This window comes from Cervus elaphus, chromosome 8 (genome assembly GCF_910594005.1).
Source record: "Cervus elaphus chromosome 8, mCerEla1.1, whole genome shotgun sequence".
Taxonomy (NCBI): Eukaryota; Metazoa; Chordata; class Mammalia; order Artiodactyla; family Cervidae; genus Cervus; species Cervus elaphus.
The window spans coordinates 5,727,970-5,856,362 of record NC_057822.1 but is presented as its reverse complement, the minus strand read 5'-3'; the positions used below and the strand labels follow the sequence as shown (position 1 = coordinate 5,856,362).

At 47.2% G+C, this 128,393-nt stretch overlaps 1 protein-coding gene and 1 non-coding gene across 10 annotated transcripts; both read right to left on the bottom strand.

The window, feature by feature from the left end:
• Positions 1–31,610: 31,610 nt before the first annotated feature.
• ZBTB40 (zinc finger and BTB domain containing 40) lies at positions 31,611–106,345 on the bottom strand. 9 transcript variants are annotated; one of them, XM_043909155.1, is made up of 22 exons: positions 106,187–106,344; positions 99,953–100,107; positions 99,094–99,134; positions 80,994–81,085; positions 79,295–79,345; positions 70,163–70,926; positions 69,572–69,705; positions 60,386–60,575; positions 59,625–59,782; positions 55,424–55,616; positions 52,946–53,082; positions 52,342–52,543; positions 51,842–51,975; positions 50,058–50,226; positions 49,291–49,749; positions 48,004–48,210; positions 44,278–44,442; positions 40,858–41,072; positions 39,395–39,557; positions 38,574–38,660; positions 37,262–37,479; positions 31,611–35,513 (listed from the first exon to the last, which is right to left on the bottom strand). In XM_043909155.1, exons 6-22 carry the CDS (start codon positions 70,851–70,853, stop codon positions 35,319–35,321), a joined length of 3,717 nt encoding a protein of 1,238 aa, XP_043765090.1. In that variant the 5' UTR covers positions 70,854–70,926; positions 79,295–79,345; positions 80,994–81,085; positions 99,094–99,134; positions 99,953–100,107; positions 106,187–106,344; the 3' UTR covers positions 31,611–35,318. The 9 variants fall into 9 exon arrangements, with proteins under 9 accessions (XP_043765090.1, XP_043765095.1, XP_043765089.1 ...); XM_043909160.1 differs by lacking the exon at positions 80,994–81,085; XM_043909154.1 differs by lacking the exon at positions 99,953–100,107.
• On the bottom strand, positions 59,048–59,119 carry TRNAC-ACA. Its single transcript has one exon. It is a non-coding gene; the product is annotated as a tRNA-Cys (tRNA).
• Positions 106,346–128,393: the final 22,048 nt, after the last annotated feature.

Sequence of the window (128,393 nt, the reverse complement as noted above, 5' to 3'; positions counted from 1 at the left end):
CAGCCGCCGCGCACCCAACCAGGGGTCCGGACGCCTCGCGACACCCAGACCCACGGTGGGGTGGGAGGCCCTGCGTGGATAGACACGGACACGCTCACTCTTACACACGTGACCCTCAGGCACACGCACCCCCCAACAAACTGCCTCGCACGAGGTGATGTGCACACACTAGTTCACGAACGGAGGCTCAGACACCGGCTCAGAGACAAACTCAGGAGCGCTTTTAGTTAAAAATGCTCTCCCCTGCCCCACCCCCAATGACTGGGCACCCCGAATTTAGGTGAGGCCTTGGAGCGCCGTGATCATGGGCTCAGCGCTCAGGGACCCGACCGACGTTTCAGGGCTGGCTTTGAGCAAGTTCCTAAACCTCCCTGAGTCTCCAGGTCCATGTCTGTAGAACAGGGATGAGAGGGTCTGTGTCCTAGAGTGGATGTGAAAATGATATGCAAGGACCCAGGTAAGGTGCCCCGCCGTCGGCCAGACACACAGCCAGATGGCCAGCTTGGCTGAAGGCGGTTACCATTCCCTGCTTTTCCTCCCTTGACCTTCCCCACTCCAGTTCCAGGCCCAGGATTCGGGATCGCCTCATGGGGGGGGGGGGGGGGGCGGAGGCTGCAGTCTGTGGGGCAAGGACCAGAGAAGGGGATCCCTCCTGAAGCTGACTCTCTCCCTGGGAGTACAGGTAGGCCAAACTATCAGAGATCTGCAGTCCTGGGGGATGGCCAGCAAGTGTGTGCCCACCAGGGCAAGTTCCGCCTCTGCCTCTGACTTCCATCTGCTGCTCAGCACCCTCTGAGTGCATTCCCACTCTTCGGCTCCCTGGGGAAGAATCGGACCCATGGCTGGAGGTTACACAGGATGATAAAGGCCATTTGGGGAGTCCATGCGGCGTCAGAGACCCTGCTTTCGGCATTTTATAAACTTGCTCTACTTTAAGCCTCGCGCAGCCCTGCAGGGGAGGTGCAGCTAAGAAAACCAAAGCGCACAAAGGCCATCATTTGCCTGAGATCGCACAGCTGGCTAAACGCTAGAGAGGTACTCAGATCCAGATCTGCCGGACTCCAAAGCCCACTTCTTTTCCTGTGTGTCTTTCTTGGTTACAGAAAGGGGAAGACGGCTTGTATTAGGAGCCCTTTTTGAACAGCTCAGACCGACTGCCTCAAAGATGTAGTTGGCCCCTTGTTACCAGAGGCATTCAAACCAACACTGGCTAGGGACTGCTCGGGGAGGCTGAGGGTAAGGGGAGCAGACTGGAACTAGACCCAGAGAGGCAGACTCAAATGGCCACCTGAGACAGGCCGGCATGCTAATGAAACCTGCCAAGGGAAGTGTTCCCAGCTCCAGTCAACTTTGCCCTGGGGGTATCAGCCCATTTTTCTGCATTTTCAAGAGAAGCTGTATATCTGGGATTTTTATGTGGTGTCTCCTAGTATTTAAAGTTGCTAGTGCAAACATTTTAATTACAAGTGTGTGCAGACCTGCAGAGAGGTGGCCATAGCACACAGTACTCTTGACCTTCCTTCTGAGCTTCCTTCAGACAGAAGAAGAGTCTCTGGCTGGCACCTGGCTCCTGGGCCACTGGGCTGTGGGCCAGGCAGGGCAGAAAGAAGCAGGCGGTTCAGGATGCAATCAAGGCACTCCTGGGCATCCCGTACCCCAGCCAGCGCTACCAGAAATATTCGCTGGTGGAGGAGGTGCTGTATGGGGCTGGGGTTCTCCATCCCCAGGTGGAGGCGAAGCCCGTCGAACCTAGGTTTTGTCCATTTTGAAGGTGAGGAAGCTGGGGAAGCCTCGAAGGACTTGGTGAGCATGAGGGGGAGTTCTGTGTCAGGGGCCTCCTCCATATTCTGAATCCTCTTGGGCAAAGTGAGAAATTTATTCCACCAAACATTCCACGGGCTAAGAGCATTTGCTTTCTGTTGTCTAGCTGAGCTCCTGATACCCCCACAATGCTCTCTCCTGGGATCTCTCCTCCCACACCTTCCCTTCTGACTGTCTGCCCGTGGGGAGGAAACAGCCATTGACTACCTCCACCACCATCCCAGCCTCCAACCCCTGTCTTCAGCTCACCTGCAGCTGTCCTTCACTGTGTACCTCCCAGGCTGGACCCTGCATCCCTCTCTCATAGAACTCCTGCCTCCCCCCCGCCCCCTCCCCCATTTTAAAGACAAGGAGCGTGAGTTTTGTGAGGGTTGATTGCTGGAGCAGGAAACTCTATGAGGCACACGAGTGGACTCTGTGATGCCCATGGAGCGTGTCACGTCTCCCGACCGGGTTCTGAACGCCCGCGGCAGGTCCCCGCTGGGTCCTGATGCATTCTCCTGGTGCACAGTGGGTGCTCCGAGAACGTTTGCTGGATGATCCAATACACCTCGAGCAGATGTGTGGAGACCCACGCCCCGCCGGCCCAGTGCTTGAGGCCGTCATTGCTGGAAGGCTGTTTCTGGGTTACAGGACATCCTGCTTTCTGGATTGCTGCACATCTGTGCTAGCCGGACCTGCTACGTGAGCTTGACCTCAGCTCTCGCGGGGGGTGAATCTGCACAGCGCTTGGCCCTCCCATCAGCACAGGGGTGCTTTGGGCCTTTACTATGCGGAGCAAGGTGGGGGTGGTGCAGGCAGGGCTGGACCTGACCAAACAGGGCGGCCGTGCAGCCAGTCCTTCCCAGCTCAGGGCCCCTCTCTGACCCTCGTCTTTTCCTTCTGGGAGTGATGAAAGAAGTCACAGGAATATCTGGGAAGCCCCTCTGTTACGTTCTCCATTACAGTCTCCATTTCTGGGAGAAATACCCTCCCAAGAGTATTTCTTCCCACTGCACCTTTCTGAGCCTGTTTCCCCAACTGTATGAGAATAAGGAGCAAAATGCATAATGAGGATGGATATGCCACCAAAGAGGGTTGCTCTGAGGCTCACATGAGTTCACAGGTGCAAACGTGCTTGGAGGCCTGTCAAGACAGCTCAGGTTGGAAGACATCGCTCTTCTGTAAGGATGAGGAGGCGGGAGCCGGGCTGTCCTTTGCCCCTGAGGGATGGGCCCTGCAGGGTGCCCCTTCGGGCACAGGGAGAAGAGATGTACAGCAGGAGATGGGTATGAGAGAGTGTGTGGGTGGGGGGCACTGGCTAGTGATGAGACCTCACTCACCCTTGAGCCACCCTGACCCCTACCCTGGATGTCTTATTGCCCCAAGCTGTCCACGCAGGGCCTAGACTTCTGCAGAGAAAGGCCTGCCCCGCTGCCCCTTCTCAACCTCTGCCTGGTTCAGTCTGTGAGGGGATCGGAGAGGGTAGGCATCCCTCACACTTGCATAGAAAGCTCTCCTTCTCCCCAGGGCCAGGATCCGGGATGAGCCAGGGGTGGGGGTGAGCCATTGGAGATCTCAGGAAGAGCCAGCTTCCTAACGTGAGGCCCATGTTGTTTAGGGCCTCAGTTTCCCCATGTGTGACCTGCTGCCTCTACTCATTTCCCCAAGTGTCCTGAACATTCACCGGAAGGACTGATGCTAAAGCTAAAGCTCCAATACTTTGGCCACCTGATGCAAAGAACCGACTCATTGGAAAAGACCCTGATGCTGGGAAAGATTGAGGCGGGAGGAGAAGGGGACAGCAGAGGATGAGATGGTTGGATGACATCACTGACTCAATGGACATGAGTCTGAGTAAACTCTGGGAGTTGGTGATGGACAGGGAGGCCTGGTGTGCTGCGGTTCATAGGGTAGCAAAGAGTCAGACACAACTGAGCAACTGAACTGAACTGAACTGAACTGAATGGTCATGAAGGGAGCATGGAGCTGCCCCCCACCATAGTGGGCTAGGGCTGGGGTTCCCAGGTCGTAAGATAGGACCCTGCCCGTGATGTGCTCCCAGGCAGGAGGGGAGGCAGCCTCCTGGGGACAAGTGAGGAAGTCACTTCCATGACATAGCAGCGATTCACCCGGACCACAGGAAAGGCGTTTAAACTCAGGTGGTACAGTGGTAAAAATCTGCCTGCCAAGGAGGAGACGCGGGTTTGATCCCTATGTCAGGAAGATCCCTTGGAGAAGGAAATGGCAACCCACTCCAGTATCTTTGCCTGGGAAATCCCATGGACGGAGGAGGGTGGCGGACTACAGTCTGTGGAGTTGCAAAGAGTCAGACACGCCTGAGAAACTGAAACAGCAGCAGCACTTCTAGAGCCAGGGCCTAAGCCAGCCCCGTCCGCTGGGAGTACAGCGTGTGCCACATGGGTAACTGGATTTTTTTCTAGCAGCGCTATTAAAAAATAAAAAGAGGTGGAGTTAAGTGTAATAATATATTTCTTGTGGGCATGTTGCCCGGTGTGTAATATTAATTTATTAATCAATTCGGTAATTCAACGGTGATATATTGAGCCCCTTCTGTGGGGCTGTGCCTGGTGCTGGGAATAAGGTAGGGGGCGCCGCCCAGAGCTGCGGTCTAACGGGGAAGCAGATCATTAAATAGGCAATTACAAAATCCCCCTCCACGTGAGGGAATATTTCAGGAACTGTAGCCACCAAAACTTAAAATTTACAATTTAAAATATTTTTTAAAAAAGTCCTCTTGAAGCAGAACATACCGAGTAACTCAGCCCTTTCTCGGGCGCTCAGAGTCACGGTGTGAGCAAGAATCAGTGAACCTTGATGTGGAAAAGGACCTAGAGACGAGCTGGCAAGCCGCTGCCGGCGGGGCCTCAGGAGACAGAGGTGTCTTCAGCGTCGCAGACGCGGGTGGGCCTGTTTCCCCTTGTCCGCTGAATGAGCCCAGGCTGCCCTGCTGGCTAGCATCTCTCTCTTCCTCTCTCCCAGGCCGTCAGCGGCCTGTGCTCTCTGGGCCTTTGAGAGTTCCCAAGTGCCTCGTAAACTGAGGCTTCTAATCAGTTGTGGACTTAAAAACGCACGCTGATTAGCATTGTATGTAAAGTGAGAGTCAACGTGTTCTAAGCGAGGGATCTTCTTGTGAATAAAGAACACGAGATGAGAGCCCAAGGTCGCGGCTGTTCAGAGGTCTCTTCTGCTCATTCCAGGATGTTTGTTCTCAGGTTGGAGGGTAAATGAGGTGTTGTTATAAATACATAAGAGGCTTATTAATGGCCAGGCATGCACAGACTAATTGCTTCCTCCTGTTTACATATAATCAATCACTTCCACAGTTTGGAACCAGTGGCAAGCAGCAGAATAGAGTAGAAAGATGACGAAATTGGGATGAGCCTCAAAGGTCTAGGCTTGCTCCATCCTTCATGCTCAAGTCTTTTTCTGTCCTGGAAAAACAGAACCAACCCTCCCTTTATTCCACGTCCCCTCTGCCCATCCTTCTCTCCTCCCCTTCCCAGCAAACCTTGAATCATCTGTCCTCATGGACTCCACGTTTTACTCTCTCTGTCCCTTCTTGTCCATCATCACCCCCACAGTCCCCCAAACAACCCTGCCCAGATGCACGCTCCGTGATTCTCTGTCCCACGGCCCGTCCTCATCGACACCACCATCCGCCCAGTTGTACGTATCAGGAACCCGAACTTTAACCCTCTTCCTCCTTCTCCATCAGCTGTATATCCAGGACATTCCAAGTCCTTTGATTTTACCACCAAATCTTTAAAAAAAAAATTTTAATTGGAGTATAGTTGATATACAATGCTGTGTTAATTTCAGGTGTATAGCAAAGTGAATCAGTTAATACGTATACACATACCCCCTCTTTTTTAGATGCTTGTCCCACATAAGCCATTACAGATTATTGAGTAGAATTCCCTTGTGTTATATAGTAGGTTCTCATTGTTGTTGTTCAGTTGCTCAGTTGTGTCTGACTCTTGGTGACGCCTTGGACTGCAGCTCGCCAGGCTTCCCCACCCTTCACTGTCTCTTGGACTTTGCTCAGACTCATTAGTCGCCTGTTTTGTATGTGGTACTGTCCAGATGTCAGTCCCAATCTCCCAGTTTATCCCTCCCCCGCGAGCCCCGAACTGGACCATAAAGAAAGCTGAGTGCCGAAGAATTGATGCTTTGAACTGTGGTGCTGGAGAAGACTCTTGAGAGTCCCTTGGACTGCAAGGAGATCCAACCAGTCCATCCTAAAGGAGATCAGTCCTGGGTGTTCACTGGAGGGACAGATGTTGAAGCTGAAACTCCAATACTTTGGCCACCTGATACGAAGAGCTGACTCATTGGAAAAGACCCTGATGCTGGCAAGGATTGAGGACAGGAGAAGGGGACAACAGAGGATGAGATGGTTGGATGGCATTACCGACTCAATGGACATGAGTTTGGGTGAACTCTGGGAGTTGGTGATGGACAGGGAGGCCTGGCATGCTGTGGTCCATGGGATCGCAAAGAGTTGGACATGACTGAACAACTGAACTGAACTGAACTGAACTGCAATCCCCTGGTAACCCTACATTTGCTTTCTTCCTCCGTGACTCTCCTTCTGCACCAAAATGTATCATGACTCCATCTGCTCCTCACCACCGCCAGCATCCAGGCTGCGCCTCCATCAACTCCAGCAGGACAGTTCTGGGGACACGTGGCTGCCCCCATTCACACCCTGTAAGCCCCTCCATGCCACAGCCAGAAGGACCAGTCAGCACAAACTCTCATGCTTGGTCCCTGCCGCATGCACCTCCTTCCCTGATTAGAACATTTCCAGAGCCTTCCCCTGCTCTCTCCAGACAAAGACCCAGATCCTCACCATGCCTGCAGGACCTGTCCTGGCGGTCTGGACCCGGCCACCTCTCCAGGTACCACCTCCTCCCTGTCTGCACGGCGCCCCCTCCATGCACAGCCTTTGCCTTGGACCTACCTCCCGCCCTCCAGCCTCTCCTGCTCATCCTCAGAGAAGCCATCCCTGGACCCTGGCCTAAGCCCACTTGAAGAAGGAATTTATAGGGCTAGGACTCCATCTCAGGCCTGTCTGTGCTGATCGTGCTCGGCTGCCTCTCCAGTGGACTCTGAACTCTCTGCTTAGTGCCTGTGGGAACAACAATGGAAGGATAAGACCCCCTCCAGACACGGGAATCTTGAAGATCACATCCAGGTTACTCATTGCCTAAGAGGAAACATACCGTAATCACCCCTGTCTCCAGACAGGTCATAAACTTTTTCCGTATCTATCAGGATGTAATCACAGGCTTATCGATTATTAACTGGTTGGAACATGACCACAAGCTTATTGATTATTAACTGTTTGGAATGTAACTGCGGGCTTATTGATTATTGACTGTTTGAACACATAACACGTGAATGATGGGGTTATTATAGTTGTATTTACCCTACTTTTGTTTATGTAAGTCTCAAGGGAATTGGGGTGGTGGGTTTGGACACGTACACATGGGGTATAAAAGATTTTCACAAATGCTGGACGGGGTCCTTGGCTAAGAGGAGACTCTGCCTTGGGCCCGCCGGTGTAATAAACTGCACTCCACTATCTGCATTGTCCTTCTGAGTGAGTTTGTTTCCCGGAAAGCGTGGCTATAACACACTCTTTAACAAAGCCCTCCAGAGCTCAGCTCAGTTTGGGAATCCACCTGCCCCCTTCCTACGAGAGCAGGGCTCATCTCAGCTGGCGCTGGATACCAAACCTTCAACACGCAGTATGGGGCCGCCCCCATGAGGACTTTTTGCCTGTGTCCTGGCACCCTTTGGTGGGGGCAGGGGGGCCTGGCCCAGACCCGGGAAGGGGGCTAGATCCTCTTTGCCCCCTACCTGCCTGTGTGACTGCAGGCAAATGACATGACCTCTCTGGGGTGCAGCTCAGCGTGGTGGGGAGGCCTCCACGGGCTCTCGACATCTGGGATGATGAGGCAGGATCTTCACTATTCTTATTAATCTTAATAACAGCCCTCTGAAGCAAGTTCTATTATTATCTCCACTTTATAAATGAGGAAAATCAGGTGGAGGTGAGGCTACATGATCCATCCAAGATGCCACAGCTGTGAAGCGGCAGACCTGGGGTTCAAACCCAGAACTGTGGTTTTAAGAGCCCACACTCCCACTGTGGTGAGGCAGTGGGGAGAGGGGAGAGAGGGGATACTCAGATGAGGGGGAGCCCCAGACTCGGGCCTGGTGGGCAGTGAGGGAGAGCAGAGGCCATCCCGAGTGATGATTTGTGGGTTACAGAGACGGGGTGGGGTGGGATGCGGGCCATTGCCAAAGCTGTGTGTCTTTGGGAGGTCATTTCACCTCTCTGAGCCTCAGGTCCCAGTCTGAAAGATGGAACACCACCACCTGCTGTTTAGGGGTTTGATGATTTAGAAGGTGCCTGGTGCCCAGTAGGACCCCCCGCCTCTGCTTCATGCCCGGCCCGGAGACCGTCCTCTGGGGAGGTGGGGGGGCAGGGGCAGGAGTGATCAGTCTGTGGCTTGTTATCAGAAAGAGGAGCATTAATATCCCTGATATTAAAAAAATAACCTTATCATCATCATTCTGCCTGTCGGGAGGAGATGAGCCCCCATCGGTATTCTGACAGATGGGAGCAGCTCTCTGTGTTTGCGGGAGAGAGTCAATCAGAGAAGGAGGGAGGGAGAGAGATGCGGAGAGACAGAGAGACACACTCAGAGGCCCGCGTGTGTGTGTAGGAGAATGAGAGTGCCATGACTTGATGGGGGTGGAATGGCACCTCTCCAGAGCAGGGAATAGCTTTAGGAGGGTGACTTGGTAATACCCAATATTGAATGTATTGAAATGCTAAGCAGCTCTAAAGATCTCTGTCTGATTTTCATTAAAGCCTCTGAGGCAGAGGGTGTGATGGGAGGGGCAGGGCCTCTCTGGCCGCCTGGGAGGATCTGATTACAGGAGTCCCCTCGCCCCACCCCCGGGGTCGTGACCAGCCCCGAGGCCACCCCCACCCACTGGTGGCCACCACCGTCACTGCCCACTGCCGTCACTGCAGGACCCGCAGCATGGGGGTGCGGGGAGCCCTGGCCCTGCATTGCAGGATCACTGAGCAGCCTTGGTGATCACGGTGATCACGGCTGCTCCAAACTGAGGGGCGCTGCGCCCCACCCATCGCCCTCTCCCTCCCTCCCGGCCCCACCAGTTCCTCGGCCACGAGGGCACTGTGACACTCCCACTCCATCCCCTCCACCCAGTTTTCTGAGGCCCAGAAGTGTTAGGATGGGGGGGCGGGGTGGGGGGACACACCAGTGGCCCTCCAGTCTCTGCCTGTCTGAGAGACCCAGAATAGAGCCTTCCATGGCCTTGCAGCGGGAACACCGACAAGCTGCTAAATGGCCCAAAGGAAGGACAGACAGCTAAACAGGGTGGTGATGGTGCACTTGCAGGGAGGAGAAGGGGAGGAGTCACAGGCCCAGAGAGGGCAGGTGATCCCCCCATGGTCACACAGCCAGCAGCAGCCACACATCGGGGACCAGCACCCAATCTCCTGGCCCCCTGTCCAGTGCTAGGGCCCCCATGCGAGGCCATCTCACCAGGGAGCGCTTTTTAGGACGTGGAGAGGGGGCCAGGCCGAGGGTTTGATCACAGGTCAGCCTCAGGGAGAGGTGTGGTGGGGTGGGGCTGTGGGCGGGGAAGCCCACACAAGGGAAGGGGAGATCAGCAGCTGGAAGGGGGTCATCGTTCATGGGCTATCTGCTGAGATGCTTTGCAATTCCCCTGTCCAGGACCCCCACACCAAGGCTGTATCACACCATCCAGGAACCCCCCACCAAGGATATCACACCATGTACATTAGTCTCCCTGGAGGCTCAGAGAGGGAGAGCAAGCTGTCCAAGGTCACCCAGCCAGCAAGCGGCCGAGCTGAGATGTGAACCCAGGATATCTGATGCTCACACCGGTGTGTGTCAATCTTGGCCAGACGACCCCGGGCGGGGGAGGGCTTCTTGAGTAAGAGACAGAGTCAAGTGGGAGCAGGAGACCCATCAGTGGCCAGAGCTCCCAAGAGTCCAGTTTAGTTTGAAATGGTCCCAAATGCAGATTCACTCTCGGGGAGGTGGCTGGAGGAAGGGGCGAGAGCCCAGGGCTGCAGGGGGTAGGGGCGGGGTGGGGGCCTGGGCTGTTTGAATTCCGGCCAAGCTCTTCCCAGCCTGGCCCAAGGTCATTTGTTGGGGAAGAGAGGCAGCTTCTCCGCCCTGGGTGCCCCGCCCTCCCGGCTCTGAGCTGGGAGCTGGCGGAGACTGAAGGACAACGTTCCTGGTGAAAGCAGATTACCGGGTGCGGGGCTGGCGGGGCGGGGCGGCACCGTGGTGACAGGTCCATCAGGCACCTCGCCTCGCGTCTCCTCTCCGAGGGGATGTTTCCGGGGGCTGCTGGCAGGCCTGGGGCTGTGGAAGGAGTACTGATGATGGGGAGACAGCCTGGCCCCTCGCCTGGAGACGGCAATGGGCAGGGGCTCAGCCTTTCCGATGCCTCCTCCCCAGGAGCCCCAGGAATCGCCCAGCCGCTAGCCCTCTTCTGGTTTGGCACCACCCAGTGAATCCACCCCCTCTTTAACTGCATCATGCCACGGCGGGTGTCTGCTCCGGGTGCCCCCTCTCCAGTCTCGCTTCAGACCACGGGCAGGGTGACCTTTCTCAAGCACCACTCTCCCCTGCTTACCAGCTGCAGGTACCCCGCGGTCCCAGGAGAAAGCCCTGGCTCCTTGGCCTGAGAAACAATGCCCTTTGAAGTCTGGCATCTGCTCTTTCCCTGCCCTCTTCTCCTGTCTGCCCTGGGCCTTTGCACACCCTCCCCTGGCCCTGCCATTTCCCCACAGGGCCCAATTCTACTTCTCCCACGGGTCTTAGCTTGGACATCACCTCCTCCTTGAAGCCTTCCCTGAACTGCAGTCCGGAAGTCTGGGTAGGGTGCTCCCTGGGCCCCGCATCCTGGCATTTACCCCTTGATCATCCTCGTCATCCTGCAGCAGCTGACTGGGGGTGGGCTCTCAAGTTGTGCAGGGCGTGTGCTCAGTGCTGTGTTCGCATCACCTGGTTCCACCCTGGCACCCCCCAGAGTGTGGGAAATGCCTGTTCGTCTGTGGCATGCACCTTACGATGCTTGGGTGCCTTGTGATCACCCACTTTATAAAGGAGGGGATGGGGGGGCTCCAGATGGGAATGATGTCCTCAGAGGCACCAGCGGCTAAGTGGCTGATGTAAACCAAAGACTTCAAAACTCCTGATTACCCACTTCTAGCACACATCCTGGGCTTCTCTTGTGGCTCAGCTGGTAAAGAATCTGCCTGCAGTGTGGGAGACCTGGGATCGATCCCTGGTTGGGAAGATCCACTGGAGAAGGGATAGGCTACCCACTCTAGTATTCTTGGGCTTCCCTGGCGGCTCAGCTGGTAAAGAATCCTCCTGCAATTCGGGAGACCTGGGTTCGATCCCTGGGTTGGGAAGATCCCCTGGAGAAGGGGAAGGCTAACTCACTCCAGGACTCTGGCCTGGAGAAGTCCATGGACTCTATAGTCCATGGGGTTGCAAAGAGTCAGACAGAGACCGAGCGCACATCTTACCTTTGATATCTTGGCTTCTGGGGGCTAGTCCCGAGCTCTGGCTGGAAGCAGCCTTGGGATGTCTGACTGTAGCCAGAACCATCCCTCCCGGCAGCCCTGGGCCTCTGGAGGCCCTGACAGTTCTGAGCTACTTCCAGGGAAGGGCATGAAGGGCCTGCTCCTCCCAGTGCAGCCAGGAATTCTCAGCCTCCTCCTGGGACTCTCAGCTCCATTTTGGCAGCACCTTAACTGACTCCGGAGTTCCTGACCTCACCCATCTGTGACCTCCTGGTTTCCAGATCCTGCTTCTTGCTGGTTCCCCATCCCTGTCTCCACGTGCAGATCCCGCCTTTGGCCCTCCCAATCCCCTCCTGCCTGCTGGCTCTGTGCGGGGCAGCTGGGGATAAGCCTGATCCGGGACCCCACCCCAGGGCCTGCCCTGCCCTCAGCCTGGGCTTCGGGCTTGTTCTGCCAGCCTGTTCCCCCACCAGAAGCTTTGAACCCCACCTCCTCTCCGCACCACCGCTGAGGGGCTGGGGGGCGCTGGGGATGATGAAGTTGTCTCCGAAGGAGGAAGCTAAAGATGTAAACGAGCCCGTGAAATCTCCGATGACAGCCGTGACCACTGTGGCTCCAGCCATTAAACACGGAGCTTTAACGGCCCCCGAAATACACCTGGGGCACTTGTCAGCAGCTCCTGCTCATCACACGCGCACATGCGTGCACGCACACAGGCTCAGCGAACAGCAGAGAAGGGCAGGATAGGAAACCCTGGCAGATGGTTTCGGCAATCCCCCTGGCCTCAGGGTTGGAAGAGTGGGGTCCAGGGTGGGGGCCCAGGCATCCTTTCATAGTCTGCATCCCTCGTGGCCTCCTCCTCTCTCAGATCACACTTTATCTTTGCACAGCACTCACTCGTCTCCTGCATCCTTCTGAAAGGGCCTTGGTGCGGCTCAGATGCTGTCTGATCCCTGCCCCTCCCCGTCCACAGCACAGCTTCCAAACATGCAGCACGGCGCCCGGCACACAACTGGAGATGTGTGTAGGCTGAATGCGTTAGGTTTCAGCAGCATCAGAAATTCCTAACCAAGAGCCTCATGCTCTGAGGCTCACTTGATTGAGTTGAAAGTGCTGGATGAGCGCTCTGGGCTCTGAGTGCTGGCCTCGACACTAACTCGGGTGTGACCTTGGCTTCTTGTGTGACCGAGGCGTCCTCCTCTTTAGTATCAGCTTCCTTATCTGAAAGGCCGTCAGGCTGCCCTGGTTGCCAGAGCATCTGAGATGGTCACCTGAATCTCGTGGTGAATGTTGGTTGGCCTGTGGTCCCTGCAGCCTGACCAGAGATGATGGGCCCGGCCACGGTGGGCCCTCAGGGCCAAGGAGGCTCTGTTAGGGGTGTTGCTATGTCGACAGTCATTTTGTTCACATAGTACTTAGAGCACATAAGCAGGTACTCAGGGTAGTCTGGCTAGTCTGAACTCAGCCACCAAATCCTGGAAGAGTGAATTTTCAGGCAGCATTTGGAAATCCCTTCTTCTGTATCAGTTCCCCACCTAGAGAGTTCTGCATCCTGGCTCTTGATTACCTCTTCAGCCACGGGTCTCACCACACCTCCTTCCCCAGGCTAAGCAACAACCACTCTGAGCTTCAGTGTCCCCAGGCTGCCGGGGTCCCCTGGCTCCCTTCCGCCCGTCTCTCGTGGGCGCACCCCTCTTTCCCCACGCCTTTGCCTGGTGATCTCAGCCTCAAGCTACTCCGACTTCAGGCGTCCGGAAAGCCGTCCTGGGCTCCCTGCACCTGGGCTGGGTGCATCCTCCGACTTGCAGCGTCCTGAACTTCTGCCATCACTCATCACAGTGACGTGTCCATGCTGGGCGCCTTCTCCAGCCGCCTAGAATCTGGGAGTGCTGGGCTGGTGTCCCCTTCAAGGGAAACTCAGGGTTGGTGGCTTCTGGCTGCCCTTCCACGCCCCTACTGGTTCCCACCTCATGATTTGAGCATCCACCTGACTCTTCAGTGCCTGCCAAACATGGCCATTTCTGGGGCCAAGGGCCCTCCCCGGGGCTGCCTGCCCAGCAGGCTCCAACCCTGTGCCATGGGCAAGCTCAACTGAAGACCGTCCTACAGGGCCAGGCACAGCGCTGGTGCACAAATGCCAGCCATGCCCTCCTGGGTATGCCTTTTCCAAACACGGTGGGCCCCCTCTCTCATGCTCCCAAGGTCTTCGGGGCTCCGTCTCCCCATCTCAGTCTCGTGACTTTTGCCCTTTCCTGGAGTCGTCTTTCAGTGATCACCAGAAGCAGAGTCCAAGGACTTTGAAAGTTCCTGAGCAGAAAACTGCCTGTCCTTGCTTGTGACAAGACCAGACACAAAGGATTATCTGCAGTGAGGAAGGTCAGATGAGTGGGGGGACAGTAATGGTGGAAAAGTGGGCAGGCCCGGGGCAGGGAGGGGAGGCCAGGCCGGAGGAGGGATGGTGACAGGCCCTCGTCTACCCAGATATCCGGTCACAGGGGCGGGCCAAAGGCTGCTGGGGAAACTAAGTGCCGGCTGGGGGCAAAGGGCAGGCTCAAGACGGAGCTCCAGACCCTGGGGCAGGGACACTGAGGGGCCAGCAGGGGGGCGGTGGGGAAGAGCCCTGGGGAGGAGCCTGAGCGAGCTCCTCTGGACCACAGAGGTGATCCCCGCAGCTCCTCCTGGGGTAGTTCTGAGTCCACAGGGATCCAGGTCCGAGAGGCAGGCTGGCGTGTATGTGTTTGCTGTGATCAAGATGCTGCTTGGCTACCCACGTTTTTGCTCTTGCTGTTATAGTGATGGTGGTCCTTTATCGAGCCGTGCGCTGGCCCTAGTCATGTGATGGCTCATTTAATCCTTGCCACACCGTGTGGGTAAATACTCTCACCCCGCCTGGGCAGTCAGAGGGGCAGGGAGCTGGGGAGGAGCTGCGGAACGGGACCTGGAGACGGAGTCTGTGCAGAGTCAGGGTCAAGCCCCCCCCATCCCCTCGCCTCCGGCTCTCCGTCATCCTCTCTGCAAGTCCGTGGCAGGGGTGATCCCCCGTGGAGGGGTGGGGAGCCTGTGGGGCAGTGGGATCTCAGCCAGCTGAGCCTGGTAGCTGACCCCGGGAGTGTCCGGGGGTTGGGGGGTGGACCCGTGTGGCAGGGCAGGTCTGGGGTGGCCTGGCAGGGAGGAGTACCCAGGGAGGGTGGCCTGGCCCAAACCCTCCGCCTGCCCCTCGGTTTCCAACAGAGATACGTTTAAGAGCAATGGCCAGCTTGCTCGGCGACTTCAAAGATAGTATTTGATGAGTTTTAGCAGCTTCAGCAAAACTCTAATTTGAATTTCAGGCGCTGGTGTGTGATTTCCTCGGTGACAGCTCCGAGGGAAGCTGGGGCTCGGCTGTCATCCGCTGGGCTCTCTCGCTGGCCGCCCACCTTCCCGGGGAGGAGGGACGGGAGGAGCCGGGAGCCGGGGCGCCACTGCAGCTCAAGGAGGAGGAGAAGAAGCAAGTGACAGGGAGAGAGGGGGCTGGGGGGGAGGGATGAGAGCAGACCCCGAGGGCAGGGAGGGAGGACGGAGAGGCTGGAGGGGCCGAGGGTGAGGCTAGGGGCCCCCAGAGGACACCCCAGACACGCGGGAAAGATGGGACGGCCCAGAGGGAAAAAGGTGAGCGAAGGGAGAGAGAAAGAGACACAGAGAGAGACGGGGAGGAACAGAGACAGGCCAAGAGCCAGGCTCAGGGAGTGAGCGAGGGAAAGAGGAGGGAGGTGGAGACAAACGCCAGGAGGATGGGGAGGGTGGGAGAGAGAGGGGGAGGACGGACAGACAGACAAGAACGCCGGGGAGACACTCTTTCATGAGCATGCGCAGGGCCAGGCCCGGGGACCCTGGGGTCCCAGAGAATGAGACAGGGGAAACGGGGGTTGGGGGTGGGACATGCCTCAGGGCGCTGGGTGGGGCAAGAGAAGAAGGTTCTGTCTCCCAGCCTCCCTTCCCCATCTTCCCCCTGCCCCCCACCGCCCCCACCTTAGCTGAGGGTCTTAGGTCCTGTATCTCTGGATCCCAGAGTCCAGCTCTGAACCCAACCTCCATCCGTTGTCCCGACCCCCAGCAATGGGGCAGCTCGCGAGCAGAATGATAATGCCTGGTGCTAAGGCTGTGTGTGGGTCCCGTGTGCATTGTAGCCAACCCACCCTCCCCAGTGCCCCACGTACCCACACACAGACATGCACGATGGGCGAGAAGGCGCCGGAAAGGGAGAGGCAGAAAGAAAGAGGAATCGAGGAGCAAGGGAAAGAGTCCTTTCATGTCTCTGAGCCTCAGTTTCCTCCTCTGGGAAAGCCCAGGATCTGAATTCCCACCTCTCACCCGGCTCTCACCAGGGTAAATGAGATGAGTCGTGTAAAGGGTTTAGCCCAGCACCTGGCTCAATTGAATCTGAGCTGAAGGGGACCCACGCCCTTGGAAAGAGACCCCAGGTTCTGAGATCTGTCTTGTTGTGATGTCTCCCCTCTGGGGGAGAGGAAGGTGGTGCCCTTCTCCGCTGCGTCCCCTCCTCCCAGGTTGGGCGGGCCTGGGGGGCGTGGGGGAAAGCCTCATAGGGTCGTACATCCTGTCAAGGCCACAAGGACCACCCCCCAGCCTCAGAGCAGAGCTCTGGGTGTCACGGGCCCTGTAGCTGCCATCCAGCCGGGCTCTGGGGAGTCAGGGAGAGCAGAGGCTGGGGCAGGATGAGATGAGAACCCCAGCCCAGCACGGGTTGCGCAGGCAGCCGCTGGCCCCGTGTGGCTACAGAGCACGTGAGAAGCAGGTAGTTTGAACTGAGATGATTTAGTATGAAGAAAATGTCAACTATCTCGTTAGTATTTTTATATTGATTACATGTTAAAATGAGAATATTTTGGATGTTCTGGGTGAAATAAGATGTATGGTTAAATTGAGGCTTCCCTGGTGGTCCAGTGGTAAAGAATCTGCCTGCCAATGCAGGGAACACAGGTTCAATCCCTGGGCCAGGAAGATTCCACACACGACTCAGCCCATGTGCCTGCAATTACTGGGGACCTTGAGCCTGGAGCCCATCTCTGCAACAAGAAGAGCCACTGTGGTGGGCGCTCTGCACATCGTGGAGGGAGAGTGGCCCCCCTTCGCCGTGACTAGAGATAGTCACTGCACAGCAATGAAAACCCAGCACACCCGAAAAATAAATAAATTTAAATATATATATATGGTTAAATTAATTTCACCTGTTTTTTTTTTCTTATTCTTTTAACACGGCTACTGTAAAATTTAAAACGGCACCTGTGGGGACTGCCCTGGTGGTCCAGTGGCTAAAACTCCGAGCTCCCAAAGCAGGGGGCCCGGGTCCCACCCCTGGTCAGGGAACTAGATCCCACAGGCCACGACCAAAGATCCCCCAAGCCACAACTAAGACCAGTGCCGCCAAATAGATAAATAATACAAATATTTTTTAAAGGATGACATGTGTGGCTTGTGTGTTATTCCTGTTGGTCTTAGAACAGCTGAGCTGGAAGAACCATTAGCCCTCGTGGTGTAGGTTGGGGATGGGAATGGGGCTTGCTCCAGGTCACACAGTCTAAAAGGAGTATCCAGAACTCACCAAGGATGCGGGCAGGCCAGTGAATTAAGGACACCATAGTCGCTGAAGGATGCGCTCATTTAAAAAGGAGAAAAAGGCAAAGGCAAAGCTGAACTCTGGACTCAGCCTTCAGTGGTGAAGGCTGCAGGCCTCACACGCTTCATAAAAGGCAGAGCAGAAGTATTACAAATAAGCCCAGGTCTGGGCCTCAGGACCTCAGAGACCCACCAGCGGGCTGTGCAGAGAACAAAGGCGATGCTGGCTGGGGGGTGAGGCCAGCCAGTTAGCCTCTCTGGTGCCCGCTTCCTTGTTGGCAGCCTAGTGTCTAATGGGTCAGTGGTAAAGAGCCTGCCTGCCAGTACTGGAGACATGATTTGATCCCTGGTCCGGGATGATCTCCTGGAGAAGGAAATGGCAACCCGCTACAGTATTCCTGCCTGGAGAACTCCGTGGAGCCTGGCGGGCTACAGTCCTTAGGGTCACAGAGTTGGACATGACTTAGCAGCTGAGCAACAACAGCAAGTCCAAGAGGGTAGTCTTTGTAACCCAATGGGCCTGACCACTGGCTGGCTCTGTCTCCTATCAGAGGCCCCGGGCAAATCACTTGACAACTCTGGGGCACCACTTCCTCTTTGAAAAAACCTCCTCCATCCAAGGACTGCTGAGAGGGTGGGTGGGTGAGAGATGTGAAGGGCTCGGGCACACAGGCACGGGAAGTATTCATTCATTCACCACCTGCCCTGTTGTAGGTGCCGGGACTCCAACAGTGAACCAGGAAGTCCAGGTGCCTGCCCCTACGGTGCTTCCTCCGTGTAGGTGAGCAGACAGATCAGTGAGTAGAGACGGTGTAAACATGTAGATGGTGACAGGTGCGGTGGAAACAGCTAACTTGAGGGTGATGGGCAGAGAGTGACATGGGCAAATTGTTTTAGGCCGTGTGGACGGGTGGTTCACTGCCCAGGTGGCACTCAGCTACTGTGGATATTATTAGAATCTGAGAGCCCTGGTGTTGGAAAGTTCTGCAAAGGCTCTACAGCTGCGGCCCTCCGCTTCTCCGGGGCCCACTCCTCCTGCAAGGCTGAGATGACAGCTTTGACACTGGACTTCTGGGTTTCAATCCCAGTTCCACCTCCTAGTAGCCGAGTGACCTTGGCTGAGTTCCTATTCCCTCCTCTCTGCCATGGGGATGAGAACATAGGACAAGGTTGCGCTGGCCTCCTGGGACGGCCGGTGCAGGGGCTTGGTCCACCTGCAGATGGCAACTCTGGCCCAGGCCTGTCCGACAAGGCGGACCCCGAGACTGTGGCTCCTGGGGTCAGGGCAAGGCAAGGGTGCAACGGAGGCTCGAAGGAGGGTTTCCTGAAAAAGCTGACATCCCAGTCACAGCTCGGGATGCCTTCCAGTGGAAGCAGGAGTCGGCCGGGAGGAAGTGAAGGACAGGCACCGTGGCCTTTGGGACCATGAGCGGAGGCGCAGGGAGCCCACCCTCACTTCTTGCTGCAGAAGCAGGGCAGGCACAGCGTTGAGGGGGCTGCTGGCAGTCTGGAGAGGGAGGTTGGAGGCTGGGACTTGTGAGTGATGAGTTGTGGAGCGCCCTGTCTGTCCGGCTGAACCTCGGGGACTTCATCTCGGCCACTCTGCGGGTCTGGAGCCAGGGCACAGCATGACCCCATCCCCATCATAAGCAGATCCTGCTGATGGTTGAAGGCCTGGGAAGACAGCTCTAGGGCCCTGGGGGCCTTCCCTTTTCTGGCCTGGGATCTCCAGCTGCATCCGAGTCCATCTCTTCAGCATGTGCCCTGCTTGCAAACGGGGCCCAGGGGAGTGAGGGATCGTGGCTCTTAAACGGACAGCTCAGAGCGCCCAGTGCTTCTGGCTCCCTAAACCCACCCCTGTCTGTCTTCTCACCACATGCATGCCTGTGTTCAGCCCGTGGGTTCAAATCTTGGCTCCCTCACTTACTGTCTGTGTGGCCTTTGGCAAGTGACTAGCTCCTCCGTGCCTCAGTCTTCTCATCTGTAAAAGGGGGAGGAATCTCCTGCTCAGAGCAGTGGGTGCGTGTAAGTAGATGAGTCCATGTGTCTGGGGAGTGTGACTCATGGCTCCTGTGGTGCCTCCCTCATCCGACACCCCTGTGACGTAGGTGGGGGAGAGGCTGTTCTACCTCCTGTGTTAGAGGCAAGGAAGCGGAGACCGAGAGGGAGGTGGCCTGTCCGAGGACACTGACTCCATGTACACCAGGGGCGCGGCTGGGACCAGAGTCAGGTATTTTGGTACCTGGTCTGGAATGCTTTCCAGTACCATCAAGAGTAATATTTTCAAGTTGCCCTGATGGAGCTCGAAGGGGAGGACTCCAGGTGTCTCCCAATGATGTTATTTTTGAGTGGAGGCTCTGAAAGCAGGAAATTCTCAGCCTGCAGCCCCGTCTCCCCAGAGGAATCACTCTATGTGGGCATCTGCTCTCTCTGCCCCCGGGACTGGGAGCTGGGGTCAGTAGGCCACCCTTGCCCAGAGCTGCCTGCTCACCCACGTCCCTGGAGCCTTCCTGGTGCTGGCCCCACCCCCAGCCCTACCGCCGCCCCAGCACAGCACTTGTCATCATGTATAACGATGGTCTAGCTTCCCGCCTGTCCCTCACTAGTTTGTAGCTGCAGGGAAGAGTCTCTGAGCTTGGTCACCTCTGTCCCCAGCATGAGGACTGAGCCTTATTATTGTCTGCTCCAAACTCTGACCCTCCCTCCCTCTTTTAACCTGGTGCTTCTCACTCTTTTTTCCAGAATTGCTCCCCAAGGAGCCTTTTAAGACATCTTCTCCCCTAATTCTCCATGCTCATGAAATTTTCATACTACAGATACACGTATGTTTGTGTATATACTTTACACATATATGTACTTTATGTAAAAAGAGCAAGATTTTTTCACCCTCCAATTGCCAAATATCTTCCCCCTTAATTGGGCTTTTCCATTGTCTCAGCGGTAAAAAAAAAAAATTTGCCTGCAATTCAGCAGATGCAGGAGATGTGGGTTTGATCCCTGGGTTGGGAAGATCCCCTGGAGAAGGAAATGGCAACCCACTCTGGTGTTATTGCTGGGAAAATCCTAAGGATGGAGGAACCTGGCAGGCTACAGCCCATGGGGTGGCAAAGAGTCAGACGTGACTTAGTAACTGAGCACATCCCCCTCAACCTTAACCCACGTCACTTGTGAGTGCTGTGGCCTGCAAACCACACTTGCTCAACTGACTTAATTGCTTCACCAAGAGTTAATCACTTCTCGGTGGAAGATATACACTGCAAAGGCAAGGTTAGGGCAATTTTGCTAGGTCATGTGGGAGCAGGAAGGCAACATGAGCCCCAGCCTAGATCCATCCACCCCAGCTGGGGGGCCCAGCTCAGAGGAGGGCGAGGGCAAGTTGTCCTCGTGAGGTTATGGGAGATCTGAGTTGGCAGAGCTCTTCAAGATTGTCTGGCCCAAACTCATTTTACCAATGCGGAGACTGAGGCCATGGAGTGGAAGGCATAGAGAATTTGTAACAAGACTGTGAGCCTATTGAGGGGGAGACGTGTCTTCCTAATTCCTGTCTTCCCAGCACCTGACACCATGCCTGACACAGGTTAGATGTACAGGGCCTGGTGGATCAACAGATGAACAGATGGATGGGTGGATGGATGGATGGATGGATGGATGAATGGATGAATGAATGGGGGGATGGATGGATGAATGGGTGGATGGATGGATGAATGGATGGGGGGATGGATGGATGAGTGGGTGGATGGATGAGTGGATGGATGGATGGATGGATGAGTGGGTGGATGGATGAGTGGATGGATGGATGGATGGATGGATGAATGGGTGGATGGATGAGTGGATGGATGAGTGGGTGGATGAATGGATGAATGGGTGGATGAATGGATGGGTGGATGGATGGGCAGATGGACAGATGCACAAAGGATGGCAGATTGTGACACCTGAGTTTCTGGAAAGCTCTGTTGATGCCAGGTGCCAGTTGGGCCTCAGAAAACAAAATAGGAACACTGGGCAGGGTGATCACTAAGGTCCCTGACTCCAGACTCATGTTGCAAGTGCCTCCTTGGGTGTTTAATTGAAACCTCAAGCTTAACGCGCCCCCAGTTGTGTTCCTTCTCTTTCCTCCAAAACCTGCCCCTCGCTCTTCTCCCCTCCACAGCCTATGGTGACTTCATGCTCCCACTTTCGGACCAAGCTTGGGAACCATTCCTGAGTCTTCTCTTTTTCCTCAGATCCCACATCTAATCCATCAGCAAACCCTGTGTGCTCGCCTGTCAGCATCTGACCACCCCTCACCAGCGCCCTGGTCCAGGCCCTCATCATTTTCCTGCTCGGCTAACAAATGAGCCACTCAGAAACTTATTTAGGTTGCAGCCTCATTTTAATTTTTAATCTTTATGAAATTCTTCTGTGATGAGATACTGCAATAACCCCTAAGTAATCTCCCAGCACCCACTCTCTCTCCCTTTATTTATTTTCCACACAGCAGCCGCAGCACTCATTCAAAATCCGCCACTGGCCAAACCCTCACAAGGCCATGGAAGGTCCTAGGTAATCTGGCCTGACTACTTTTCTTTCTTTTAATAGTTACTTTTATTTTTTTTATTGGGCTGAGAGGGTCTTAGTTGCGGCATACGGGATCTTCGATCTTCACTGCGGCATGTGGGATCTAGTTCCCTGACCGGGGATTGAATCGGGGCCCCCTGCACTGGGAGTGTGGAGTCTCAGACCCTGGACCACTAGGGAGGTCCCCCTGACTACTTCTCTAACTGGATCTCCTCCTAGGCTCTCCCTGGCCCACCCTGCTCCAGCCACACTGGCCTCCTCTGTACTCCTCACACCAGCCACATGCACGCGCCTCAGGGTTCTTGCACAAGCTGTTCCCACTGCTGGGGAAGCTCTCCTGGAGACACTGATATTCACATGGCCAGGCCGTGGAAGTCATCAGGTCTTTGCTGGAGTCACTTAATAAGTGAGGCTTTTTCCAGCCTCCTATCCACACCCCTGCCAGGCCCCTCTGTCCCCTGTCAATATAATCGTTCTCTCTTTTTAAAAAATTTAATTTTGTTAATTGTCCTCTCGGATACTCAACATTATCCAGCAGACTATTGACTCATGTATAGTCTCTCCTACTAAAATATGAGCTCCATGAGAGCAGGGATTTCATTCTGTTCTATTCACTGCAGTATCTATAGCACCTAGAACCCTGTCTTGGCCACAGTGAATTTAATAGATGCCCGTCGTTGAATGAATGGATTCTAAGTGGTGTGAGGGGGCGTGGCAGGGGACCAGGACTGTCTTGGGAGCCTTAGGCATCACCTTTGGTTTTTTCGCTCCTTCACTTGCCCCTCTTCCCCAATCACTCCATAGAGGCACAGGGCTCCATGGAGAGTTAAGCCATGAACACAGATACTACATAATTTCACTAATTCCACTTCCAGTTGGTGATGGAGAGGGAAGCCTGGCGTGCTGCAGTCCATGGGGTCGCCAAGAGTCAGACACGATGGAGCGACTGAATTAATGATAAACCTAGACTAGCCAGTCAGAGGCAGGGAGCGGAATGGTGGTGTCCAGGAGGAGGGGGACCAAGGGGTGATGCTCACAGGGATGGGGCTGCCTTCAAGGGTGATGAAAATATTCAGTGGGAAGAGAGTTTCAGTATGAAGTGGCAAGAAGGTTCTGGAGATGGACAGCGGTGATGGTTGTACAACGTGAGTGCAGTTAATGCCCCTGAACTGTATGCTCACAAATGGCTACAAAGGTAAATGTTATATTTATTTTGCCACAAAGTGAAAGTGAAGTCACTCAGTCATGTCTGACTCTTCCCGACCCCATGGACTGTAGCCTACCACACTTCTCTGTCCATGGGATTTTCTAGGCAAGAGTACTGGAATGGGTTGCCATTTCCTTCTCCAGAGGATCTTCCTGACCCAGGGATGGAACCTGGGTCTCCTGCATTGTAGGCTGACGCTTTACCATCTGAGCCACCAGGGAAGTCTACAAAAAAAAAAAATAAAGTAAAAAGAGAAGGCATGAACACATATTATCACGTGCTTTAATATTGTGGGTCATATAAGGGATCAGAGAAGTCCAGAGGCCAACCCTTTTGGCTGGGGTGACTGGTGGAGACTTTCTAGAGTGGGAGTCACTCAGGCTGGTCCTTGAAGGATGGGGAGAAGCCGGGTGGAAAAGGCTCGGGGCATGGGTGGGTGATGGGGCTGGCTTGGGCCTGGAGGTGAGTTTGGCCTGGAGTATCTGTGCTTGGCTGGGGTCCATGGGCCCCATGCTGGAAGCCTGAATCCCTGTCCCCTCTCAGGGCCTGGGCGTGAGCCCCCGATCTGGCCTGTGGGGAGCCTCTGACCTGGAGATGGGGGCAGTCTGTGGGAGCCAGGGATCCCTTCTTCTCAGGCCTCCTGATGGCTGGGTTAAGGAAGCCCCTCGTAAACCTGGGTTCCTGGTCTCCACCGCCCAGCCCCTCAGGCCTCTCCCTATCACTGCAAAAGCCGCAGCCTAGCCAAGGGCGGCGGTGGAACTCCTAGCAGGCACTCCCTCTGCTCTTAACCCTGGGCATCAGAGTCCCGGCTGTGAATCACAGCCTCGTCCTGCAACAGCTGACCTTTCTGGGGTCAGGGGCCGGGGAAGCTAATAACCGCTCACTGAGTCCCTTTTCTGCCGGGTACGTAAGGGCCTTCACGGGGGTTATTTTATAATCCTAAGAGGCAGGCAAGGACTATTATCCTCCCCATTTCATGTGAAGTGAAGTGAAGTGAAAGTTGCTCAGTCGTGTCCGACTCTTTTCCACCCCATGGACTATACAGTCCATGGAATTCTCCAGGCCAGAATACTGGAGTGGGTAGCCTATCCCTTCTCCAGCGGATCTTCCCCACCCAGGAATCAAACCAGTGTCTCCTTCTTTGCAAGCGGATTCTTTACCAAGTGAGCTATGAGGGAAGCCCATATTTCATAGATGAGGAGAATAAGGCCTGCGAGGTTATGTGGTTTGCCCAGAGAACTGGGCAGTGGCAGGGCTGTCCTTTGACCATGTGACCCCACAGGCCTGACCACTCAGCTCTGGGGCGACCCCTGGCCCAGGGCTTGTTTCAGACTGTGGCTTGCAGGGCCGCTGTGCTAACATCCTCCTCCCCTCCAGGGGCAGCTCCTCCCCACAAGCTCCAGGAAGGCCTGGAGGCTGTTGTCACCTGTCCCGCCAGCTCCTCCCAGCTGTGCAGGTGGTGGGCGTGGCCCCCACTGGGGAGGGAGGAGGCGGGACTGGACCGGATGGAGGGCACCTTGGGAGGCTCTCTTTGGCACAGCTCTGAGCACCTGTGCCAGCATCTTGGCCCGAAGGGGACGCGTTCCCCTCCCCCTTGAGGACCAGGTGTTCCTCCAGCGTCTCTTCCTCGAGAGTGGGACGATGAGGCATGGCTGGGCGCTGTGTGACCCCCATGAAGCCCACCAGCGGCCCGGCCCCCTCGCCACGTGGCAGCCCTGTGTCTGGCCCAGGCCTTCATCTGCAGGGGCAGTGACAGCCGAGGTGAGGAGCCGGAGGCTCAGAGACAACTCACACGATGTGGACGTAGCAGAGTCAGGCCCCGAATCCTGATTTCTCCATTGCCCATGCTCTATAAGGAGTCACAGAATGCTGCAGAAGGGCCCTTAGAGGTCATCTAACCCACTGGCTGGGGTGGGGCGGAGGAGACCTGTCCAAGGTCACCCGGCTCGTGAGTGACAATGAATTTAGTTTTCCCACGACTCTCATTATAGACGTGCTGGCCTGCTGCCACAAATCTTGCTAGTTCCAAGATAAACAAAACTCGCATTTGAGATTGTGGTAGGCTTTTTTAAAAAACGTGTTTGAGGCAAGTGCTTTCTCCTGCAATAAGAGACACACAAAAGGTATGTGTCCCCAAGCACACTGAAGCCTCTGCCGCCCCCCTCTGGGGTGGACGGTGGCTGGTGCCCAGGCGGCGTGCTCAGGGCCATGTCTTCTCAAGGAAGGGAAGGGCAGGGGGCTTCTTGGCTGACTCCGTGGCACCCTCTAAGTTCAGCTCAGCTCTGGTGTGGAGCTGGAGAGAAACAGGAGCAAGAATTGGGCATTGTGTATTCATACCAGCGTGACTCTTCCAGCAAGAGATCACCCAGCTTGGATGAGTTTCTCCGCCCTCTGGAGCATCCATACTCACTCATCGGTAAAATGGGATGGCAGTAGCGTCACCATAGAGGACGTACCAGGTCAGTCACCAGGGAGGTGGAGACCCTGGTACAATAAATAAAAAGGATGAGGATGAAGACGGGGCGGGCGCAGAGCAGTGGAGACACTGACCATACAAACATGAAGCAGGGAAGCCTTACCGAAGGAAACTAGGTGTTCCAAACCTTGAGGCCAGTGTTACCCACTCGCTCACTGCACTTCCCTCCTGACAGGCGGCGGATGGTGGTGGGTTTTGGAGTCTGACAGACCTGGGTTTGAATACAGGTTCACCCACTTCCTGTGCAGTGATCACCTCTGAGCCTCCCCGCCGTTGTCTGCCATCTAGACGACAGCCACTAGCCACACACGACCATTTAAAATTTTAAATCCGGCTTCTCGGCCACAGTGGCCATGTGTCAAGTGCTCAAAGCCACATCTGACGGTGGCCCCACATGGGACGGTGCGGGATAGACCACCTCTGTCATCAGAGAGGGTCCTGTCGGAGGGGCTCACCTGTGACCTCACTGGGTGGGTGCACACCTGGCCGGGCCAGGGCAGAGGGCGGTAACGGACGCTCAGGCTGTCCCTCCTTGGGGCCTCCAGCTGAGCCCCGAGTCCCCTCCCTCTCCTGGCCTCGGCTGTGCCCTTCCTTGCAAAGTGAAGGTCATGCCGGGTCCAGCTGCTCTGACTGCATTTCTGCTACTGACTTCCCACGGGACCGAGTGACGTCGCCTCCCGGAACCTCAGTTTCTTCATCTGCAAAATAATCATTCAAGCCCTTCCAGCCTCAGAGCAATGCTGCCCAGAGTCAGGCAAGCAAATGACTGCAAGTCATGAAGTCACGGGGGGGGGACCACAGGGCAGCGTGGCGAGGTGGGCAAAGCCTCCAGCTGGTGTCCAAACCATCTCACTAGCTGAGGACCCTCGGGTCCTCAGAGGAGGCTGCATCTGAATTCCTTCACTGGGAAAGGGTCACCGTGAAGATACTGACTCTACACTTCCACTTTACCGTGAGGATCGGTGACGCAAATGGAAGTGATCTGAGAGCAGCAGAGTGCTCCTCAAGTGTAAGGCTTTCTGGGCCCGCTGCTCCTGCACAACATGCTGGAGGCCCCGTCTCTGGGCTCAGGACCTGCCACCTCCTTGCCTTTCTGTGCTCCGTGCCCCTCCCCTCTATTTACCCCCCACCCCAGGACTCTCCTGCTCCAAGCCGAGAGACCAGGTTGGCACAGAAATGGGTCAAGACGACCTGTTCTGCTGATGCCAGGACAAGACAGCGAGCCCACTGGGGCCACAGGGCCAGGTTCTATCCAGGACGTCTGCTTGCCCCTGTGACGGCCCCTTGGGCTGTAGGATCTCGCTCCAGGTGGCCCCGAGGGGCAGCAGGGGGCAGCGTCAGGAGTGCAGTTCCGGGCATCTGGACCCCAGGCCTGGGCTTGCCGCTCGCCAGTCTTGCAGCAGGTGCTCCCTGGATGCCAGACATCAAGGAAACGGGGGGACGGAGAGACACCCAGCCGGGCCCTGCCCTCCGGGGACTCTGTCCGGCTGGCCCTCTTTTTCACCTTCCACTCCCCCACAGACGTCTACCCTACTTGAGCTTTGGAAGCACCCAGTGGGATCTCTGCACTGGGGCAAGAACTGCCCGGGGCTTTGGGTCCCTTGATGAATGGTGTCATTTTTATGGAGCACTCCCTACATACCATGACCTATGCGTGCATGCAAAGCCGCTCCAGTCATGACTGCCTCTTTGCAGCCCTGTGGACTGGAGCCCATCAGGCTCCTCTGTCCCTGGGATTCTCCAGGCAAGAATACTGGAGTGGGTTGCCACGCCCTCCTCCAGGGGATCGTATCAAATGCAGGGATCGAACCGGTGTCTCTTAGGTCTCCTGCATTGGCATGTGGGTTTGTTATCACTAGCAACATCTGAATTTCACAGGTGTTCCTTTTAATCTCCACAATTACCCTGAGACTTTCATCACCTCCAGTTTACAGAGAAGAAAAACAATCAGGTAAAGACACACAGACATGCCCAAAGCACACACCTAACAGGGGACCAAGCAGGGATCTGAACTCGGATCTGAGTAACTCTACAGCGGCCTCTGAACTGCTGCATGCTCTATTGTCTCCTGATCCTGTGTCCTCCAAAAAAAGCACCGCTGTTCTAGGAAACACTGCTTCCTTCAGGATCCCAGGATACGAGGAGAGATGGGGAAGGCAGAGATGCTTCCCTGAGCTGCCTGGGGGAGAAGCACCCTCACACACTTGTGCCCGACCCCAAGGTGGGCTCAGTGGGAGCTCAAACAGCGCCTGAACGGTCCTCTGATTTGAAGGAAGAGCCCTGGACGAGCCATCAAGGGTCCACTGAGGGCTGGTGACCCTGTGAGAGGTAGCAGGGGCCCCTCCAAGTGACAGTTCTTAGACCACAAATGATCTAGTCCCAAAACAAGGCAAAGGGCATGACTCCTATTGCTACTGGACACATTTCCAACTGATATAAGCAGAGTTTCCGGCCTTGTTGGCTGTCTCAGGCAGAAGAGACGGAGGGGGAGGTCAAGGAGGAAGCAGGTCAGGGGACGTGGTAGGTCTATGACCGTCCAGGTGGCCCTGACCAGTGGCCCAAGGACTGAGAAGTTGGCTGCCCAGGTATCTTCTGGCTAACTGGGTATCAAGCAAGAAACGCCTGGATGTAGCCTGGTGTTTAAGAGTAAACTCTGGGCGGCCTGGATGGGAGCGGGGTTTGGGGGAGAATGGACACGTGTATAGGTATGTCTGAGTCCCTTCGCTGCCCACCTGATCTATCACAACATTGTTAATTGGCTATACCCCAGCACAAAATTAAAAGTTAAAAAAAAAAATCGAGCTCTGGAGTCAGGCAGCCTGGATCACATCCCAGCTGAGCTGCTCACTGGCCATGTACCCGTCAAGCGGCTTTCCTGGGCGGGTTTCCTCGCCTGAAATGTGGGGTAACAACAGCACCTATATCATGGTGCTGGTGAAATAAAAATTACATAAAGCTCTTCATCCAGAGTCCAACATGTGCTAAGCACTTAATAACACTAATTATTAATGATGAGAGCATTTCTCGAAAATATTAAGCACCCCCACCAGTGAAAAAGACAAAACTAAAAAAAGAGAGAGAGAGAAAGGAAACAGCATTTATGGGTGTTTAGGTTGTGTGTCTGCACTGGCATGGGGTTCTTGGTACTTATGTCTCATCCGCAGCCCTTGCCTGGCCAGCCAGGTTAGCAGTCCCATTGGAGCAGGCATCACACACTGTCTTAGGCTGTCGTTGCTGTTGTCCAGCCGTGTTGACTAAGTCGTGTCTGACTCTTTGAGACCCCATGGACTGCAGCACGCCAGGCTCCCCTGTCCTTCACTATCCCCTGGAATTTGCTCAAACTCACGGTCCACTGAGTCAGTGATATTATTTAACCATCTCATCCTCTGCCACCCCCCACCCCTTCTCCTCCTGCCCTCAATCTTTCCCAGCATCAAGGCTTGGGTCCTGGTTCTTTGCATCAGGTGGCCCAAGTATTGGAGCTTCAGCTTCAGCATCAGTCCTTCCAATGAATATGCAGGGTAAATTTCCTTTAGGATGGACCGGTTTGATCTCCTTGGTGTATTAACCTGATCCATCCTCAGCCTCCACAGCGTCGGGCGTGAGACCATGTACATGATAGGACCCCACAGGCTCCAGAACTTCAGCTCAAGAGGACACCTGCTGTGCCAGCCTGTGTGTGCGTGTGTGTGTGTGAATGAAAAGGATTACGCACAGTTCTTGCCCTTGAAAGGGTCACAGTTTAGCAAGGGAGGCTCTCGAGTCATCCTGTGACAATCTAACAGCCCCACACTCCCAAGCCCACGCGCTCCTACCTGACACCTCTCTCACCCCCACAGTCCTGTGTGCACACGCGTCCCCCTGGCTCCCTGGGCTCAGAGGGCTCTGGCTCTGGCCTGTCTGGAAATGTGGGCTTTGGTCTGAACCCTGCATGGAGCACAGAGGTTTCAAAATGGAGTGAAAAGATGTTTGGTCCTGGGTCGGCCCCGTGGGTCCGCTTCCCCACCCCTTGTCCGTTTTTATCAGACCCTCCTGATGGCAGGTCTGTGAAATCTCTCCTGGAGGGCTACTGTGGGTCCCTGGACTGACCTTGTCCTGATGTGTTTGATCAGCTGTTTCTGGCCTGCGCTGGGGGAACTGGTGCACGCAGAGCCGGCAGGAGTGGTGTTTGATCAGAGCAGCTGGGGAGCTCCGGGCTGGGCGAGCTGCTGTCAGCCTTCTGCCCAGCTCTTCTCAGAGGACAGAGAGAGGAGGATGTCCTGACGGACCCGCCCATAGGTAACCGGGGGGCCCCGCTTGCTAGCAGTGGGGAGAGGCGGAAGGTGAGTCCTGCCTGAGGGTATGAGGGCAACTGGAGGAGCTCTGCCGGTCCCTGGCTGGGCAGGAGGGGCACCCGCCAAACCCCCAAAGCTCGCTGTCTGCTGCCAGGCATGTGGGAAATACAAGTGTCCAGTGGACGCGGGACCCATGCTCTGGTAGCACCGGGTGACAGAGCAGAAGGCAGGACAGACGCACAAGAAAGGCCTGGCGAGCATTCACAAGAAGCTGAGCTCGTCCCCCACACCAGCCCCCCAGCCATGTCCTAGATCCTCTCTTCTCATTGAAGCCGTGAGTCCTGGAGTGCTTCCCAACAAAGGTCTAGGACAAGGCACGTGGAGCCCTAAGTTCTTTCTTTTTTACCCAAACACGTGCCTGAGTACTGGCTCGTGGAAGGGAAGATGAACTATGAATCTGAGAGCTCCAGAGGCAAGGTGGGATGGCTGGACACCATCGCATCCTTGGTGTTTTCGCTTCCCGCCATCTCGCTGGATGCGTGCCCACCAGACCGCCAGTCTGTCCCCTTCCTCGGACGGGACCCCTAGCGGCGGGGCCAAGCAGCTCCGAGAATCCCGGCTCCTTCTGGGAGGTCCTGTCCCCCCTCTTATCGCTGTCCACCCCGGCCTGAGACAGAGGCTCTGGATTGTTTATAGTGTGGCCTGGGGAGCTCCACGGGACCTTCTGGGTCTGGGTCTGGGGCTCCCCTGCCCTCTGCTCCAGGCCCTCCATCTTAGGGCGTGTCCTGCCCTTCTCTGCCCTCTTCCCTCAGGTTCAAGTACTAGAATCAGGAACAGACGTCATACCATTGGCATTTTACAGATGTTGACCCTCCCCCTCACAGTCGTCGCCAGGAATGACTCGCCCAAGGTCACGGTCAGATGGGAGGTGGGCTGGGAAGCTGCACCTTGGCTGTGCTTCCAGCAGCCGACCCCCGGCCCAGACGAGATAACGACACCGCCAAGGAATCGCCCGGCCACTCTCCTCCCTCTGCTCAACCACTCCTGACCCAGAGCAGCACTTCACCTCTGCACGCGCTCACCTTCACGGCCAGAGCCCAGGATCACTGCCCCAGACACGACCGACGGCTCCAGCCCCCCTCCCCACACACACTGCTCAGGCAGAAAGGCCTGCGTCCTAGAGGCCTCATGGGCTCTGGGCAAGGGTCAGGACTGTCCCAGACGTGAGCAGAGCCACGCCCAACCCCGCCTCGGGGCAGACCTGAGCTTAGGGGGATGTGGGGTATGATGCCTCCGCCTTCCCCGCAGGACTCTCACTGCGGAAACTGTGAACATCCTGCCCGCGTGGCTACCTCTCGTTTCCGTGTTGGCTGCCAGCAACGTGACATTTTCAGTTGTTCACCACGAAAGGTTTCTGCTTATTTCACAGTTATCTGCTCAGCACTTTGCGCTTTGGGGGCAGTTGAGGTTCAAGAGATAAATGGAAAGTGGTGGGTGTTCTCAAGATCCCCAAGGATGCAGAGAGAGAGGGGAAGAGGTGAGACGTGTAAAGGGGCAGGAATGAATGCTCTCCCCAGCACTGGAAAATGTAGGGAATGGCTGACCTGCATGTGAAGGACTTATTAATAACAACTACAATTTTCAACACCAAGTTCATTAAATCCAGGCTTTTAATTAGAACAATTCTGTGGGGTAAATACAATAATTTCCTCTATTTGTGAATGAGCGAGCGCTGGGAGGAGGGAGCTTAGAGAGGATAAGGCTCTCACCAAGGTCACAGTCATAAAGTGACAGTGCTGGGATGTGCTGCGGCGGGTCTCTGAAACCCAGACACCACGCCTGCTCCCTGGGAGCGAGGGACAGGAAAAGGAGACTCCACCCGACAGGCGGGTCCTGGCCGTCCCCAGGCCGTGCTCACACGGTCCGCAGGGTCAAGAGCCCCTGGGAAAGCAGGCCTGTCCAGCCTGCTCCCATCTGACAGCTGCCCACAACCACAGAGAACACGGTCTGCATCATCACAGTCCATTTGAAACTCACACAGCATAATTCTTTCCAAAGTACGTATTTTATTTATATAGAGTAGTTCAAGTTGAATGCGAATTAATGGTCTGTAATCCAGTTTCAACAGCATCCTGTGCTGGCTAGCTGCCCTCACCACGGGTGGTAGCCACTGTGGCTGGCCTTTGTAAGGGACGTGATCAAACACTTTCCGATTGGGAAGAAATCTAAATTAGCCCAGGGGATATTTTTTTTTTTCTTTTTTCCAACAATGTCATCCCCAAAGCACAACGTCCTCTCCCTCCCCCCCAGGCCGAGTCTGAGGGGAGCAGCTTTCTGACTTCTTTCTGGCTGTGCTGCTGAGCTTTGGGCCCAAGTCCTACCAGCCCCGAGGCTGTCCATGGCCACAAGACCCCAGATCATTCTTTCGTGCCCACTTTCTCCCTGACTCCCCAGAACCCGGGAACACGCTGGGCCCAGTAGAGCTGGGCAGAGGCTGCTCAAGCCCTCCTCTGACAAAAGCACCCCCGGATTTTCTCCACCGCTGCCCAACTATCTACCCCAATTTCAGAGATACCGCTTGTCTCCTGGAACCACTCTGTGTAAGGCTGGCAGATCCTCCAACCCTTGGCCCATTCGTAGATCTCAGGGACGTGAGATATAAACACCACACCCGGCCCCCCCAATACTAATACGTAGTTAGCCTATGGTGGCTGCAGCGTCACCTGGGATAGAGAAGCTCTGGGCCCGTCCCATCTCTCTCCTTGGTGCAAGTTACACCAGGGGCAGAGAACGGGCTCCTCGTCTCCCTGTGTGCCGTTGTCTGACTGGGTCTCCTTTGCCCTCAGCCCGCGACTCTCAGGGCTCTTTCCGGGGGATGAAGCTGAAGAACACTCCGTGGTTGATGGGGGGGGCGGGGGAGTCAGACAGCTTCCTCAGAGATGACTTGAACCACCAGCGGAACCCTGCTTTCACACCAGAGATTGTGGTACTTCCTGGGCTCAGCGCTTCCCAAACATACAGCTTCTGAGACGGAAGAGAGAGGCCTTATAAAATAAACAAGTACAGACCGCTGTCTCTGTCCACTCCCTTTCAGCCTCTGTTCACATATTTGCCCAGGCCCATCTTCCCAGGGCAGTCCTTGCTCCTGAGTGTCTATCTGCCTCACTCATCTGTGATGAGCAAATGCTTTTCCATCACAGATCCCCCACTGTTCCCATGGAATCAGACTCCAGCCTGGAATTTGCCTGCCCTTTCCTCCTCACCAGGCGTTTCACGAGCTCTGGCATCAGAGAAGGGAGTTGGGGGGGTGGGGTGGGCGGGGGTCTCACGAATAAATCCAAGTGTTCCAAGAAAGCCCACAGACTCTCGGGTACCATGGCCAGTGCCCCAAGGTTCAGCCCCGAGACGGTCGGGGCAGCGACACGGCAGCAAAGGCCACGAGTGCACATGCCAGCCAGTGATGTGGACAAAGCAACTTGGGGAACAGCGTCCTCCCTGGCAGCAGTTCAGAGTCTCTTGGGCAGACGGAACTAGAAAAGTCTTCCTACAATGGAATCCACGCTTGGGGATCGCCAGGGAGCAATGGTGTAAAAATCACCGTTGATGCGGCATCTCGCAGAGGTCCACTTGGAGCAGAAACGAGACTCAGGGTGGACCTTCCCCTCGCGCCGACCAGAACCCACACAGGCCTCGTGCTCCCGCTGCCTGTGCCGGGGCTCAGAGAGCAGCGGGCCGCAAGCCCCGCTTCCCCGCCCGCTCTCGGCAAAGCGAGCTGCGGGTCCGGCCACTCTGAGGCGAAGGAGCCTCCTGCCTCCATCCGGGTCTCTGTCCGAAACCTGAGAACAGGGTGTCTCGGTACTTGAAAAGGATCGGAAAGTTGGGGTGAAAGTTTACAGCTTTCTTTATTCAGAAGACTTTTTTAAAAAGAAAAAAAAAAAAAAATCACTTTCCCCTACAGGTCCTCAGTCATTAATTTTTAAAATTTTTCCTTTTTTGGCTGGAAGAAGTTTTGATGACGCTGCGATTCCGAAGTACCCCTGCCTTCTTATCTGCCGGGCTTGGCCTCCACACCCTGCGGGCTGGACAGCTCCGTCCTTTCAGTGGGGTTTTATCTGGTGCCAAGTGGAGCTTCGGGTGTCATCTCGTCATTTGCTGATCAAGAGCAGTCCTGGTCTGACAGCTCACGGGGCTGAGAAACCTTAAGAGGATACAGACAGCCCTGGCAGAAGCAGCGAGGGCCTCACAGGGAGGCCAAGTCTTAAAGGTTTGAGCACCATCTTCTGGTCAGTCATTGGCCTTTGAAAACTTCATTTACTTCCTAATGGGAAGATCCCTGAACTGACAAGCTCAAGCGATTTGCACAGAAAATGAGCACGCGGCTGGAGGTGGGAGCGAGCTGCAGAGCTGCCTGCAGAGAGCAGGCTGGTGGTAAGGGCCATCCTGTGGCCCGTTCGGCAAAGTGTGATGGCGATAAAAGGACCGACCTCAGTGACTCGAATCGACCCCCTCCCCTGCTGGTGCCTGGTGATGTGAAATGTGCTTAGAGAGGAGGGGTGGCCTTGTCTTCAGGCGGCCTGTATCGTGAGGGTGAGGGATCAGACAGGGGCTTAGCTGCACAAGCTGGCAGGGAGCCGTGCTGGGCGTGGACACGCTGCCCTCGCAGACATCAACCTTCTGGCATCAAGGAAAGGAAGATAAATGCTAGCCATTCCCTCCGAACGGCGGGAACCTATATCCATCTAATTGCACTTCATAATGGATTCCATAAACCATTAATTATCAGATTATATTTTGGGAACTGAAGACAAAAAAAAAGCTTTGTGAAGTTCAGACCTCAGAGGCCTGCTGGCCAGCACTCCCCGTGGCGGCCGGGAAGGGCGCTGCCAGTGAGGCGACACAGGCGGCAGGGAAGACGGGGCAGGGGGAGGAGTCGGGGGCTGCGGGCACCACGCCCCCTGGGCCCACGTGCACCAGGGGGCGGGGCCAAGGCCTCCAGGCTGGGTGGAAGGTGAGGCTTTGATTAAGGAAAGGGGATAAGGACACCCCGGAAACACCGTGGGAACCAGCCTCCGGTGCAAAACACCACGAGGAGTTTCCGGGAGGGCAGGCATGGTTTGCAGCTACGTGGCCTCACAGCGGACACCCCCACGGCCGTGGGGAGGGCCGACGGAACCGACAGGGTGGGCCTCGGCCTGGAAACGAGGCCTTCCTGATGGGCATGCTCTGCTGGTCCTACTGCCGCCGTGAGGGGGCTGGGAGGACGCCAGACTCGAGGAAAGGGATCCCCGCACGGTCTGACAGTGCGGCTCTCCCCCTTCTCAGCGGCCAGAAGGCACTGGCAGCGTGTGCTGGCCCACTCCGCAGACCACGGCCCCGCCTGGAGCTGCCACTCCGCACACTGAGGGCTGCCGGCACGCCACACCTGTCCCTCTGGTCACCGGCCCTTACCCCACTGCTCCTTCAGGCTGTTTCAGAAGCCACACTCCGCTTGGGGTGGACAGGGTCACAGAGGCTGCCACAGGAGGCCTGTGGGGAACAGGCCTGCTGGTCACGGGGGGGCGGTCGTGTTGGCTGCCAATGACTCAGATGCTGGTTTTATGAGAACAGCCATGCTTCTGCCCCTTTCCCAAGGAGACCACTTAGGTTGGTGCGAAGCTAAGATGCTCAATACTGTGCCAGGGAGGAAGGGCAACAGGCAAGTGGGGAGCTTTTCCTCCACTGCACACGCAGGACCCCCCCGCCACGAGGAGCCACTCATTTGGCCTCCCCACAGATCAGGGTCACGGTCCCATCCAGCAAGTCCTCCACGGTCACGGCCACGAGCTCAGAGCTGGTCTGGGCTGTCTGGGAATCCGGCAACGTCACGAACACCTGTGAGCCAGCAAGCTGGGTCTCCTCCAACGTGATCACCTGCTCCGTCGGGGCCACTGGCTCTGGGGTCTGGATCACCTGAAAGGGAAAGGCCGCGAGGCAGGGCTGGGCAGTGTCCACAGCTGGCTCCCCAGAATTTACATGGTTTTCCTCTCACGCTGTAATGATGGTATTTATGTTTTCACCTGAGGAGAGCAATTACATGTGCCTAATGGGAAGAGGCAAGTCTAACACACCCGTGATGCAAAAGAGAAGGCAGGCAAACAATTTAAATAACTCTGTGTGCTAAATTGCTATAATTTAGCTCAGTACGCCATCTCAGGGCGCCTGGACTCTATGATTACACACCAGTGAACACGGGCTCCGCTTCTCACACTGGTGTTCCTGTCTCGAGGATTACACCACAGAGCTAAGTGCCATGTGAAAGGAGTGCTACTGAATGAAGGTGGTTTGTGTCATGCTTGGACCAGGGAAATGGGGACGGCTGACTGGTAGCCTCAGCTTGCCGTAGGTGGCGTGTTTGGGCCTTGATCAGGTGAAGGGCCTCACTTGGGAGGCTAGGTGGCTACAGGAGAGAACAGATAGACAGAATGTGGCTTCTATCAGCTCCCCCGCACAGCTCACCTGGCTGAGGTGCCCCTTCAAATGTGCATCATCTGTTAGAGCTGATGTCCCCATCACCGGGAGAACTAGTCTGCTAAGAACACCTACTTGCTGCCTGAACCTCAACCTTCTGAGCCATGGAGCTCAGGATAGCTGATGCTGTCAATGCGGAGGGCCCACACAGGGCTCAGCCACCCTGATTCTTGAGGGCTGGTCGAGAGCGGAGAGTGTGTCCTCCTCTAGACAGGAGTGGAGAGACGGGGGAGCCAAGCTCAGCCACGTCTCTGCTGTGGGAGGGAAGAGGCTGACTGCAAAGTTCAATAAAAAATCATCTAGGACAGCAGCTTTCATACTGTCGTTTTAGCAATGGACTCTCTTTTGTTTTTCCCCTCCAAAGGACATCTTACCAAGAGTCCTTATATATATATATATATATATATATATATAAAATAAAAGCAGAGCTGTTCTTCTGAAATGGCAGCAGGAGCAGCACCCAGAGGCCTGGGCACCTGCCGTGCCCTCTGCTCTGCACAGAGGCCTGCAGGAATGCCGCTGAAGGGACTGCTCAATGGGACAGGATGAAGTGCAGCCCAGCCAGCTCCCAGTCCCTCTCTGGTCCATCCACAATTTACTGTCAATCAACAGAATGGAGCTTCATTCCCTCTTCTGCCCACCCTCTCTGGAGAAGACCGGAAGAGCAGTAAGAGTTCCAGAGACACAAAGGGGCCGGAGCAAACACAGCCTTGAAACCTGAGAAGAGGCGGGTTTTCCCCCAGAAAAGCCCAGACATTCAAACATGCTTTGAGCCCAGCCCACAGGGGCTTATCAAAGCGTTTCCACCCAAGGTGGTCCCAACAAAGAGCTCATCCACCTCCTCCAAGGTTTCCTGTAACTCTGACCACACCCCATGGTGGTCCTCAGAGGGTGAGGGAGGGTGTGAATTGGGAACAGAGGCCCAGGTCATTCTGCTTTTAACATTCTTTTTCCAGCCTCTCTATACCCAGGGGCCATTTCACAGGCAGCCACCAGGTGGCTAGAATTTTGTGTTCTGTCTGATAAAAGGTCCAGGGAGACTTCTGCAAGATCCTCCTGGCCTTGAAGTCATCACTCACGGAGCCCCCTGAGAGTCCCAGGAAGAAAGGCTAGTTGTCTGAAGGGGCTGCCTCCAGAGAAGCCTCAAGACCCCTGGGTCAGCACCCCCGCATCCGAGGCCCCACAATCACCTGCACCATCTGCGACTGGGTTTCAGCGCCCAGCACCTTCGGGTGTTCAGACTCCAGGTGACAGTCCAGCTGGGCCTGGGAGGTGAAGAGCTCCCCGCAGAGCTCACAGGGGAAGGTACTCTCCGACTGCTTGAAGTGCTCGGTGGTGACATGGTGCTGAAGGGCCCCCGGGAAGCGGAAGGTGGCCGCACAGTACAGGCAGCGGAAGGGCTGCGACCCTGCGGGAGGGGGACGAACGTGTGGCTGAGGGAGCCAGGGCGGGGCGGGGCCGGGAAGGGGCAGGGCCAGGCTGGGCCAGGCGTCCAGAGGCAGCTCTTCAGCTTGTGTGGGGCCTGGAGCTTGAACAACTTGGGGAGCCCTCTTTAGGGAAATGAATACAAATTTACACACACAGGATTGGGAGCTTTGGAAAAGTCCCACCAGTGAGAGGTCCCAGGTCCAGCTTCATTAGCATCTGATTCAGGCTACATCTGCCTCTGCCAAAGCCTATTATTCATTCATTCAATGGTAAAGATGTTGACCATTTTGTCACTTTTAACATCTCTGAAATGGGACCAACGACATGTACCGCTGCTGCAAGCCGTGCAGGTCGGGTGTAAGTGTCCACGAGCACCTGTGCACGCACGCCTGAAGAGGCAGCGTGCAGACCTGCAGCACGCCTGTCCACCGCCTGAAAGAAAAGCCCTGAGACGGGAGCCGTGCGTGCTTCTAACTCACAGGAACCCAGTGGTTGAGGAGGGGGGAGGTCAGGTTTGAATGGTGAGCTGCATTCCCAAAGCAGGAATCAGAAGAGACTAGCTCTACGTTAATGCTCAGGAGACCAAAACCACAGGCCTTACCACGCGCTCCCTCACTGGCGCTCTTGATGGCAGAGGACAACCCCGTGTGGAATAACATGCATGCCAATAATTTCACCCGAGGGCTACTCTGGGAAGCCGAGTTCTTATGTTAATCAACTTACTTAAAGGCAGACGAGACTGCATAAAAATCTATGTCAAACTGAGCCCAGAGCAGAACTTAGGATAACCAGTTTTTCTAATGGTTCGTTAAAAACGGTGCCTCTTAAATAACTGGCATTTAGGTTTGATGCAACATAGCAGCAACAACGATAATCACAGGTAATGCGTAAGATGCCTGGAGAGTGTTCCGTGCACTAACGTGTTCGGGTCTCACGGTTACCCGATGAGGCAGGCAGTACCCTCGGCCCCATTTGGCAGGTGAGGCACTTAGCCTGGGCAGCGCGGCTGTGAACAGGGGGCGGGGAGGGCACGCACCCTGGGCCGCCCTGCGGGGCACCTCGCGGGGCACTGACCTGAGTGCTGGCACTTGATGTGAACCTGCAGCAGGGCTGGCGTGGGGAAGAGCTCCTTGCAGTGGTCACACTCGTGGAACTTCATGTCTGCGCAGCGCACGAGAGGAGACGTGGTGGGAAGAACGAAAGGGAGACTCGGGGGCTGGGGAGTACCGGGGCTGGGGCGAGGGCACACACGTGGTGGGCGTCTTAAAAGCGCTAGGAACCTGACTCCTACGCTAGGGGTTGGCCAAAAAGTTCGCTCAGTTTTTCTGCACGATGTTGCTTTCTGGCCAGCCCAACACACCAGCGAAATGTGTGGTAAAGAGCACCAGACGTGGATCCAGAATGGCTGGATGTAAAGGGGAGGATTGCAGAATCAAAGGAGGAAACACCCGGAGCTTAGCGTACTTCCATGCGCTCAGGAAAGCCTCCCTGAGCGCGAGCTGCTGTCATCATGCCATTTACCTGCCACACAGGCGTGACTAATCGACCTTCTGAAGAGAAGGGAACTGGCTCAGAGAGAGGGGTCACTTCCCAAGGTCACACACTGGAGTGAGGAGAGCCGCCCCCGCCTGTGTGCCCTTTCCCGTGTCACGACCCCCATCACCCGGGGACGGCGGGAGTCACACTGCTCGAGGTTCCAGGACCTCTGCCTCTGCTAGTGGACGGGTAGACGGACGTGGCACCCACGGGAGTCCAGGGCGCGCCGGGGAATCACCGAAGCACCCCGTGCTCCAGCACGGGGAGGAGCGATTTGGGCCTGGAGCCCAGGGTGCTGAGCCACCGGGCCCCCCCAACTCGCCAGACCCCCCTCCCCGTCCGGGGCACCCCAGCGTCACCTGCATGCTCCGTTTTGATGTGCTTCTTGTGTTCAAGGGTGTTGGAGAAGGTCTTGTCACAGGAGCTGCACTGGAGGGACGAGAACTTGGAAGATCGATGGTTCTGAGCAGCAAACACGTCTGGGTGGTGGGTCCGATTGTGGTACCACAAGCCGGACAGTTGCTGAAAGCAATGTGGCAAGCGTCAGGTCTTAAATGTTTCCGGAAGCTGGAGGGTTCACAAAGACTCCGGAGAGACAAGCGCTCCCAGGGAAGCTTATGATCTGGAGTCCCACTCTTTTTTTTTTTTAAAGAGTTTATTTGAGCAAAAATTGATTTGAATAAGGCAGCAGCCAATCTTAGAGAGAAAGGAGCTCCAAGGAGTGGGGAGCCCAGTTAGTTAGTCGACCTGGAGTCTCACTCGTACCCGTCACCATGAGCACTGACAGGCGACGGAAGGCTGGTATTCATGGCAACGAGGTGCCCGTGTATGTACTGAGGCCACTACAGGGCAGGGCTGGGCCCTTCAGAAACGCAGCCTCACAGCACGCCTGGGAGGGAGGTGCGAGGCTCTCTGCAGTGCCCACGGTCACACGACTAGCAAACAGAAGCACCAGAGCCACACCCTGGCCTGCCTGGAGAATCTGTCCTTCACCACCCAGCTGTCTCTCGGAGGCCCAGAGCGCAGCAGGGAAACCTTTTGGAGAGGGGCTGCTGGGCCAGCTCCGAAAGCCAGTGTCCCTTCTTCCTGTGTTCGGGAGCGGCGCTGTGACACTCTCCCTACAACTCTGCGGATTCCCAGAGACCCGGCCTAGGTCTCACCCAGCCCTGCAAACCCAACGTCCCAGTACAAGGCTCAGAACAAAGCTAGCTGTCCATTTCAGTTGAGCTGAAATGAGCTGCTGGGCATCTCTCTGTACCCAAGTGTTATACACGCCAGCAAGGGCCGTCCTCCGCTCTGTGGTCTCAGAGGGCTTTTCACAGATGTGGTTTCTTTTCAGATCCATATGGGGTTTCACTTAATTACATAGCGAACTCTAAGGTAAAAAAAAAAAAAAGAGCTCTTCCCTAGGAGTTAAGGAAAAAAAAAAGAAACTCACAAAACACCAGTAATTCTGCTAAACAAGATAATTCCAGCCACTGTCATCCTCACATCCCTTGACACATGGATCAATAGGTTCCAAAGAATGTTGAGTATCCAGGGAAAAAGCAGCATTCAGTTCAGGACAAGGCTGAACTCTAAGAGAAGGAGGGCAAGGACTCTTGGCTCCAATTAAAGCTCCCCACCGACCCCACTCTGACCAGTCACTGCAGAGGAGCTGAGTAAGCTACCAGCTGCGTGCTTCGTGAGAACCAGCCGCCCTGTCACATCCTGGAGACGCGGGGTGTCCCACAGGCCGCCAGCCCCGGGGGGCCGAGGGAGACCAGAGGGTGGGGGGGGGGCGGTGTGGAGCTGGGGAGGCTCCCGCGGGGGCCGGGCTCACCTGGTAGGCCTTGTTGCAGATCCCGCAGCTGAAGGGCTTCCCCCCGACGTGGGTCACCATGTGCCGCTCCAGCATGGACGGAGCGCTGAAGATCTTGCCGCACGTCGGGCAGGGGTGGTACTCCTTGGAGTGCACCTCGTGGATGTGCTTGCGGTGGTCCTGCAGGGTGGGGAAGCTCATCCTGCACTTCTTGCAGTCGTATGGGTCTTTGATGTCTGGTGGGCGGGGGAGACACCACAGGCAACAGTCAGTGAGAAGAGGTTGGCTGTGTGCAGTTCCAGAAGCCAGACTGCTCGGAGGTCACACGGGGCCACGGATCCAAGGGCTGGGAGTCACTGTTATCTACCACCCAACCACCTCCCACCTTCGTCCCGGGGTGGGGGGTGAGACTCCTCTGAGGCTTCTGGATTAAGCACCTCTGAGCATTTAAGGACTGATGCTGAAGCTGAAACTCCGATACTTTGGCCACCTGATGGGAAGAACTGACTCATCTGAAAAGACCCTGATGCTGGGAAAGATTGAAGGCGGGAGGAGAAGGGGACGACAGAGGATGAGATGGTTGGATGGCATCGCCGACTCAGTGGACATGAGTTTGAATAAGCTCCAGGAGTTGGTGATGGACAGGGAGGCCTGGTGTGCTGTAGTCTACGGGATTGCAAAGAGTCGGACACGACTGAGGGACTGAACTGAACTGAGCATTAAGCAGTTTACCTCGATTCCTCACTTCACGTCTTATGATTCAAACTTGATTTTACTATTTTCCAGGAAGCAGGACTCTTCCCTTCCCCTGGTGGTGAGGGGCACTGTGGAGTTTTCTAATTCTCCACAGAGACTCCCCATATATCACTACTGAAGCATCACTACTTTCTCTGTGGTCAGTAGGACAACTCAGAGGAGGAATGCATCCTTGATCCCCACTTTAGATTCAACCACAAAAACATTTTCCTAAGCCATGTCTACTAAGTGCCATATGACGGGTGAGTTTTAAGTGCCCTCCATGCCCTCATTCACTCAGTCCTTCCAATAACCCTATGTGCAGATTCTATGACTAGCCCTACTTTACAGATTAGGAAATTTGAGCTTTAGAGAATGTCCAATGGCGTGAGTAGGATACTGCGGAGCTGGGCAACCAGGCCACGCTCTGCACTGCATGCTTAACTGGACAAGGCAACTCCTCGGGGGAACCTCAAGAATGAGAACTAGCACTGATGAAGACTACATTTGCCAGCCCTGTGGCAGGAAACATCAGTCCTTTCTCTGAAAGTAACGAAAAGTAAAATGTTTTAATAATAAAATCCTTTGCCCACAAGAAAGGCCCAGCCCACAAGCCAATCTCCTGTGTGCGATGATTGATATTAACTTGGGAATTCCGACATGCGGTGGGACTCGGGATCGTTAACTAGTTTCCCCACAGACATGAGCTCATGAGATCTCAGATTCACACTGTCTTCTAAGACACCTGAAGGGATTCTCCAGAAGCAGTGAGGAGACCATGAAACAGGCAAGAACAGCCGACGAGAGAGGGGCCTGGATGCTGGACCTGCTGCAGGTGACGCGCGCCAAGTCATGGCGGAGTGTTCAGGGTCTGCTCTACTCTGAAAACTGATAAGTCTGCCCCTCTCCTGACCCCACATAATGCTCCTGGGACAATGTGACTGGAGCGGAATGCCACTGAAAGAGGCTGAGAGGACTTCCAAGTTGTGGCACTGGCTCCAAGCCAGATCTCACTCATCCGGAAGTCTACCGCAACTAGATTTGCTGGACGTCCTTGTAAGACTCCTGGGGGGTAATGGGGGGTCACGGTGGGAGGCACTTTATGTTTTCCCGCACTGCCCAGCATCCAGCCACATGCTGGGTACATGCACGCTCTGGCCAAGTGCCTTGCTGGCCGGCTGACAACAGGCCTGAATGTGTTGACAGAAAGCACATGTTTGTGAGATACCGTATTTGCCAACAGCTAGAAACTGGTGTGTGGGGAACAGAGGCAGGGAGGGGAAAAGGGAAGATGGGAATGCAAGGTGCAGGGCGTGAGGGAGGAGACAGGCTCTGACGGTGACAGATGGCACCGGAGACGGCTGCTCTTGTCACCAGCGCCGTCTGCACTTCCTGAGCGCGTTCTATGTGTCAGGCGTGGAGCTTCACGCTCCACGTGTGAGGTCTCTTCTCCTCTCAACAACCCAGTGTGGCAACCTTACCATTTCCTCTCGCTTACCGAAGGGGTGGAGCTTAGCAAGAGAAGGAAATCTGTTTAAGGCCTTAAGGAAGTAAATGGCAGAGTAGTCAAGATTCAAACCCAGGCCTGTGTGATTTCAGACCCGGGCTGTGAAGCCCCTGCTGGACTGTGCTGATCACGCGCCTGCGACAACTAGCGTGGCTGGAGACGGTGTGACCCGTGCGTGTCTCCTTGATGATGCGTACGTGCATGCCCGGTCGCTTCAGTTACATCCGACTCTTCGTGACCCTACGGGCTGTAGCTCACCAGGCTCCTCTGTCCATGGGATTCTCCAGGCAAGAACACTGGAGTGGGTTGCCCTGCCGTCTCCAGGGGATCTTCCCAACCTGGGGACTGAACCCGCATCTCCTGTGTCTCCTGCATTGCAGGCAGATTCTTTACCCACTGAGCACGGGGGAAGAAGCCCTTTCTTGATGATGGGGGATCACAAAATCTCCTCTCCCTCCCCGCCGTGTGTGTAGAATGGACATGTGTCTCTACCTGTAGCGGTTCTAGTCAAAGGGGACAAAGACAGGGCCACTGCTGCTGCTAAGTTGCTTCAGTCGTGTCCGACTCTGCGCAACCCCATAGACGGCAGCCCACCAGGCTCCCCCATCTCTGGGATTCTCCAGGCAAGAACACTGGAGTGGGTTGCCATTTCCTTCTCCACAAAGACAGGGCAGACCCCACTAACTGAGTGAACACAAGGCATCCAGAAGAGGATGCCGAGCAGCAGGCTTTTAAGGGGCACGTGAGGGGCCACACGCTACACATTAATTCACAAAGTGTCGGGCTGCTCCTCGGGGGAAAGGCAGGTTATGACCAGAAGGAGAGTGGGAGAGGCGGGGTGGGAGGAGAAGAAAGCAGCTCAGCAGACAAATGGGGAATATTCTGGGGCTCTGTGAGCCTGCCTGTCACAGAGGCTCTTTCCTTCAAACATAATTGGCCTCTGTCAGCCAAGAAGAGCCAGGTGGGCTAAACCAGAAGACAAGGAAATAGCCCGGACAGAGAAATGAGGCATCACACAGAGACACATTAAAATGGGATTCTTCTGGAAATAGCAAAGAGGGACTCCAGCTTTTTGCAGGAGGACAGGGGAGGGGAAGGCGCTGAGCGGGGCCCGGGAGGGTGGAGAGCCGGCCGCCGTGAGGACCGCTGCGTGCCTTCCCAGGGCCCAGCCTGGCGCCCTGTGCAACCTCAGTACGTACTGTGAAAGGTGTGCAGGTGGATGGAGAGCCCATTGGCCTGCCGGAAGCCCTTGCCGCAGTCTCTGCAGACATATGGCTTGTCGCCGGTGTGTGTCCTCACATGACGGGACAGCTCGATGGACTGGGCAAACACAGCGTCACAGTACTGGCAGGCATACATCTTCCCTGGAAACACACGGGAGTCTATCAGAGCCAGCACTAGACACGTAAGGCATTCATAAAAACACAGTCACGTTCTAAGGCACACGGCAGGGAAACATCAGGTAGTGTGTGACGTGCTGGGTGCGAGCTCTGGGCCATCCGGTCAGACGGCACCTCACCAACACAGCAGATCACACAGAGGGCATCAGTGTGGCCTCCCTGCTCTGAGACTACCCATCTGTGAATCTGGCCACTGCAAGTGAGGACGAGCTGATTCCATTCCCAGGAAACAGATAGATTCTTGAGCCCAGAAACACCTGAGCCTGGATCCCTTTGAAAACACACAGGGCAGAAATGCACATAAAAATGACAGACAGAGCTTCCGAGAAGAATGAAAATTTTCTGCCAGCAACTTGCTCTAAAGATTCTCTTGCCTTCTCTATTTTCTCATGCACGGAGTGAAAATACAATGACCAGACTAGACTGCCAAAGAGTATTAGAAAACACTGGTAAAGAGCATGTCTGGAAACCTGGTACTTGTTAAAAAAAAAAAAATGCTAGAACAACTGTACTTCCAATCACCCTTATGGGCCAACAAAAAGGGGGAAAATCTATAAGGTTAGGGTGCAGACCCCCCAGATCATAGGGTTGACCTTAACTAGGGTGATCAAACTCATTTTCATTTTTTGTATGTTTACCCTTTGGAATAAAATTTTGTTAGGAAAGAAAAGGGTTTCTAGAACCAAAGGCTGAAACTATTGAGAAGCCCAGGACTCAGCCTTTGGCCGCCTTCTCCACCTTCTGGATGATCTCATCTCAGAGCCTTGCATTCCATCTGTACACTCACAGCTCCCACATTTAGAGCATCAGCTCCAGACTTACAGTCACTGCCTGTCTATCGGTCTCCTTCTCCACTTGGAGGTCTAAGAGGTATCTCAAATTATCATATACCAAGACAGACCTCCGGATTCTCTACCCCACCACCCACCCACCCATATACACACACACACACTCTCACATACCCCCACACCCACAGCCACTCACACACACACACACTCTCTCACACACACACTCTCCCTCTCTCTCCAGTTTCCCCGTTTCCTTAAAGGGCAGCATCACTTGCCTGGTTGCTCCTGTCCAAACCCCTGAGCCATCCTTAATGCCTCTCGTTCCCTCACATCCCACATCTAATCCATTCTCCATCCTGTCGCTTCGACTTTCAACAATACAGCCCCCAACTTGAATGTTTTTTACACCTCCCCCAACATGGCTCTCATCAAAAAGTCCATCAGCTCCACAACGGATTAACTATCTCTTTGTTTATCCTATACGCCTGCCTTGTTAAGGTTTATTGTCTAGAGTGGTCAGAGTCAACCTGAAAAACTGTGAGTTAGATCCTATCACTCCTCTGCTCAAAACTCGCCCATGGCTTTCCGCGGTAGACAGACAACGCTCCCAAAGAGGTCCACACCCTCACGCCCGAGGCTGTGCGCTGTCACCTTACATGGCAAAGGGGACTTGGCAGATGTGACTAAGGACCTTGAGATGAGGGCACCCTAGGTACCCCAGTAGGCCTAACTGGAATCTCAAGGGTCCTTGGAAGAGGCAGGGAGGACAGGCAAGGGGGGTCACAATGACGAGGCAGAGACTGCAGCTACGGAACCCCCTCTGGCAGCTGCGAGAAGCAGGGAACAAACTCCCCGAGAGCCTTCAGGAGGAACGCGCTCCGCCAAAACTTTGGTGCTAAAGCTTCTTAAGGCCTATTTTGGATTTTTAACTTTTAAGATGGTAAACGATAATACATTCATGCTGTTTCAAGCCACTGTTTCTGGAAATTTTTAACAGCAGCAATAGAAACTAACACTCCTCACATAAAAAGCCAAGTCCCTACCTTGGCTCCTAAGATCCTATAAGAGCAACCTTTGGTGACCTCCCTGACCTTATTTCTCAACACTGGACTCTCGTGGACTGTGCTTCAGCTCCTTCTAGTTCTCTCGGGCCCCTCAAGCAGTTGAGGCTCTTTTGCTCCCACATGGGGTGTGGAGCTGTGTGGTCCACATGGTGATGTTCTTCTCCTGGATCTTCCACTGGTTCCATTCAGGTTTCAACTCAGATCTCATCTGCCCTCACTGTTGACAGAAATAAACAGGGCCTGACCCGCACCCCTACTGCTTACTCGGCTTTATTTTCCCTCATTGCAATGACTACTATCTGAATTTATATTATACACTGATATATGGTTGGTTTTACCCACTGGAATGTAAGTTCCATGAGGGTGTGTACAGTTGCACCATCTCTAGCACCTGGAATGATGCTCAAGAAATTCATTCACTCTGTAAATGTTTATTGAGGGCCTCCTCTTGCTGAGTACTATTCTAAGTTCCACAGATACAGGGGAAAGAGGGGGAAAAAAAAGACTGAGAGCTCTATCCTCACGCAGCATGCATTCTAACAGGGGGAAGACCAACTATAAACAAAATAAAGATGGTAGATGACAGATCGATCCTATGGTAAGCTATATGGAGAAAACCAACGCAGGAGGGCTAGAATGCTGAGATTTCACACAGGGTGGGCAGGAGAGGCCTCACGGGAAAGGCGAGGCATGCATGAGGACTTGCAGGTGGGGAGGAAGTGAAGCCTGGAGGCGTCTGAAGGGAAAGCCTTCCAAGCAGAGGAACAGCCAGAGCACAGGTCAGCAGAAGATGCCCCGCAGGTCAGAGGCCTCGCAAGGAGGCTGCAACAGGTGGAACAGGGCGAGCGAGGGGACAGCAGTGAGGGATAAGGTCAGCGGGGCATCAGGGGACTTGATCACGAGGAGACTAGCAGGCTACCTTCAGAGTTCACGCTGACTGAGGTGAAAACTCCTTGCAGGGCTTTGAGCAGAGAAGCGACCTGCTGTGGTTTAGCTTTCAGAGGCTCGCTTGAGCCTGCACGTTGACCACACTGCCCAGAGAAAGCGGGTGAGGGGGAAGCCCAGTTAGGAGGCAACAGCAGTGGTCCAGGTGAGATGGTGGTGGCGTTTGTGCTCACACATAACTGCTCCAAAAGATGCACAGCCTCCTCCGGGAAGCTTTCCCTGACCACACACCTCCTCCTCCCCTCCCACTGGACTAGAAACCCTTATGTCCGCCTTCCATGTGTCCCTGTAATGGTTTTATTCCACCTCACACCACTGAGGTCTCTGTCGCTACACTAGAGACACTCGAGACCATCAGCTCCATGCTCACAGGGATTCCAGGTAAGACATTTAGCACCCACCACTGCCCGATCCACAGTGCGTGTTCAACCATGGTTTTCTTATGCTTGACCTCCACCTCGAAGCCCATGGGATTCCTGGCTTTATGTAAATTCTGTAACCGTAAAGTCACCACACTAAGTCAGCTGGCCACTCTTTAGACTCTCACCATAAGCATCTTACATGTCTGTGCACAAAGGTATTCCCATCAGCTGTGGGCCTGGAGATTGTGTCTGTTTCTGCTTTTGATCTACTTGAGACTTTTTATCATGCCTAATTTCCAGTGGGTTTTCAGGCAGCTCACACCATTAACATTTGCAGGAAGAATGAAGACATTCTCCACACCTTACCTTCTGAGTGCTTCTTCTTGGTGTGGTAGGCCAGGGCAGAGGCCTGGGTGAAGGTCATCAGGCAGTGCTTGCACATGAACGGCCGGTCCCCCGTGTGAAGGCGAAGGTGGTTCTTCAGGGTAGAATTGGCCGCAAACTTTGCCCCACATTCTTCACAGGAGAATGGCTTCTCATCAAAATGCTCCGTCAATTTGTGGTACTGCATGCCTAGGGAAGCCGTGCCAGGGACCAGAAATACGAGTGGTCAGAGCTATGAATCCAGCAGGAGGACACGCCTGAGCACTGCCAGGCCAGGCCTTGAGAGAGAGAGCACGGTGTGAATTCACGTTTCTGTTTCACTAGGTCTCAGGCAAGGGAAAACAATCTACTTCTGCTGATTTCTAGGACTCTTGTTTACTCTCCAGAAACCAGTGGTACATGGAAACCAGAGTATCAGGTGAGAAAGAGCTGGTTATCGTCGTGAATAATAACAGCCACAGTTTACTGAGCACTAACTCTACTGAAGACATGGTACTAGGTGTGTTAGCCATACTGTCTTAGATCTTCATGAAAGCGAAAAGTCGCTCAGTCGTGTCTGACTCTTTGTGACCCCATGGACTATACTGTTCATGGGATTCTCCAGGCCAGAATACTGGAGTGGGTAGCTGTTCCCTTCTCCAGGGGATCTTCCCAACCCAGGGATCGAACCCAGTTCTCCCGCGTTGTGGGCGGATTCTTTACCAGCTGAGCTACCAGTGAAGCCCTAAATCTTCATAACAATCCAAAAAAGTGGGTGTTAATCAGGGTACCTATTTGACAGAGGGTGTGAATGAAAGCTCAGGATGCTGATTCCCAAGCTCGCGCTCCTCTCAAAACGGTCCCCTGCCTCCGCTGTATTTTCTAAGGCCTTACACAGTCCTTCCTGTATCCTGGAGGCAAGGCCTGGAATCCAAACTACAACACAGTAAGTGCCTTACATACGAACCTTCGAGTTGCGAACTTCCAAAGATGCGAACATGCCCCTGTATGCCAGCTGCTGACCTGGACTACTGTACTTTTCAAGGTACTATACTATAAGATTTAAAATGTTTTCTTTTTTGCGTTTGTTTTTTATGTGGCATTTGTGTGAAAAGTATTATAAACCCATTGTAATACAGTACTACACAGCCGATCCTGGGAGCAGGGTACCTAGGCTGACTGCTGGACAGTGTGCTGACGCACACGCTGTCAGAACAGCGGTCGTCCGCACGGAGGGGACTCACTGTGTCTGAATCATCGTCCTCCGTGACCACGCCTTTCTGAGCGTACCTGAGGCATGAGCAAATTCTCGTCCGCAGAGGTCACAGGTCACCGGGAGCCTCTTCTTCTTCTTCTTGGGGACGCTGGGCTCTGCAGCCGCGCCGTGGGCCTCCAGCTGATGCCTCTCCAGCTCCTTCTTGGAGTCCTTGGCCTCGTTACACTCCTTGCACTGCACCTGCTTGCTCTTGGCCACCCGGCAGCGCTTCATGTGCACCTTGAGGCGGCAGTAGAAGTGGAAGCTCTTGTCGCAAGCGTTACAGACGAAGCTCTTCTTGGCAGAGTCTGGGGAGGCAGACGGGTCTTTCTCCTGCTGCTCGGGCAAGGCAGCCGTCTCTCCTTGACCGTCCTGGTTTCCAGGCTGGCGGTCTTCGCCGGCTGGCTTTTCACCTGCTTTGTCCTTGCCTTCAGAGTGAAATTTACCACTCACTGTCCACCTTTCCTTCTCTCCCTTTTCCTGAGTAAGGAAACCTGTGCAGAAGAGAGATCGCATGGCTCTGGAAATTGTCCTGGCTTCTACTTTGCTTTCTAACTTTCCTTCTTTGGGGGAGACTGGAAACTACTTGGGACCCTCATCAAACTCTAATGAAATATCACTGTCATCTCTTCTCTCTGACAAACACAAACCATATCTATGGTCTAAGACTCCTCTAAGCATTTGAGAGCATATGCAATAAGTAAGGTCGTGAAGAATGAGCTCTTCCATGAACTGCAGCCTCTTCTCTCCAACAAGGAGACAAGCTGGGGGCCTAACAGGACCCACCCGCCCCGTTGCTTACCAGTGCACGCTAACTCCTGCATGACGGGCTGCAGGCCTGGGGAGGATCTGTGGACGCTGCACAGGAGCTGACATATTTCAGTGGCTGAGATGGATTTTTCCGCGGCTCTGCTCAGCAGTGCTCCCAGGGAAGCTTCGGGGCTGGCTGTCTCAGAGGAGCTGCTCAGAATCTAAATGAATACCACGAGACCAAGGGTTGTAGTTGACATCAGCAGATTTTCTCTATGGTTTTCAACTTAGGAAACAAAGCTAATTTCAGGGAGGCATTGCCCCATCTATAATAAGTAACACATTTCTTCCTGTACATATAGCGGAGAGCCCCCTTTTCTCCAAGCGCAGGGAAATTCACAAAATTTAAACAAGGAGACACATGTGAAGACCAGTGTGCATATACAAAGGTGCAAGCAAGGAATCGATGAGGTATTTCTATGAGAAGTATCTTCTCAGAAACCAGGAGTCTCCTAAAGAACTTTTCTAGATCTCAGTATCAAATGCTTAGGAGAGCTATAGGATGTGGCTGTTGGCATTTCTGTCTTGAAGACTGAGACAATTTTTCATTGTATATAATGGTCTCAGTGTCGGGAAGCAATTCTGCATGATCAGTGTAGGCTTCACATTTTTAGATACTTAGATGTACCCTTTTAAACATCATTTTCTTTCATAAAGAAACTCAGCTTTTTAAAGAAGGTTCAAATAGGGGCTTTAAAGAGGCCAAGAATATTATTTCAAAGCCACCCTCTCAGAATGTTAGAGCTATCAGCAGAAAGAGTCAGTATGCTGAGAAATAAAACTAAACCATCCACAGATGGCCAAATGGAATTTTCATTTTGGGGGATATTTTATTTCTGCTCTTTTCAAGTCTATCTAAATAAACCTGATGTCCCTGGAGGCAGGCATGAGACCAATTAGCGAGGCTAAAACTGATCAACGGCAGAAGCCCCATCTCTGAGGCATGCTGGAGAGAGTCTAGCAGATGAATCTCTCCTCTGAAGCCCCACAGAAACGTGTGCCGTCTTCTGCCCATCTGACAGTCACACCAAGGTGGGGCTGTCACCTGTGTGGAGAGTTAGAAAAGGCCCTTCTACACACCACAGCCATGCCCATCTGGATCAAAAAGCACCATAGGTGAATCTGTAGCTAAATTTCATGTTCCTTTATGATTCTTTTGCACTCAAGATGCACGTGATCCTGGGATGAACATCCGTGAATCCCCCCCGCCATCCCCACCTGGTTTTTCTGGGACGCCAGCCACACTGTAGAAGCCGTACAGAAGATGAGCTGGCACTACTTGCTACCCCATATGGGCGAAAGCTTTGTTCTTTCTATGCTTATTTTGGCTCTTTCTAGAAGCCAGAACAGAGCGTGTAATAAGACCAATTTTACTTTTCTTCCTCTGAAAAATGTTGCTTCTTAGAACATGTGACAGGAGAGTATCATGGTTCCCTCTGAGTTTTCCTAGGTTCAGACAAACGGACTCAATCTGCCTCTGAGTCACTTGAGCCCGCATTCCAATCCTGGCTGCTTCTCTGACCGGCTGGCACATCCTAGATCTGTCACTGACCCCTCGGAGCCCCAGGTCCCTTATCTGTAAAATGTGGGAGACAGCACCTGCCACGCAGAGTTGGGAGGATGAAAAGAGCGAAAGCGCGACAAATGTCTCCTGGTCCCGGGCCCGCCCACAGCAGTCGCTAAACAGGAGCTGGCTACTCCCTTAGGAGAGAAGACGGTCCTGGGCACCGACGCTGCAGAACTCCCCCAGACACTGCGTTTTCATCCCCAGCGCACCTCTCTCACGGTCTCTGCCAACTGCTCTTCCTCTGAGGCCAGGCACTTGAGCTGAGCCGTTTGCTGGATGGCCTCTAGGATCGAGCTGTGATGCCTCAGGATGGTCTCGAAGGCAGCACTTTCTGGGGTCATCACTGAACAAAGAGGGGTTGAAAACTCATGAGTAGAGCACTGAGCTGCATTTTTCCTCCTCACTTTTTCTCAGCTCAATTCTTTGGCACGAGAATCTACTTCATCCAGCTCCCACCTCAGCGGGGCCGGGGCGGGGGAAGGGCAAACAGCACTGAAGCTGGAAGACTGATATTATTAATAGAAGTGTAGAATAACTGCCCATATTTTACTTTAAGAGGTTTACAAACTCCCACATCCTTGATCAAAACTGCCGGTCCTCACTTCTGCTGGTTGGGATGCGGAAGACTGAAAGAGAGCTCTATGTTCTGGCAAGATGGACAATAGTCTCTGGAGGGGGCAAAGCGAGCACACAGTCACTGGCACCCTACCTGCCCGGAAGAAAGCGTTAGCGCTGGGCTCCCTTCGTACTTCCTCCATGAGCAGATTCAGTGGGCAGGTCTTTGTCTCCTGAGCCACCAGGAGCAGTTGCCAGATGGCCGCTGCAGACAGTGTGTGCTTTTCTAGAACTGCTGACATCAGAGCACTGAAACCGCCGGAACCAGCATCACGTCTCACGAGCTTCTCCATGACCTTCGGGATGCAGCACAGACACACACGTAAGGGACTTTCTAGCAGGCGGTCCAGTTACAGAACTGCGAGTCTGGGCATTGCGTCATAGTGAACATATTTCTGGGGAGTCTTTCAACATCCTTCACCTCTTTCAACCTGAGAGATGTTGATACATGAGAAGGTTTCCCACTCCTCCTTTGGAAAGCCCTTCTTTACATCATTACAGACATTACAACTACCCTACTTGTCACTCTGCCTTCGAAACGGAATCACCTTCTACTTCTCCTTCTCTGCTGACTTCCTAGTCTATCATATCTGAACATGGCTGTGTGTGCTTATATAGAATATATATTAAACATACATATATATGTTAATCTTTTCTCTTCTCTCTCATTTTGCCCACCCTTCCTCCCTCTCTCTTACCTCTTTTTCTCCAGGGACTACACTCTTCACATGTGGGATCATTCTTAGTAACATCTGGTTGTCTGTGAAAATCTCAGAGAGGTTTTCATGATACCTTCTCAATAGTTCAATCCCATAGTCATCAGGATTTGCTTGAGCTGTAAGGATATTAGCAAGACAACAACGTTTGATGCGACAAAGCCTCCTTAAGGGCTTCTTCCAGGTGACGTGAGGGGAGCTACAGATGCAGGCGGAGGAGCAGATTGGTACGGGAGCCTGGTCTCCTCTGGCGCACAGCTGGAGCTCCTGGCGTGGGCCTCACACACACGTGCTCACGTCTCCTCTGGGCTACACTTAATCACTCAGGGCTGCAGGCCCACAACACCCACCAGCACTCTGAAAGTGAGTGCCCAGTGGGAGAAGCTAGTGACTGCTCAATAGCGGGGTAATTAGAAGGCTGCACTTGTAAGAGATTCAGATGTACAGATTCAAGAGATATTATGCATCAGGCCCGAGGTAAAGCATCCATGTGGTGATCCCAAGTACAGGCAGGCATGAGTTGCGAGTGTGGTAGCGAAGCTGACCCATCCTTCTTCTGTTCAGATGCCCTCGGAGCCAATCTGTTATCGGCTCTCTTTCAAGAAGTCGTATTTATTTGAAAGCAAAGAAAAATAAAAACTATCAGGCATTCCCTTTAGCTCTACAGATATTTAAAAATTTATTCTCCTCTCTGGCCCAGTAACTCCACTTCTGGGAATCTAGCCTTAAGAAATGATCTGAAGGCAAAAAAAAAGAAAAGAAAAGAAAAACATCTGTGTACAAAGATTTCTGCCACTATGTATACCTATGGCTGATTCATGTTGATGTATGGCAAAAACCAGCACAACACTGTAAAGCAATTACCCTCCAATTAAAAATAAATAAATTTAAAAAAAGATATTCGCCACTAAGAAACTTGAGATGATGATGATGAAGAAGATAACAACCAACATTCACTGAGTGCCTATTATGTCTATAGTCAAGCCTGTGGTCTTTCCAGTAGCCATGTATGGATGTGAGAGCTGGACCATAAAGAAGGTGGAGTGCTGATGAACTGATACTTTCAAACTGTGGTGCCGGAGAAGACTCTTGAGAGTCCCTTAAAAAGCAACCAGAAAGAGATCTAACCAGTCCATCCTAAAGGAAATCAACCCTGAATATTCACTGGAAGGACTGATGCTGAAGCTGAAGCTCCAATACTTTGGCTACCAGAGAGCAAATAGCTAATTCATTGGAAAAGACCCTGATGCTGGAAAACATTGAATGCAGAAGAAGAGGGCGACAGAGGATGAGATGGTTGGATGGCATCACTGATTTAATGGACATGAACTTGGGCAAACTCTGGGACATGGTGAGGGACAGGGAAGCCTGGCAAGCTGCAGTCCATGGGGTTGCAAAGAGTCTGACATGACTTGACCACTAGACAATGACAAAATTACGTGCTGAGCTCTGAGCTCAATGTTTACATATTTATCTCATAGTAGCCATGAAAATGAAGGAGTAGGTACCATTCTTACCCCTATTTCACGGAGGAGAGAATAAGGTTCAGAAGGGTTAAGTCACTTACTCAGGGTCACACGGCTACCAAAGAAGGCAGGATGCAAACCCTAGGAATCTTGATAAGACTCCACCGTTAGGTTACACGTGCCCCTGGATACAGGCACAGCCTATGTATCCTGATGATGGAAACTATACAGCCTTAAAAAAAAAACAACCCAGAACTCTAGGGAGTGTTCTGAAATGTGGAGAATATTTACGTTACACTGTAAAGTGGGGGAAATGATAAAATGTAGTAGAGTATCTCAACACTGTAAAAATAATGTGACAGAATGTGTTAATACTGACATAATCAAGTGGGATTTGAGGTTCTTTCCTTCTTTATTTTTTGAATGGTTCAAGTTTGTATAAGGATATGCTATTTCTATCAGCTAGTAAAAAAGTTCTCTTACTTCCCAAACTCCCTTTTTCTGAAACCCACCTCAGTCTCCAATGCTCTGGGATGGGGGTGGGGGGGGGGGGGGAGTGGGATTGGCTAGAGCTGGGTTGTTTTTCTAAGGGATGGGATGTGGATCCATTAACCCAAACTGGCTGGACACGAGGGGTGGTCCACTCTGGGCACTGCTGGAAGCAGACACACTCCAGGCGGGAAGTGAGTTCCCGCTGCTCACGTCTGTGAGCCCATCTGCTCCACAGGCATTCAGCCCTGGGAAAGCTGTACTTTCGTAAACCCTGAACCAGGGGAACATCACAGGGGAGTTTAATGGAGAAGAAATTCTCGGATTTCCAATCCTAACTCCAGAAACGCTGAGAAGCACTGACTGGGAGGCAGCAAGTTTCCCTTTCACAATGGCCTTTCCAAACGCCGTCTTATCTCCCCAGTGAGGAGCCAAATGGGGAGTTTTAAGCTATCATTTTCTGTAGCAGTGATCCCAGTCCAGAGAATCAATAATTAACTTATACCTGTGGTGCTCGGCAAAGCGGCTAATTTCTGCAAATTCTCCAGCAGAAGGCCCAAGTCTGGGAACGTCATCTTCACAGCCTGCAGCAGTTTTACCAAACTCTCAGCACTCAGGGTCTTCTCTTCAGACATTCTGTGCAGCAAATTTTCTATTGTCTCCTTGGGTGTGCTGCCCTCACAGCAATTCAGAATCACCTGCGGTGGCAAGCAATCAACCCGACACCAGTTACTGGCAATTCTAAGTGTATCTGACACACCACTGGAAAGCCCAGCAAGACCGCAGTACAAGCTGCCCTGTCTTCAAGTCTTCTCCTGCTCATCTCTAGAGCTAGCTGTCACAGTCTCTTCCTTATTCTGCTTAAATAAAATCCAAAACAGTCTCCAAATAAACAGCTCTATGAAAATCTTTCTCTTTCAACTGCAGTTCTGTGCGTATTCTTTACCTCACTGCATTTTGCGAAAATATTCTTATGCTAGGTCTATGTGACAGAGTGAGCAGTCTACATCAAAGCTTTAGATTGAGTCTGTTCAGACACTAAGGATTGAGAAATCGAGTAGCAATTAATAAATACGGTTACAGTGTTTTCCCGTTTTATTCAATAAAGTGGCCAGAGGTTGCAAGTTCAGAGCAATTCTATCATTTTCCTTCCTTTATTGATACAGCAATTTGAATACCCAGATACTTCATTTGTCTGTGGTCTCCAAAATAACAGATTTAAAGTGCACTTTTGGATTATATTTCTTGTGGGTTCCTCATTACCCCTCTCCTCCCCAGTGGCCACAGACACCAGTTGCAGCCATCACCCCACAGTTCTACCCACTGGTTCTTCTCTGGTGTGCCAGAGGGTTCTCTGAGTCAAGAGGGCACAGGGCTCCAGCAAAAGGTTGAAAAGTCAAATCCCTGACAGTGACTTTATAGCTATTTACCTATTATAGTAGAACTAATTCTTCATGGACTGCAACTCACTCTATATAACTTGGTTCTTGTGGATAACTTTGGGGATTATTTTAGTACATGTAGTCTATAGGTTCACAGTAACTGAATCCTGAGGTTTCCTTTGGGAAAATGCCAGCTCTCAGGAAAAAGAGTTAGGCAGATCAGTCACTGTTGCATGTCAGAGGATGCCACTATCAAATTACTCCCATTTTAAAAATAATAAATTCAGGTATAAAACCAAATTGGTTTTATATATGTAAAAGGAGTATTATATCTATGAAAGGCACGTGTATATATTAATAAATCAAGTTGTCATATTTCCTGTCTGTACAGAACATAGTCATTCTCTTTAAGGTCTCAAACATATCAGATTTCTATCTACAAAATGAGTCATAATTTAAAATAAGGGCTTGTATCTAAAAGCTATTCTGATTTCCATGTTACCTCTTAGATCCTAAATGATAACCTGATCCAAAATGAGACAGGAGGATACTGTTAATAGTGAGAAGGAACTATTAAGCCAGACAGGCCTAGTTTGAAACCAAGTTTTAAAATGTATGCCCTCTGTGACTTTGGGCAAGTTATTTAAGTCTTTAAAACTTATTTTCCTCATCTGCAAAAGAAAATAACAATACCAACTCTTTTGCACAGTTGTTATGAGGATTCTCTAAAATGAAGTTCCCATTCATAGAGCCAAGCCTAACTCCTAGGACAAGTGACTGCTAGTAAATGACAGTGGTTACCAATATTAATAGGAACCAAGATGCACAGGGGTTAAGAGATGTGTTTTGTTCACTTACTTATTAAAAAAAATTTTTGTTTAATGTGGACCATTTTTAAAGTCTTTACTGAATTTGCTACCATCTTGTTTCTGTTTTATGTTTTGGTTTCTTGACAACAGGGCACGTAGGATCTTAGCTCCCCAAACAGGTATAGAACCAGCACCCCTTGCACTGGAAGGTGAAACGTTAACCACCGGACCACCAGGCAAGCCCCAGATGTGCTTCACTCAGAAGTCTGGGCTCCAGGGCCGGCCCCAAGCAACTGTGCCTTTGGGTGCGCTGCTTACCCTTCTACAGCTTCTGTTTCTTCATCTTTAAATTAGGGTAATATCCACGACTTCATAAAGTTACTGCAAGGGTAGAATTTAGGAAGGCTTAAAAGGTCCTCAGCACACTGCTTGGTACACAGAAAACAATAAACAAGTGGCAGCTATAGTAATTACTATTTCTGTATCTGTTTCCAGTCCTGAAGTAAAGAAATGCCTATTTACCACTTCTTACAGAACCCAAGGTATGTTTACAGAAGGGCCATGGTACTTATGACTAGCATCATTCCTGAAGAGAGAAAGTTCCAAAGGCCCGAGACAGCCCGCTCCAGATGGTATGAAAACACTGTGCCTGTGTGATCGACATTCGCAGCTACACTCCTGCTCTATTATGTTGCTTCAATTTTCGTGAGAAAGAGTAGCTTAATGAAGCTCTGGTGGAACCCCAATCCTAAGAAGTGCTTTTGTGATTTATAACTAATTTAAGTTCTTCTGCTTCAGCCCTTTCTGTCAAGCAAACTGAAAGTGACAGAAGAAAATGACAGTGTGGTCTGCCGGGCGAGAACGAGGCTGAGTTTGGGCTCTACCTATAAGTGCTATTTTACCAAGATAATGAAACAGTTCAGAGGACACATCCAATCTAGCTAATAAGGAAAAAGTTTGAATGAGTAATTGAATGAAATCACTTAACAAGGAATGGGATGCTTCTAGAGACAGAAGCAACTTACTTAAACTGAGTGCCTAAAATTACACTTAATCTGAAGTCTAAGGAAAAAATAGGGGTTTAATCTTATCCTGTGTGCATATCATCTTTCTCAAAAAGTTCAAAGGAGTTAAATTTTTAAAAATATAATTTTCAAAATACAATTTTGAGATGAAGAGTTTTCCCATTTTACATGAAAAAAAAGGCAATGCAATATCACCGAGAATAAGAAAATCTAGGATCCCTTCCCCCACTGTCAGTCCCACACTCAGCCATCACACCCACGGCTCATGAACGTTTTCTCTCCTGAACAGTGAAGCCACTTCCCACAGTCTGGTGCCACGAAAGTTCTGTCTCCCTATTTCTTCCTTCCCAATATCAAAATATTTTTAGCACAAAGTTGAAATCGATAACACCAACAAATACAGTTATCTAGTGGACTTGAGAAGTCATGCTAGCAGTTTTATGAGGATTTTAGTAGCTGGCTGGTGGGAGAGTAAATTGGTACAACCTTCCTGAAGGGCAATTTGGCAATATATATCAAACACTTGAAAAACTTGACACTCTCTCTTCCAAAATCTCACTTCTTAGAAATTCCTCTGAGAAAATAACCTGAGATGTATGCAAAGATCTGTGTGCAAAATGTTCCCTGCAGCATCATTTATGACAGCAAAACACTGGAATAGCAAAAAATAAGAAACGAATGCCCAACAGGAAAGCATTAAAGAATCATGGTATAGCCATTAGAACAGAATACAGCTACCGTGATCCATACTGTAGGTATGGAAATACATTCACAAAGCGCAAGAAAGTGCAGTTGCTCAGTCATGTCCGACTCTTTGCGACCCCATGGACTGTAGCCTACAGCGCTCCTCCGTCCATGGGATTTTCCAGGCAAGAGTACTGGAGTGGGTTGCCATTTCCTTCTCCAGAGGATCTTCCCAACCCAGGGATCGAACCTGGGTCTCCTGCATTGTAGGCAGATGCTTTACCATCTGAGCCACCAGGGAAGTCACATTCACAATATATTCATTTAAAAAATAAACTCACAAAACTATACAGTACTCCCACCCCAGGGTGATTTAAACAAGAAAAGCAGGCGCACAGGCTCCAAAATGTTAGCAGTGACGATCTCTGAGTGCTGAGATGGTGGGACGTTTAGGTTTTTTCCTTTCTGCTTGCTTTCCCAATTTCTCTAAAGATGAAGAGTGTTATCATTTCTGTAAAAAGTGTCATAATAATCAGAAATGTGCCTGAATACACATACCTAACTCTTTTGGGGGCAAATGTTGTATATCAAAATCTCACGGAGTCAGAGCAGGGAGAACCATCTGTCCATGCATCTAAAGACGCAGGGGATACAGGAGCATGAAGTTAAGAGCCCGAGCTTTAAGGTGCTCACGCACAGTGTGTGAAGCAATACTGCAAGGGGAAATGGTGCTCTGTGCCACAAGAGAGGCTTAAAAATAAGTGTCGCATGAGTTCAGGAGGGAGCAAGAGATACTGGACAGTCACCCTTTTCTCAGAGCCAGGCAGGAATTCCTCCTCCGCTGTTTCCAGGAACTCCAAAATGGGTCTCAGCTGTGTTACACACCGGATCAGGTCCTCTTTGTGTTCCAGTAACAGAACAGACAAGGTCTTTCCCTCCTCTGTGCTCCCTGGGGGAGAAAGAGCTGGAGACGAACAAGAGAGGCTAGTCAATTTGAAGAAAATGACAGTGTGGTTTGTCAAGAGAGATCTAACAGAATAGTAAAGTGATTCTCAGCCTATTCTGGGCACCCGAACGCAATCTCCTTTTGGAGAGGAAAATACTTTATTATTCCGTTTAAACTCTTCTATGAAAGGGAAAATGTTTCATTTATCTGTCGAAACACAAAGCGGTAGAGCCAGCCAGAGGTTAACGTCTGGTTGGCAAGGCCACCGCTTTGTACCTAACCCAAACGAGAGAAACCTCAGCCTTTACGTGCTGTCAGCAAGCCAGTTCACCCTGGGCACGCCAAACACTGATTTGGACGTGTGGCTTTTGAAGGGCAGGAGAACACAGATGATATTCTGCAACTTCAAGGTGTCAGATTTAGTTAACTAGGGGGCAGAAATGAAGACTCAGATTCAGTTTGTGTATGTTAACACGCAGCCTCTGGAACTACAGGTAGAAATTTCTGTGCAAACCACTTAACAATAACTAAGCCACTGAAAAAATGGGATCACTCAAGTAAGCTTTGCAGCATCTTCCCAGAGCAAAACGCGGTCACTCGGGTGGGCGGGGCTCCTCCTACCTTTCCGCGGCTCTGCTTCCACAGCCTCCGGCTTTCCGTCTGACAGTGCTGTCCTGACTGCAGGACTGGAATCCTGGTACAGCCGCAACAGGGACACAACGGTCTGAACATCCAGGCTCTCACTTCTTACTTTATCCAGGATTCTCTGAAATGCTGATTGTCCTTCACCCTCAAGGCATCCCATTATGGTCTGCAGAACACAAGTGCCCAGAAAGAGATGAGTCAGAAATCCTATGCTCCTTGGACTGGGCAAGCAGGCCCTCAACAGTATGATCCCCGCCGTCATGACCTTTCTATGACATTTGATGTTACTACTGTTTCTGCAACAAAATTCTCTGACTTCTTGACATGGAAGTGTTTTTGTAAGAATTTGCCTTTCTGAAGTAAAGTTAAGTCGCTCAGTTGTGTCCGACTCTTTGCAACCCCATGGACTATAGCCTACCAGGTTCCTCTGTCCATGGGATTTTCCAGGCAAGAATGCTGGAGTGGGCTGCCATTTTCTTCTCCAGAGGATCTTCCCGACCCAGGGATCGAACCTGGGTCTCCCGCATTGCGGGCAGACGCTTTACCGGCTGAGCCACCAGGGCTTTCTGGCCATTCTTCCTCTGCCTTCCTCGACGGCTCTTCTTTCACATCCATAACCAAAAGCAGTACCTAAGACTGGTCTCAACTCCGTTTTTTCTCCCTTATACACTCTCCTTTTGAAAAGCTCTCACACATGTTGCTTCATGCAGACAGCCCTGAAAACCAGCATGCTCATCCTGAACTCTGTTCAGTCCAGAGTCACAGTGTCGGCTGGATGTACCTGATCCTCCAGGGGTCTCAGCACCACATGCCTCACACCCAGCTCACCTCCACGACTCTGAAACCTAGAGCACTAACATGACTCCAGGGGTAAAACAAACAATGTGAGCATTCGACTGAGCATCTCTCATGCAGATGGGAAGAAGGCCAACTGGAAGGCAGAATTCATATTTCTATCTCAGCAGTAATGAAAAATCTGGTAATCAAAACTTAATTTCATGTGGATAGCATTATGTATAATCTTTATATTCCTACTTGGCAAAACTACAACCTACCTCTTATGTTTTTTTAGTATTGATACTACAAAAGAAAATAGTTTTCTAAGGAGAGTCTTTAGAGAACAAAAATTTAAGGTTTTCTAGACACACACACACACACACACACACAGAGCAATATATACAACACAAAAGGATCTCATAAATATGTACACTGGCAAAGTTCACCCAGACAGTTATTACATATTCTGACAGTAATTACATGTTTAAAATTATTGTTTAGAGAGACTTGATCTTCTCCTTGCCTCCCAAATAAACAGGATTATAAATGAGTCAGACTCTGTGTTTCTTGAGTTTGGTCGAGCTTGTTTTCTGATCAGAAAGGACTGCATAAAGCTAACTTAAAAAAAAAAAAAGGTTCCTATGTTTGTTGGTCATCTCCAAAAGTAAACAGAGATAAAATACACAATCCACACTAAGATTTTACTGGAATAAGTAACTTTCATGAACAAAAGATAAATCGTTGTCTCTATTTTAAAAATAATAAACAAGATAAAGATACTAGTTGAATGCCTAATTCTCTTTGCTCTCATTTATTCAGACTTTCTGGCTTTCAGCAGTTGGCCTACAGTCTCTTTAGAATGCCTCTTCTTTGACAGCAGTAGGGACCTGCGGCAGGCAGCCTCTTGAAATGGCTCCTAGTATGCCTGCCTCCAGGTTCTCACACCCTTGGGCTGAGCCTCGTGACTCACTTCTAAGGAAAAGAATACGGGACAGGTGTTGGGCCGGCACGTGTGAGGCTGGGTCACTGTGGCTGCCGTCTCGTCCCTGTGTGGACTCTCTCGGCATCTTTGCTCTGGGGGTGCAAGCTGCCATGCTGGGAGGTGCCCAACAGAGAGGCCCTCGTGGCAAGGAACTCAGTCGCTGGCCAACAGGCAAGTGAGTGAGCTTAGGAAGAGACGTCCCCAGGTGAGCCTCGGTGTGTGTGCAGCCCAGGCCGACACCCTGAGTGCAGCACTGTAAGGGACCCTGAGCCAGGGACTCAGCTGAGCTGTGCCTGGACTTCTGACCCCCAGAAACCATGAGGGCATAGATGCGTGTTCTTTAAAGCTGCTAAAGTTTAAGAGAAATCTGTTCAACATAGAAGCATGGGAATAGGTATCTCCTAAAGACCCATGATTGCTCATACCCTTAGTTTTAAACCTGCTTCTTCCTCTTTATTTTCCATTTCCTCCTCTGCCCATCTTGTGCACCTTGCTGGTAACAGCCTGCAGCTATCTCATTGAATCCTGGGCCACTATTCGTTCGCCTGAAGCTCTCCGGATATCCCAGGTCTGCCCCTCTCAGCATTCAATTTGTCTGCATTATCATGTGAGCCAGCGGGGAGGGGAAGCTTCCATCAAGGGTGGCATCTGATGTGCCGCTCATTATCCTCACTGCCGTCTCCTCCTCTGCCGAACTGCTCAGCAGTGAAATTAAAACATTTGTTAACTTCATTGCTCAGCAGTGACACCAGGGTGGCCATCTGGGAAGAGAAGCGGGGCTGGGCTGATAGAAGGGCCAGGAGCGAGCAGTCAGCTGGCTGGACGGCCCTGCTCCCTGCTCTCTCTTCCAGAACCTACTGTAGACCTGCATCGGAGCCAGCACAGTTGCCTGTTAACTCCATCAGCCCCCTAGGCTGCCTGGGCTCCACAGCGGAGTAAGCCCTTTTCTGGAAACAGGGAATCTGCCTAAACATAAGGGTGTCACATATTGCAACAGGCTGGAACTCACTGATTGCTATCACGGAACAGAACTCCAGGAAAATGAACCAAAACAGACTTTTATTCTTCAACCAGACATTTAGAACCCCTTTGATTCTTACAGTTAAAAGTACTTCAATAAATTCATACCAATTCATGGTCACACAAGTACTCAAAGTACTTTTATCTATGAGTGAAATATGGGTCAATATATTTAAAGACGGAACAGTTTTCTTTCCCTGTTGTCTGTGAAAAAAATGACTCAATCTTTCCCTTACACTCATATCTTTTAATGGCATTTACTTATTTTCCCAACTGTCTGCCTACTGCCTTTGGACTTGTCTGGTTACACCACACTCTTGTTTGCTCATGCCTTCCCTGAATGCTGAGGGCCAGACCAGGGCAATAACGAGACAGATCACGACAGCTCAGCACCACCCCAGACGCTGTGCAATACGTGCCATCTACTTCACTCCTCCCGTCAGATCCTGCAGGCGTGACCGCGACTATATAAAGGAGCATCAGAGAGGTGAAGTCACTTGCCCAAGGTTGCGTGGCTGGTGAGCAGAACACCAGCATGAAACGCCGGCTCACTCCATGGACCTGGCACGCCTCCTTCGCCCAGTTTCATCTTCCAGACTTCGAGTGTGACCAAATCCACTTCACTGGATTTTATTGGACTTATTAGAATCAACATCAGATGGAACACTGGGTAGCCTCCAGACAATCTATACCATTCCTCCTGGTCTCAATGATTAGTGCGGAGACCGGTATACAATAGGTGCTTAATAAATGTTTGTTTAACTAAATGAAATTCCCTTCCCATAAGACCACCAGCCCTTTGAGCTGTAGCTGCATATCTCAGACTTGATAATTAGAAGAGATTCAAGAAAACACCATAAGTTTCTCTCTCCTAGATCTGTAGAGTGAATCCTACCCCTTCATTTCTCAAGAAAGTTATTACCCTACTTTGTCAGTGAACACAGTCCACAAAACACAGACCTGCACTTAACAAACCCTTGAAGTCATGACACAGTTGAAAACATCAGATTCACATAAGAGCCTTCAATGTTATTTGCCTTTGAAACAAAGGTGAAGGAAAAAAGGATGCTACCAGGCCTGTGGTTTGCGAAGTCCTCCTAGAACTTTAGGTGAAAAGTAGATCAAACAGCAGGAAATCAATAGTAGAAAGAGATATCTCCTTATTCTAGTCAAAGACTCACTTTGCTATATACACAATGAATTAAAAAGCAGGGCCATGGCTAAGAATAAACAAAGTAGACAATTAAAAGTTTTAGCATAAAGGCTGAAAAAAAGTGTAAGTTTCTGGTGGTTCCAGATGGTAAAGAATCTGCCTGCATTGCAGGAGATGGAGGTTCGATCCCTTGCTCTGGAAGACCCCTGGAGAAGGAAATGGCTACCCACTCCAGTATTCTCGCCTGGGAAATCCCATAGACAGAGGAGCCTGGTGGGCTACAGTCCCTGGGGTCGCAAAGTCCCTGGGGTCAGACACAACTGAGCGACTAACACTGTCACACTTTTCTTTTACTCAGCTCAGCCAGAAAGCCCTTTAGGTCAGTACCTGCTTTTTCTAATGGGTCAGAGATACTACACTGAGATAAAGACAAGCGGAAGACACGTTCCCATCCCAACAGCCGAGAGATTTCTCCTTAATCAGTTTTGGCTTTGGTTTCACACAACTCAAGCCGCCCAGCCTCTCCTCGCGTTGCTGCAGTCACTGCTCAGGCCGTGCTTTGCCACCTTTCATCGCTCATCTCAGGAAAGAAAACAGTCAGGACACTGGTCCGTGTGGCCCCCCCTAACACAATCCAGGCCAGCTGCCGATCTCATATCTGATTTTTAGGGGAAAAAAATAGGAACTGACTGGTCCATCTCAATCAGAATATCACTTACAAGCCTTAATAGGCCTCAAAATTACACATCTAAGTGTAAATTATTTTTAACATTGCGCTATCTTTTTTTATATAATTTTATTAATTTATTGTTGGCTGTGTTGGCTCTTTGTTGCTGAGCAGGCTTTTCTCTAGTTGCGACGAGCAGGGGCCACTCTCCAGCTGTGGTGCGTGGGCTTCTCATCACAGCGGCCCCTCTGGCTGTGGTGGAACATGGGTGCACCGGCTTCAGGAGTTGCAGCTCCTGGGTTCTGCACACTCGGTAGCTGTGGTGCACAGGGTTACACGTTCTGCAGCATGTGGGACCTTCCCGGACCAGGGATCGAACCTGCGTCCCCCGAACTGGCAGGGAGATTCTTGACCACTGAGCCACCAGGGAAGCCCAAGCTAATTTTTTTTTTTTTTAATGTGATGATGATTAACCAAATAATCACCACCACCACCACCAAAAAAACAGTCAAAGCTATCTGGGAGCCAGAAATGTATAAACAGAACGACAACAGCAAACAAACTCTCCAAACAACGTTTACAACTGCAGCTGAAATACAGAACGATGGTCCAAGTGAACAGTTCTAAATCTAGATTTGACACTGAAGTCTTTGGGGGATTCTGGCAGTTGTGTGACTTCTGTGCACACTTCCCAAAGAATTATCTACGTGCCAGGATTTCTTTGCTGTCAAGACATTCTATAAGGATAGGGATCCAGCCTTATTTAGGTTTTTTTTTCCCCTAGCAACCAGCTCAATGCCTGGAACATACCAGTTGCTCAGTAAATATTTGCTGAATCAAGAGGAAAACAAAGAATAACACTTGGGAAAGTGGGTATTCAGCAACTCCTCAAAACACTGAGAGCTGTCAGCATAGATGCTGTGACATCTGCCATCACACATTAAGAATTTTGTAGGCTGTTAACTTCTCCAGCAATGCTTCTCAAAATGTAGTCTAGAGGTACCAAAAAAGCCATCCACAGGGAACTTGTTCAAGATGGAGATTCCCAAGCTCTACCAGAATGTAAGATTCAGACTCTGGAAATGTGGTCTGGAGGCGTACATTTTAACAAGATCATTTTATATACACTGAATTGTTATTCTAGAGACTGGTGGCTTCGTGTGAGACACTACGCCGACAGTTCAGGAAACCACTTTCAAGGGTAATGGCACCCATCTGAAGGCATGACTTGCAAATTAAGCTTGAACATCAACAGCAAACCATCTTGCGTCAAAGGAAGTGACCAGAGTACTAGGATATTATAAGGTATTAAGTGAAAACAGAGTTTCAAGGCTGACTGGGTCCAAAAACACTGAGTTAATGTATCAGCAAACAACAGCAGTCATCCCCTGTTGAGCTCCTTCTATGTGCCTGGCATTTTAGTATGAGTTTTACATAAATCTTAATTAATTTCACAATGACCCTATGATGTAGGTGATAACACTCCCAAATTTTACAAATTAGGAACTTAAGACTTACAGAGATTAAGCCGATGAAGGTCACAAGGCTAGTAAACGAGGGATGTGTGTGTGCACGCTCAGTCACTCAGTCCTGTCTGACTCTTTGCGGCCCTATGGACTATGGTCCACCAGGCTCCTCTGCCCACGGAAATTTCCAGCCAAGGATACGGGAGTGGGGTGCCCTTTCCTGCTCCAGAGCTATTAAATGGTAGAGCTGGATAAATAAATGGGATATACATTCAATGGAACCCTGCTCAGCAATAAAAAGGAATGAATATGCAACGACCTGGGTGAACCTCAAAATAGTTACGCTGAATGCAAGAAGCCAGACCCAAAGGAACACAGACCGTAGGACTCCATTTATATAATACTCGAGAAGATGCACATTCATTGAGAGAAAGCAGACCAGTGTTACCTGGGGAAGGGCGGGTGGAAAGGGGCAGAATGGACGGATTGCCAAGGGATGTGAAAATATTTTGGGGGGGGGTGGACATGGTCACTATCTTGATTGTGATGATGATTTCAGGTTTTGAAACTTAGCAAACGGCCATCTTTAAACATGTGCAGTCTGCTGTATGTCAATCACACCTCAAGCTGTCTAAAAGAAAGTGGGAGTGTGAGAGCAAGGGCGAGAAAGCAGCGTCCAGGCCCGTGCACAAGGCGAGGGCCCCTAACTCTCTCTTGCTGGCTCGCACCACACGTATACACACATTTTTTTGGCCCTGCCACGCAGTTTGCCGGATCCTAGCTCCCCAACCAAGGACTGAACCTGGGACCCCTGCGCTGGATGTGGAAAATCCACCAAGGAATTCCTCCTCCAACTCTATGTTTAATTTAATTTAATCTTATGTTCCTAGAGTATTTTTCCCTTTTTCTTTCTGTAGCTGAACAATTTATTATAGAATAAAACAGAATCATTTTTAAATGTAGCCACCAAGTGTTTTGTAGAGCTCTTACTCTGACCTCTAAAACCTGGAGGAAGAAATAACATAATCCTATAAAGATCACTCACTGGAGAATCACTGTGGTGTTGCAAAGTACTATTAACATTGTTGCCATCAAAGGATTAGGACAAGGAGGAGGGGGAAATGCTGAATGAACCCTTGTACAGCAAATATTTTTTGAGCACCTGTTATGTGCCAGACACTATTAGGTACCAGTGTCAGGAAAAAAAAAAAATGCACAAGACTCCGTTTAAGTGAGTACACAGGTGACACTAATAATCTGAGGACTGCTGGTCTAAGGAATGATAACGCTCCTCGGTAACCCAAGTGCAGAGGAAGTCAGAGAGAGAAAACGAAGAGGTGTGTCTGTACGCTATCGAGGTAACAAACTGGTGACAAAAATGATGGATTGCACTGTTAAGAGAACATCCAAGTGCAAAAATATAAAACCATCATGTCCTTCTGCATAATCAGTACAAAGAGTACCAAGGAGTTACAACTCGAAACCTCCCCTAAGAGAGTCATCAGGGTCCACACAGTCTTGTAAACAGTTTATCTCTCAAGAAAACAATTTACAGCCAATTGTCAGTAAACCATGGTTGAGGTAAACACTTGACCTTGAATTTGTTTTTTCAAAGAAGCAGCTTGTGGTGGGGCAGAGGGAAAGAGGCTCAAGAGGAAGGGGATACACACACACACACACACACACACTCTCTTAGGGCCTATTTGCGCTGTTCAGCAGAAATCAACACAAAGCAATTACCCTCCAATTAAAAATTAAACAATAAAATAAAAAGTAACTTGCTATGAATTAGGGAACTATTTAAAGAGTAGAAGGCACGCATTGGGTGGATGAATAATAACTGGTGATTTGGTCACTAAGTCGTTTTCGACTCTTGCGACCTCATGGACTGTATAGCCTACCAGGTTCCTCTGTCCATGGGATTTTCCAGGCAAGAAGACTGGGGTGGGTAGCCATTTCCTTCTCCAGGGGATCCTCCAGATCCAGGGATCGAAGCGGGGTCTCCTGCACTGCAGGCGGATTCCTTACCAACTCAGTCAACGACAGTAACTAACGGCCACTAAACTGCCTGCAGCACCAGAGGAGGCCTCCCCACAGGACCCGCCAGTTGGATGGGCAGGTCTGCGGGGCGGTGCCCGCTCACTCTGCCAGCACCCCTCAGGATAAGCGGCGAGGCCACGAGAAAGGGGACGCGAGAGGGTCCTACAGCGGCCGTGTGGCCCTGCACCGTCAGGGGTGAGGAGCTGGGCAGTGAGGGAGCCCACTGGTGGGGACGCATCTCACTGAGATGGTGAAAAAGCAGAAAACATCAAGTAAGTGACAGAGATGGCAAGCAGCTGGTAGTTTTCCGTAGACAGCACTAAACATTTACACATACGTGACACACGCGTATCATTTTTACCCCGGTGGGAGGCAGTAACACAGTGCGTAACAGAAGAGCTCTAACATCAGAATGCTTAGGTTTAACTTCTTGCTCAGAGTTTAGTTTCATGACCTCTGCAACCTTGGCCAAACTATATCACTTCTTTGAGATAGTTCTCATCCATAAAACAGGGATATAAAATAATAAAATAGTACCCACTTCAATGATTTTTTTTAGGATTAAATGAGATAACTAACATATGTACCAAGCAAGTATAGCACAAGTGAAATATTCAATAAAAGTTCCCCATTATTGTCTGAAAATAGCGACTGTATTCCTAAACACTGGATGCAATTTACTATGTAAGTTTATATTAAATCCTTTTTGTACCATGTTTTCAGTAATTATGATTATTTTGTTTTTTGTTTCTATTATTTGATCTATGATTTGGGGTTATCTGTGACTACCTTCTGCCTCATTTTACCCCTGATTAATCAGGAGGAAATGGTAACCTCAGTTAAGTATCCTGCTTCAAAACTGGGGATTCACCTAGTGATCAAAATGTGTCTTTGTTTTGAAAGTACCTTGCCTAGCACTTTTCAAGATTGTCCTTTTAGGGGGTAAATGTCCGCCCCCCCCCCAAAAAAAAAAAGCTTAAGGTTTTGAGACCCTGATACCTGATCTGATATCCTTAGAACATGAAACCAGCAAACAAATAAAACTCATGGTACCTACCTGCTTCTGCACATCTTTAATTTCTGAACACTCTTCCAGTCTTTTTAAAACATCCTGGGTAATCAAGAGTGCATCTGAAAAGATTTTTTCATTTTCTAGAAGAAAATTCAGCTGGTAATGTTTCCCCTCATACTCTGAATGTAAAACAAAACAAAATTTAAAAAATCAGCGGCTGATTACTTGAAATGCTTTTTACCAGTTTAAGCTGAGAACTTTTAGGTCATGCACTGCATTTATAAATGGTATCTAACATATCAATTATGAGCAGCAGAAAACACCATTTCTTACAGCTTCCTCCTGTGCGTCATCTTCATCCTAGTTAAGATAATGGGTAAAAATCAAAAATGGTACATGGTCATTTCAGTACAACACTGCTTCTCTGCCCTGTGGCTCACCTTCAGGCTTCCAACACCTAAAACCACAGACATGCTGAAAGGAAGAATGACCTCCTACGACTATTGCATAGGATCTTGGTTTCCAATCTAACAGTGGTCTTTGATAAATTTATCAATGAAACAAAAAAACTCATAAAGGTCACTGAGTCCCGTAATAGAAGGATAGGTTACAAAACGACGATTAAGTGAATATTACCTTGTTCTGTGCTTGCTTCCTTTGCCTCAATAAAGGTTTGTACAACAGGGCGGGAGGGACAAACTTCAGCTGAGTGAGACACTGGGGTGTCTGTGTCCCCCTGAACCTCCTGGGCAGCGGGAGGATCCACTCTCATCTCTTGACCAGCCGTGGGGACCCCGTGCTTCACCTCCACTTTCACGGGGCCCCCTGGAGGAGTAGAGACCTCCGGGGAAGTGTGATGCTCTCCAGCACCCTCGGGGGAAAGGATTTCCATTTCGGGCTTCTCTGACTCCTTGCTGGATGGCTCTGAGGATGGTGTGGAGACATCCCTCACCACCTGACCCTGGACAGAGCAGCTTACGAGGCTGGTCAGAAGGTTTTTACAGCTGACAGCCACGTCGAACATCTGTAGGCTGTCGGCTAAGGAGATGATTTTGGAGAAGTTGTGCTTGCCCACAGGCAGCTTGCCGGTGTACATCATTTCTAGCAAGAGGGCAAACTCCTCGGGGCTCACGACGGATGCATCGATGGAGATGGTGTCTGTGCTGTCCAGCAGGGTTTTGAACAGGAGGCTGGCAGCAGCCAGGACCAGTTTGTGGGCCCTGAAGTAGATGGTCCCGATGGAGATGGTGCAATCGCAGAACTGCTGCTCCTTGCACAGCGTGTAGAGCTGCTGCAGCAGCTGCCGGCTGTAGTTGGGGAGCTCCATCACATCGGCTCTGTCCGAGGACGCCCCTTCCTCTCTTCCAGCAGAAACACTTGGTGAGGGTCAGCATGCAACCCTGGAGGAACCCCCAGAAATGCCACGTTAACACTTCACAAGCACACAGGGAAACGCCTTGAATGAAATAGTAAAATGAACATGCAATTCACTGGTTCATTCAGCCAATGCTGCTGAACAGGAAGGGCTGGGTGCACTGAATTAATCGTCATGATAACTGGCACGCGTTTAACCGCCTGGATGGGGCTCGGCTTGGCATGCCATCTGGATGATCTCATTGATCCTTACAAGATGCTCTCACCTTCCCATTTTACAGATGAGACTGAAGCTCAAAGAGACTGAGAGAACCAGCCTAAGGAAAAATAGCCATTAAATGGCACGCCCATATCTCACTGATTTCAAAGCTGTAAGTAACAACACTGCTGACTGTGTCTGCTCTCGAGTTCTCAGCCAACTGAAGGAGACAAACACACAAGAGCAGGTTTACAACACGGCCCTGACCTGCCTGCAGCGGTGGACACAGGTCATCGTCCCCACCCTGTGAGATGCACTTCACCCTCTGGTTCCTTTGCAGGGTCCTCTGCACCACTCTGGCCTCTAAAGTTTTCTTTGCTCCAGGACTGTCATCTCACATCTTATCTTCTCTCTCATCTGATTCCACACCTTTGAAACACCTAAATCCTGACAGCATTCAGATTTATATCTCTAGCGCAGGCCTTTCCTCTGAACTCCAGAAGCACACTTGCAACTACCTACTAAACATCTCCAACTGGAGGCCCGATCAGCTTCTTAAACTTAAATCCACACTCCCCTGCCATCTTCCCCCCCCACTTCACAGCAATTCTGTCCCTTCTTGTTGTTCATATACAAAACCTGGAAATCATTCTGGACTCCTGCTTTTTCTCATGTCCCTTATCCAAGGCTTTATAAATCCTGTTGGCTCTACCTTCAAAATATATCCCGACTCCAATCACTAATCACCACCTCCCCTGGCTCTACTTTGGTCAGCCCGCGCCACCATCACCTTTTATCTGGGTTACTACAACGACGTCCTATCTGGTCTCCATGCCTCCGCCCCTTCTGAGCCCTACCTCTCTCTACCCAACTCTATTTCCAACCCAGGAGTCAGAGTCATCTTTTAGCACACAGTCAGATACCGTCACCCCGTACAAAAGCATGCATGGTTCCTGGTCTCAGAGTAAAAGCCAAATGTCAGAATTTGACTCTGGCTGTCATTAGCTCTCGAACTCACCTTCCGCCTCGTCCCCCCTCACCATGTGCTGAAAGCACCAGGCCTTCCTTGCTGATCGTGGAACACACGGAGCACACTCGTGCACAAGCTTCTTCACGTGTGCGTGGCTCACTCCTGCTCCCATCAGGGCTCTGCCCAAAGGCCACATGATCCATGAGGCCTTCCCTGACCACGTTCTTTAAACAGCAGCCTCCTCTGCAACCTCAGAACATTCCATCCCTCTTATTCTATTTTTCATCATAGCTACTGACACATGTTTTTACCACTTACTTATTATGTACCTCCCTTCACTAGGATATAAACTCCATTAGGACAGGAGTTTTTTTTTTTCCTCATTGTCTGCTGTATCCCAGTGCTTAAAATTCTGCCCAACATGAACACTGTTGGTTAGTTGGTGGAATGAATACATGAATAATGGGAGGAAATGTAATGACAGAGATTTGTACCTAGAAGCCAGCTTGGGGGACAGGGATATTCAAGAGTCAGAGTAAGGTTTCTGAGGAGGAGCTAACAGCTCACCTGCCTTAAGAAATGAGTGAGGGGGAAAAAGGCATTCCAAGCAGGGAAGCCTGCGGGAAGCACACAGATAAGAACACATCACACAGTGGCAGGAAGGAGGTTTAGGAGCGGGGAGTATGAGGCGATCAGTGATAGTGGGACATAAAGAAGGGGCAGGGAGTGTCAGGACATGAACCTGGAGAGGCAGGCAAAGGTCCTGCCCACAGAGAGGTACACAGACCACGCTTAGGAGCTTGGATTTAGCCTAATGGCAGTGAGGAGTCAATGAAGAGTTTGAGGGACTTTAACTAGGAAAGGCACGTCGTCAGATACACATTTTGGAATATATCATCCAAGCGACACTTGTGCAGAATTTGAAGGGGATAATGCTAGAGTCAGGCTCTATTACTGCAGAAGTTCAGGGGAAAATCATTGAGGACTCTGACCAGCAGAAGTGGGAATAGAAGGGAGAGAGGTAGCCAAAACTATTTAGAAAGTGTAACTGTCGTGACTTAGGATCTAAGAGACGTGAGGGAAGTCAGAGACAATCCCCAGGTTCCTGGTTTGGGGAGTGAGTCATCCAAAATGATCCAGATAACACGAAAGAGATAGTTTAGGGAAGGAGACATCTAGTTCTGCTTTGGGTTTGAGGATATTATGATGATAGCAAAACTTTACAATCTCACTTGTATAAACTTTAAAAAAACTACAAAAAGGATGGAAAGACATTTATCAAAACAACAACGGTTGCCTTTGTCAGAAGGATTATGACTACTTTTTCACTCTACCACTATTTCCTTATTTTCCCACATTTGAAATTGACAAATAGAGTGAAAATATTTCCAAGTTCTGGTTCCCAGGTTTCTAGTCTGGCATGTAATGAGATTAAAAGTCACCATTCTACCCTAACAACAAGTGAAAAGGTATATGGAAAAATCAACAACACTTCTCATCTCTGTCAGAGAAGTGAAGTCATTGGGCAAAAGCACTGCCCCCAGAATTGGAGAGACAGGCAGAGAATCACAGCTTCTCAGAGAGAAAGGCACCAGCAGAAGTCCACGGGAAGTGGCACCAGAACAGGAAAACTAAGCTTAAGGTGACAAAGTGATAGAGGCTCAGGGTGGACCAGTCTGAGGGTGAAAAGCCCCAGAGGGATGGCGTCATGATTTTGTGAGTTTTAACTCCAAGAGTCCTACTGAGTTCTAACAGCATATCCTGGAGAAAAATTCCCTTCTGTTCTGGCAGGAGGAAGGAGAAAGTAACCATATTAAAATATGAAAAAGCATTCTGTTCTTCTCAACAAGGTCTAGAATCAGAAGAAACTATTTTACCAGAGTCTAACCTACTTGGAGGAAGGGCAATACCCAATTTCAACGTCAGCCCATTCTAGTCATCCTGTACCACTTACAGGTGGGGCAGGGGGCCGGGAAAAGCACTGGTGAGGTTCACAGTCCGGGGGCATAGGCTGACCAAGAGGCTGAGACCCTCTGTCTATAGGACACACTTCCTCCTCCTCACACCTTACCACCTCAGTGTTCTAAACATACCAATTAAAAACAGATTGTCAGAGTGGGTCAAAAGACAAGACACATCTCTTACGTTGCCTATAAGAAAACCACTTAAAGATGCATATCGATTATAGTGAAAGCTTTCTACCTAAGAACGGTTGCAAGGCAGGGATGTCTCATTTCACCATCGCTTTTCAGTATCATTCTGGAGAAAGTAAAGGTATACATATTAGAAGGAAGGCACAAAACAGTCTGTTCACAGATGATATGACTGTCTGTGATGAGATGATATATAGAGAATCTGAAGGAACTGATAAAGAAAGTTAATACTAATAATAGCAAGATCGCAGGATACAAGGTAAATAAATATAAAAGTTAATTGCTTTCCTTATCAGCAATGAATAAGTGGAATTTGAAGCTAAAACATTCCCATTTAAGTTGCACCCCAAAAAGTAAAATTTAAAAAGTGAAATACTTAAGAATAAGTCTAACAAAATATATATAACATGTATATGAGAAAAACTACAAAACTCTGAGGAAAGATATCAAAGAAAAACTGAGTAAATGGAGAAATATTCCATGTTCATGGACAGGAAGACTCAGTGTCAAGATTTCAGTTCTTCCTAACTTGATCTATAAATTCAAAACAATCCTAATCAAAATCTCAGCAAGATATTTGGTGGATACTGACAAAGTGATTCTAAGGTTTATATGGAGAGGCAAAAGATCCAGAATAGCCCACTCAGTATCAGGGCAGAAGGACAAAGTAGGAGGACTAACACTACTCAGCACTCAAACTTCAATCCTCAGCGACAAAGCGACAGTAGTCTAACCGTGCGACTGGTCAGAGCAGATAAAGACCCATTAAATACAGTCGGTTCATCTTAGACAATGGGGCAGAGTGTGCGACAGAAAAAAGACGTATTTTCAACAAATGGTGCTGGAACAACTGGACAGCCGCATGTGAAAAAAAAAAGATGAATCTATTAAATAGACACAGACCTCATAGCCTTCACAAACTTAACTCAAAGTGGATCACAGACTTAAATGCAAAAACACAATACTATAAAACCCCTAGAAAACAGCATAGCAGAAAACCTAGATGAACTCATGTATGGCAATGACTTTTTAGATACATCTCCTAAGCCATGATCCCTGAAAGAAATAACAGATAAGATGGATTTCATTAAACTTAAAGAACTTCTGCTCTGTGAATGATAATGTTAAGAGAACGAGAAGACAAGCCACAGAGCAACAATCTAGGAGAAAATATCTGCAAAAGACACATCTGTTAAAAGGCTATTATACAAAACATACAAAGAATTCTTAAAAGTCAACAATAAAAAATAAACAACCTGATTAAAAAATAGATTGAAGACCTTAACAGACATCCCACCAAGAAAGCTACAGCTAGCAAGTAAGAATATAAAAAGATGTCTAACTTCATATGTTATAAGGGAATTGCAAAGAAAACCTATTAGAAACACTAAAACCCAAATCACTGACAACACCAAACGCAGGTGAGGATGGATAGGAACAGGAACCGCTATTCACTGCTCGCAAGAAGACAAAATGGCACAGCACCCTGTAAACGGTTAAGGAGTTTCTGATAAAATTAAACACGCTCTTACCATACAATCCTACAACTGTGCTTCTCGGCATTTACCCGAACAAACTGAAAACTTACAACCACACAAAAACCTACATGCAGATGCTTACGGTAGCTTTATTCACAATTTCCCAAACTTGGAAGCAATCAAAACATCTTTTACCAGGTAAATGGATAAACTGTGGTACATCCCAACAATGGAATATGATTCATGCAAAAAGAAATGAGCTATCAAGCAATGCAAAGATGTGGAGGAAACTTAAAAATGCGTTATCAGTAAGTGAAAGAATCCAACACAAAAACGTTACAATATGTATACAACCATACTATATTCTGGAAAATGTAAAATGATGGAGATTGCAGAAGATCAGTGGTTGCCAGTGGTTAGGAGTAGGGAGGGATAAACAGGTGAAGCACGGAGGGTCTTTAGGGCGGAGAAACTATCCTCTATGAAACTACTATGGTAAATTCATGTATCAGACACATGCCAAAATTCATAGAATGTATGAAACCAAAAATGTACCCTAATGAAAACTAAGGACTTCTGGTAATAATCATGTATCCATGTAGGCTCACTGATTGTAACAAATGTATCACTGTGTTTCAGGATAGTGGGAGAAGTTGTGTGGGGACAGGGTTATATGGGAACTCTGCACTTTACTCTCAATTTTGCTGTGAACGAAAAACTGCTCTAAAAAATAAAGTTCTTTTATTTAAAAAATAATTTCCAGTTAGGAATGTAAATTTTTCAGTATTAATCACCCCAAACTATGTAGTGTCTAACACTGTAGAACATTCATGAATTCATATAATTTTTTAAAAAGTTTATTCAAAGAGCATCTTGAGAACCAAGTAAAAACTACTAAACATGATGTGGTTTTTCTAAAGAACAAATGATACCAAAAGAATGTGATTTTCTTCCTAAGGCAAGAAATAGGCTTTATGGATTATAATAAGTCAAAAGTAATGCAGACATAAATTTTTTTAAACAAACATATTAATAAAGAACGAGTTACTGGGATTATATTTTTAGGATAAACTAAAACTTATTCAAAATGTTGCTTTGGGAGTCATTCTTCTGGTCATTTTTCTTCAGTCTTTCATTAGATTAAAAAACACAGAGAGCCACCAATGATCCCAAGGGAGGTATTTTGAGCATTAACTACAGTTTTTTTTTGTGGTCAGTTATTTCATATTTTTGTAAACAACTAAGTTAGATAAGAAAATAAAAAATAACTGTAACAGAAAAAGCAACTGAGCAGGGTTTAAAAAGTTGAACCAATTTATGTCTATTTTAGTAGACACTAAAAACATGGTTATAAACTTGAGCAAGAAAAAGATAATGGGGATAGTTAAGGCAGAATAAATTCAAGGGTGATCAAAGGTTACTTAATGAATATACGTTGGTAAAGTTGAAAGTTTACTGAGATCAACAGGAATACTAATTAAAGGAAAGACTTGACAAAACGGCACACTGGGCTGATGTAAATGGACCTTTTCCTCCCACTTCACACGCAGAAACGCTGGATAAAACACAACAAAAAAGCTTTTAACATATATAGTCAAACTTTAAAAAAAAAAAAAAAAAGGGAAATCCCCAGGCACCTGAAATGAAAGTAACATCAAAATCAAAGCTGGAACAGTAAGTGGGATTTGAGACCATGGTGGCCCGTAGGGTTTTAAACTCCAATACAGAACTTAGGCTTGGAGGAGAAAGCACTAATGCTCACATGGAGACTGGAAATATCGCTTCAGGCAGGTAGAATTTAGGGGAGTTGGAACTGAGACCCTTGTACAAAGCCCAGAGCCTCAAATACCTACTCCTCCTTGATTTGCAGTCTGAAAAATCTCACTGGCTCAGGGAAATGGCAATAAAAGTTGCTAATTATCTGGTTCTTGAATAGTGGAAAAGGCACTCACAAGAAATCTAAAACGTAGGCCTATGACATAAAGGGTGAAGGATCCAAATTTATATTCTGTATCACACAAGAATCTTGAGCTGAAAAATTAACATAAAATCTGGTCTTTGACATGCAGGAGAAAAAAACCAGAATACTTTCATAACCCAAAGCACAGAGACACACAGGGAAAAAGAAAAACATAGACAGAAAAGAGCTCACTATTACAAACCATATGAGGAAGACCTGAATGTGAAAGGTAAATTTATAAAAGCTACAGTAAAAGATATCAAAGGGTATCTTTGAAGCAGGAGTAGGGAAACTTCTTAAACACTGCCCCAAAAGCTTTAAAAAGCTTTTTTTTTTTTTAAAATAAAAATATGAATTTGACTATATTGATATTAAAGGTTTCTGTCAAAGAACTCTATCTATAGGCACGATTAACAGACAATGGACAAATGGTAGAACCAGGAGATATTTGCAAAGCTTAAAGACAACAAGGAATTAATTACTAGAATATATAAGAAATTCCTGGAAACCTTCAGTGAAAAAAATTCAATGGGGAGAAAAATGGGCAAATGATATAACAGCAATTCAGAAGAGAAGCTTACTTAACTGGCTAACAAGTAATAGTAGTTGTTATAATAGCAGTAAAGGCAGTAATATTTATTATACATTCCGGGAGTACTTATTATATTCAGGAATATGCTTTACATATATTAACCCATTTTATCCTCTTAACAATCTAATGATGCAGATGCTATTATTATTCCCTCTTACTAATGAGGAGACTAAGGTCCAGAGAGGGTAAGTAATTTCTCTAAAGTCTTACAGTAACATATAGTAGAACATAAAATTGAACCCAGAGTAAAATTGGTGGTATATAAATTGATATAGCGATTCTGGAAAAACCTGCTGCTAATATTTAGTGAAATTTTCTGTGCATATATGCCTTGTGCCCTAAGAATCATATTCCTGGATAAATTTCCTTCAAAAGTTCTCACATTGGTTCATAAGAAAACATAGCCAGAAAGACCACTGAGCCATTGTTTTTGGTAGCAGGGAAACAGGAGGTAATTTAGAGGTCAATCACTAGAAGAATTTAGTGATATGCAGATAGACATGTAGAATATATGGGCTTCCCAGGTGGCGCTAGTGGTAAAGAACCCGCCTGCCCACACAGCAGACATAAGAGATGTAGATTTGATCCCTAAGCTGGGAAGATCCCCTGGAGGAAGGCATGGCAATCCATTCAAGTATGCTTGCCTGGAAAATTCCATGGACAGAAGAGCCTGGCAGGCTACAATCCATGGGGTCACAGAGTCGGACATGACTGATGTGACTTAGCATGCACACACATGCAGAATATATACTATGCAATAGACAGCATTAGAAAGAAGCAAACAACTAGCTATTAGAAACATGGATGGATCTTAAATACCCAGTTGAGTGGAAAAAATTACAAACAGAACACGACCTAGAGCATAATATCATGTATGTAAGTCAAAAACACATAATCAAAACAATAAATAAGATAAAGTTACACTGCAGCCAAAGACATTTTATCAAATACATCAGAGTGGGTGCTGTAAAGGGGAAGGAAATGGGAGTAGGGGTTGGAGGTGAGGGAGGAAAAAAAAAAAATCAAACACGAAGAGCCTTACCAAAACAGACAGATGTAGAGTGTCACAGATGAGGAGGATTTCTGTACACCCCTAAAAAGCAAACAATAAAAACAAAAAGTCAGATGAGGAAATGAATTGCCACATGGAAAGACATTAGATGCAGGAAAGAGCACAAATGGCATCCCCAAGAACTGGAAATCCTAAAAATTAGAGAATACTATGAAAACACTATAAATTGTTTAGTTTATTAATAAACAGGCAAAATGAAGCTAAGTCCATAAATAAAGAAAAAGATAATATGAAAAAAGAAAAGGCAGATGTGAAAAAGAATCAAAAGAACTTCTAGGAATAAGTTAAGTCACTGAAATTCATCTATCAATGAATTAAACAGATTAGAGAAAGCTAAAGAGAAAACTAGTGATTAGGAAAAGAAGTGTGAGAAAATGGCTCAGCAGGTAGCACAGTTAAAAAAAAATCCAACAACCAAAATACAGAAATCTGAAAGAGGTTAAAGGCCATGGAAAACAGAATACGAAGGTTTCACACGCATCTCAATAGGCGTCCCTGGTAGAAATGCTGAAGAACACATGGGAGAAGCAATTTGATTGTGTAATTTCTGAAAATGCTCAAGAATTAAAGTCAGACATGAGTCTTTAGAATAGAAACTTGAAAATATCAACAACACTGAGAAAAAGAAATTGTAAGCAAACCAAAAGAAAAGATTATTAACAAGAGAGTGACAAGTTGACTGATACAGACTTCTCATTAATAACAACAGATATCAGAATAAAATGGAGTTAACAGTTTCAAATGTCAAGGGAAATAACAATTAACCATGTATCTATATACAGGTTGAACTAAAATCACCTTCAAAGATAAGAGGCTCAGAGACTACCATTGAAAGAATTACTATAAGAAGGAAACTGAACCAAAAATAAGGTACAGAATTTAAGACAAAACACCAAGTAGCAAAGAAATTGCTAAACATATTCTTTAGCCTCTAAAACAGTTAAAATCAGAAAGACTGACAACACCGAGTATGTGGGCATGTGGAATGACTAGAACTCCTACACCTCACAGGCGAGAGCACAAAACATTACAAACGCGCTGAAGAACTGTGCGGAGGTTTCTTACAATAAAGGATTAACCACTGATACAAGCAAGGACACGGATAAACCCTAAAAATAGTACGTTAAATCAAAGAAGCCAGGCATAAAAGGGTGCGTACATATGACCCTATCTACAGGAAACAGACAGAGGCAAAACTGATCTACAGTGATAGAAACCAGATAGCAGTTGCAGAGGTCGTGGGATTGGTGTGGGGGGAGGGAATTAAACAGAAAGAGACACAAGGAAACTCTCAGGGAATGGAAATGTTCTATGTCTTATTTTGGATGGTGGTTAAAGAGTAGGTATTGGTCAAAAACTCCTCAAGTAGAACTCATCGTGCTGTGTGTTAATTCTATCTCAATAAAAAAGAAATTAAGAAATGTGTTGGTATACCTAACATATACCAGCTATTTTAAATGGACAAGGAAGGGGAAATTAAAAATGAAGAGAATAATGACAACCACAGTAGCCACCATTACTGCATGCTTCTCATGTGCCAGGCGCTGTTCTGAATGCTTTGCATCTATTACTTCATTTAGTCTTTTCAACAACTCTGTAAAGTAGGTACTCTTATCATCTTCATTTTACATGTAAGAAAACTGTAGCACATTGAGGTTATACAACTTACCTAAGGTCACACAACTAGCATGTGGCAGACCTGGGATCCAAACTCAGGCAGTCTGGCCCTGAGGTCTACATTCATAAAAATCCACAGTCTCTCTGAAATGAAAAATGAGGATGAGAGAAGAAGAATGAGAGTTAAAATGTTCCAAGGGCCAAGGGGATGACAAAAATAAAGATTAACTTTAGCTCTAGGCTTAAGTGAAGGATGGATGCTAACAGGTAAGGAAATAAGGGAATAAAACCTGAACAAATATTTGCAAACAAGAGATATAAAAATGAGTTAAGAAAATGTGATTTTACTACAATAGTAAGTGGGCTTCCTTGGTGGCTCAGGGGTAAAGAATCCGCCTGCAATGCAGGAGACCCAGTTTCGACGCCTGGGTTGGGAAGATTCCCCTGGAGGAGGGAATGGCATCCCACTCCATTATTCTTGCCTGGAGAATCCCATAGACAGAGGAGCCCGGTGGGCTACAGACCAGAGGGTCTCGAAGAGTCGGACACAACCGAAGCAACTGAGAACCCACAGCAGCAAGTAGAAAAGGGGGAAAGAACAGCAAGGAAAGCGTGGTAAAGAGAAAGCAACCTGAGACGGCAGAAGTAAGTCCAAATGTATCCGTGATCACAATAAAGCAGCAGATTAAACTTTCTTGTTAACGGCAGGGAGATTCTCTGATTGGATTCTTAAAAAAAAAAACACACAGCCATATGCTGCTTATAAGAGAATTAATGTGTGGGTGTGTTTACACTTAGAACAGTGCCTAGCACACAGTAAAGACCACATGTGTTGGCTGCGTTATAATTACCTAGACAGACTGAATCTTCCTCATTAAATAGTTTTGAAACTACCCATCTGACATGACAGCTAAAGTACATATCTGTACATAAACAATTAAACTATATAATCTTTGCAGATCACTTTCAAGTACAGAATACTGTTATTAAATAAATGTAATATATAATCATCAGGGATACACTAGCGATTTGGGGGCAACTGAAATGTACTACAGAGAGAGGCTAAACTATATTGTCAATCTTACAACTAAAATGTAAAAACCTTTAACATATATTTTACTGCTTCCTCCTGACTCTGCTTGCAAGGAAGTTAAATGGAGGGGAGAGAATATAGCACTAAATATAATGTCATGAAAGTGTGCTTTTCAGAGTTAAGAAACTACAGTGGAACACAGTATGTTGAACTGTTTAAGTGAAGTCTTATAGATTCCTATACAGAGGCAACCTAAGTTATGCTATTAAGCACTTCCTGAAATTGCTAGACTTTGGAAAACTGTCAGAAGTCCCAAGGGAAGAACGTTTAAGCAACAAAAAAGCACCAGAGAGATGGATGTTACTCAAAGGAACAATACTAAAGTCTCAAGAAAAGACTGTACTGATACAGAAGATACTTAGAAAGAAAACACTTAATTGGCTGAACCAAGTGCTGCATAATGACCCAAAACACAAATGGGAATTCAACACAAAGTGGAAACTAGGCCAGCTTTCTAAAAGAAGCACAAAGAGTATTTATTTATTTATTTCAATTTTTATTCTGTCTACTTCCAAAAAAAGGATTTCAAAGTTTGAGAATTCTTTAAGTTACAAAGAAACAACAGTCACGCACACAGGAAAAAAAAAAAAGACAACTGGAAAACCACAAGCGAGAACTAAGTGTGAGCTGGTGAGAAACACGGCATCCCTTCAGTGAACAAGAAGGGATCTAACACCAAAGGGGGCTCCCTGGTGGCTCCGTGGCTAAGGCTCCAGCCTCCCAATGCAGGGTCCCACGGGTTCCATCCCTGGTCAGGAAATTAGAGCCCATATGCTGCAACTAAGACCCAGTGCATACAACTAAACAAACATTAAAAAAAAAAAAAATGAAGAAGTAATATAACACTAAAGACTTATAGTCTTGATATACATCATTTAATTAAAGTAGATGTTCTGAAATCCACAACTGATGGCAATGCCCTTAGTGAGACTCAAACCAAGGCCTCCGCTGCCGCTGCTGGAGGAGAAAAGCCTCTTCTGTGGGCCTCAGGAACTGGACACGCCATTCCCCAATTCACTGCACTTATTTTTTGGGAGGTCTTCAGCCAGCAATACACGTGTCAACCAACAACTATTTATGGGTCAATTGCCTACCATTTATTCAGCCCACTGTTAGGTGCGGTGTGGAAGCCAAGTGAAATATAAAACAATGTCCTTGTCCACAGGGAGTTTGTAATAACCTTGACAGCTTATTTCGACTGGAATGACTGAAAACGGAAGTCTTAAAAGACTCAATCCACCAGACACAAGAAGAGGGAAAGAGAGAAGAGGGAAAAAAAAAACAGATTGATCTCAGTGAGTGGAAAGGAAAGGGAAGGGCTGGAGTTGGTAAATGCAAGTTAGGTACAATTTCAACAGGCAAGGGTGAGAAGGGAGGGAGAATACTCTGGGGTCATGTGTGAGTACAGGCAGCTGGGACTGCCCCCACAGGAAAGGCCTCCAGCGGGTGTCGTCATCATTAGGACACGAGCCAGGGTGGGTCTCCGTATGCGAGAGGGAAGGTGGAGCACTAGACCGCCTAGGTTAGGGAGGCCGGACAATGAGCAGAGGAGCTCAACCTGCACTGAGGGAGGAGCTTCTGAAACAGAAACAGCACAATTAAAGCAGAGCTTTTCCAGTGACAGACGGCATGGTCTAATAGGGAAAGTGAAGTTGCTCAGTCGTGTCCGACTCTTTGCGACCCCGTGGATGACCCCGTGGATTGTAGCCTACCAGGCTCCTCCGTCCATCGGATTCTCCAGGCAAGAATACTGGAGTGGGTTGCCATTTCCTTCTCCAGGGGATCTTCCCAACCCAGGGATCAAACCTGGGTCTCCCACATTGGAGGCAGACGCTTTAACCTCTGAGCCACCAGGGAAACCGCTAATAGGGAAAAGTGACTAGCAATGGGAAGGAAGAACACGGATCCTATGTATACTGTCAAACAGTAAAGTTCCATGGAACACAAGTTGGACCCACCTCTGCCTAGATTTCTGTATCCCAATACCCAAGAAAGAAAAGCCATTCTAAGACTTGGTCAAGGTCCTACATCCTGGTTCTCCTAACAAATTCTGCACTCTCTTTGGGGCACATCTTTCTCATGGTCTGAGATCTCTCTTTGGTCTGGCTCAAAGCAACCTTATCTGCTTAAAGTTCTGTTTTTACTGTTGCTATTGATACTCCCATCTCCAAATAAAATCTTTACTTCTGTCTCGATTTCTGGGCTCTGTTGGAACCAGACAGCTGGAAAGGGTTCTTGGAGAGCCCTATTTATTGCTTTCAGCAAACAGAAGTTCATTACTTTATCTATCACGTACTCTTGTTGCATGACCCAATGGCCTTAGTTCAATCCCTCCCCTTTCTAATGGAGGAAACCAAGGTCCTGGGAGGCTGAGCCGCTCTTTGATCCAAATCAGCTTGAACCCCATGGCTATTTAGTATCTCACAAACAACCAGAGTCAGGTGAAATAACAGGCACTCTCAACATAATTAGAGCAAAGATCACACATTCAGAGACAAGAAATGGGGCATTTGCTACACACAAAAAGACGATTTAAAATGTAAGGTATCTAAGGAATCAGCTAAGTTAAAAGAAAACCACTAGCAATTATTTCTGAGAATGCAAGTAGGACTGGTGAGGTTACAAAAGGGTGACCGTAGCTTTTAGCGGGCCCACATTTCTCGAGTTCAAAAGCAGCTGTCATTTGGTCTCCTCTTACACTGAGGGCCTGAAAGGCAGCAGTATATGGTGTAAGGGATGGAGATTTTATGTTTGATACTCCTGGGTTCATGACAGTATCTTTTTATATGTATTGTCATTGCTATTTCTAATATCTATCATCATCAATCCATCCCAAATGCTAGTCTACTACTGTTCCAACCTTTCAGCTTTGTAGCAATGCCTGAATGGCCTGTGTGCTTTCCTAAGGCACAATCTGGTTACTGGGAGATCTGGGTGTGGGTTTGGAACAGCTCTGAAGCACTGCATACAGCAAGGCCCCTACAACTGGATGAGTTCCATTCAAGAGCATGTTCGTAAGTCCAATCTGTAAGTCCAACAAAGTTAGCCCAGGTACCCAGCTAACACAACTGGCTATAATAGGACTGTACTGTAACAAGTTTATAACACTTCTCATACAAATAACACACAACAAACACAAAAAGTAAAACATTTTTAACCTCACAGTGCAGTATCTTGCAAAGTACAGTAGTACTGTACAATGGCTGGCATACAGGGGCACGTCTGCATCTCTGCAGGTTTGCACCTTGAAGGTTCGGGGGTAGGGGATTTACTGCACTGAAGAGTCTAAGGCAGCTGAATCAGGCCTAAGATCCACCTTTGGGGACTTGGGAGGCTGTCTAGTGAGCTCTATGGTACTCACCATGCAGGGACAGTATCTTGCTATCTACCGGGATTCACACCTCAGCACTCCACTTACCTTTCTCTTACAGACGCAGACTCAGGTCAGGGGTGTCAAATGGCTTGTTGAGGGCCACACAGCTAACAAGGGGCATAAATGAGCCCAGGTCTCTTGAGAAGAACTATTCTCAAGACATAGTTCTTTTCTCTATAATGTGAAGGCCTCGCTGGAGGCCAAGACTTCACTACCACTTCTGCAGATTACTCTATCTTCTAAGAGCTCAGTGGCCATTAAGAAGTACAGCTATCAACTCTTGGTTACTTAACAAGGACACTTACAGTCGCACCCTGAGGGGAACTGGTTAGTGAGCCAACCACAACCACGGGCCCGTCAGCTCAGGAGACCATACTCTCTAAATTACCAATACATGTCTCATGAACAGAGTTAGCTCTGATGGTACCTGCTCTCTCTTTTCATATTCTATCAAATTTCACAAGGATGTTATTTATCAAATAACCACAAATAAGAGCTGCTAATAAAGTACCTTACTATGTTTCTAAGCATGTTTTACATGTTACCCTCTTTAATACTAATAACCCAGTAAGATAGCTAAAGCCAATTTACAATTCAGTTCCAATGGCTGAGAGGTTAAGCAACAGGGCCGAATCAGTAGAAGAACTGAAATTTTAATCCAGTCTGTCTGAGCCTTCTAAAAGCTCATGCCCTTCTACCCACTAGAACAGTCTCTCAAACTTCAGTGTATGTAAGAATCACCTGGGGTCTCACCAAAGAAAAGATTCTGATCCAGAAGGCCTAGGATGGGATCTGAATTCTGAATTTCTAATAAGCTCTGAGTTGATTCAGATGTTGTTTGTCCAAGGAACCTTCTCTGACTAGCAAAACACTATACCACACTCATCTCAAATCACATTTTTTCACATCTAATTATTATCAAATATGTTAATGCAACCCTTCACCCCTAAAGAGTTCTAAGTCATCCTCAAAACCTTCCCTTCTGCACCTGCCCTTTTCTCTAGTCAGAACAGCTCTAAGAACAAAACCTGCAAAATATGGAGGATTCTAATAACCTTAGGTGAATAGCTCTGTGGCCTGGAACCAACCCAAACTCCTTTAGAATGCATTCTAGCGACCTGGACTTCCAGGGATAGACAAGCTTCCTAGGTTGCTGCCAAAGTAAATGGAAGTCAAATTGCTCCTGATCTAGAGTGAAGTGGTCAGCTGAACCTGGCTAAGCCTTGTCAGGTCCTAGGATGGTACAGCCAATCCATAAATGCAGGCTGAACTGGAGAGAGTGAACAGTTCTGGGCTCATGACACCATGTGTGACCTACTGTGACATTTCCATTCTAACTACTATGCCCATCTGTCTTCCCCCATTGAACCAGACAACTTTGCTTGCCTTCCACGGCCTTCTACTCAAATCCCCTGAAAGCTGTATCAAACAGCATTTCAAGGCCTATATTCTCTTTTATGGTATAAAGTCTAAAGATGAAGGCTTAATAATCTGTGCTGCCTTGACATCTGGTAAAATCAAGAGGGCCTCAAATGTCCTAACCACAAATTCCAATACCCATATTTCTCCCGTGGACAAGGTCCCCTAGCCAAACAATCTTCCTTATCAGAGAGGGCAGGTACTGTTTCTGTTTACTCCTGGGCAGTGGGTTTCAGTTTCCTGACAGCCCACAGAATTATTCAACAAGCCAATCACACCCTCTGGCATAACCAAGACGGCATCCACTTTTTTTGTTTTTGATACTTACAGGCCTGCCTCCCACAGCCCTTGGTGTTCACCCTGCTCCTGCGTACACCCGCTGTGTCCTCCCTGGGCTGTTAGTGTAAGTGTTATAAACTGCCGTCAGTCTCATCTGCCAGTGTCCACTGCTGTGTGCTCACCCATCCACACAGCCCTAGGGTAGGAATCCCTCCCTCCTCAGCGGGGTGAAGAGGAAGTGATTAAACCAGCTTTTTTTCCCCCCCAATCCACTGGTCTCTGCTCTTTTTCCTATCCCTGAATCTCTTAAGTGCCTTTGGCACTTAACTGCTCTATGATGATAATGATACTCAGCATTTGTTCTAAGCTCTGTCCATAGACTTCCCCACTTAATCCTCCAACATCCCTATGAGGTAGATCTCATTATTAACCCTAATACACAGATGAAATTAAACTACCCAACAAGGTTATGCCAGACCTTGTCCAAGACCATACAGGTTTGAGCAGCGTTCAAACACAGATCTACCTGTTCTTAATTACTACCTTAGTCTTGAGAGGATTTCTGGGCTCAGTGCCACCATTCTTCAACCCCTCTCATAGACAGAGATGTGTGGCTGGAAGATCCGACAGGATCACCTGAATTTGAGATGTCTTGTCTTTTGGTGATCTCTGATAAAAGATGGATGGAAATGCGTATCTGGGAAAAAGTGAAGTTGGAACAGGCCAGCTGACCTGCCAGGAAGAGATTAGCAGGGGACTTCCCCTCAATGGTTTGAATTTCATTTACCAAAGGTCTAGTTCGATTATCAACCTCATAGATACAAACACCCTAGATCTCAAAGTCAATCAGACTTGGGGAGTTTGGATCAGTTCAGTTCAGTTGTGTCCGACTCTTTGCAACCCCATGGACTGCAGCACAACAGGCCTCCCTGTCCTTCACCAACTCCCGGAGTTTACTCAAACTCATATCCATTGAGTCAGTGATGCCATCCAACCATCTCATCCTCTATCGTGCCCTTCTCCTCCTGCCTTCAATCTTTCCCAGCATCAGGGTCTTTTCCAATGAGTCAGTTCTTCGCATCAGGTGGCCAAAGTATTGGAGTTTCAGCTTCAGCATCAGTCCTTCCAATGAATATTCAGGACTGATTTCCCTTAGGATGGACTGTGGATCTCTTTGCTGTCCAAGGGACTCTCAAGAGTCTTCTCCAACACCACAGTTCAAAAGCATCTGAGAGTTTGGATAGCACTGTCTAAACTTACAAGAGAAGAAATATAAATCAGAAAGTCAATTTATTAGTTCACTTATTAGTGAGATATGCCTACTCTTTGCAGTCATCTGTGAAAGAATTACAGCAGTAAGGTCAAGTATAGTGAGAAATCCCACAAGACACTGCATCTCTCAACATTCAGGGGTGGCCTGGTGTATCTGTCTTTGCCATGGAAGTAAATGTGTGGCCCCCAGGCCAGGCAGGTAGTCTGGGGTCAACGTCCACTGCATGGCCACTGACATTCTGGCTTGTCCCTTCCACTATTAAGTTCCTGGTTTCTACCGTGGCTCCAGCCTCTCTTCTGATACAGCTGAACTCAGCTTTGTCTTTGAGGTGACCCTGTGCAGGTACCTAATAGCACTGACCGTGAGCTAATTTTTCAGTCTTTTAGGACATAGGGACTGCCCTCCAGTTGCTCCCACCCACAGGCTTCTCTTCTGATGCTCCAAACCTCTATCCATAGCAGATCAGAACTACTCCTCCTTCAAGGAGCCTATGCCCAAGGAAGTGCTCAACTTTGAACTCATCCACCTTCTAACTTCTATCTGGGTCATCTGCTTTAGCTGAACCCGATTCAGTCCTTACTCCCTTTCCCTTGGTCTACTCACCTCCTCCTTCCTCTCATGCACTTTGTTCACCTATTACTCTGCATTCTTTCAGACCACTCTGCCACAAATCACTAAAACTTAAATATATGTAGATATATTAATAACAAACATGAATGATTCCTGATCAGAAGGATAATAAAAAAAAATCAGAGAATTTTACAATGAGAATTATCTATAGAGACTATGTAATTCAGCCCTCTCATGTTCCAGATGAAGAAATTGATAGAAATTCAGTGAACTGCCAAGTCCTGTTATCTAAGCAATGGTAGGGCTAGAGCCAGGACCTAGGTTTCTGGGCTTTCAAGCTAGCACTTGAACCAAGTACCAAACTCCTAAGTGTATACAACAGGCCCTCAGTGGGGAGGCTTCCTGTGTATCTGACAGCCTGGCAGCCACTAGTACTAGGTACGTTATTTGGTTTACTAGTTTTTTCTTTGAATGTTGATTTAAATATCAATCATTGATAGCTCTAACAATGAGAAAATAATTATTCTCAAGCCACAGAATTGCCCACAAGTATCTCAGGGAATACATAACTGCAAATTTCCCAATCCACTGCCAAAGGGAGAACTGTAGTAGGGAGGATTTGTGACTTAACAAAAATAAGAAAAACCCAAAAAACAAAAAAATTTTAAGTGACTAAGATATTTAAAAGATATATTAATGAATACTTAACTAAGGTCAGGGTGGAGAAGACCTTTCTATGCATATGGGAAACACAATAAATTTACAAATGATCAATAGATTTGACTACATATAAATGAAAACTTGCCAAAAAAATCAGCACTAGCAAAATTAAAACATAAATAAACACTTCATATCACATGAAGTGAAAAATAAGCAGCTAATATTAGAATAGAATGATAATACAAAAACAAGAAAAATCTCAACATTTATATTTCTTAATGGACAAAGAAAAACAGATAATTCACTAAAGAAACAGTTAACAACCCAATAGAAAAGTTCACCCTGAAAAACAAAGAAATGCAAATCAAAACATTAATACTATTTAGGGGCAATCAATTTGGAAAGGTTCTGCAATGATAGTATTTCAGTGGGAAGCAGTGGTTTTAGGCCATGGACTCTGATTTAGACTTGGGTTTGAAGCCTAACTTGGACACTCAGTCAGTGATCCTGGGCAAGTCACTTTAATGTCTTTACAGTTTTGGTGTGAAGATGAAAAGAGACAATGCACCTTAAATGTTTTAACAAAGTGCCTGTCAACAGTAAATGCTCAATATGTGTTACCTATTGAGATAAATACAATATTTGCACTGATAACAGAGGGAAGAGAGCAATGAGGCAGGTACCCATACAGTGCTGACGGAAGTATAAACTGGTAAAAATCTTTTAGGGATGTAATCCAGTAAGCAACCTGCTCACCTAAAGCTATAAAAAATGTCCTTGGAGAGAGACATGAGAATTTGGGGAGATTGTGGAAAATAGACCTTATATGCATTGTTTGAATGTTTTAACCAGGACGTGTTTTACAGAATATATCTGTAATATAAATCAGCTGTATAATTACAGATTAAAAAAAAGAATGAGTCCCATGATATTAGAAGAAAAAGGTTTTTTTAATGTTTATTCCTTTAGACCTACTTCCAGGAATCTATCTATAAAGACATACTTAACAATTAGGGATATAATAAAATATTTATGCAGAGCAATAGATTTAATGGTAAAGAAATTGGAAACTTAGATATATGAGATTTTTAAAGTAAATATGGTATACAGACATACTATGGAATATTATGCAACCATTAAAAATCAGTCTCTGTATATGATACCTATAGATAGCCTAAGTAATCAAAGGAAAAACAAATTGGACTTCATCAAATTAAAAAACTTCTGTGGATCAAAGGGCACTATCATGAAAGTAAAAAGACAACCCACAAAATAGGAACAAATATTCTCAAATCATATATCTGATAAGGGTCTGGTACCCAGAATATATAAACATAGTATATCAGAACAAAGTATCCAGAACTCATAACAACTCAACAATAAGATGACAAATAAGCCAATTTTAAAATGGGCAAAGGATTTGCATAGATATCTCTCCAAAGAAGACATACAAAATGGCAAATTAGCACATGAGAAAATGCCCCACATCAGTAGTCACAGAGGAAATGCCAATCAAAACCACGAGATGTCACTCCACACCTACTGGGATGCTATAATAAAATAAACAAACAGAAAATATAAGCATTGCTGAAGATATGAAGAAACTGTAAACCTTACACACTGCTGGTAGGAATATAAAATGGTGCTGCCACTGTGAAAAGTAGTTTGACAGTTCCTCAAAAAGTTAAATAGAGTTACTGTATGACCTAGCAACTCCACTCCTAGGTATATACCCAAGAGAAATGAGAATATATGTCTACACAAAAACTTGTACACTAATTTTCACTGTAGCAGTATATATAACAGCCCAAAAGTGGAAACAACTCAAGCGTCCACCAACTGATAAACAAATAAAATGGTGTATAGTTATACAATGGAATATTATTCAGTCATTAAAAGGAATGGAATACTCATAGCGCTACAAACAGGGGTAAACCTTGAAAACCTTATGCTAAGTTAAGGAAGCCAGACACAAGAGGCCACACAGAGCATGATCCCTTTTATATAAAATGTCTAGAATAGGCAAATCCATAGAGACAGTAAGTAGATTAGATTGCTGGGGGCTGGGAGGAGGAGGGATTGGGGAGTGAATGCTAATGGGTGTGGGGGTTCTTTGGGAGTGATGAACATGATCTAGAATTAGAAAGTGGTGATAGTTACACAGGTTTTGAATTATATACTTTAAAACAGTAAATTGTACGGTATGTGAATTATATCTAAATAAATTTTTTAAATTAGGCTCTTGAAGATTTTTAATAACATGGTGAAACGCTTTCAATGTACTAAAAGGAAAAAAAACAGCATGCAACTGTATATATAATTCCAATGTGGTTTTTAAATATATGTAAATGCATACATACATATGCATTAAAAAAGACAGAAAATATATTAAAATGCTAACAGTGGTTGTCCCTACGTAGCGTCACTATGGGGGACTTATTTTCTTCTTCATATAGTTCAAATTTTTCTACAGTAAACATAAATTATTTTTATAATCTGCAAATTAAAAAACCCAGGTATGTTTGCCCAGCTTCAAAGCTAGTGTTATTTCCGACACACTATACACTCATTAGATATTTATTTATCTCCTACCAGGTACCAGGACTTTCCTGGTGGCTCAGTGGTAAAGAATTCCCCTGTCAATGCAGGAGACATGGGTTCAACCCCTGGGTTGGGAAGATTCCCCTGGAGAAGGAAATGGCAACCCACTCCAGTATTCTTCCCTGGGAAATCCCAAGGACAGAGGAGCCCGGCAGGTTATAGTCTATAGGGTTGCAAAGAGTCAGACATGACTGAGCAACTAAACAACTACAACAACCACCACCATGTATTAAGCAAAGTTAAATAAGATAAAATCAGTGCCCACAAGGAATTTACATATGTCTAGTGTGGGGTTTGAGCCCAAGTCCACGGACTAGGAAGGCGAAGACGCATCCGTAAGTTCTGTAAATGCCTGACGCACACCATTGTTCAGCCGCACACTTTCTGAGAGACGATCACGAGCAGCAGGGTAGCTCACGGTTAAAGGCTGCAGGTGGAGTCAGACTACCTGCGTGTGAATCCTGAATGCCCAGTTACAAACTCTGTGATCTTGGGAAAATCACCTCAACTCCATGGGGCATAATTTCCTCATCTACAAAATAGGGGTAATAACAGTACCCCTCTCACTGGGCTGTTGGAAGATCAAAAGAATTAACACAGCTAAAGCACCGGCATTATACGCTGGGGACACAGTAAGTGCTCAATAAATTAATTAGCGGCTAGCTGCCAGCATCAGCCTCACTGTCAGCATCACCACCACCACCTCACCACCACACTCTCAAGGAGGCAGGACACAGTAGACGAAGGACCACTAGAAAGGTTGTTTCCCACATCTCAAAACTGGCAGCTAGCGTCTGCTTCTTGATAAAGCCTATAATAACTATTACATTCAACTAATTTCTTTTTCCGGATTCTCCCAATCTCTAATGAAACTCTTTTTCTGAGATGTTCTGTAAAATACAACACCCAACTGTTCGGCACAACAAACTGCTGTGTCCTCTTATCTTTTGTCTAATTCATAGAAACAAGAGATTTTTTTCAAGGCTATTGTAATGGAAGGCGGCTTTGAGAGGCTTATCTGCCTTTCCCCTGCCTTTCTGGGCCATGCTGCTCTGATCCAGTAGCTCACCCAAGATGACTCTTCACAGGCCAAACTGCAAAATCTCCCGAGCAACATGTTCATCTAATGAGTGACTGGGGATTGTGACTGCATTACATCTAATGCCGACCCTTCCAGCCTGCAGAGTCTCAACAAGCAATCACCACTTCAGCGCTTTCACAGCCTACCTCTTAGGTGCTACAAAGGACCCTTGGCTTTGTCACTGTACTTCTACCTTGATCTGAAAATGTGGATGAGTTCTGAGTTTTTGCCAATCTGATTATGAGAATACACTTTTCTGCAGTAGGGAGTTAAGTCTGGACCACTCAGGAGCAAATTTCAAATTCAAAGATACCCCACCTAATGGAAAAGAGCTCAGGCAGCTAAAGAACATCAAAACAGGCCGTGTGACTCCAGAGGCTGTGCGTTTACCAGTCAAGGTTTGGGGCGCAGTCTGTAGAGACGGACAGCTTGCCCGGGAGGTGCACTGCAGCCTGGTCTCTCTCACCAGCTATACAAACTTAGGCCAGTTGCTTAACCCTCTGGGCCTCAGTTTCCTCACATATAAAATGGGGATAATATTAGTCATATCTCATGGGGTAGCTGCAAGCATGGACTGTAGCCCGCCAGGCTCCTCATTTCATGGAATTCTCCAGGCAAGAATACTGGAGTAGGTAGCCATGCCCTTCTCCAGGGGATCTTCTCAACCCAGGAACGGAACCCAGGTCTCCTTGACTACAGGCAGATTCTTTACCATCTGAGCCACCAGGGAAGCCTGAGCATTACTAAGTCACTGTTAATGAGTTAATAGACATGAAAGCCTTTCCCATAACATTGTAAACATTTATTAAATGCTAAAAGGGAGCATAAAAATACACCTGCCAAATATTCTTTTTACAGTTTTTGGTTGTGTGGTCAGTTCACAGATTTACTTGTTTTTAACCACTTTGCCTCGTCACTTATATAAATTATGTGTGTATCAGTATCTTCTATATGCTACACGTCAAATATTACATAATTTCTAAAAAAGAATTTATAGACAATCACATTGCTAGTTTCACAGCTGAATCAGCTAAGAAAGGGAGAGAGCTGGGCCTCTCACAACAGCATGCTGGACTAATCCGAGAGATTTCACAGAAAACCGTTAATTCACTGAAAATTAATAGCAGATACAAAGAACTGAAACCACCTGCTCCAATTCTCTCATCTGTAGATGAAGAAACTGAGGCCCTGAGAAGGGTTTTAAGACCTTCCAGTTCACTAACGACAGAAATCAGACTCTTCTGTTTCCTCTGACTCCGATACGTATTTTTTAAATGGAAAGCAGTGAGGAAGACATGATGGAAAGGGGGAAAGACAAGCATAGTTTGGAAGGGTTAAGGCAGCAACCTAACCACAGGAGCTAACGTTTTATGAAGATTATAGCCCAGGCACTGTGACAAGCATTTTGCATGGGTGGCCTTATATAATTTTTGCAAAACCTGTGAGGTAGTTACTATTATTAACTCCCCTTTTAACTGAGAAAGTGGAGGCCTAGAGAGATAAAATGACTGGCCCCAAATCACAAAGCCAGTGAGAGGGAGAGTCAGTAAATGAACCCATGCTGTCTGACTCTGGAGCCAGAACCTTTCCCACTGGATATTGCCCAAGCTTGAGAATTTAAAAAGCATGGAAGCTCTTGATCCTTGAGTCCTTCTCCTACTTTTTTTAGTAACTTCTCTGTTCAGAGGCAGTGCAGAGACAGACAGCAAATGAAGTGGTTTTTTAAGGAAGAACAGATGACCTTGATTTAGAGCCTACTTGAAGTGAGAGGCGCTCAGTTGTGTCCAACTCTCCGTGACGCCATGGTCTATAGCTTCCATGGGATTCTCCAGGCCAGAATACTGGAGTGGGCAGCTGTTCCCTTCTCCAGGGGATCTTCCAAACCCAGGGACTGAACCCAGGTCTGCTGCACTGCAGGCAGATTCTTCACCAGCCGAGCCATGAGGGAAGCCCTTACTCCCTGCTATTTGAAGCAGCACCACATACACACTACCCTAGCCCCCCTGACTTGTTCAAGGCCGCACAGCTGGTCAAAGCGCCACTGGGGGATGCGAACCCCACGCTGCCCCTGAAGCTCCAAGACCCACTTCCTAGACTGTCAGTGGACAGTGTGTGCTTGTCTGTCCTGCAGATCTTTACTGAGCTCAGCCAAAGGCCCTTCACTGGCTTGGAACTACACGGAGTAAGAAGTTCAGCGTACTCCCTGCTCTCAAGGAGTTTGTGGCATATCTGGGAAGGAGAGACCACTTTGAGTTTAAGAGCCTTCTTTTCTTCTACTTTGTCGTTAAGCAGCAGAAGCCCTGAAGAGGCTGTGGAGCCCTAACTTCCTGCAAGACTGTCCTATTCCGCTACTCAGGTCCCCCAGCCTGCAGGACACCTCTGTGGATATTTCATACGTGAACTCCAGTCCCCTCTCCTCTCAGTGCTGAAAGCCTTTTCTCTTGTCTTTGAAGAAGTGGCAATTATTTTCATCTCAATCTTTCTCTCACCTATCACTAAGGATTATGACAAGAAGGTTAACTTAAGTAGCTAACTTAAAAAAAAAAAAAAGAAAAAAAAGGGTAACTTCTCTCTTGCCTTTAACTTTTGAAAAGAGCCTATGGGACTCCATAATATTTGCTCAAAAATGTTCAAAGAAATACACGGAAAATTTTATCCTCAACATTTTGCTGCCCAGGAAAAAAAAAAAAAACAAAACCCAGAACTCTAGGGGCCAATTATTCTGCTGTCTTGGACTCTGACCTTAGAAAGCCTCCCTCTGGTTTAAATCTGACTGGAACTGAGGGCAGCTGACAGCAGCTTTAAGTACCAGCTAGAAGAGCAGCTTGTGTCTAGGTGGTCAGATTTAATGACTACCGGGGCGTCTGAGCATCACTCAAAAGTTACAGCACCGCACCAAACTTCTTGGGTACAGGCTAAATGAGTAAGAGCAGCAAGTTTCACTGTTATTTAAATTTATAAGTTTTTACTATGTTCCCAACATCAAGTTAGCAGCTAGGTACTCAAAACAGTGACAGGCCTTTAAAAATCAACTAGTATCAGACTGCACTAATAAGACTAGATAAAGAGAAGGCAGAGCAAAGGCAGAGAGCATAAGAGAGGCAGTAAAGAGGGAGAGGAGGGCTTGCTGTTTGCAAACAGTGCATTGAGGGAAATATCGTGATGTGAATTAGAATGTAAAGTGGTAAAGAATCCACCTCAACATCACCTCTCAGTGGTAAAGAATCCACCTGCCAATGCAGGAGACAGGGGTTCTATCCGTGGGGTTGGGAAGATCCCCTGGAGAAGAAAATGGCAACCCACTCCAGTCTTCTTGCCTGGGAAATCCCATAAACAGAGGAGCCTGGTGGGTTACAGTCCCTCAGGTCATAAGAGTCGGACATGATTTAGTGACTAGACGACAACTAGTAGGCATTTAGAAGCGTGGCTCTTGACCATCTTCCTTGCTTCTGCTTTTCCCTGGCCAGCTGGAGTTGAAAAAGCAAAAAACAGTCTTAGTAAGGAAATAACAAGAGTTGGGTTCTAAGCCTGACCTTAGCTCTGAAACCTTGAGTTACTTAACCTTTCACAGTCTGTTTTCTCAAGTGCAAAATGAGTGAACATGTATATGGAAGCTCATAATGCTCTACTCACTTTTATGGTTGAAATTTCCATCATAATTTTTAAAATGGGGATAATGGTATCTATTGCTTAGTTCCTGTGAGGATTACAAGAAATAATTAGGTAAAACTCCTAGCACAGTGCCTGGCACCTTTTAGGTGTTCAATAAATGGTAACTCTTATTGTCAACACGGTATTCTTTGTATTTTTTAAGTTCTGGGATGGGGATTAGAGAACAAAAAGCTATGAACCAGTGAATTAAGACTACAGACTAGAGCTCAGTTCAGTTGCTCAGTCATGTCCAACGCATAGCAACCCCATGGGCTGTACTACGCCAGGCCTCCCTGTCCATCACCAACTCCCAGAGTTTACTCAAACTCACGTCCATTGAGTCGGTGATGCCATCCAACCATCTCATCCTCTGTCTTCCCCTTCTCCTCCTGCCTTCAATCTTTCCTAGCATCAGGGTCTTTTCTAATGAGTCAGTTCGTCACATCAGGTGGCCAAAATATTGGAGCTTCACCTTCAGAATCAGTCCTTCCAATGAATATTCAGGACTGACTTCCTTTACGATAGACTGGTTGGATCTCCTTGCAGTCCGAGGGACTCTCAAGAGTCTTCTCCAATGCCACAGTTCAAAAGCATCAATTCTTTGGCACTCAGCCTTCTTTATGGTCCAACTCTCACATCCATACATGACTACTGGAAAAACCATAGCTTTGACTACACGGAACTTTGTCAACAAAGTAATGTCTCTGCTTTTTAATATGCTGTCTAGGTTGGTCATAGCTTTTCTTCCAAGGAGCATCTTTTAATTTCATTGCTGCAGTCATCACCTGCAGTGATTTTGGAGCCCAAGAAAACAAAGTCTGTCACTGTGTCCATTATTTCCCCATCTGTTTGCCGTGAAGTGATGGGACTGGATGCCATGATCTTCGTTTTTTGAATGTTAGGGACATCTAGCATCTGTACATGGAAAACCTCCCTAAAGCAGGTCTTACAGGCTTCCTCCCCACTCTTTGATTCTCTTTCTTCTCCTCTTACTGCTTTACTCACTCAATTCAGCAAACACGCACTGACTGCCTTCAGTATACAGGACTTGGAGCTCAGCATTCAGAGTGGGAAGAGAGAGAAGAGGAGGGATTCTGAGGGGACGACATAGTGTGATGGGCTTTTGGAGGAGGGCATCTATCAACCATCAGAAATGATATGCAAATTCTTTTTGAGTATATGGGTGTATACAACTTCTCTGAGACGTTCTGGGGGGATTCTAAAAGGATTTTTTTTTTTTAAGAATGAAAAGTATAATAAACTGAGCAAGAAGCAAACAAAATTTATATAAGGAAAAACATAGAATACTCTTGAAAAATCAAAAAAGTGGCCTTGAGGAAATGGAAAAACGAACCATGATCCTTGGGTAGAAAATTTCACCCTCATAAAGATATCGATTCTCTCTAAGCTACTTTATAAATTAAAACATAATCTCAATAAAAATACCACCAAGCTGTTTCATCTGGAAATTAAACAAACTTATTATGAAGCTCATATGGCAGAATAAATAAGCAAAACAGCCAGGGAAACTCTGAAAAGGAAAAACTAATCCCTCCAGATATCAAAACAAATTACAAAGCCACTAAAATTAAGACAGTTTTGTAATGGCATATTAATTGACAATCAAACCAATGGAACAAAACAGGAAATCGAGTAGGAAACCCAAATGCACAGAAGAGTTTAGTGGTATCTGCTGAAGACAGCAGCTCAAATCAGTGAAGAAAGGATAAGAGCCTTTAATAAGTAGTGTTACAATAAATGGCTGGCCATTGGAAAAAACATAAAACTCGATCCTTCCTCGAACCAAATGCCAAGATAAACTCCAAATGGATCAGAGTCTTAGATGTTTTTTTAAAAAAGGTGAAACCATATATTTTTCTAGAAGAAAACGTTAATGAATTCCTCATAAATTGAGAGTGGGGCAAACTTCCTAACTCTGACTCAAACTACAAAGTAATACACTGCAGGACTGATAATTAGGACTATATAAAGATGTAAAACTTTACAGCAATAACACAACATATGTGAAAGTCAGGCATGTGACAAACCGGAAAAAATATTTTTGTAACGTACACCACAGACATTGGGCAGATATTCTGAACTCATAAAAGGAGAAAACAAATTAAAAGTATACTTAAATATTATTTCTTACCTAACAGATTCCCAGAATCCCAAAAACTCTGGCAGCAAGACCTAAGAGAAAAAGAAAAGAAAGGTCAGGCATGAAATAAAAACTTCAGTGAATGTCCCTTGTTATATAGTTCTGATTTTGGAAGCATGTACATGGTTTTCAGAGTTAAAAAAACAAAATTAAATTTTAAAAAGTAATTCGTAAGTCTTAAAACAAAAATCAGTCTGATTATCAAGTTGGTGGCATAACCACACAGAGAAAACAATTATATCAAGGGACTTTGGGACCGTGTTTGACTATTCATCTCAAACAGTGTATATTCGAAGGACAAAAGAAACCACATAGAAAACTAAAACATTCAGCAACCTAATGGTCAGTACAGATAACAGCATTGCTACTTGCCTGGTTAATAACATGGCCAGAGAAATCCAGAGTGAATGAACAGCCCCAAAGCCCCAGAGCATGGCCCGCTGAGTGTTAATGACTATTAGCCAAGCAGAAGGGTGAGAGGTGAGTGGAGACAGTGCTGAGTTGAGGCTTGAGACAGGCACAGCCAGGGTCTGAGGGCAGCCCAAGCCATGCCAAGGAACCGTGCAGAGGAGTTTTAGGCTGGAGAGTAACACGTTCAGATCTGTGCTTTACAAAGATCACGAGCAACAGTGTACAAACAGACAGGAGAGAAACGAAGCTTGGAAGTTGGCGAGCCAGCTAGAAGACTGTTGTGGCAGTAATTCAAGACAAGAGATTACAGCAGCTTTGGCCAAAAGAGAAAGGGGACTTCAACAGGCTTGTAGGCTAAATAAATGGGTGCCATTTGAGGATGGGGAGTGGAAGGGGAGGGAGAATTGAAGAAGAACACTGGACGACTCCGGATTTCTACCTCTGGCAACACTGTGGCGCCATCCATGGAGACGAGGAACCCAAGAGAAGTGGCAGATGAAGGAAAAAGAACAAGTTCACTGCTACCGGAGCCCCTCGTGGGGGCAGGGAGCTAAGGGAAGTCAAGAAGAAAGACCCAGCTGTCAGGCCACAGACCTGGAAAGATGAGAAACAGGTGAAACTGGAGAGTTAGATTACCCGTAGTAAAATTTTCTCAAAGTCAGAAACAGAATCGTATACTGTTCACTTATGATTTTATATTTTTTAAAGTCAGACAGCCAGTATTTGGAACCTAAAAAGCTATTCAGCCTTGTGAACCTTTGCTCCTAATCTCCCTCAACCTTTCTGGGTCTTTTCCTTCACAAAACAGACTCTATGGTGTGTCCCAGAATCAGATTCTAGTTACAGCAGAGGGCACTCATGCAAACGCCTTCAGGGGTCAGACAGATGTAAAATCTTTGATGTTTAAAAGTAAGCAATTAATTTGACATAATATTTAAAAATAAAATAAAAGTAAGCAATTAATTGGTAAACACTGCATGGGCCAAACTCTGGCTTAAACTGTTTTCTACTAAGGTCCCATTAAATAAATATATATCCTAACATACAGACGGGCTTTCCCAGGAGGCTCAGTGGTAAAAGAATCCACCTGCCAATGCAGGAGATGCAGGTTCGATCTCCGGGCTGGGAAGATCCCCTGGAGGAAGAAATGGCAACCCACTCCAGTATTCCTGCCTGGAGAATCCCACGGACAGAGGAGCCTGGCCGGCTGCAGTCCATGGGGTTGCAAAGAGTCATCATGACTGAGCATGCACACACAGAACATAAAGATGTAAAAGATATTTCCTTCTTCCCCGTTCCCCACCCTGCTTTGGGTACTAATAAAACCAGAAAACACATCTACAAATTGACTTTTTCAGAGGTCCTAACACTAGCTAAAGTCTGAGATGAGTCTGGTTTCAAAGCAGCAGCTCTGCCGTCACAGAGGGGCCCCAGGACAAACGCAGGGCAGCACCCTCTCCCCCTGTGCTGCCTCTCTGAATCTACCCTTCTCCTCCTCTCTCCCCTTTATCCCCGCTTTCTAATCCTGAGGAACTGACTCTATCTGCAGAAAGTTGGTGCCTAGAGCCACAGTACTGGGCTTCTGTGCTCTTCCCTTCACCTGTCGGAAGAAACGATTGTTTTATCTGCTTACCAGTCTGCCGAGACAACACGTCCCCACTCACCAGCCTCGCGTAAAACAATGACAAGGATCTCTAAAGCATCTCTGAAGCACTTCGCTGGGTAAAGGCTTATGCACATTCAACTATGTTCAACCGGTTTAGACAGGAAACAAAGCCAGGAAAGATACTTTTCCATCTTTGAGGTCAAGGTCAAAGAAAAACAGAAAGTACTGGTTTTAAGGGGATTCTCCTCGCTGTTTCAGTTCAGTGGTGTATGTATATTCATTGTTGGCTCTGTACCTTTGGAGGGGTCTAGGATCCATCCCTCTGAGATCTGACTAAAGTACAAGCATACCTCATTTTATTGTGGTTCAAAAAGAGTTCATTTTTTTACAAATTGAAGGTTTGTGGCAATCATGCATTGTCAGATGATGGTTGGCATTTTTTAACAATAAAGTTTTTTAAAAGTTAAGGTATGTACATTTTTTTTTTTTTAGACATAATGCTATTACACACTTAACAGACTAGTATAGTGTGAACATAGCTTTTACATGTCATGTTTGAGAAACTGAGAAATCGAAATTGAGAAATTGAGAAATCAAACAATTTATGTGACTCACTTTATTGCAATGGTCTAGAACTGAACCCACCACATCTCTGCACTATGCCTATAATGGGCTCTTTTCCCAGAATTAAAAATGGCATTCACACAAGTCTGCAGGCAAATTCAAAGGCTTCATAGATCCCTTGCCACCTGACCATCTACCCCAGATTAACCAGTTGATGTGGATCAGCAGTAACGTATTTACTTTATCTATGGAAATGAAATACTTGATGTCATGATTTTGAGGCTAAGCAGTTAAATAACATCACTGGGGTAATGTTGGGAAAGACAGTTTTCTTTCCCTACCCCTCTCTGCCTTGAGAGCTGTAGGAGACTTAAAACCGCACTCGGTGTGAATGAAACACCGCACCCTCTGCCTGACTTAAAAGAAGTGACAACCTTATCTCTGAATTTAAATGCCCTTAATATTTAATTCTTTCCTCGCTGTGGTTATCGCTTGCCTTCTCCATGTTATTAGGATGATGGCTTTAGAAGGCAGGCTATTGGAGATCCAGAAAAGCACATATCCCAATTCAATTTCCTTGTGAAAATCAAAGAGCTCACGCTCTGGAGGAGCTGAAAGAGGCTGACGGGTCACGCCTCCCCAGGGTGCTGGCACAGGCAGTACCCCAGAAGGGTAATGTAAACACTCAGCACGGGCAACAGGGCACACCAATTTGTTTTTCAATCTATTTTATTTCAGTTCAAAGCATCTTCGCAGACAGACAGTCCAAGAAAACAAGCCACACTTTGGTTATTCTCAGTCTTCCTCAATCTCCAAAAGCAGGTGAGTATTGCCCAAGTGTGGCTTGCTACCCTGCGCTGCTTGTCTGCAATGATGCTTTGAACTGAAATAAAATAGATTGAAAAACAAATTGGTATGCCCTGGCTTTTCCTGCAGTATTATATTATCCTTCAAACAGTGTTACCACCTACTCTTTACCGAAACCCAACAGACCCAAATCACAGACTAAAACTGCAAGAGTTTAAATGCGAAGGTCCCACCCAAACCTAAAATAGCAATTTAATTCAGGGCTTGTTGGTTAGCGCTGCATTAACATGCCACTCTCTGTTGGGTTCCCTGCTCCATTTGCGGGGCTGGATCACATCTTCTGATGACTTATGCAGTGTGTTTACTGGAGAGAGTTTAAAGTAAAACTTGACACTGATGATCTTCCTATATACTCTGCTCAATTTATTACTGCCTCTGTAATTTTTCATGTTTATGAGCCCAAACATCATGTGTCTTTACCTGTGCAAAAAGTCTACCTGCTTTAAAGCATTCAACATTCTGCTTATAGTATGCAACATTATTTTGAAAACTTTTAGAGGAAACCTAAAATCATTTGCAAACAAATTCTAAAATTACTACCAACTAGAAGAAGCCTATCATTTTCTTAGAATGAAGGAATGCAAATATTTTCAAGCTTAAAGCACCAAAACGATGAAACACTCTCTACAGGCAGTTGTGTAATTTTATTTAAAAAATTAAATCCCATTTGGAAATGTTCCCCTCTTAACATAAACACTAAGAAAAAAATAAGACCTGTCCCCTCCCCCAAACATAAAAACATACACACATACACCAATGCGCACACACACTCTCAATTCAACTGTAATGCACTTCTGAATTTTTGTTCTTATTTAGCACTTTGAGTGAGCTTCTCTGGTGGCTCAGAAGGTAAAGAATCTGCCTGCAATGTAGGCGACCCAGGTTTGATCCCGGGGTCGGGAAGATCCCCTGGAGAAGGGAATGGCTAACCACTCCAGTATTCTTGCCTGGAGAATTCCAGGGACAGAAGGGCCAGTGGAGTACAGCCCATGGGATTACAAAGAGTTGGACAGGACTGAATGACTAACACTTTCACTTTCCAGCATTTTAAGTAAGTTTCCATTTGGGGCCAAACTTGGCTACTCTAACTGGAATTCAGCAACACGTGTAACAAAAAACACACAAGAGTCCTCTGGTACCATTATCCATTACCAACATGTATCAGGTAAGAGGATAACTTGTAACTGGCCCAAGAGCTGCCCCTTCTCGGCAGGAAAGCTGGAAACAGGGCCAGGACGCGGGCTCAGGCCTGTGAACCGCAGACCATCGCCAGCCTCTCTCAGCCCTGGGCTCTCCAAGCTGCTGCCATGGCACAGTGCTTGAACTGCTGAAGAGTTCTTCCGCCTCGACTCCTCCCCCTTTCCCTTCTTCTGAACTGGATCCTGGTCACCCCACAAGTTTCAGCCTAAACTATCCGGAAGAGAGACCCCTGGAGACAGGGGGGCTCCCAAGCCAGCACCGCCTTGTTCCCTTTACAGCAGCTGCCACAACTTGGAGTAACTCGGCTGTCGCTTTCCTGTGTTAAGACCCCGGTTTTAGGTCCATGTTTCATCCTGGTGATCACAGGCACAGTGCTGTCTGGTGGATAGACAGCAGACACTGAAATGTTTGCTCAATGAATGACCTGCATTTATTTAATATTTGCCAAATGCCAGGTTGTGGGCGCTGGCTAGCAGCTGGTGTAAAAACAAGCAAGGTGCAGGACCTGCCCTTGAAGACCTCCCAAGCAGTAGGAAAGATAATAAACAGATGGGAAATGCAGGGTGGTTAGTGTGATCAGTTTAGATTCAGGTCCTAGCTCCCTTAGGCATTAGCTATGTAACCTTGGACATCTCTCCTGATTCTGTTTCCTCATCTTTAAAATAGGACTATTAATACAACCTATGCCATAGTGTTGGTGTGAGGATTAAATGATAGGCTATGGAAATAAAGCACATAATGCAGTCCTTGGCACACAGGAATCACTCAATAAAAACTAACTACTAATTTTACTATAAAGATGCTATGACAGCTGTATATGAAATTATCTTTGATTACTCGTATGCCATCTGTCCAAGTCTCTACAGAATTTAAATTCCATGGAAGGGCAGAGATCACACTGATCTTGTTCACCATTGTATTTCTATTTCCAGGAGTCTGAATCATTTCTAGTATTTTGTAGACACACGACAAATACTGAATGATTAACAAATGCATGCATACAAATATGGGGTACTCTGAGTCTACTTGTTAAACTAGTGATGAATAGTTGGGTTTGGGAACAACTCCTATAAAAGGACAACGTCTAAATTAGAAAGTGGGGGTGCAGCAGAAGTTTGATGATTTAGCCAAGTAAGAGGAAATTTTCATTTTGAGGCTGTAATTAAAATCCACAAACCATACAAAGATTTGGCTTCCATTCCAAGGAAGAGCCAATAGTGCCAGGTTGACAGATCTGAAAGAATAAAATCCAAGCAGAATGACATGGGTCCCCAGGCAGGTGGCTCCCAGGAGTAACTTGCTAGACCCATAATCGATTAGGCTCTAAAACAGCTTAACCTCTCAGAACCTGGGCTTTCAACTCATGCAAAACAGACACATGGACACACAAAAGTCGCTGGCACAAAAGCGCTGTGCATTAATATAAACAAGCATCTGGCTTACTGCAGGTGCTCAGTAGATGGTACTGTTATTCAAAGGAGGGGAAACAATTCCACTTGGAATAATAAACCAATAAAACCAGAAGTAATGGAAGCCAGAGTGTGTGGTTAACTACAGAGCTCTAGGGGTGCACAGGGCAGTTGTAACTCGAGTTTCCCACTCGGGTGAGAAGGGGCCTGAGGAGTCCCTGAAGCCTGAAGGACAACACTGACCCAGCCTACTTGCGTCTACAGCTGGGCCTGCCACACTGCTGCGAAAGGCCAAAGACAGCGTAGGCTTTGGGGATCAAAGCGTCAGAGCCATCAGATTAAGCCTTGCAACTACTCAAATTCGCTCTTGCACGAGGAAAGCGGCCATGGACAAATATAGAAACCACGAACACGGTTGTGTTCCAAGAAAACTCCACTGATGGACACCGGGATTTGATTTCCTGTTAACTGTCACAAGTTATGTGAAATACTTTCTCCCTCAACCAGTTTTTTAAAAAAAGTAAAACCTTCTTAGCTCCCGGCAGACCAAAAAAAAGGGAAGGGAGGGGAGCGGCGGCTTTGGGCCAAGGCCTCAGTTTGCCGAGGCCCGGGGAGGGGTAGGGGTTTTAGCGGGGGCGGGGGGAAAAAATGCGAGGAGCAGCTGCGAGAAGGCCTCCGATTGCGCCGAGTTGCCGGCGATGCGGGGCGAAGGCAAGTCCCCGGCGGAGGGCGGGCCCCAAGCGGGGCCTAGGCCCGGCCGAGCATCCGGGCCGGGACCCCGGGGCATACCCCTCGGCCGGAGACGAGAGCGGAGTCTGCGCTCAGGAGTGTGGGCCGCTCCAGGGGTGCGGTAGGGGAGTTCCAAGTTCCCCCCGGGGCGGGGACAGCCGGCTGGGACACTCGGCAGGGCGCAGCGGGCTTCGCCAGGCCGAAGGGTCTCTGCGCGCCCCTCATTTGGGGCGCCTCCCGGCCCTCAGCCGCAAAAGGGGTCTCCAATGCGGAGTCCCGGCCCCGTTTCTATGGTTACCTGTTCAGGACCGATTCAAACTGCCGTTCTTTATTGACAGCGCCATAGAGGACACGAACACTCGTACCCGAAGGGAACAATAAAGCTTTCTCCATTCAACAGCGCCAGAGACGCCAGAGGGCGGCCATCTTGAGGCCGGCGCTGAAGGCGTGTGAAGAGCGGGAGGGGGCGGCCCGGCCTGCCTCGCGCGCCACAGTCACGTGCTGGGGGAAGGGGCAGGCCTTACGGGGGCGTGGCCTGCGTCACGCGCACGCGCGTGATCTCTACCAATGCAAACACGCTCGGACCCGCCGGTTGCTAACCCCTTCTCCGACCTCTGAACCTTGACCCTTCGCTCCCCTCCCCACACTCCCTGAGGAAATTCTAACGGGTTTCCACTAGCCTGGGTGAGGCCGCGCTAAGGTTCTCTCATTTCAAACCACGGCAGAGAATTAGGCACTAAAGGTTTCTTTCAACTTTTCCAAAGACAGCAAGTTCACGTGCAAGACAGAGACGTGACCCGAGCCTCGTTCTCAAACGCTTCGTCATTGGTGGAGAAGCTTGACTCGGACGTTAAGAGGCCATTGTAGGATGCATGGGTTTGGGGGTGAAGTGATAGCTTTGCTTTTGCTCTGTTTTTCTGTTGACATGCCATCGCATCCTATGCTTTGCAGTTGGGGGGCTCCTCTTGCCACCTTCCCACAGCCGGACAGATGAAATCATATCCAAACGGTGTCAGATAAGTTAAATCACATCGATGCTGGCCCGCTGAACCCCACAATATCATTCTGTCACTGACAGCAAATTTTTCTTTCACTGCCAATCATGCTGCTCAAATCTAGTTGTCTCAGTACAAGGCCAAGTTCCCTGTTTGGTTACAGCTGTTCCATCCACAGTGTCAATATTCAGTCGTTGTGAAGGATGTCATTATTGGGCCCACTCCCATCACCTTTTTAATCATAAATTCAATCTACTGGGCAAAACTGTCATTTGCATTGTTGCTGCCATCTGGTTCATTATCTTCTACAGTCACTGTCCAGTATGCGACCTCCCCTCTCTGTGACCACAAACTTCTAACAGTTGCTGTGCGGTGTAGCAATTGGAATGTGTGCTCAGCTGTCACCCTTTCAGTTGTTTTCACCATCATTATCCCTCAGCTACTTTCCCTGCCACACAGTCAACATTTACAGACCCCACCTGGGTAGGTGGGCTTCCCTGGTGGCTCAGAGAGTAAGGAATCTGCTTGCAGTGCAGGTGACCCCGGTTAGATCCCTGGGTCGGGAAGATCCCTGCCCCGCCCCCCCCCACCGGAGAAGGGAATGGCCACCCATTCCAGTATTCTTCCTGGAGAACTCCATAGACAGAGGAGCCTGGGTGGCTTCAGTCCATGGGGTCGCAAAGTGTTGGACCCGACGGAGAGACTAACACACACAACTGGGTATACAGGGTCCTTGTTAACCGCCCACTTAGTCACTTTCACTAGTATAGTCATATGTCACTATCACATTAAGAGTCAAAGTAACTGTAGATGACAGTCACTTTTGTAGTCACTAGACTCACACCTATAGCCATTGTGTCTCCTAATCACTTATTTTCACGATCTCTGCATTCTCCTTTGGTGGGAGCACTCAATACCACATTGTCAGATTTAACAAACACATAGAGTGGTGCTTGGTACATAGTAGGTGCTATTCAAATATTTATCTGATCAGTCAAATGTTTAAAGAGCAGTGTTATTGCCAAGGTACTATATGGAAATGTGGATGGCTTGAGGTTATTATTCTCAAGCAGCAGGAATAACTGCAGACACAATCTATGCTCCTTATTTAAGACTGAATCCTACAGAGACAAGAACAAGAAAAAAAGAGAAATGTGGATATGTTGAATTCCTGGGGTTATGGTTATAGGATGAGGTTTTAAATAAGTTTTGTTTCTTATTTTGAGGAGTATACATTTCTTGTATAGACAATATAGAAAGAACTCTTTTCATCTAAAGGTTTGTTTTATTTATTTTTCAAAATTTTATTGAAGAGTAGTTGATTTACAATGTTGTCTTAATTTCTGCTGTACAGCAAAGAGATTCAGTTCTAAATATTGATGTATATTCTTTTTCATATTCTTTTCCATTATGGTTTATTATAGGATAATGAATATGGTTGCCCATGAGATACAATAGGGCCTTGTTATTTATCCACTCTACATGTAATAGTTTGCATCTGCTAATCCCAAACTCCCAATCCCTGCCTTTATCCCCACTCCACTGCTTGGCAACCACGAGTCTGTTCTCTATGTCCGTGAGTCTGTGAGTCTCTTCCTGTTTCTGTTTTATTAAAAGTTCATTCGTGTCATAGTTTAGATTCCACATACAAGTGATAGCATATGGTATTTGTCTTTCTCTTTCTGACTTACTCTGCTTAGTATGATAATCTCTAGATCCATCCATGTTGCTGCAAATGGCATTATTTCATTATTTATAGTGAAGTAGTATTCCATTTGGAGAAGGCAATGGCAACCCTCTCCAGTACTCTTGCCTGGAAAATCCCATGGACGGAGGAGCCTGGTAGGCTGCAGTCCATGGGGTCACTAAGGGTCAGACACGACTGAGCAACTTCACTTTCACTTTTCACTTTCATGCATTGGAGAAGGAAATGGCAACCCACTCCAGTGTTCTTGCTGGAGAATCCCAGGGACGGGGAGCCTGGTGGGCTGCCGTCTGTGGGTTCGCACAGAGTCAGACACGACTGAAGCGACTTAGTAGCAGCAGCAGCAATATTCCATTGAATAGAGAAGGACATGGGAACCCACTCCAGTATTCTTGCCTGGAGAATTCTTTGGACAGAGGAGCCTGGCAGGCTATAGTCCATGGAGTGGCAAAGACCTGGACACGACTGAGTGAGTAACACTTTCACTTTCTTTCAGTATTCCATTGGTACGTGTGTGTGTGTGTGTGTGTGTGTGTGTGTGTACACACACGTACACCACATCTTTTTTATACATTCATCTGTCTATGGACATTTAGATTGTTTCTATGTTTGGTTATTGTAAATGCTGCTCCTGTGAACTTAGGAGTGCATGTATGCGTGCTTAGTTGCTCAGTCATGTCTGACTCTTTGTGACCCCATCAGAGATGAGATGGTTGGGTGGCATCACCAACTTGATGGACATGAGTTTGAGTAAGCTCTGGGAGTTGGTGATGGACAGGGAAGCCTGGCATGCTGCAGTCCGTGGGATCGCAGAGTTGGACACGACTGAGGGACTGAACTGATAACTGATACTGATGCCATCCAACCATCTTATCCTCTGTTGCCCCCTTCTCTTCCTGCCTCCCATTTTTCCCAGCATCAGGGTCTTTTCCAATGAGTCAGCACTTTACATCAGGTGGCCAGAGTATTGGAGCTTCAACATCAGTCCTTCAATGAATATTCAGGGTTGATTTCCTTTAGGAATGACTGGTTTGATCTCTTTGCAGTCCAAGGGACTCTGAAGAGTTTTCTCCAGCACCACAGTTTGAAAGCATCAGTTCTTTAGTACTCAGCCTTCTTTATGGTCCAGCTCTCACATCTGTACATGACTACAGGAAAAGTGTGAAAGTGAAAGTCACTCAGTTGTGTCTGACTCTTTGTGACCCCACTACTGGAGTGGATAGCCTTTCCCTTCTCCAGGGGATCGTCCCAACCCAGGAATCAAACCCAGGTCTCCCACATTGCAGGCAAATTCTTTACCAGCTGAGCCACAAGATATGCCCACAGGAAGAGTGTAAAAAAATGGAAGAAAAGGTTTTGACGATATGGACCTTTGTCTGTGAAGTGATGTCTCTGCTTTTTAATATGCCATCTAGGTTGGTCATAGCTTTTCTTCCAAGTGCCTTTTAATTTTGTGGCTGCAGTCACCGTCCGCAGCGATTTTGGAGGGCAAGAAGGTAAAATCTGTCACTGTTTCAACTTTTTTTCCCGTCTATTTGCCATGAAGTGATGGGACCAGATGCCATGATCATGGTTGTTTGAATGTTGAATTTTAAGCCAGCTTTTTCACTCTCCCCTTTCACTTTCTTCAAGAGGCTCTTTAGTTCCTCTTCACTTTCTGTCATTGGAATGGTATTATCTGCATATCTGAGGTGGTTGATATTTCTCTCAGCAATCTTGATTCCAGCGTGTGATTCATCCAGCCCAGCATTTTGCATAATGTACTCTGCATCTATATTAAATAAGTGAGGTGACAATATACAGCCTTGACATGCTCCTTTCCCAATTTTGAATCAGTCTGTTGTTCCACGTCCAGTTCTAACTGTTGGTTCTTGTCCTGCATACAGGTTTCTCAGGAGGCAGGTGGTCTGGTGTTCATCTCTTTAAGAATTTCCCACAGTTTGTCATGATCCACCCAATTAAAGGCTTTTGAGTAGTTAATGAAGCAAAAGTAGATGTTTTTCTGGAATTCCATTGCTTTTGCTATGATCCAATAGATGCTGGCAATTTGACCTCTGGTTCCTCTGCCTTTTCTAAATCCAGTTTGTACATCTGGAAGTTCTCAGTCCACATATTGTTGAAGCCTAGCTTGAAGGATTTTGAGCATAACCCTGCTAGCATGTGTAATGAGCACAATTGTATGAAAGTTTGAACATTCTTTGGCATTGCCTTTCTTTGGAATTGAAATGGAAACTGACCTTTTTCAGCCCTGTGGCCATTGCTCAGTTTTCCAAATTTGCTGACATATTGAGTGCAGCATGTTAACAGCATCATCATTTAGGATTTTAAATAGATCAGCTGGAATTCATATGCCTATTGGTCATCTGTACATAGAAGGATTGCTTTAGACATAACAATGAATGCAATTCCCCAACATACTCACACATGGTCAATGGAAAATGGCTGCAGCTCCCCGATAATTGTTCCCTTGAGGTTTTGTATTATTAGAAATTCTCATGGAAATGACTTGCCTACAGCCCATGAAGAACAGCATAAAGTGATGGAAGGCAGTGTTCCTGGCTTCTGGCCAGCCATCATATGGGAGAATAAGAAGCCAATGGTGGATCCTCTAAGGACCTCCTCGCTTGGGAGAATCTCAAGAGTTTTGGAGAAATAACTTGTACTTCTCAGTCACCAAAAGGACCTAGCTCTTGATCACAAGGGGGATGGTGCTTGAGGTCTCTTCACTTTCTTTTCTACCTTGACAGAAAATGTTCCCAGGCTGATGCCTGAGGTGGCCCTGGTTAAATTGCCAACTGTCTCCAGAATGACTACTTCAGGGCAAGAACACTGAGGTAAGTAGAACATCAGCCTTGCCCTGGTAGGAAATAACACAACCAGGACCACTTCTACCACTAGTAATAGCAGTCATTATTTATCTCTCTCTTATTTGCTGCCAGGTACCATGCCAGGTTCTACCTAGATTATCTAATTTCATTCCCATAGCCACCAAATGAGGTAAGTAATAACACTACCTCCTTTTATAGAGGAGAAACCAGACTCAGAGGAGGTAAATAATTTGCTCAAGGTTACACAGTGATTAATCAGTGGAGTTGAGGTTAAGGCTCTGACTCTAGAGCCTTCACTTCCCCCTACCCCCAGAATGATGACTTGTGGGTTTTACAGAATATATGTGTTTGTTATAAAGAGTTCAAGGATTACAGAAACATATAAAGAAGAGAGTTAGAAACAGAATCACTCTAAATCCTACCACTTAGCAGTAACATATCATTATAGATGAGTATTTCTCCATCTCTGAGCAAATATATGTAGGTAGGTAGATGGGGAGATAATGATGGTAATAAGGACAGCTTCCTTTCAATAAGCACCATGAGCTGGACACTGTTTCAAGTGCTTTCTGTGAATTAGCACATTTAATTTACTCAGAGAGAGATGGATAGACATAATTTTATTAAAATGAGCTCATTTAACATATTCAGAGTTCATATCAGCAGCCAACCACCTGGTGATGTTTTTCCCCAAATCTGGTTCTTTCCTCAGTCTTCACTCCGCCTTCCAATCAAATCTTAAGCCCAGAGTCCTTGGGCTGCAAAAGCTGTGTCTTTAAATAGCACTCTCCGCACAGCTGCTGCCTGGTCAAATGTCTTTGCTGTTCCCCAAGGCGGTGGTGTTATTTGTAGAAGTGAAGTTTGCTAGAGGCTCAGCATATGCTTTTTATCTGCTAGAGTAGGTATCTGGGCCTTAGCCTTCTTTTCCCTGGCTTTCTAAGTGTTAGAATTCCACTAACCCTTTTCTCCAATCCAAATGAAGCTTGTCTTCAGATCTTGCCCAGTGGAGGCCAGAGAGTCTCAGATGAGGATGCTGTTGGAATTTGCCAAATGACTCAGAAAGGTCAGCTTGCTCATCCATCCAAGATGACAAAAAAACCAAGAGAAGGGAGAGACTACCTCACTCCAGAGGGGCTCCCAGCCAATAAGGGTACTTCTGTGGGGTCTGGTCTTCTTATGTCTTATATCATGAATCTCAATTTCTCCTGAGACAAGAGGCTTTGTTGCATTCAGACCGACGGGATCAACATGTTTGGAGATGGCTCACAGGCCCATCGTATCCATCTAATCCAAAACAGAAGCTGTAATTTTCCAGTCCAGTCTGCTTTTCCCCTGCAGCTCCCGAGCTCAGAGAGAACAGCCCACCCACCACTCTCTACCTGATCTCTCAGGTTAGACAGCTGGGAATTGTCCTTGACATGTCTGTCACTCACCCTCAACTAGTCACCAAGTCTTGTTGATTTTACCTCTAAATATACTCTGTTTCCATGGCCAGAGTTTGAATGACTTTTATCTCTCACCTATCCTCCTCCTGCAGTTTTTTTTTTTAATTATCCTTTGTTCTGCAGACAGAAGGCCAGTGTAATCTGTCATCTCATCTAGAGTGGACTTTATTAAATATAATTTACATAAAAGAAAAAGTATACTCCCTTAAAGTGTGTGCATGTGTGCCTGCTAAGCTGCTTCAGGTGTGTCCGACTCTTTGTGACCCCATGGACTATAGCCTGCATGGGATTCTCCAGGCAAGAATACTGAAGTGTGTTGCCATTCCCTTCTCCACATTTAAAGTGGCATTTTGGCAAGTACATACACCCATGTAACCACCACCATATCAAGATACAGAATATTTTTATTTTTAAGAGCAGTTTTAGGTTCACAGCAAAATTGAGAGGAAAGTATATAAATTTCCAGTGTTCCCCTATCCCCACACATGCATAGGCTCTCCTACCATCAGCATCTCCCACCAGAACAGCGCATCTGTTACACTTGATATACCTACATTCACAGATCCTTATCACCCAAAGTTTATATTAGGGTTCACTCTTGGTGTTGTTCGTTCTGTGGATTTGGTCAAATGCATAACATGTATCCTACTCCAGGGGATCTTCCTGACCCAGGGATTGACTACTCCAGTACTCTTGCCTGGAAAATCCCATGAACAGAGGAGTCTGACAGACTCTAACCCATGAGGTTGCAAAGAGTCAGACATGACTTAGGGATTGAACAAGAACAACAGCATAACATGTATGCACCACTATAGCATTATACAGGGTAGTTTCGCTGCTCTGAAACGCATTTGCTGTACTCTTGAAACTAACACAATATTGTTAATTACCTATACTTCAATATGAAATAAAAATTGAAAAAAACACAAATGTTGCTTAGTCGCCAAGTTGTATCCAACTCTTTTGAGATCCCATGGACTGTAACCAGCCAGGCTCCTCTGTCCATGGGACTTCCCGGGCAAGAAAACTGGAGTGGGTTGCCATGTCCTCCTCCAGGGGATCCTTCCTCCTCCACTGGATCTCAGTGACCCAGGGATTGAATCTGGGTCTCCTACATTGGCAGGCAGGTGGGTTCTTTACCACTGAGCCACCAGGGATCACTTATACCCCATTATAAAATAAAAGGTTTAAAAAAGCCCACAGATATATATACTGTTAATAGGATTTTCTTCAAGGGAGGGAATTTAATTGCTGGAAACAGGGAAAGAGATAATTTTTCCTATAAACTACTTGGTAGCTTTTGAATTTTGAACTATTAGCATATATTTCCTATTCAAAAATTATTACAAAAATGAGCATTTGTAAACCCATCAAACTGCTTGACATCTGTATATAAGGTAGAGCCTGAGATTTGCAGATGGCTTTTCACTTTTCTGCTATATATTTGGTGATGATTGAGTTTTTCTAATAAATGAGTTCATATGCTATGTTTATAATTTAAAAATTAAAGCTAAAAAAAAATCACTTGAAAAGTAAATAAGTCCTCTCTGTTCTCCCTATTCATCCTCCCTGCCCCCCAGACCCCTGGAGGTCACTGGCCTTGTGAGTTTCCATAGTTGTTCCTTTTCCAGAGTGTTACATAGTTGGAACCATACAGTATATAACCTTTTAAGATTGGCTTCTTTGACTTAGGACTTCCTTTGTGGCTCAGCTGGTAAAGAATCTGCCCACAATGTGGGAGACCTGGGTTCAATCCCTGGATTGGGAAGATTCCCTGGAGAAGGGAAAGGCTACCCACTCCAGTATTCTGCCTGGGAGAATTCCATGGACTGTATGTAGTCCAGGGGGTGGAGAAGAGTCAGACACGACTGAGCAACTTTCACTTTTACTTTCTTTCACTTAGTAACATACATATAAGTTTCTTTTATGTCTATTCATGGCTTGGTATCTTATTTCTTTTTAGCACTGAATAATATTCCATCCTCTGAACGTACCACAGTTTACTCATCCATTCACCCATTCAAAGACGTCTTGGTTGATTCCAAGTTTTGACAATTATGAATAGAGGTATTATACACATCTGTGTGCAAGCTCTTGTGTGGCCATAGCTTTTCAATTTGTTTGGGTTAATACCAAGGAACACAATTATTGGGTCATATATGAAAAATATGTTTAGTTTTGTGAGAAATTCCTGAATTATTTTCTGAAGTAGCTGTACCATTTTGAACTCCACCAGCAGGGCATGAGAGTTCCCACAGCTCCACATTCTTACCAGCATTTAATGTTGTCAGTGTTCTGAATTTTGGCCATTCTAGGAGGTATATATCAGTATCTTGTTGTTTTAATGTGCATTTCCCTGATGATATATGTTGTGGAGTACCTTTTGATATGCTTACTTGCCATCTGTTCATCCTCTTTGGAGAGGGATCTATTAAGGTCTTTGGTCTATTTTAAAATCAGGTTGTTTGTTTTCTTATTGTTGAGTTTTAAGTGTTCTTTGTATAATTTGAATAATAGTCCTTTTCAAGTATGTCTTGTGCAAATATTTTCTCCCAGTCTGTGGCTTGTCTTCTCATTCTCTTAACATAATGTTTCGCAGAGCCAAAAAGTTTAATTATATTGAGCCTAGCTTGATTCTTTCTTTCATAGATTCTGCCTTTGGTTTGTATCCAAAAAAGTCATCACTATAGCCAAGGTTATCTAGATTTTCTCCTATGTTATTGTCTAGGAGCTTTGCATTTTACATTTCTGTCTGTGATCCATTTTGAATTAATTTTGTGAAAAGTAAGATCTGTGTCTCGGTTCATTTATTTGCATGAGGATGTCCAGTTGTTCCAGTGTCATTTGTTAAAACCATTTTTACTCCATTGTATTACCTTTGCTATTTTTGCCAAATATCAGTTGACTTTATACGGGTTTATTTCTGGGCTCTTTATTCTGTTCTCTTGATTTATTCTTTTGCTTATACCACAGTCTTGATTTCCATAGCTTTATAGTAAGTATTGAAATTGGGTAGTGTCAGCCCTCCAACTTTGTCCTTCTCCTTCAATACTGTGTTGGTTATTGGGTCTCTTGCCTCTCCATAAAAACTTTAGAATCAGTTTGTCAAAATCCACAAAATTATTTACTGAGATTTTCCTTGAGATTGCATAAAGTATTTAGATCAAGTTTGAAAGAATTGATATCTTGACAGTATTAGGTCTTCATATCCATGAACATGGGATGAAAGGGAAAGTGTTAGTCACTCAGTCGTGTCCTACTCTTTGCCACCCCATGGACTGTAGCCCACCAGGCTCCTCTGTCCATGGAATTCTCCAGGCAAGAATACTGGAGCGGGTTGCCATTTTCCTTCCCCAGGGGATCTTCTTGACCCAGGGATCAAACCCAGGTCTCCTGCATTGGCAGGTGGATTCTTTACCAACTGAGCTATCAGGGAAGTCCCAGTATGTAGTTCATAGTTGATGTTCATGTCCTATATAGTTCATGTTCCTGTTGGAAATCTTAAGATTTCCACTATAAGGAAAGTTTTAGATGAAAAAAAAACAAAACAAAACTGCTTAGTGCTAGGTAAATATGTCATTTTTATTTTCATTCACATGGCATCTGTTATACTTCAAGTGCATGCATTTGTAATCTGCAGTCTTATTAAAGAAATCATTTGCTCAACATTATTAAATCTGAACAGTAGACGGGACCTTCAAAGTCACTAACCCTAATGAAGAAACAAACCCAGAAAAAGTCACATGAAAACCGTGTGCTACATTGAAGTTCAGGGACTGAACCTGTGTCTCCTGCATTGCAGGCAGATTCTTTACTGTCTCAGCCACCCAGGAAGCCCCATAGCCCTCCATTTATTTAGTTTTATGATTTCTTTTACCAGAATCTTGTAGCTTTCTTCATAAAAATCTTAAACATATTCTGTTTGGTTTGTACTTAAGTATTTAATCTTGTGGGGGTGTTAAGATAAGTAGTATTGCATTTTTAATTTCAAAACTTACTTGTCATTGATGGCTTGTTGTAAAGTATTAATATTTTAATGTTAACTTTGTATCCTTCAACCTTAATATAATTGCTTCTTAGTTCTAGGAAGTTTTTATTGGCTTATTCTTTCAGAGTTTGTCAACAGACAGTCATGTCACCTGTAAATAAAGATAGATTTATCTCCTTCTTTGACAAAATTCTTGCATCTCATTTTAACATCAGGTAGTTACTATTATTATTTTGCTATTGAGTTGTATGGGCTTCCCTGATAGCTCAGTAATTAATCCTTTATCAGATATATGATTTGCAAATGTTTTCTCCCATTCTGTAGAATTGATTGTCTTTTACTGTTAGTTTTTCTTTCGCTCTGCAGAGCTTTTAGTTTGATAGAATCCCACATGTGTACTTTCACTTTTGTTGTCTGTGCTTTTGGTGTCATATCCAAGAAATCATTGCTAAGATCAATTTCAAGAAAATTTTTTTCCTATGTTTTTCTTTTTTCCTAGGAGTTTTAAGACAGGATTCAGTTTCATTCTTTTACATGTGAATATCCAGTTTGTCCAACATCACTTATTGGAGAGACTATCATTTCTAGGCTCTCAATTCTGTTTCATTTGTCTATGTTTTTTTTTAATTCCACTACCATACTGTTTGATTACTGTAGCTTTGTAATATATTAGTATTCGAAATCAGGAAGTGTAAGGCCTCCAGTTTTGTTCTTCTTGCACAAAATTGCCTTGGGTCTTTGAGGACTTCTGTGGTTCTATATGAATTTTAGGATTGTTTCTCTCTTCCTGAAAAAAATGCCATTGAAATTTTGAAAAAAGTTGCATTGAACCTGTAGATTATCTTAAATAATATGGACATTTTAATGATATTAATTCTTCCAATCCATGTACACAAGATGTGTTTCCATTTATTTGTGTCTGCTCTCTTTCATCAATGTTTTATAGTTTTCAGTGTACAAGTCTTCCATTTTGGTTAAAGTTATTCCTAAGCATTTTATTTTTTTGTTGCCATTGTAAATGAGATTGTTTTCTTAATTACCTTTTTAAATAGTTTCTTGTTAGTGTTTAGAAACACACTGATTTTTGTATATTGTTATGATCTCTTTTAATTGGTGTATTTAGTCTAGTTGATATTCAAAGTGGTTATTATGTAATGGGATTAATAGCTTTCACATTTGTCACTATTTTCTATTTGTTGTCCTTTTTTTTTTGGTCCTAATTTTGTCTTCTACACCTTTTTATTCTTTTGTTTTAATCAAGCATTTTATATTATTCCATTTTCTCTTCTTTGTTTTAGCATACCAGTTATATTTCTTATCTTACTTTCATTAGTAGTTGCCTTAGATTTGCAAAATACATTTATAACTAATTCAAGTCTATTTTCAAACAACACTATAACACTTCACAAGTAGTGTCAATACATTACAAGAACAAAATAATTTTAATTCCTCCTTCCTATTCCTTGTATCATTGCTATCATTCATTTCCTTGAAACATAAACATACATAAATATATCCTTGTATATATTATATACTTATAAAATCAAGCACATCATTGATATTATCATTTTGAACAAACTGTTATGTTAGCTCAATACAATATGAATAAGAAAAATAAAAATTTTATTTTACCCACACTTATTTCTTCTTTTATGCTCTTTCTGGGCACAAAAGATACAGTTTTCTGATGTATATATTTTTCCTCTTCTCTGAAGAACTTTTAACATTTCTTGCAAGGCAGTTCTATTGGCAACCAATTCCTTAAATTTTTGCTTGTCTGAGAAGTCTTTATTTCTTATTCACTTACAGAGGATAATTTTGAAGGGTACATCCTTCTGGCTTTGTGGGTTTCTCCTGTTAACACTTTAAAGATTTCATCCATTCTCTTTTTGCTAGCATGGTTTCTGCGAAGCATGATGAAATTCTTATCTTTGCTCCTCTGTTAAGTAAGGTAGGTTTTTTTCTCTCTTCTTTCAAAAATATTTTCTTTGTAGTTAATTATCTGAAGTTTGAATACAATATGGATTGTGGATTATTTTTTTCATGTTTATCATGCTGGCATTCTTTTAGACTATGGATCTGCAGTTTGGTATCTGTCATTAATTGGAGGAAATGTTCTCATTATAGCTTCAAATATTGCTTTGAAACAAGTAACAACTTTTTCTGCTTCTTCTCCTTCTGGTAGTTCCATTATTTATCTGTTACTCCTTTTGCGGTTGTTCCATAGATCTTATATATTCTAGGGATTTTTTTTATGTTTTTCAGTTCTGGAAGTTTCCATTGAGATCAAACTGGTCAATCCTAAGGGAAATCAACCCTGAATACCGATTGGAAGGACTGATGCTCAAGCTGAAGCTCCAATACTTTGGAGCTAATACAAACAGCCACCTAATACAAACAGCCAAATCAATGGAAAAGACCCTGGTGCTGGGAAACATTGAAGACAGAAGAAGAGGGCGATAGAGGGTGAGATGGTTGATGTCATTACTGATGCAATGGACGTGAAGTTGGACAAACTCTGGGAGATGGTGAGGGACAGGGAAGCCTGGTGTGCTGCAGTCCATGGAGTCTTGAAGAGTTGGACATGAACTGGTGGCTGAACAACAACATACCCTATGCCTAGTGTTGTTTATCTGAAATTCAAATTGAACAGGGATCCTGTATTTTTATTTATTAAATCTGGCAATACTTTGGCCACCTGATGCAAAGAACCTGCTCATTGGAAAAGACCCTGAAGCTGGGAAAGATTGAGGGCAAGAAGAGAAGAGGGCAAGAGGATAGATGGTTGGATGGCATCATCAGCTCAATGGACGAGAGTTTGAGCAAATTCCAGGAGACAGTGAGGGACAGGGAAACCTAGCAGGCTACAGTCCACGGGGTTGAAAAAGTCAGATCCGACTGAGCAACTGAGCAACAACAACAGCCTCTAGATCAGAATTTCTTTCCTCAGCCATGTCCATTCAACTCATACGTCCATATCAAGGCATTCTTCATTTCATTGTTTTTGATCTCTAGCATTTTGGGCTTTCTTTCTTATAATTTCCATCTCTATTTGCATTGCTGGTCTGTTCTCATATGCAGCCTACTTTATTCATTGAGCCCTTAGCATTTGAGTCATAGTTGTTTAAAACTCTCAGTCTGGTAATTCCAATGTCTCTGGCATATGTAACTCTGTTTTTTTCTTTTAAGTTTTATTTTTTGGCTGCACCAAATGGCATGCAGGATCTTTGTTTCCTGACCAGGGATCAAACCCATGCCCCCTGCAGCAGAAGCATAGAGTCTTAACCACTGGGCTGCCAGGGAAATCCCTCTAACTCTCGGTGCTTGCTTCTCTCTTAAAATTGTGGGTTTTGTCTTTTGTTATGCCTTGTAATCTTTTTGTTGAAAGGTGGACATGATGTACTAGGTAAAAGGAATTGCTGAAAATAGACCTTTAGTGATGGGGTGGTAAGGCATAGGGGGAGGGAAAGTATTTTGTAGACCTATGACTCGATCTCAGATTTTTGGCGAGCCTGTGTCTTTGGACTATGAACTTCACCAGTGCTTCTCATCCCCAAACCCCCTTATGTGGGATTGGCAAGAGTGAGATTGGTAAGAGTGAGCTAGAGTTGTGTATTTACCTTCTCCCATGGCTGTTAGACTGTGATAGAACCCTGCAGGTTAGACTGTGGTTCAGTGGTTTCCTATATAAGAAGGCCTTATTCTTGGAAAAAATAAAATAAAATGCTCTGGTGTACTCCAAAATGATTCCTTTCCTCCTCCTGATGCCAGAAGGACTAGAGGATTTCTCTGTGATACTCACTGTGAGAATTCGAGGAGATAAAACTCAAAAAAGTATGTTGCTTCCTCCTTCACCCCACCCCCCTCCACCCCATCTATTACCAGGTCCCTCTGTAGTTTTTAACTTTCAGAATTATCCACAAGAAATCCATCAATTTCAATTTAGTTTTCCTATTCTGGTACTGGTTCCCATGGAGGTTTCTGTTGCTCTGCGACCTCACTTCTCTGATGAATCTAAGGAGAGTTATAGATCTTTCAGTGTGTTCAGGTTTTTACTTCATGTTAGAATGGAGTGGTAACCTCCAAGCTTCTTACATTGCAGACTAGAAACCAGAGGTTCTAGAATATGTTTCAGTTCAGTTCAGTAACTCAGTCATGTCCGGCTCTTTGCGACCCCATGAATCGCAGCACACCAGGCCTCCCTGTCCATCACCAACTCCCGGAGTTCACCTAAATCCATGTCCATTGAGTTGGTGATGCCATCCAACCATCCCATCCTCTGTCATCCCCTTCTCCTCCATCCCCTGCCCTCTATCTTTCCCAGCATTAGAGTCTTTTCAAATGAGTCAGCTCTTCGAATCAGGTGACCAAAGTATTGGAGTTTCAGCTTCAACATCAGTCCTTCCAGTGAACACCCAGGACTGATCTCCTTTAGGATGGACTGGCTGGATCTCCTTGCAGTCCAAGGGACTCTCAAGAGTCTTCTCCAATACCACAGTTCAAAAGCATCGATTCTTTGGTGCTCAGCTTTCTTTATAGTCCAACTCTCACATCCATACATGACCACTGGAAAAGCCATAGCCTTGACTAGACGGAACTTTGTTGGCAAAGTAATGTCTCTGCTTTTTAATATGCTATCTAGGTTGATCATAACTTTCCTTCCAAGGAGTAAGTGTCTTTTAATTTCATGGCTGCAGTCACCATCTGCAGTGATTTCGGAGCCCAGAAAAATAAAGTCAGCCACTGTTTCCACTGTTTCCCCATCTATTTGCCATGAAGTGATGGGACCAGATGCCATGATCTTAGTTTTCTGAATGTTGAGCTTTAAGCCAACTTTTTCACTCTCCCCTTTCACTTTCATCAAGAGGCTCTTTAGTTCTTCTTTACTTTCTGCCATAAGGGTGATGTCATCTGCATATCTGAGGTTATTGATACTTCTCCTGGCAATCTTGATTCCAGCTTGTGCTTCCTCCAGCCCAGGGTTTCTCATGATGTACTCTGCATATAAGTTAAATAAGCACGGTGACAATATACAGCCTTGATCACCTGAAAAAGTTCTCTTGTGCCCCTTCCTAGTTCAACTCCCCTTTCCCCCTCACACTCCCCAAGCAACACTGATCTACGTTCTGTCCATATAAATGACTTTTGACTGTTCTAGAATTTCATATATTGAAATTATGTAATAGTATTTTATTCCTGGCTTCTTTCATTCAGTGTAATTAGTTGGTTTTCATCTGTGTTGTTGCATTTATTAGTGCTTTTCTCTTTTTCACAGCTGTACTCATGGTTATAGATATCAGTTCAGTTCAGTTGCTCAGTCATGTCCAACTCTCTGCAACCCCATATGGACTGCAGCACACCAGGCTTCCCTGTCCATCAACAACTCCCAGAGCTTGCTCAAATTCATGTCCATCAAGTTGGTGATGCCATCCAACCATCTTATCCTCTGTTGTCCCCTTCTCCTCCTGCCTTCAATCTTTCCCAGCATCAGGGTCTTTTCCAGTGAGTCAGTTCTTCACATCAGGTGGCCAGAATATTGGAGCTTCAGCTTCAGGATCAGTCCTTCCAATGAATATTCAGGATTGATTTTGTTTAGGATTGACTGGTTGGATCTCCTTTCAGGCCAAAGGATTCTCAAGAGTCTTCTCCAACACCACAGTTCAAAAACATCAATTCTTAAGCACTCAGATTTCTTTATAGTCCAACTGTCACATCCATACATGACTACTGGAAAAACCATAGCTTTGACTAGATGGACCTTTGTCAGCAAAGTAATGTCTCTGCCTTTTAATATGCTGTCTAGGTTGGTTATAGTTTTTCTTCCAAGGAGCAAGTGTCTTTTAATTTCATGGCTGCAGTCACCATCTGCAGTGATTTTGGAGCCCCCCAAAATAAAGTCTCTCACTGTTTCCACAAACTGCAGAACAATTACACCAAATAAATTCTCGCACTGGTAAGAAAGCTCTGTGGCTCACAACAGATTTCCCAACCTAGGGGTCTGGCAAAGAGATTGAGAACCCCCATGGAATTTGACTTTGGAGGCCAGTGGGATTTGATTACAGAACTTACACAGTATGGGGAAAACAGACTCTTGGAGGGCACACAGAAAACCTTGTGTGCACCAGGACCCAGGAGAAGGGAGCAGTGACCCCCACAAGAAACTGACCCAGACTTGTCTGTGAGTGTCCAGGAGTCTCCAGCAGAGGTGTGGGTTGGTGGTGGCCTGCTGCAGGGTCGGGGGCACTGAGTGCAGCAGTGTGAGCCCGGGACCTTTTGAAGGAGGTCACCATTATCTTCATTAACTTCACCGTAGTTTGGCCTCAGGTCAGACAACAGGGAGGGAACACAGCCCCATTCATCAACTGAAAATTGAATTAAAGATTTACTGAGCATAGCCCTGCCCATCAGAACAAGACCCGGTTTGCCCCACAGTCAGTCTCTCCCATCAGGAAGCTTCCATAAACCTCATCCTTATCAGTCAGAGGGCAGACAGAATGAAAACCACAATCACAGAAAACTAATCAAACTGATCACATGGACCACAGCCTTGTCCAACTCAATGAAACTATGAACCATGCCGTGCAGGGCCACCAAAGACAGACAGGTCTTGGTGAAGAGTTCTGACAAAACATGGTCCACTGGAGAAGGGAATAGCAAACCACTTCAGTATTCTTGCTATGAGAACCCCATGAACAGTAAAAAGGCAAAAACATAGGACACTGAGAGATGAATGCCCCATGTCGGTAGATGCCCAATTATGCTACTGGAGAAGAGTGGAGAAATAACTCCAGAAAGAATCAGGAGACAGAGCCAAAGTGAAAACAACACCCAGTTGTGGGTGTGACTGGTGATAGAAGTAAAGTCCGATGCTGTAAAGAACAATATTACATAGAAGCCTGGAATGTTAGGTCCATGAATCAAGGTAAATTGGAAGTGGTCAAGCAGGAGATGGCAAGAGTGAACATCGATGTTTTAGGAATCAGCAAACTAAAATGGACTGGAATTGGCTAATTTAATTCAGATGACCATTGTATCTACTACTCTGGGCAAGAATACCTTAGAAGAAATGGAATAGCCCTCATAGTCAACAAAAAATCCAAAATGCAGTACTTGCGTGCAGTCTCAAAAATGACAGAATGATCTCTGTTTGCTTCCAAGGCAAACCAAATATCACAGTAATCCAAGTCTATGCCCCAACCAGTAATGCTGAAGAAGCTGAAGTTGAACGTTTCTATGAAGACCTACAAGACCTTCTAGAATTAACACCCCAAAAAAGATGTCCTTTCATCATAGGGGACTGGAATGCAAAAGTAGGAAGTTAAGAGATACTTGGAGACTTGGAGCAACAGGCAAATTTGGCCTTGGAGTATGGAATGAAGCAGGGCAAAGGCTAATAGAGTTCTGCTAAGAGAATGCACTGGTCATAGCAAACACCCTCTTTCAACAACACAAGAGACGAATCTACATATGGACATCACTAGATGGCCAGCACCGAAATCAGATTGATCATATTCTTTGCAGCCAAAGATGGAGAAGCTCTATACAGTCAGCAAAAGCAAGACTGGGAGCTGACTGTGGCTCAGATCATGAACTCCTTATTTCCAAATTCAGACTTAAATTGAAGAAAGTAGGGAAAACCACTAGACCACTCAGGTATGACCTAAATCAAATCCCTTACAATTATACAGCGGAAGTGACAAATAGATTCAAGGGATTAGATCTGACAGAGTGCCTGAAGAACTATGGATGGAGGTTTGTGCCATTGTACAGGAAGCAGTGATCAAGACCACCCCCAAGAAAAATGCAGAAAGGCAAAACGGTTGTCTGAGGAGGCCTTACAAATAGCTGAGGAAAGAAGAGAAGCAAGGCAGAGGAGAAAAGGAAAGATATACCCATTTGAATGCAGAGTTCCAAAGAATAGCAAGGAGAGATAAGAAAGCCTTCCTCAGTGATCAGTGCAAAGAAACAGAGGAAAACAATAGAATGGGAAAGATTAGAGATATCTTCAAGAAAATTAGAGATACCAAGGGAAAATTTCTTGCAAAGATGGGCGCAATAAAAGACAGAAATGGTATGGACCTAACATAAGCAGAAGATATTAAGAAAAAGTGGTAAGAATATGCAGAAGAACTGTACAAGATAGATCTTCATGACCCAGATAACCACAATGGTGTGATCATTCATCTAGAGCCAGACATTCTGGAATGTGAAATCAAGTGGGCCTTAGGAAGCATCACTATGAACAAAGCTAGTGGAGGTGATGGAATTCCAGTTGAGCTATGTGAAAGCTGACTCATTAGAAAAGACCCTGATGCTGGGAAAGACTGAAGGCGGGAGGAGAAGAGGACGACAGAGGATAAGATGATTGGATGACATCACTGACTCGATGGACATGAGTTTGAGATAGCTCTAGGGGTTGGTGATGAACAGGAAGCCTGGCATGCTGTAGTCCATGGGGTTGCAAATGGTTGGACATGACTGAGTGACTGAGCTGAACGGAACTGAATTCCCAAAATAAAACTCTTTCATGTCTATACGTATCCTTTTGATTCTGTTTCTCTGAAGAACTCTGACTGATATACCAATGAATAAACTTTATACAGAAACCACTTAGAGGAGATAATAGAAGAAAAGACCATATATACAATAGTAACAAAAAATAAATTATCAATTAATTTTAAGTATAAACTTCAAATATTGGTGCAGAATACAACAGAAAACTTGAGAGGAAAGATACATCATTTCTTAAATGTCAAGAAGACTAAATATAAAAATGTTAATTCTCAGCAAACACAACAACATATTTTTTTTCTGCAACTGGACAAAGTGATTTTAAATTTCTTATGGAAAAAATAAACAGCAAAGAATATGAAGAACCAGACCTATCAACCAGACCTGCATTCTAAAGCCTCAACAATTAAAACAGTGAATAATTAGCACATAAACAGACAAACTGATGGAATGAAATAGAAAGTCCAAGATTAAACCAAAATTCATATGGAAGTTTAATATATTCTAAAAGTATAAGTAAAGTTAAGCTTTATAATTAATGGTTTGAGGATAACTGGATAATCATTTGAAAAAAGAGTTTTATCTATACCTCACATGTTGTGCTGGGATAAACTAAAAATAGATCAAAGAACTAAAGCTACGAAATTGTAGACATTAAAGTACTAGGGGAAAAAATGAGCAAATTTCCTTATAACCTTGAGGTACTGAAGGACTTTCTAATTGATTCAAAATCTAAAAACTGAAAAAGAAAAGATTGATCAATTTAGCCAGAGTTTTTAAAAGGCTCATAAATAAAGTTTAAACAAAAATGGCAACCTGGAAGGATTTATTTGCCACACATAGTATAGATGAAGATCTAATTTCCCTAACACACGAAGAGCTTCTAGAAATTAAGAACAAGACTGAAAGTCTTCTGAAAATCACAGAAAAAGAAAAAAGACATCAAGAGGCAGTTCACACACTTAAAAAGTGTGCTCAACCCATTCATGATATGAGCAATGCAAATTAAAACTACTTTGGAATACGTTTTTTTAAAAAACCTATCAAATTTCACAAAATTCTGGAAATTTGACAATGAGATGGGAAACAGGCACTCCATGTTGATTGGAACATAGATTAGTACCATTCCTGCATAGATGAAGGATTTTTATTTATTTACTTATTTGGGCTGTACTGGGTCCTCGCTGCAGCTCACGGGCTTTCTCCAGCTGTGGCACGTGGGGGCTGCTCTCTAGTTGCCCTGTGCAGGCTTCTCCTTGCGGTGGCTTCTTCTGCTGGGAGCACAGCCCTCTAGGGTGTGCAAGTTTCAGTAGCTGCGCTTGTGGGCTCTAGCACACAGGCTTAGTTACTTTGTAGCTAATGTGGAATCTTCCCGGACCAGGGATCAAACTCATGTCCCCTGCATTGGCAGATGGACTCTCAATCCCTGGGCCACCAGGGAAGTCCCAAGACTAACAGATTTTATCAAACTTTAAAAATGCATTTTCTCTTTGATTATTAATTTCACTTCCAGGTACTTATTTTGTCTATGTACCTACAGATGTACAAAATGATGCATACACAAAGTTATTCACTGAAATAACCCTTGAAATAGGAAAAAAGATGGGATTTAAACCAAAGGAACAAACTTACATATGTTGTGATGTGTCCACTGAGTGGAATAGTATACAGCTTCAAAAAGAGTGAAGAAGCACTAACATTCTCACAGAGAAAGAACTCCTACATATATTTCTAAATTTAAAAAGCAAGATGAAGAACAGAAATCAACAAACTTTTTTTTTTGGTAAAGGACCAGACAGTAAATATTTTTGACTTTGCGAGCCATGCAATCTCTGTTGCAGCTGCTTGACTTTCAACTTGCCATTTGTAGCCTGAAAGCAATCAGACAATACATATGGGTGTGGACAGATTTAGCTAGATTTGGCCTGCTGGCAGTCGTTTGTCAGACTTCTGCTCTATATACATATTTTGCTATCTTTGTATAAACAAGTGTATGTGTTGGAGTGGATAGAGATAGGAATATATATTTGTTAATACAGATGAACTTACAAAACAGAAAAAGACTCACAGTCTTAGAGAATGGACTTATGGTTGCTGGGTTGAGGGAAGGATGAGGGGAAGGGTTACTTAGGGAGTTTGGGATGAACATGTACACACTGTGATATTTAAAATGGATAACCAACAAGGACCTACTGTATGGCACATGGAACTCTGCTCAATGTTATGTAACACCCTGGATGGGAGGGGAGTTTGGGGGAAGAAAGGATATATGTATATGTATGGCTGAATCCCTTTGCTATTCACCTGACACTATCACAGTGTTAATTGGCTATGTGTATGTATTAGTTGCTCAGTCATGTCTGACTCTTTGCAACCCCATGGACTGTAGCCTGCCAGGCTCCTCTGTCCTTGGAGTTCTTCAGGCAAGAATACTGGAGTGAGTAGCCATTCCCTTCTCCAGTGGATCTTCCCACCACAGGGACCAAAACCAGGTCTTCTGCATTGCCGGCAGATTCTTTACCCTCTGATCCACCAGGGAAACCCACAATTGGCTATACCCCAACACAAAATAAAAAGCTTAAAAAAGAAATATATACTTGTATTTGCTCATATTTGCATAAAAATATTGGAAAGTTACATATGAAAAATAGAATGTGTATCATTCATGGGCCAATCAGCAGACAGAAACCTGGGAAATCAGAACAGGAAATAAAAAGAATTATTAGTAATGCAACTAGTGGACTTCCCTGGTAGCTCAGCTAGTATGAGTATGAATCTGCCTGCTATGCAGGAGATACCGGTTGAGTTCCTAGGTCAGGAAGATCCCCTGGAGAAGGGATAGGCTACCACTCCAGTATCCTTGAGCTTCCTTGGTGACTCAGACAGTGAAAAATCGTCCTGCAATGTGGGAGACCTGGCTTCAATCCCTGGGTTGGGAAGATCCCCTGGAGGAGGGCATGACAACCCACTCCAGTATTCTTGCCTGGAAAATCCCCATGGACAGAGGAGCTTGGCAGGCTACAGTCCATGGGG

What these genes read in the sequence shown, in the direction of transcription:
- ZBTB40 (XM_043909155.1), bottom strand. Translation starts at nt 70,853, where the DNA reads ATGGAGCTCCCCAACTACAGCCGGCAGCTGCTGCAGCAGCTCTACACG. An exon ending in TGCCTGGCTCTGAGAAAAGG is followed by an intron (nt 55,617 to 59,624) that starts GTGACTGTCCAG and finishes TTGCCACCGCAG; the next exon opens with GTGATTCTGAATTGCTGTGA. An exon ending in AGAATTTGCTCATGCCTCAG is followed by an intron (nt 48,211 to 49,290) that starts GTACGCTCAGAA and finishes CGGCTTCCCTAG; the next exon opens with GCATGCAGTACCACAAATTG.